Below are 112,182 nucleotides of genomic sequence, written 5' to 3'. Positions count from 1 at the left end.
AAGACGGCCCGGAAGCTTCAGCTAGTCCAGCGCGCGGCAGCCATGTTACTAACAGGAGCGGGACGCAGGGAGCACACAACGCCCTTGTTGTTCGAGCTCCACTGGCTGCCGATCTGCTACCGGGCCCAATTTAAGGTGCTGGTGTTGGCCTACAAAGCCCTAAACGGTTCCGGCCCAAAATACCTTTCTGACCGCATCTCAGCCTATGAGCCCACGAGGGCCTTGAGATCGTCTGGGGAGGCCCTTCTCTCGATCCCGCCTGCCTCACAGGCACGTCTGGCGGGGACGAGAGAGAGGGCCTTCTCGGTGGTGGCCCCCCGGCTGTGGAACACCCTCCCTGTAGACATCAGACAGGCGCCCTCCCTTATGTCATTCCGTAAGAGCCTAAAGACATGGTTATTTGAGAAGGCATTTAACTAAGTGCTACAATAAATTGGCAATGACGACTGGAACGGAATATGGATTACGAGATTGGTTATGATTCTACGATGAGACGGAGCGGATTATTTAGTGTAAATATATTATTGGTGTATTATTGATAGTTATGATGATATTTCGTTGTGTTATTGCTTTATTGTAAATTGTCTTTTTATATGTTGTACACCGCCGTGAGTCGCCCTAGGGCTGAGAACGGCGGTCAACAAATGCAGCAAATAAATAAATAAATAAATAAATAAATAATACACTTTATTTATTTAACAAAATACATCATAACAAAATATGAATTAACAAAATCAACAATATAAAACAGCAGAGTAAAACCAGACACAGAGGGCGGGCCAAATGTATGAGGTAAAATGTTAAAAAGTTAAAACCCTGGGTGAGATAGGGATAAAAGTGCATTTGTAGGAGAGGAGCCCAACAGGGAGGAACCATGGGATTTAGCCATTTTAGGGGATGATAAAAACATCAAATCATCCGGGCGTCCCCTGGGCAACGTCCTTGCAGACGGCCAATTCTTTCACACCAGAAGCGACTTGCAGTTTCTCCAGTCGCTCCTGACACGACAAAAATTTTAGGGGTGGGAAGATGCTTTATTCTGAGGGCAGCTGTAGCTAAGATAACCAGATGGGTTGAGTGGTCATTCTCCAAAAGCACAATGGAAGTGCCAGGTTTTTAGGTCTTTCTTAAAACCAGCTAGTGTGGGGGCTTGCGTGATTTCCCTAGGCAGCGAATTCCAAAAGCGGGGAGCCACAGCAGAAAAGGCCCTTTCCTTTGTTCCCATAAGACGAGTCTGTGATAGAGGAAGGGGCGAGAGAAGGACCTCTTCAGCGGATCGAAGAGATCGTGCAGGTTTGTGGTAGGAGATGCGGTCACAAAGGTAGGTGGGTCCCAAACCGTTCAGGCCTTTGCACATTGAATTGAGTCTGGAAGATGAATGGCAGCCAATGGAGCTCCTTATACAGGAGGGTTGACCACTCTCTGTAATTTGCCCCGGTTAGAAGTCTGGCTGCCGATCATTGGACCAATTGAAGTTTCCGGGCCATCTTCAAGGGCAGCCCCATGTAGAGTGCATTGCAATAGTCCAGTCGAGAGATAACTAAGGCATGGACCACCGTGGTCAAGTCAGGCTTCGTGAGGTATGGTCGCAGCTGGTGCACGAGTTTTAATTGTGCAAAGGCCCTCCTGGCCACCACTGACACCTGCGCATCAAGCGTCAGCGCTGAGTCCAGGAGGACCCCCAAGCTACGGACCTATGCCTTCAGGGGGAGTGCGACCCCGTCCAGCACAAGTTGCCACCCAATACCCTAGTCAGGCGTACGACTGACTTCTGTTTTGTTGGGATTGATCTTCAGCTTGTTTTGCCAAATAACCGTTTGGCAGAGAAGGCTAAAGAGCTTGAAAAAACAGAGCTCCTGTCATGAAAATATCATTGCAGATTTGATAAATATGGATTTAATGATGTGTGGGAATGAATGGAAGATGTATGGATGGAGTTAATAATTTTGGAGACATCAGTATAATATTAAGGCCTGCAACGACTAACTACCTGCTTACTGGATTGTGATTAAAACCTGCTAATAAGAACTGAAAAGTAAACTCTGATAAGAATTGGGACAGTGATAATGGAAATGTTTACAATGTTAAGAAGGAAGTAACATAAGATCAACACCAATCAAGAAGATCAACATCTGGCCAGGAAACTGAAATGGAACCAGGATGGAAGACGTCTATCATTCATTTACAACTTTGGGACTACATCAACAGAATATTCCTATAAAAGACTCAGTCTAATAATACTCAAAGTGTGGCAGACCTAAGGAATCTGTTCCACCCACTATGCTCTGCTCCATGGGAAGGAGAGAGATAGTGTACCTATGGAGAGAGTCAGATATGCTATGGAAAAGCATGATTCTGGCCACGTTGGGGCTTCTTTCTCAAGGGAAGAGGAAGAAGTGTGCTTTTGCAGTCTTAGATTTTGCGCAGGATCTGCTGAATGGAAAACAGAGATCTGATCCTTGGCATTGTTCTTAGGGAAAGAAGTTTTGACATTTTGGTGTTTTGAAGTTATGCCTTATGAAAGTTTTGGAACTGTACATTGACAGGGTGCAGGAAATCAGGGTATGGCCTAACAGGTGCTTCTCCAAGGAGGGAGAAAAGGATATAGTAATATTTGAATGCCTGAGGATGAATGCCTGTACATATGGTGTGAATGTTGAGTGAAAATGCAATTCCCCTTTGTTTATTTGTTAGCCATGTAATTGTATTTTTTTTATTTATTTCAATTACTTATACCCCGCCCTTCTCACCCCCGAGGGGGGACTCAGGGCGGCTTACAAACAACGGCACAATTCGATGCCTGAATCAATAAACAAACAATACCTACAACAATTTAGACAGTTAACAAGTTAAAAACATTAGTACATAATAAAATAGCAAAACAATCTCATGCTCAGTGTTCAGAGTTCCGTATATCCATTCCATTCCATTCGTCCATGTTTGTCGTCAGATCTTCCTTTACCTACAAAGCCCTAAACGGTTTGGGACCTGCCTACCTGAGTGACCGCATCTCCATTTATGAACCCACACGCTCACTTCGATCATCTGGTGAGGCCCTGCTCGTGATTCCGCCTGCGTCACAAGCGCGACTGGTGGGGACACGAGACAGGGCCTTCTCTGTGTTGGCCCCCCGACTCTGGAACACCCTCCCAAAAGATCTTAGACAGGCCCCTACATTGGCAGTCTTTAGAAAGAACTTGAAGACTTGGCTGTTCCGATGTGCCTTTCCAGAATAGGAAATCTCCATTAACAAATACTCGAAGCACTTTAGTAGAACTAAGATGATTGCACACCGCACACTGCACTTGCCCTATAATCCTCGTATACCTCCTGCCACATCAGCACTTTTAATCTTGTACCCACTACTCTGGCCCGGCCCAGTTTTATTGTTTTGATATGTTGTTCATTGCATGTCGTTATATTGCTTTAACTGTCTTTAATTTTGCTTTGGTGTTATATTGTTTATGTTGTGTTTTGTGGCCTTGGCCTTTGTAAGCCGCATCGAGTCCTTCGGGAGATGCTAGCGGGGTACAAATAAAGTTAATAATAATAATAATAATAATAATAATAATAATAATAATAGCTGCCAGCATGTCCAAAAGCTTGGTCCCATATCCAGGTCTTCAGTTTTTTCCTGAACGTCAGAAGGGAGGTCGCTGATCTAATCTCCCCGGGGAGTGAGTTCCACAGGTGAGGGGCCACCACTGAGAAGGCCCTGCTCCTCGTCCCCGCCAACCTCACTTGTGATAGTGGCGGAGTCGAGAGCAGGGCCTCCCCGGACGATCTTAAATTTCGAGATGGGATGTAAATCCAATGTAGTTGCATAGAATTTGTATGTCTGTATGTCCAATGTCATTTGATGTCTAAATGTTTTTCTGTAATCTGATATACCCTCTCACACTGGAAACTGCAATAAAAAGTACCTATGCTTCAAAGTTATTGAAAAGTCATTCATGACACTCCCATACCATTGGTAGTTAAATTGGGGGCAAACGGCATTAATCCTACAGTATAGATGCACCCTTAAATGTAACATCAAAGTGCTATAATTTTATACTGTAAAAAAAACCTTAATATCATTAGGAAGTCTCACTTTTGTCGACTGGACTAAACTGGATATTTTCTGAGGAGACGAGTGTAAAATGCACTGAATGGGTTTCATTACTAGTTTAGCGCAAACAAATGTTTACCTTGTGGAGGAGGTGTAACTGGAGAGCATGTATCCCATACAGCTGTTGCATGATTAAATCCTTGGAAGCTATTGTATTATCATTTTCCATGCTGATCTCAGTAATGTGTTTGTAAATGGCATCCGATCACTTGCTAGGGCATAGTATAACATTGCTTGACCTCTTCGGCAGCTTGCGCTATATTATGTATACTACCGATATTTAGTACTGCTAGGCCTGTGTGATCAATGAAAAAAAATCAATTTTCATTACTAAATTAGGGGTGGCATTGAATCATTTCTAAAGTGTTTCTAAAATATCGTTAGAGGTCTGTATTGTAACTATAACAAAGTAAATAGTTTTTCTTTACTTTTTTGTTATGTTATTACACGTGCGGGAGGGGGGAGCCTCCAGGGTTCTCTCCTTCCTCATTTTTAGAGCTATCGGGATGAAACTTGTTACAACATTAGAACACATTTACCTCTGTTACTGCCCCCTCTCCCCCAAAGATTCAGAACATTTCAGTAATTCACTGATTTTTGGGAATTGAAAAGTTTTTATAAATAGCATTTTTTACTTCTCAAGGACATCAGACATGCCCCAACTCTGGCAGTCTTTAGGAGGAGCCTGAAAACGTGGTTGTTCCAGTGTGCCTTCCCAGAATAAGGAACACTCTCAGCAATATGCTCTCAAAATGCACTTTACCACTGATTTAGGACTCACTGCGTTCCCTCATCTCTCTTTGAAAACCCTATACCAGTTATATCCTACCTTTTTCATGCCCAGTGTTATTTTTTTTAATTTTAAACTTAAATTTGGCCTGGCCATTGGTTTTTAAATGCTTGTGTGTTACTGTTTATTGTTTATGTGATTTATATAAATTGTATTGTATTGATAGTTTTTGTTATTGCTCTTGATATTGATGTACTGTGGGCTTGGCCTTGTTGTAGAGCATGAATTTAGGGGTCTTTGCCAGGAGTCAGAGATCAATCAGACTCTTTAAAGAGTTTGTTACCCTGGCGAGACAGAGAGAAGCACCCAATCCCTGATTTTTCCCAATAAAAGGTCTCACCAAGTTGAAGGAAGCACCACCTAGATGTTTTATTTGCGATTCAGCTGAAAAAGATGCAATGCAGCAATCATTCGCCAAGCAGAGCATGTGGTTACAGAAATAAATGCTATTTTTATAGAAATACAGATTTGTATGGTTCAAATCTCCCGCGCCCGCCCCCTGGCCGGTCTTCGTCGTGATTGGCTGACGTGCCAACAGCTGGGAGGGGGCTCGTCCACCCCCGGAGCATCTGGACCAATCAGGGAGCCGCTGCAGTGTGTCAGGGCCAATGAAAAGGCTTCTACCGCTCTGGCATCTCGATGAATCAGGAGGGAGGGAAGCGGGACGAGGGAAAAACAATGGATACTTGAATGGATTATGAAGTAAGGAAATGCCAGCGGCTTAATGAGTCCCAGGAAAGGCCTTCTAATCAAGCAGTTCTACTGATTCATGAATGGTGATAATTGAATACAAACAGGAAAATCCGGGCTTTCTGTGGTGGCAAAACAGAAGGACAAAAGGGGCAATACTGGATGAAGTTTTTGATGAATGATTGAATGGGGCAACAGGGCGGAAAGGGGGATGCTTTTTGAAGGCGCCCCCCATCTCCAATTGGAAAAGTAATCAAAAGTCTGCCAAGGGGTGACCTCCCTGCTGGGCGAAACTCCGAGGGCAAGGATGTCGCCTTTGTTTCTGTCCATGCAAAAGATTTGTTGATAAGTGTTCTTTGTGATTGATTTAGGCTCTGCACCCTTTCAATATCAGGGGCACTTCCTGGTGGGATTTCATCACAGGGAAAGGGGAGAAAAAGGTCAAGGAGAAAACCTCAGCCACAAGGAAAATCATGAAAATATATCATAAGTCCATAGTCCATAAAGGGACTATGAGGGGGAAAGAGAGCCCCTTGTTTGTGAGATGGGGGACCATCAGGAGCCCAGGTGTGCCTCAGATGGAAAAATTCAAATACTTTTGTGGTATGATTGTCAGTAATAAATTGGTTACTTTCTGCTGTAAACATGAAAATAGTGCATAAAGCCTTGATACACACCAAACTGACCAAGGCTTAACCCTTATTATCCAGCCTTGTGTCCTTGCCCTTAGCAAAACTATAAATTACTATCTCTTATTGGGGGGGGGGGGATCATGTTCGACTTCAGCCTCATGTAAGCCGCACCGAGTCCCTTGGGGAGATGGTAGTGGGGTATAAATAAAGTATTATTATTATTATTATTATTATTATTATTATTATTATTCCAGGCTCTGCGATATTTTATTTATCGAGTCATAAGCAACCAGTCAATTATATTACATTTCTAACAGAACAAAGCAAACAAACAGACGAAATACAAAATTTGTGAGTTTGGTAGTTGATTAAATGTCCTTTGACCAGTATCTGGCCACTTGGAGTGCTTCTGGTGTTGCTGCAAGAAGGTCCTTCATTGTGCATGTGGCAGAGCTCAGGTTGCATTGCAGCAGGTGGTCAGTGGTTTGCTCTTCTCCACACTCGCATGTCGAGGATTCCACTTTGTAGCCCCATTTCTGAAGATTGGCTCTGCATCTCGTGGTGCCAGAGCGCAGTCTGTTCAGCGCCTTCCAAGTCGCCCAGTCCTCTGTGTGCCCAGGGGGGAGTCTCTCATTAGGTATCAGCTATTGGTTGAGGTTCTGGGTTTGAGCCTGCCACTTTTGGACTCTCGCTTGCTGAGGTGTTCCAGCGAGTGTCTCTGTAGATCTTAGAAAACTATTTCTAGATTTAAGTTGTTGACATGCTGGCTGATACCCAAACAGGGGATGAGCTGGAGATGTCTCTGCCTTGGTCCTTTCACTATTGGCTGCTACTTCCCGGTGGATGTCAGGTGGTGCAATACCGGCTAAGCAGTGTAATTTCTCCAATGGTGTAGGGCGCAGACACCCCGTGATAATGCGGCATGTCTCATTAAGAGCCACATCCACTGTTTTAGTGTGGTGAGATGTGTTCCACACTGGGCATGCGTACTCAGCAGCAGAGTAGCACAGCGCAAGGGCAGATGTCTTCACTGTGTCTGGTTGTGATCCCCAGGTTGTGCCAGTCAGATTTCATATGATATTGTTTCTAGCATCCACATTTTGCTTGATATTCAGGCAGTGCTTCTTGTAGGTCAGGGCACGGTCCAGAGTGACTCCCAGGTATTTGGGTGCGCTGCAGTGCTCCAGTGGGATTCCTTCCCAGGCGATCTTCAGAGCTCGGGATGCTTGTCTGTTCTTGAGATGAAAGGCACATGTCTGTGTTTTAGAAGGGTTGGGTGCTTTGTTGTAATTGCTGGGCTTGGCTGCCCGGAGTCCCCTTGGGGAGATGTTGGTGGGGTATAAATAAAATGTATTATTATTATTATTATTATTATTATTATTATTATTATTCAGGTGTAGTCTTGCTTCATGAGCTGCTGAATGAATTTATCCACATGGACAAAGGAAGATTATTTTAGATCTCCCATAACAGGACATTATGTGAGTGGATGCAACTGATCACATTGTACATATGTTGTTCTGAATGACAAAGAGTAAACACATGTCTGTGTTTTAGACGGATTAGGGATGGTTTTCCCTGAAGTAGGCAGTAAGAGCACCTAGAGCTTCGGAGAGCTTCTGTTCTACAGTCTCAAAGCTCCCTGCTTGAGCAGTAATGGTACGGTCATCAGCATAGATGAAACTCTCTGTCCCTTCTGGCAGTGGCTGGTCATTTTGTAGATGTTGAACATGGATGGAGGAAGCACGTTCCCCTGAGGCAGGCCATTCTTCTGTTTCCGCCATCTGCTTCTCTGGCCCTGGGACTCAACAAAAAAGCTCCTGTTTTGTAGCAGGTTTCCTATGAGGCGGGTGAGGTGGTAGTCCTTTGTGATATTATACATTTTTCTCACGAGGAGGCGGAGGTTCACAGTATCATAGGCTGCGGACAGGTCTATGAAGACAGCTCCTGTGATCTGCTGCCTTTCAAAGCCATCTTCTATGTGCTGAGTCAGGATCAGCACTTGCGATGTGCAGCTTTTGCCTTTCCTGAAGCCAGCTTGCTGTGGAATCAGACATGGGTCTATTTTTTCCGTAATTCTATGCAAAATAAGTCTCTTCAGAACTTTGTAGAGGTGGCACAACAGGGAGATTTGGATGCAATATTCCAGCTTCTTGGCAGAATGGGGTTGGACTGGATGGCCCATGAGGTCTCTTCCAACTCTTTGATTCTATGATTCTATGATACTTTAACGATTTTCAAATGGTTGTGAATGCCATTTTTCACTAACTATACTTTTAGAAACACTTTAGAAAGGGAATGCCAGCGCCCCCCAGTTTTGTAATGACTTTTCAACCCATTTTATTTAATGGATGGCCTATTTATTTAACGGGTGCCCTAACAAATTTGTGAACATCCTGCGGCTCCTCCATGATGACATGATGGCAACAGTCTTGGACAGCAGTGGCTCCCAAAGTGAGCCATTTAAAGTGGAATCCGGTGTCAAACAGGGATGTGTTATTGCCCCAACTCTATTCTCCATCTTCATCGCTATGATACTTCACCTTGTTGATGGGAAGCTTCCCACCGGAGTGGAAATAATCTATCGGACAGATGGCAAGCTATTCAACCTCAGCAGACTGAAAGCCAAAACCAAGGTTACAACAACAGCTGTTATAGAACTCCAGTATGCTGATGACAATGTCGTCTGTGCGCATTCAGAAGAAGATCTACAAGCCACTCTAAACACCTTTGCAGAAGCATACGAGAAGCTCAGCCTGTCATTGAACATTGAAAAAACCAAAGTGCTGTTCCAGCAGTCACCAGCCAATCCCTCTCCAATGCCAGTAATACAGCTTAATGGTGTAACATTAGAAAATGTGGACCATTTCCGCTACCTTGGCAGCCACCTCTCCACCAAAGTCAACATCGACGCCGAAATACAACACCGCCTGAGCTCTGCAAGTGCAGCATTTTCCAGAATGAAGCAGAGAGTGTTTGAGGACCGGGACATCCGTAGGGAGACCAAGGTGCTTGTCTATAAAGCTATTGTCCTCCCAACCTTGCTCTATGCCTGTGAGACGTGGACTGTCTACAGACGTCATATGCAGCTCCTGGAACGTTTCCATCAGCGCTGCCTCCGGAAAATCCTGCAAATTTCCTGGGAAGACAAGCGGACAAACGTCAGTGTGCTGGAAGAAGCAAAGACCACCAGCATTGAAGCGATGGTCCTCCAACATCAACTCCGCTGGGCCGGCCACGTTGTCCGGATGCCTGACCACCGTCTCCCAAAGCAGTTGCTCTACTCTGAACTCAAGAATGAAAATGGAATGTTGGTGGACAGGAAAAGAGATTTAAATATGGGCTCAAATCCAACCTTAAAAACTCTGGCATAGACTCTGAGAACTGGGAAGCCCTGGCCCTCGACCGCTCCAGCTGGAGGTCAGCTGTGACCAGCAGTGCTGCAGAATTTGAGGAGGCACGAGTGGAGGGTGAAAGAGAGAAACGTGCCAGGAGGAAGGCGCGTCAAGCCAACCCCGACCGAGACCGCCTTCCACCTGGAAACCAATGCCCTCACTGCGGATGAAGATGCAGAGCAAGAATAGGGCTCCACAGCCACATACAGACCCACAAGGAAATCCATAATGGAAGACCATCTTACTCGTCCAACGAGGGATCGCCTAAGTAAGTAAGTAAGTAAGTAAGTAATGGATGGCACTTGCCTATTTCCTCCCATAGAGCCAACGTAGAGGCCAGTCTCCGGCAGGGGGCGCTGTGGCGGCGTGGGAACCCGTTTTGATTGGCAGCTGGGAGGCGGGTCTGGGCCTGCTTCCGGGCCGGTGAGGAAGGCAAAGGGCAGCTTGGGTTGCCAATCTCAGCCGGACGGGCCTCCCACTCCGCCTCCAATCCCGCGGGAGAGTGGGTGGGGCCCTCCTCCTCCTCCCCGTCTCTGAGTCGGGCCAAGAGAGAGAGAGAGAGGGAGCGAACAAGGGAGAGGAACGACGACAGAACCTGAGCAGCGGCAGAGCCATGGTGAGCCCCTTCCTCTTCGCCTTTCCCGGGAAAACTTGTGGGTCTCCTCTTTCAGAAACCCCTCCCTCCACAAAACCCCCCCACAAAAGCATTGCGAAGAGCAGGGCTGCTTTCTCCATCCTCGCCAAGCCTCCCCTGCTACTTGGTACAACTTTTCTAAGGCTGGATCTTCAGCATAGTCCATCGATTGAAGTTTAGTCCTTCGATGAGGCCTCCAAAAGCCCCAGCCTGAAGTCTTGAGGGCAGCTTGATCCCTCTCTTGACTCAAATCTATGGGAGTTATAGTTTGACAAGGGCCTTCACTCTCTCTGCTGCCTCACCAAACTACAAATCCCAGGAAGCCATCGCCATTGAGCCCACCACCGTTAAAGTGGGGTCAAACTGCATAAATTCTGCAATGGAGATGTATCTCCAGGATTTGACTCCCATCTATTTGTTTACTACTAGCTGTCCCCTGTCACGCGTTGCTGTGGCCCACTCTGGTGGTCATGGGGGTTCTGTGTGGGAGGTTTGGCCCAATTCTGTTGTTGAATAATCTGTGATTGTAGGTGAACTATAAATCCCGGCAACTACAACTCCCAAATGTCAAGATTCTATTTTCCCCAAACTCCACCAGTGTTCACATCTGGGCATATTGAGTGTTTGTGTAGAGTTTGGTCCAGATCCATCATTGTTTGAGTCCACAGTGATCTCTGGATGTAGGTGAACTACACCTCCAAAACCAAAGGACACTGGCCACCAAACTTTTCCAGTATTTTCTGTTGGTCATGGGGGTTCTGTGTGGGAGGTTTGGCCCAATTTCTATCGTTGGTGGGGTTCAGAATGCTCTGTAATTGTAGGTGAACTATAAATCCCAGCAACTACAGCTCCCAAATGTCAAGATTCTATTTTCCCCAAACTCCACTAGTCAGGCCCATAGCCAGGATTTCGATTGGGGGGGGGGGTGAGTTTGTTTCAGGGCGGGGGGGGGGCTGAGTCTGAGTGAAAGAGGGTCTAGCCTAGCAAACCTTTTGTATCGTTACCCCACTACCCCCATGCATATGGGATATATTGAGTATGGTGATCTGGTCATGATATGAATAAACATAACAGTTTAAATAATGCACCAGTAAGGCCTTTTCGTGAACCACCATGAGAATTTTTTTGGGGGGGGGGGCTGAAGCCCCTCAACCCCCCCCCCCCCCCGGCTACATGCCTGCCACCAGTGTTCACATTTGGGCATATTGAGTATTCGTGTAGAGTTTGGTCCAGATCCATCATTGTTTGAGTCCACCGTGATCTCTGGATGTAGGTGAACTACAACTCCAAAACCAAAGGACACTGCCCACCAAACCCTTCCAGTATTTTCTGTAGGTCATGGGAGAACTGTGTGCCAAGTTTGGTTCACTTCCATCGTTGGTGGGGTTTAGAATGCTCTGTGATTGTAGGTGAATTATAAATCCCAGCAACTACAACTCTCAAATGTCAACATTCTATTTCGCCCAAACTCCACCAGTGTTCACATTTGGGCATATTGAGTATTCGTGTAGAGTTTGGTCCAGATCCATCATTGTTTGAGTCCACAATGATCTCTGGATGTAGGTGAACTACAACTCCAAACCAAAGAACACTGCCCACCAAACCCTATCAGTATTTTCTGTTGGTCATGGGAGAACTGTGTGCCAAGTTTGGTTCAATTCCATCATTGGTGGGTTTCAGAATGCTCTTTGATTGTAGGTGAACTATAAATCCCGGCAACTACAACTCCCAAATGTCAAGATTCTATTTCGCCCAAACGAAATTCTATTTCGTTTGGTGTCAATTCATCCAGTGGTTTTTGAGTTCTATTAATCCCACAAACAAACATTAAATTTTTATTTATATAGATATAATTGCGTCGTGATTTTTGTTTGCTATGAGTTATTTATTGCTGTATTGTTGTGGTTGTGTTTTTTGTTTCTGATGTATTTGGGCTCGGCCTCTTGTAAGCCGCACCGAGTCCTGCGGGAGATGGTAGCGGGGTATAAATAAAGGTTTATTATTATTATTATTATTATTATTATTATATTTGTATACCGCCTTTCTCAGCCTGGAGGCGACTTAAGGCGGTTCATTTGGCAACAATTCAATGCCTCGACAATTATAAAACAATTTAAAGAATTGTAAAATACTAGCCGTCCCCAGCCACATGTTGCTGTGGCCCAGTCTGGTGATCTCGAAAATAAAGTAATGAGAAAGTGTTGCTTTCTAATACAATAATAATAATAATAATAACTTTATTTGTACCCCGCTACCAAGGGACTCGGTGCGGCTTACATGAAGCGAAGCCCACGGCACATCAGTAAACAAAGGCGATAACAAATAATCAATACAAACAGTTGAAATAAAAATCAAAAACAAAAAATACAAAAAATAATATATGTAATTTCTTTATGCTTGTGGGTAAACAATATTTCTGGTTTGCCTACTCTGGAATATGCAACATATAATTGTCCTTCTTTAGGGGTCCCTTTCAAATCTATGATATTATATCTGTATGTGTGAATCATATATATCTATATCTATGGCTGGATGGCTCTTTGTCGGGAAGGCTTTGTTTACATTTTCTTGCCCTGGTGAAGGGAGTTGGGCTGGATGGCCTTAAGTATTTTCTGTTGGTCATGGGGGTTCTGTGTGGGAAGTTTGCCCCAGTTCTCTCGATGGGATTCAGAATGCTCTTTGATTGTAGGTGAACTATAAATCTCCATAACTACAATCTCCATAACTACAACCCCCAAACTCCATCTGTGTTCATATTTGGGCATATGGAATATTCGTGTCAAGTTTGGTGCAGATCCATCATTGTTTGAGTCCACAGTGCTCTCTAGATGTAGGTGAACTACAACTCCCATACTCAAGGTCAATGCCCACCAAACCCTTCTAGTGTTTTCTGTTGGTAATGGGAGTCCTGTGTGCCATGTTTGGTTCAATTCCATCATTGGTGGAGTTCAGAATGCTCTTTGTTTTTGAGTTATGTTAATCCCACAAACAAACATTACATTTATATTTATATAGATATTTGTATACCACCTATCTCAGCCCAGAGGCAAGGCGGGTCACAGTCGGCAACAGTTCAATTCCTCAACAATTATAAAACAATTATAAAATCCTATTAAAACATTTAGTGTATAATATGTAAACCGTACAAAGCCATAAAAACATTATCATGTGTGTTTCCCTATTAAACTGCCCTATGATCCAATTTCTGAATCCAGATTATTATTTGCAATGTAGCTACATCTTCAGGGTAGAGGTGGGGTTGCTTCTGGTAAGGATTAGACCCCCCCTCCACACACACACTGCCATATAATCCAGTTTCTGAATCCAGATAATATCTGCCGTGTAGATGCATCTCCAGGGTAGAGATGGGTTGCTTCTATTAAGGATTAGATTCCCCCATCTCCACTGCCATATATTCCACTTTCTGAATCCAGATTATACCTGCCATGTTGATGCATCTCCAGGGTAGAGGTGGGTTGCTTCTGTTAAGGATTAGACCCCCCCCCCCATCTCCACTGCCATATGATCCAGCTTCTGAATCCAGATTATATTTGCCATGTAGATGCATCTCCAGGGTAGAGATGGGGTTGCTTCTATTAAGGGTTAGACCCCCCCCCCCCACATCTCCACTGCCATATGATCCAGTTTCTGAATCCAGATTATATTTGCCATGTTGATGCATCTCCAGAGTACAGGTGGGTTGCTTCTATTAAGGGTTAGATCCCCCATCTCCACTGCCATATAATCCAGTTTCTGGATCCAGATTATATCTGCTATGTAGATAGTACATCTCCAGGGTACAGGTGGGTTGCTTCTCTTAAGGGTTAGACCCCCCCCCAACTCCACTGCCATATAATCCAGTTTCTGAATCCAGATTATATCTGCCATGTAGATGCATCTCCAAGGTAGAGATGGGTTGCTTCTATTAAGGGTTAGACCCCATCTACTCTGCCTTATAATGTGGTTTCCGAATCCAGTTTATATCTTTAACATAGATGTACCTCCCGGGTAGAGGTGGGGTTACTTCTGTTAAGGGTTTGACCCCCATCTCCACTGCCATATGATCTAGTTTCTGAATCCAGGTTATTATCTGCTGTGAACTGGATTATATGTATAAATATGTGAGAAGTCATAGAGAGCAGGGTTGTTTGTTGTTGTTGTTGTTGTTGTTGTTGTTGTTGTTGTTGTTTTTGCTTCCCTGGAGATTAGGAAGCAGAGCAATTGCCTCAAACTACAGGAAAGGAGATTCCACCTGAACGTGAGGAAGAACTTCCTAACTGGGAGAGATGTTCAGCAGTGGAACTCTCTGAGCTGGAGTGTGATGGCTCCTTCTTTGGAGGCCTTTAAACAGAGGCCGGATGGCCATCTGTTGGGGGTGTTTTGAAAGTGATTTTCCTTCTTCTTGGCAGGGGTTGGACTTGATGGCCTACAAGGTCTCTTCCAACTCATTGTATATGGCAATGTAGATCCAGCCTTAGAAAGCGGACATACTAGATACTTGCTCCTTTTAGAAAAGGAGATGAAATGAGGAGAAGTAAAGATCAGTCTTCCAGTCCAGAGGAAAAACTTTCAAAGACCCGCCTGGGAAAGCAGACTTAAGCCTAGGAAAGTGTATGATGCTGTCTTCTTTCTCTCCTTACGTTTCCAAGGTCCTGCAAGATCCCAAACACAAAGCAAAGTTGTTTCAAGTGGCAGTTAGTGCCTCCCACAGTTCTCTTGGGGATTTCCAGTGTTTAGAGGACATTCAGTCCAACTTGTTGATGCCTGGAGCAAAAGCTGAGCATGTCTCAAAGTCTGATCCTTTGTCTCTAGCTTGGGAGGTGTGGTGATTTATTTTGTGGTCGGTCTGACAACTGTTGTCTTCCGCTCCGAGTTTTACACACACGCTTACGGGTTTTTATTTATCTCCTTACGCAAGGCGTAATCTCAGAGATTTGAGTGCTCTCTCTGTCATTGCTATCACGTTTTGCTGTGTCTGGACAATTTCTCTGTCCTTCCTCTTTTGTGTTTTGTTTTCTCTTCCCACCTCCTCTCCTCCTTCCACTCCCTCCCAGCCACCAAATCGGAAACCATATAGACAGGGGAAGTGGGAAAATCTTCAGTTAGCCTGTTTTGTACTTTAATGCACACACAAAAAAAATGACATTTCAACAGAAAGTTTACAAAGCAGAGGAGGCAAGAGGCTGAGGGTGCATCTACATTAGGGAATTAATGCACTCGGACACTACTTGAACTGCCTTGGCTCAGTGCTATGCACTCCTGGAGTTTGTAGTCTGGTGAGGCAGTAGCTCTCTTTGGCAGAGAAGGCTAAAGACTTGTAAACGGCAGCTCCCGATTCCATAGCAAAGTTAAAGTGGTGTTAAACGCTTTACGTGGAGTTGCCCTTGAAGACTGCCCGGAAGCTTCAGATGGTCCAGCGTTCGGCGGCCAGGTTACTAACGGGAGCGGCACTCAGGGAGCACACCACTCCTCTGTTGAGCCAGCTCCACTGGCTGCCAATCTGCTACCGGGCACAATTCAAGGTGCTGGCTTTAGCCTATAAAGCCCTAAACGGTTCTGGCCCTGCTTACCTCTCCGAATGCATCTCCACCTATGAACCGACGAGGACGTTAAGATCGTCCGGGGAGGCCCTGCTCTCGGTCCCGCCTGCGTCGCAGGCGCGGCTGGCGGGGACGAGAGACAGGGCCTTCTCGGTGGTGGCCCCTCGGCTATGGAATGCCCTACCCGTAGACATCAGGCAGGCCCCTTCGTTGCTGGAGTTTCGGAGGAAGGTCAAGACGTGGCTCTATGAACAGGCGTTCGGTCAACAAGGCAACTGAACTCATGAAGATGGTATAAATGAACAAAGGAATGGTAGAAGGATTATGAGAACGGAATCTGATTTTACTGAGGCGTTGATGACCACGTTGTTTTGTCTTGTTTTGTCTGTCGTGTATGTTGTGTTTTAATCTAATTGTTATTGTTATATAAATTGCATTGTAAACCGCATTGAGTCGCCGATTTAGGCTGAAAAATGCGGTATAAAAATAAAGCAAATAAATAAATAAATAAAATAAACTACATTATACTTCTAGACGCACTCAGAGAACAGCTGCTAATGTTGGTTCTAAGGTGCCAAAAGACTTTTGATTGTTTTTGCAACCAAACTGTCATGCCTACCCTCACATCCTTTAGCCACATCCCTTTTATTATTTATTTATTTATTATTTTGGACATTTGTATCCCGTCCTATCTCGACCTCCGCAGAGGGACTCAGGGCGGCTAACAAAACGGCACCCCATGGTGCCCACAACTAAAAACATAAATATACAGTTTAAATACAATTTATATAAATAAAAATGTAATGTTCGTTTGTGGGATTAACAGAACTCAAAAAATGACAAAAAAAAACCCCTTTTGTTTTTGTCATTTGGGAGTTGTAGTTGCTGGGATTTATAGTTTACCTATAATCAAAGAGCATTCTGAACTCCACCAATTATGACATTGAACCAAATGTGGCACATAGGACTCCCATGACCAACAGAAAACACTAGAAGGGTTTGGTGGGCATTGACCTTGAGTTTGGGAGTTGTAGTTCACTTACATCCAGAGAGCACGGTGGACTCAAACAATGATGGATATGGACCAAACTTGGTACGAATACTCAAAATGCTCAAATATGAACACAGATGGAGTTTGGGGGGAAATAGACCTTGACATTTGGGATTTGTAGTTACTGGGATTTATAGTTCACCTACAATCAAAGAGCATTCTGAATCCCACAAATGACAGAATTGGGGCAAATTTCCTATACAGAACCCCCATGACTAACAGAAAATACTAAAGGCCATCCAGTCCAACTCTCTTCACCAGGGCAAGAATATGTAATCAGAGCCCTCCTGACAAAGAGCCATCCAGCCATGGATATAGATAGATATGATTCACACACACACACACACACATATAGTATCATAGATTTGAAAGGGACCCCTAAAGAAGGACTATGATATGTTGCATATCCACAGATTATCCACAGATTATGTATCCATGGACTCAGCTATTCACTTCTTGAAAATATTTGTTGAAAAAAGTCAAACAACCAACAAAAAAGCAAACCTTGATTTTGCCTCATAATATAATGGATGTCATTTTATTCTTCCATTGTATGTAATAGGACTTGTGTGGATTTTGGTATCCACTGGGATCCTGGAACCAAATTCAGTGAATACCAAGGGCCCACTGTACTTTGTGTGAATTTGGCATCATCCAGATACGTTTTCCATGCATTTGCAGATAACTCCCAAAAATATTTGCCAGGGTTGCATAAAGAATTGCAGACTGTACTTTACGTATTGATCTCGGTTACTTAAGTTCTCAGGAGTGCTCAAGGATAATGGTGTTATAAACATACCTCGGCCAGTTTTACTGAGGCAATTGATCTTAAATATTTCAGCATTCTTTGTGTTTAAAGCTGCGACATCCCGCTAAATGTATATGGAGAAAATATTTTCATTATTCATTTATTACATAATAATAATAATAATAATAATAATAATAATAATAATTTATTTACTTTATTTATATACTGCTTTTCTCAGCCCTCAGGCGACTCAAAGCGGTGAACAACATCAATACAAAACATCACGAGACAAGTATAGGGCAATTAAAAACAATTGAACATAAATCATTAAACATCCATATAACATCATTAGCGCCTCAACAGTAAAATCAGAATCCAGTCTCATCATCCATTATTCCGCATTCGTTCAATTACACTGTTTAATCAAATGCTTGTTCAAACAGCCAGGTCTTCACTTTCCTCCGAAACGCCAGCAGGGAGGGGGCCCATCTGATATCTGCAGGCAGGGCGTTCCACAGCCGAGGGGCCACCTCTGATAAGGCCCTGTCTCTCGTCCCCGCCAAGTGTGCCTGTGATGCAGGCGGGACAGAGAGCAGGGCCTCCCCAAATGATCTTAATGTCCTAGTTGGTTCATAGGAGGAGATGCGTTCGGAGAGGTAAGTAGGGCCAGAACCGTTTAATAATAATAATAATAATAATAATAATAATAATAATAATGCTTGATTTATACCCCGCACCATCTCCCAGAGGGGGACTCGGTGCGGCTTACATGAGGCCACGCCCATCAGTACAGAAAACACAATATAACACAAAAGCATAACAAAACCAGAAAATAAAATACATAAAATGCAAAACCAATATAATAAACGACACAGCAATATAAATGTCTATTCAGCCTTTGTTCCAGGGAAGCCAAGGTGAGTTACGTGGAGCTGCTTCTCATTTTTATCTTTTCAACTACTCTGCGATGCAGGCTGGGCTGATAAACTTTGAATGAAGATTTGAACCTTGGTTCCTCCTTATTTAGTTCAACACTTCTACATCAGGCTCACTGTTTAATGAATTGTCTATTTGTTACACAGATGAGTTCACATTTCCAAGTATAGAAAATTCTTGGAAGAAATAATCATATTTATATCAGTGATCAAATATTATCTGAATCTAGGCATGGGATAAATAAAGAATTTTCGCATAGTATGCTAAAAGCATATTTTGTGACGATCCAAATACAATAGAGTCTCATTTATCCAACATAAACGGGCTGGAAGAATGTTGGATAAGCAAAAATGTTGGATAATAAGGAGGGATTAAGGAAAAGCCTATTAAATGTTAAATTACGTTATGCTTTTACAAATTAAGCATGAAAACATCATGTTTTACAACAAATTGACAGGAAAAGCAGTTCAGTACACGGTAACGTTATGTAGTAATTACTATATTTACGAATTTAGCACCAAAACATCACAATGTATTGAAACAGCTGTTGATCCGGGAGGCAGACTGTGTTGGATAATACAGAATGTTGGATGAGTGAAGGTTGGATAAGGGAGACTCTTGTGTACCAATGAAAATTGTTGTCCAGTCTAAGTCCTGATAATGACATACATATTGTAAGGAAGAGATATTTGTAACACTTGTGGGATTTTCCGTTTAAAATATTTGTATATGAAGAACTAGCCATCCCCTGCCACACGTTGCTGCGACCCATTCTGGTGATCTGGAAAACAAAGTAATGAGAAAGTGTTGGTTTCTAAAATATGTAATTTCTTTATGCTTGTGAATGAACAGTATTTCTTGCTGTTTCTTTGTCAGTGTTGATGTGGAGATGTCTGGTTTGCCTACTCTGGAACATGCAACATATAATTGTCCTTTTTAGGGGTCCATTTCAAAGCTACGATACTATATCTCTGTGTGTGTGAATCATATATATCTATCTATATCTATAGCTGGATGGCTCTTTGTCGGGAGGGCATGATTACGTTTTCTTGCCCTGGTGAAGGGAGTTGGACTGGATGGCCTTAAGTATTTTCTGTTGGTCATGGTGGTTCTGTGTGGGAAGTTTGCCCCAATTCTGTTGTTGGTGGGATTCAGAATGCTCTTTGATTGTAGGTGAACTATAAATCCCAGTAACTGCTACTCCCAATTTTCAAGGTCTATTTCCCCAAACTCCATCTGTGTTCATATTTGGCCAATTTGGTCCACATCCACCATCATTGTTTGAGTCCACAGTGCTCTCTGAATGTAGGTGAACTACAACTCCCAAACTCAATGTCAGTGCCCACCAAACCCTTATAGTGTTTTCTTTTGGTCATGGGAGCCCTGTGTGCCATGTTTGGTTCAATTCCATCATTGGTGGAGTTCAGAATGCTCATTGATTGTAGGTTAACTATAAATTCCAGCAAGTATAACTCTCAAATGACAACATCAAAATTTTTTGAATGATGGCTACTCCTTGGGTTTGCAGGTGTCTTGTGGCCAAATTTAGCAGCAATTCGTCCACTTGTTTTTGAGTTATGCTAATCCCACAAACGAACATTACATTTTTATTTATATACTAGCCACCCTCTGCCACGTGTTGCTGCGGCCCAGTCTGTGTATATGTGTTTTGTGTGTGTATATATATATGTGGTTTTGCGCATGCATTGTAATGTATTTTTTATATTTTGGCTTTTTAAGTCCCTTCCGCTGTGTTTCTCAGTATTTTTATCAGTGATGATCACTTGTTGGCCTGAGAAGTGTTTTGTGTCCAAATTTGGTGTCAATTCGTCCAGTGTTTTTTGAGTTATATTAATCCCACAAACAAACATTACATTTTTATTTATATAGATTTGAACTTTAAATGCACAGGCATAAATCCACCTATAATCATAAATAATCTGGCATGTTTGACAGCTTGTGGCTATGGAAATTATATCTGTTTCAAAAAACCTGTTTGGTGGGTCCTTAGTAAACATTGTAATGTAGAACCCAATGTGCAACTTAATGGGCTGTATGAACAGAAATATCCTTCTATATGTGGATCTCCCTTGTTGTATCAACCCCAGAGTGAATTCAATAGTCAGGAGCATACTTTGCCTTGTGAGTTGAGAGTTGACTCACAAAAATCTTCAAAGTAGTGTTGATGTCATTGGGAGCCACTTCTAATTAAATGTGTTTAGTATGAATTCTTCCTTCCCCACTGCATTTTAGATAAACATTGCTGGGATTCAGTCTTTAATTGTCATAATTTGAAAATAGAATTAAGACTCTGGAAGCCAGAGTTCAAATCCCTTCCTAGCCATAGAAACCCATTGCCATACTCTTTCAGAGGAAGACAAAGGCAAAGTCCGTTCCAAAAAAAAAAATCTTGCCAAGAAAATCCTGTGATAAGTTAACCTTAGAGTTGGCTATAAATTGGAAAGAACTTGAAGGAACACAGCAACAAACTCTCTAATTAGTTCAGATGCATTGATTGTTGCATTTCTAGTGTACACGCATCCATATGTGCACAAGCTTTTATGTGGCTTCTTTTGATTTCAGACAGTCTCCTCTTTTGAGCTCTCTCATTGTTTGAGTCCACAGTGCTCTCTGGATGTAGGTGAACTACAACTCCCAGTGCCCACCAAACCCTTCTAGTGTTTTCTGTTGGTCATAGGAGCCCTGTGTGCCACGTTTGGTTCAATTCCATCATTGGTGGTGTTCAGAATGCTCTTTGATTGTAGGCTAACTATAAATCCCAGCAAGTACAACTCCCAAATGACAACATCATTTTTTCTTAGTGATGGTCACTCCTTGGGTTAGTAGGTGTCTTGTCGCCAAATTTGGCGGCAATTCGTCTGATGGTTTTTGTGTTATGTTAATCCTACAAACGAACATTACATTTTTATTTATATACTAGCCACCTTCTGCCACGTGTTGCTGTGGCCCAGTCTGTGTATATGTGTTTTGTGTGTGTGTATATATGTGGTTTTGCGCATGCATTGTAATGTATTTTTTATATTTTGGCTTTTTAAGTCCCTTCCGCTGTGTTTTTCAGTATTTTTTTGAGTGATGATCACTCGTTGGCCTGAGAAGTGTCTTGTGTCCAAATTTGGTGTCAATTCGTCCAGTGTTTTTTGAGTTATGTTAATCCCACAAACAAACATTACATTTTTATTTCTATAGATTTGAACTTTAAATGCACAGGCATAAATCCAACTATAATCATAAATAATCTGGCATGTTTGACAGCTTGTGGCTATGGAAATTATATCTGTTTCAAAAGACCTGTTTGGTGGGTCCTTGGTAAACATTGTAATATAGAACCCAATGTGCAACTTAATGGGCTGTATGAACAGAAATATCCTTCTATATGTGTATCTCCCTTGTTGTATCAATCCCAGAGTGAATTCAATAGTCAGGAGCATACTTTGCCTTGTGAGTTGAGAGTTGACTCACAAAAATCTTCAAAGTAGTGTTGATGTCATTGGGAGCCACTTCTAATTAAATGTGTTTAGCATGAATTCTTCCTTCCCCACTGCATTTTAGATAAACATTGCTGGGATTCAGTCTTTAATTGTCATAATTTGAATATAGAATTAAGACTCTGGAAGCCAGAGTTCAAATCCCTTCCTAGCCATAGAAACCCATTGCCATACTCTTTCAGAGGAAGACAAAGGCAAAGTCCGTTCCAAAAAAAAAATCTTGCCAAGAAAATCCTATGATAAGTTAACCTTAGAGTTGGCTATAAATTGGAAACAACTTGAAGGCACACAGCAACAAACTCTCTAATTAGTTCAGATGCATTGATTGTTGCATTTCTAGTGTACACGCATCCATATGTGCATAAGCTTTTATGTGGCTTCTTTTGATTTCAGACAGTCTCCTCTTTTGAGCTCTCTCACGGTGAGTTTTTGATTGGAATAGCCTCTTAATTTTCCAGGCATACTTAAGCGTGCAATTTAGGCCCAGAAGTATGCAGCAAAGTATGCAGAATCCTTGATGGTCGACATACCATATGCTGTGTTCTCTGAACTACACATTTGCAGCATTTATTCACTGCACACTCGACCAGTCTGACTAGTTTGGGCCATTTTTTCCTGCAGCAGGCCATTACATGCTAAAGCCCTTTATAGTGTACACAGGAATAAATCCGGTAAATAACTATCTCTAAACTTTGTGTGGATCAAATGGGATCAATTCATTCACAGTGAGAATGAATTGATCCCATTTTATTGGCTGAGACTCTATCCCATTGAATTGTGGGATTTTTAACTTGAAGAGGTGCTTAAATGTTTTTTCTAATTGCCAGATTATTTATTTATTTATTTACTTTGCTTATATACTGCTGTATCTCAAGCCCGAAGGCGACTCACAGCGGTTCACAAACAGTAAAAACAGTAGAAACAGCAGTGGTTCCATACAACATATAACAATTGACTTAACACATTATCCATAAATTACCAATAAGCAATTACAATGCACAATTATTACAAAAAACTTCTCATCATCCAAGCGTAGTCCAGGTTCGTCGTCCATTGTTCCATTCCTATGTTCCATTACCAGATTACACTAAATTACTCAAACGCCTGCACAAACATCCAGGTCTTCACCTTTTTGCGGAATACCATTAGAGATGGTGCTAGTCTAATGTCCGTAGGAAGGGCGTTCCACAGCCGAGGAGCCACCACCGAGAAGGCCCTATCTCTCGTCCCCGCCAGCTGAGCTTGAGAAGCAGGCGGGATCGAGAGCAGAGTCTCCCCGGAAGATCTCAAAGTCCTGGTGGGTTCATAGGCAGAGATGCGGTCAGATAGGTAGCTTGGGTCAGAACCGTTTAGGGCTTTAAAGGCCAACGCCAGCACTTTGAATTCAGCCCGGTAGCAGATGGAGTTGGCGCAACAGTGGGGTTGTATGCTCCCTGCGCTCCGCTCCTGTTAAAATCATGGCCGCCGAGCGTTGGACTAGATAGCTCTAATGAAAAAAAAAAACCAGACTTGTAGCTTGAGAGCTCTGTAGTAGAGAAGTCAAAGTTTGTTACTAGACTGCAAAACCCAGGATTCAATGAGATGGAGACACGAGAGCTAAACTATGTTGTCTAAATTATGTTTTTCTCTGTCATACTTCTAGTTTTCACTGAGAAAGTATTTACTAGGCATGGTTAGTTTCAGTCGGAATCTTCGTAATTCGGAATAAATTGGGAAAGATTTGCTTTTTGAAGCGATTACGAAGTTTTTAAGGAAACCAGAAGTCCCTTTGCCCTTCTGAAGCTTTTTCCGCCATTTGTTACGAAGCAGTAAGTGAGTTGGAAATTATTCAGCTTTTTTCAGTAAGTGAGTTGGAAATTATTCAGACCAAGAACAAGCCACGAGAGTAAACATGAAGATCCACCCAGAGGAAAAGTGTTCCTGCCATACATCAAGGGAACCACTGACCGCATAGGGAAGCTGATGAGGAAACACAACATACAAACTATCTACAGACCCACCAAGAAAATCCAACAAATGCTACGTTCAGCAAAGGACAAGAGGGATCCTCTCACCTCTGCAGGAGTCTACCGTATACCATGCAGCTGTGGACAAGTCTACATAGGGACCACCAAACGCAGCATTGCCCAAACACGAATCAAGGAACATGAAAGGCACTGCAGACTACTTCAACCAGAGAAGTCAGCCATAGCAGAGCACCTGATGATCCAGCCTGGACACAGCATATTATTTGAGAACACAGAAATGATGGACCACACCAACTACCACCATGTCAGACTACACAGAGAAGCCATTGAAATCCACAAGCATGTGGACAATTTCAACAGAAAGGAAGAGACCATGAAAATGAACAAAATCTGGCTACCAGTATTAAAAAAACTTTAAAATTACAACAGCAAAACAGCAGAGAGGAAACAACCAGGCACATCTTAACACCTCTCAACAAAAGATTTTCCCAGGCTCAGCCAGGCCTTCAAATGCTAATGAAGGTGGTCAGTTGAAACATTCACACCTAGCTCCAGCAGAGAAAAGCTCTTTGCCCCACCCCAGCCATTCCACAGATATATAAACCCATTGTCCTAATTCCAACAGATCTCACTACCTCTGAGGATGCTTGCCATAGATGCAGGCGAAACGTAAGGAGAAATGCCTCTAGAACAGGGGTCCTCAAACTAAGGCCCGGGGGCCGGATGCAGCCCTCCAAGGTCATTTACTCAGCCCTCGCTCAGGGTCAACCTAAGTCTGAAACCACTTGAAAGCACACAACAACAGCAACAACAATCTCAGCAGCCAAAAGCAGGCCCACACTTCCCATTGAAATACTAATAAGTTTATATTTGTTATTTTTTTCTTCATTTTAATTATTGTATTAAGTGGTTTTTTGCACTACAAATAAATATGTGCAGTGTGTATAGGAATTCATTCATTATTTTTTTCAAATTATAATCCGGCCCTCCAACAGTTTGACGGATTGAGACCAGGCCCTCTGTTTAAAAAGTTTGAGGACCCCTGCTCTAGAACATGGCCCTATAGCCCAATAAACCCCCACAAGAACCTATTCAGCTTTTCCCCACTTCTGGTCCCTGGCCTCGTCTCAAGCCAGAGAAGCCGTTTTAAACCGATGTGGATGAATTTCCTCCCTTTCCTCTCCCCCACTTGTGTCTCAAGCCTTGTTCATTGTTGGCAGAAATGTATCCAATTGTCTGGTGGTTATGTGGAAAAGTGAATAGTGGTAGTTGAAGAGCGCATTTTAAGGATAGCTTTTCATTCAACCCTTGTATTTCTGGAGCAATAAATCTGTGTGCCTACCATTGAGAGGAGAGTTTCTGTTTTTGGCACATGCTGGTCTCTTCCAGCTGCTGAACTCTTGGCTTTTATAATAATTAATTCAGAAATGTCAAGGTTCAAGACTTCCTGATAATTATAACTTAGGATTGTAATTACGGACATTATTGCATATGCTTACAGTCAACCTAATCATCCAATTCCCTTGTTGCAACAGCTTCTCTGTCTACCAGTTTGATAACCCAATGTCCAATATATCCCTGTGTCTTTTGTTAATCTCGTCCATATATTGAATTGCTTTGCCACCAAATGAATAAAGAAGATAACCAAGAAATGGACATAATAGTGCAAGTGTTTGTGTTAGCATGGAGTTTTGTTAGAAATTGATTTTCTGTCTTATTTATGGTTCTCTTACTAAAGTGGAAGATTTGCAGTGAGTTGTGCGTTAACATTTCAGCACCTGCTATCTCCTTGCCCAGGGGAAAAACTCCTTGCCTCTAATTTGCTGTATTAGTAGTTTCTGGGAGGAACTTCGCTGACCCACTATCCCGGGGCTGATCTGGCATGGGATGGGTTTGACAGGCATCCCCTTAATTGCTGCGGAGGCAGAGTCCTGACTACCCATCCACAATGGTAATCCTTACTGTCCAACTGGTTGGCCTTAATCTGCAGCAATGTTGGATGGGGTGACAAGGGAGAGGCAAGAGGAGGAATTGTCCCCTCCCTTTCCTGATTGACTTGGCCCACATCAATGCAGGCGATAGCTGACTGACAGGATCCATGCTATGCCTGGACACCACCATAATATGGAGAACAGAAAGGGGCAATAAGAGCCCCATCCTGGGAGGCATGGGATGGCAGAGAAAACAATTGTGGACATCTCCATCTTGGAAGTGGCCAAATCGTTTACAAAATTCTGGGGGAACACTCCAAATTCTGGAGCAGAATTAGAGGAATACCCAAACTTTGTAAATAGTTTGTCCAGTTCCAAGACAGCAATGGCTGCAATGGTTTTTACTGCTATCCCATGTCTCTCAGGCATGGGCACTTTGAATTCTGGGGCAGAATTAGGGGAATACCCAAACATTGCCCCACACTATCTGGATTAGGTCCGTATAGCGTTTGTCCACCATTAAGCACATCCATGGCTCTTTCGCCATAAGTGGTCAGTGAAGATGTGCTCTCTGTTGAAAAGAAGTGAACTAAAAATTCAAGATTGGAGTACAAAGCTTATTCTTACATGTGAAATTGTCCTTTGTAATAAACTTCTCCAGATATGTATTGTTGAAAGCTTTCATGGCCGGAATAACTGGAGTGTGGTGTGATTTCCGGGCCGTGTTCCAGCAGCATTTTCTCCCAACGTTTTACCTTCATCTGTCGCTGATATCTTTAGAAGCACCGGGACTGTGGCGTAGCTGGCTGGGAGTCAGCTGCATTAAGATCACTACTGACCAAAAGGTCATGAGTTCGAAGCCAGGCTGGGTTGGATTGAGCTTCCCAATTTGTGTACTTTGCAGCCCGAAAGACAATTGCATCTGTCAAGTAGGAAATTTAGGTACCACATATGCGAGGAGGCTAATTTACAACACCATAAAAAAATCTCCAGCAAACATGCAAAGAATGAGGAAGTACTTCATCAGTGTCACAAATGGACAGTGAAGCGACAGCTCCCCTGGTGGCCAGAATACCCTTATGAAAAGCTGGAATGTTAAATAGCCTCTGTGTGTCCGTCTATATATGTTGTGTGTCTATGGCATTGAATGTTTGCCATGTATATGCACATTGTAATCCACCCTGAGTCCCCTGCGGGGTGAGAAGGGCGGAATACAAAATACTGTAAATAAATTAATAAAGAAGATCACCAGAAGTGACTTGCCGTTTCTCAAGTCGCTTCTGACACAAAAGAGAAAACAAACAAACTTAAGATACTAGTCACGGATGCAGGCGAAATGTCAGGGGAAAATGCTGCTAGAACATGGCCGTACAGTCCAGAAACCACACAACACTCCACTTCTCCCAATACTTGTTTGGAAATGTTGATCACTGTCAATCTGAATAATAATACCGGAATCAAAAATAGTAACCTGGGCAAAATGTAATTGTATTATGGGTAGAGGATTAAAGCAATGACAGCTAAAGTAAGACTAGAGCAGGGGTCCCCAAACTAAGGCCCGACGGCCAGATACGGCCCTCCAAGGTCATTTAACCAGTCCTCACTCATGGTCAACCTAAGTCTGAAACGACTTGAAAGCACATAACAACAACAACAATCCTATCTCATCAGCCAAAAGCAGGCCCACACTTCCCATTGAAATACTAATAAGTTTATACTTGTTAAAATTGTTCTTCATTTTCATTATTGTATTGTTTTAAGTGTTTTTTTGCACTACAAATAAGATATGTGCAGTGTGCGTAGGAATTCATTAATGCTTTTCTCAAATTATAATCCGGCCTTCCAACAGTTTGTGGGATTGTCACCTGGCCCTCTGTTTAAAAGGTTTGAGGACCCCTGCTCTAAAAGATAGCCTTCACTGGCTGGTATTCTGTGGCAATATCCCAGCCAAGTACTAACCAGGGCAATCCCTGCTTTGCTTCCAAGATGAGACAAGACAAATTATTGTTAATACTTCTGAATATTTGGAAATGTTCTAATACTGTCCATACCACAAGGATAGTGTTGAGTGGTTCCGTAAAAACAGAATAATATAATCGGTAAATACATTAATGGTAGGCTGAACCTTGATACAAAGTCTTTTGATTTCTGAATTTGATTGGATTAGAGTTTTTAAAGGCTCGGTTGCTGTAGTAAACAGAAGAGACATCATGGAGAACTCTGAGTTGTCCCCCAACCCAGAATAGCTTTTAGACCACCCCATTACAAGTCTTTGTACCCAATTTTGCATTTTTTCTTTGCAAGATGCAAATTTGTCTCCAAACCCAGATTTTCCCAAAAGTTTAAACAGATAATCTATAAAGCATAGGCCAATTTTCACCAGAACCTTTTTTTGCATGGGAGATTCATGCAATGATTTGATACTTGTTTGGTGTTTTGCTTTCATTTTGTTTTTTTTAATCTGGTACTTTATCAGATTAAATGCCTTAAGGGTATCCAAGGTTAACAGAGCAATTGCTTATTATTGTTAGAATATCTTAAGAACATCTCCTAGATACCTGTTGGGCATAAAACCTGTTTGATTATATAAAATATAATTGTTGAACTAGTGAAAATGTCACTCATTTTTAACCCTGAGTAAGTATTTTTAAGTCCTGAGCAAACAATGCAGTGGAAATATCCTGAAATCAAGTTATTGTTCTTCTTCAGGTTTGAGGATTACTGCTATACATGTTGTTTGCCACATTTTGGAAAGCTCCCTTTCTTTTGATATGCCATTGCAGAGGGATTTAAGAGGCAGATTAATACGAGGGGTATTTTTTAAGTAAGGTCCGTTTTGTTGTAGACACTAGTAGTTCACGCGCATACCGCAACGAGCGCGTGCGTGGTGTACCGGCATGCCTCGGGAACAACTGTGCTCAGTTTCCGCTCTGTAGCTAACCTGTACGGTTCTGTTCTGTGCTTTAAAAATGTTTAAGACTATCAACTCACCCGCTGCATGTGAGGTTCGCTCACTGATATGGTTTTTGTCAGCAAGGAACCTGCCTGCTGCAGAAATTCATCGACAGATTTGTGAAGTGTACGGTGATACTGTTATGAGTGAAAGCAAAGTGCGTAAGTGGGTACGACAATTCAAAGATGGCCGTGACAACGTCCATGATGAGGACCGCTTCGGTCGCCCTTCTTTGATTACAGACGATTTGGTGGCTTCAGTTGAAGCGAGTTTTTATGAAGAGGGTATTTTAAAATTGGTTCAGAGGTATGATAAGTGTTTGAACAAACTTGGCAACTATGTCGAAAAATAGAGTGAAGTGTGTACTTTCTGAAAATAAATTTACTTTTTTGAAATAAACTTTCGTTGTGTACTTATGTTCCAACGGACCTTACTTAAAAAATACCCCTCGTACATCACCAGAAACCTTACACATTTTGCTAGCAGAGCTGTCTCTTTTAGGTGACTTTCCAGATTTTAGTTTCTTCATGTTTGGCTTAAATACAATGTCTGAAATAGGACATTTGAGATAGCGTATATTCAACATATAATAACAGAGTGTACATTGGAGGTGCTTACGAAGCTACGTATTCATCAAGTTCACAGACATATAAATATGCATAAAAACCCCTGAAGGTTTTGTCAATGTCTGCTGGGGAAGAAATCAGGTAACAAGCTTTGAATTTTATCATTTTAATGACTTTGCTGTTCTTCTTTTGAGCACTTCAGCATGTCTTAATATGCACCTTCATGTTAGCTTTGATTTATGATGTTGAATGAGAGATCTCCAAGAGATAACTGTTTTAAACTCAGGGCTGTGATTTCCTTTATTGAGTCAATCCACTTGTAATGTGGTCTTTCTCTTTTTGTTCTGAATTCAACTCTTTCCTGCATTGTTATCTTTGACAGCTAGCCATTAGGCTTGGGCCTGCCTGCATCAGTTTGAACAAAAATGATTTGTAATATTTGAGGGCCTGCCTGTGCCTGGGAAAATCTTTTGTTGAGAGGTGTTAAGATGTGCCTGGTTGTTTCCTCTCTGCTGTTTTGCTGTTGTAATTTTAGAGTTTTTTTTAATACTGGTAGCCAGATTTTGTTCATTTTCATGGTCTCTTCCTTTCTGTTGAAATTGTCCACATGCTTGTGGATTTCAGTGGCTTCTCTGTGTAGTCTGACATGGTGGTTGTTGGTGTGGTCCAGCATTTCTGTGTTCTCAAATAATATGCTGTGTCCAGGCTGGTTCATCAGGTGCTCTGCTATGGCTGATTTCTCTGGCTGAAGTAGTCAGCAGAGAGGAAACAACCAGGCACATCTTAACACCTCTCAACAAAAGATTTTCCCAGGCTCAGGCAGGCCTTCAAATGCTAATGAAGGTGGTCAGTTGAAACATTCACACCTAGCTCTAGCAGAGAAGAGCTCTTTGCCCCACCCCAGCCATTCCACAGATATATAAACCCATTGTCCTATTTCCAACAGACCTCACTACCTCTGAGGATGCTTGCCATAGATGCAGGCGAAACGTCAGGAGAAATGCCTCTAGAACATGGCCCTATACCCGAAAAAACCCACAAGGACCTAGTGATTCCAGCCATGAAAGCCTTCGACAATACACTGAAGCTTCCATCTTTTGGAAAAGTTACCTAGGTTCCTCCTCCAGAGAGGGCCCTGCTTGGAACTCACTTTCCCAGCAGCACTTGTATGGGGTAGGCATTGAAAAGTCTTTGAATTCCTCTAGGAGCATGATGGGAGTTGAAGTTTCTCCCTCTATTTCTCAGCCAATAAAAAGTCTGGTTGTGCCCATGTGCTGATTGGCTGAGAATGGACCCAACCGGCGACTACAATTCCCAGAACTCGCTCTTGCAGTTTGTCTTATTTTAAACAATGTTATGGTTAAAACTTAAAATAATTCTAAAAAATCAGTAGATTGGCGAATTGGTGTGAAACTTGGCAGGCCTGCAGTTGTAAATGGGGTCTAAAACTGAGTTAGGTTTCATGCAGATAGGCCGTAAAATGACTGAGGATTGAAGTTTTAAAGTTTCCCATTGTAGCTGAATCTTTGCCGAATGAAAACGGCAACACCCCTTTCCATTCAAGTTACTTCCTGGTATACTGAACAAGGGGTTAGCCATAAATGGACCCCAAAACAGCATTCCCTTTCTCTGAATTGCACATCTCTACTAGCCATGTTTTCTAAACATGTCCAAAGTATGATAGCCCAGATTCTAATGAGAACCAGGTAACTTTCATGCACTTTTGTGGGATATCCTCAGCATTGCTCTGAAGGTCCAATTGGTTTAAGAAGGCTGCCAAATTAAAAATAAAATAAAAACAAAACACTTTGTGATACCAAACCATTCCAATAATCCCTCGTGCAAATATAGTTCTTTTGAAGATAGAATTTCTTAAGAAAATCTATTTATTTATTTATTATTTGCACCATTTCTACCCCGCCCTTCTCACCCCCAAAGGGGGACTCAGGGTGGCTAACACAGGCAACAATTTAATGCCAATAATATAAAATCCTAGTACATAGCAAATTAAAACAGTAATATTAATTAAAAATTACATAATCACAAGTCACATAGCCGTTTCCAATTATCATAACAAACCTATTGTCCGGGTTCAATGTCTAAAGTGTTGCTGTGCCCACTAACCAAAGACCTGGCTCCAAAACCACGTCTTTAGTTTTTTTCCTGAAAGAAAGGAGGGAGGATGAATTCCACAAGCAGGGGGTCACCACTGAGAAGGCCCTGTCCCTCGTTCCCACCAGACGTGTTTGTGACGCTGGTGGGACCGAGAGCAGGGCCTCACCAGTTGATCTTAAATTATGAAGTAGAATGTAGAGGGAGATCCATTCGGATAAGTAAGCTGGGCCGGACCCATATAGGGTTTTATAGGCCAAGACTAGCACTTTGAATTGAGCTCGGAGGTGGACCGGCAGCCAGTGGAACTGATATAACACGGAGGTGGTATGCTCCCTGTATGGCGCTCCGGTGAGTAATCTGGACTAGTTGAAGTCTCCGAACCGTCTTCAAAGGCAACCCCACGCAGAGTGCATTGCAGTAATCTAGTTGGGATGTAACCAGAGCGTGGACCACCATGGCCAGGTCAGACTTCCCAAGGTACGGGTGCAACTGGCGCACAAGCTTTAACTGTGCAAAAGCTCCCCTTGACCTGTGATTGCAATAAATATTTAGCTGAGTTGATCATGAAAATGTGTGGATTGCTCTATGCTGCAGCATTTGATCACACACACACACTCCACACACTGGACAAGAATCCGCTGTTAGGACAGAATCCAGAGAATCAATTGGCAATAACTTTGTCAAATTATTCATGTCCCATTTCACTGTTGGAGATTTGTCCAAGGCCACCATGAACCAACAACTTGCACACATAGATAAGTATGTGTGTTGTAGAGATGAGAACTTGAAACCACATTTCCTAAATCCATGCACAGCCAATTTTCTAATGTCTGGCACAATTGGTTCTGTATTACAGGCTGATGAACGAACCCTTTTGTTGCTGCCATAACAAGATGGAGAACAACATCAGCTCTTGTCTTGCCTTTTTCACTGACCTTAACTTTTGATTTCTGGTTGAAATGCACAGGGAGGCTGTACCGGGACAGATAAAAGCATCTTGTCTCTTTCTGCCTCTGATCCATTGTGCAACGTACAATAAGGAGAAACAGTCATAAAATACACTGAAGATATCAGGGATCACAATTTCAAGGCAGAAGTCTTTTTATCTCTTATTGCATAGTACAAGATGCAGGCTTAGCTTGATTTAATCATTAGATCAGTATAAGCATTCTGATAAACAGGAGATTAAGTAGTTTCTGCTGAACTTTGATCCTCTCTTTAAAAAAAGAGATAGAGAGAACGTGACCCCTCTTTCCCCTTCTTAGATAATTCACAAGACAAACAAGAATTTATGAGCAGTCTTGTTAAAGCTGATCTTGCATATACATGCCTTCAAGTTGCCTTTTGGCTTAAGGCAACTTCAATGGATTGTTCTAAGGAAAGGAATACTCAGAGGTGGTTTTGCCTGTTCCTTCCTCTGAAATATAGCCTGCAGTACCTGATATTCATAGATGGTCTCCTATCCAAATACTAAACAGGATTAATCCTGCCTAGATTCCAAGTGAGATAGGATCTGGTGCCTTTAGGGTATTTAGACCTTAGGGAATAATAAATATATCCAGAGAATTGCCGTATCCAATGGTTCTCAACCTGTGGGTCTCCAGATGTTTTGGTCTTCAATTCCCAGAAATTCTAACAGCTGATAAACTGGCTGGGATTTCTGGGACTTGTAGGCCAAAACACCTGGGGAACCACAGGTTGAGAACCACCACCTTATCTATATAAATAAAAATGTAATGTTCGTTTGTGCTATTCACAGAACTCAGAAACCACCAGGGCAATTGACACCAAATTTGGACACTATGTCCCTAACAACCCAATGTATGTTCTCCACTCAAAAAAACAACGAAAACAAAAAGCAGAAAGGACTTCTAAACTGCATGTCCACAAAGGAGAAACTGCATGTCTACTGAGACCCATGACCACCCCCCCTCCTCCTCACGGGGAAACGGCCGGCCGTTAAAGCGGGGAAACGGCTGGCCGTTAAAGCCAGGCCACACACACACACACACAAGTGAGTGGAGTGGAGGTGGAGGCTTGTTGCATGCAGCCCCTTCTCTTCCCCTCCTATGTCAGGAGAGCAGTCTCCTCCTCCTTTCCCTGTTGGAAAGTGCCAGCAGCAGCAACGGAGTGCTCCACGCAAGGAAGAAGGGGAGGAGGAGGGGGAGGAGGAGGAGGCGAGGAAGGTCCACGGTGCTTGAATGAAGGACCTTCCTTCTCTCCCTCCTTTCCCTTCTTTCCTCCCTTTCCTTTCTTTCCTTTTCTTCTTTCCTTCTCCTTCCTTTCCTTCTTTCCCTCCTTCCCTTCTTTCCTGTCCCTCCTTCCTTTTTCCTTTCCTTCTTTTCCTCCCTCCCTCCCTTTCCTCCTTCTTTCCCTTTCTTCATTTCCTTCCCCTTCATTTCCTTCCCTCCCTCCTTTCTTCATCCCCTCCTTTCTTTCGCTCCTTCCTTCCTCCTTCCTTCCTTCTCCTTCCATCCTCTCTCCCTTCCTGACCCTCCTTTCTTTTCCTTCCTTCCCTTCTTTCCCTCCCTCCCTTCCTTTTCCTTCCTTCCTTCCCGTCCCTCCCTCCTTCCTTCTTCCTTTACTTCTTTCTATGTAAGATATAAATACAATATTAAATGGAAGAGACAGTCAAGAAGTAACGAGAGAAGGAGGAAAAGAGGGAAGGAAGGAGGGAGGGAGGGAAGGAAGGAAAGAAAATAAGATAGAGAAGCAAGGAAGGAGAGAAGGAAATAAAAAAGTGAAAGGAAAAAGAGAGGGAAGGAAGGAGAGAAGGAACGAAAGATAGGGAAGGAAGGAAGGAAGGAAGGAAGGAAGGATGTAACCAAAGAGCAAAGAAAGGGAGGAAAGAAACAGGTAGAGGTGGAAGAAAGATGAGAGGGAAAGAAAAAGAGGGAAGGAAGGAAAGAGAGAAGGGAAGAGAGAAAGAGGGAGGGAAGGTTGGCCACAGCAATGCGTGGCGGGTACAGCTAGTCTATATAAATAAAAATGCAATGTTTGTTTGTGGGATTAACAGAACTCAAAAACCACTGAATTGCCACCAAATTTGGCCACAAGACACCTACTAATCCAAGGAGTGACCATCACTCAAAAAATTGATTTTGTCATTTGTGAGTTGTAGTTGCTGGGATTTATAGTTCACCTACAATCAAAGAGCATTCTGAACCCCACCAATGATGGAATTGATCCAGACTTGGCACACAGAACTCCCACGACCAACAGAAAATACTGGAAGGGTTTGGTGGGTGTTGACCTTGCGTTTTGGAGTTGTGGTTCACCAACATCCAGAGAGTACTGTGGATTCAAACAATGATGGATCTGGACCAAACTCTACACGAATACTCAATATGCCCAAATGTGAACACTGGTGGAGTTTGGGGAAAATAGAATCTTGACATTTGGGAGTTGTAGTTGCCAAGATTTATAGTTCACCTACAATCACAGAGCATTCTGAACCCCACCAATGATAGAATTGGGCCAAACCTCCCACACAGAACCCCCATGACCACCAGAGTGTGCCACAGCAACACGTGGCAGGGGACGGCTAGTACCAAGTAAGATTATAGGTACATTTAACTTAGTATTGTCTAGGTAGACTGAAGAAGCTCCCACAGATTTAGATAGGAGTGTTTTTCATCTGTATTGGAAGATGCTGGCTGCTGAACCACGGACCTTTTGCATCCTGTACTTGTCCTCTTCCACTGCCTTGATTCATCAACCAAAATTGGCGTTTAGCTTTATTTTTAATACTCAAATTATATCGTAAAATGTTTATCTATACCAAAACAAGCAACAAAACCTTGTAAGAAAAGGAAAATTATAGTGTGCGTCCTCATTAAACACACAGACACTATAATTTGTAGCGCTTGTAAAGAAAGCCTTGTTTGACAGAAACTGAGCATTCTTTTTAAAAGGACATACAAAAACATTTTTAAAGGTTGAATTTACATTTTACATTTAATCCAAACCTTAATTATGATAAATAACCTGTTAAAATATTTTTAATACTCTCTTTTAAAAAAAAAATTCCTGTACACTGTTTATGTTTTGATGTTTGTTGTCTCTCGATTTATGACATTTAGTGTAAATAATCATTGGTTTATTAGTGTTGATTAACTCAGATGTAAACATACCTCTATGAGTAAACTTTACACAAAAAGGTGATAGAACTAAAGATTATCTAGATATTTTATTAATGTTAGGAAGAATTTGCCTTTGCCACTGCTTTGTTTTTATAGTTCAAAGCAGTTTATTCTGTAAGATAGAATGATTTCCTTCTGCATCATTTCTGACGCCCAAATTTCTGTGGCTCATTATTAGCTTATTCTGTTTCTGTGGTGTCAGCTGTCAAATATTGTCACTCCTCATCTTTTCAGTTTGCTGGGGGTTGAACTGTTAATAGCATCCAGTTGTGGAGTTTCCATAATAAGGATAGTATTACTCAGTGTATACTGCAGCTTATAGAATACCACACCTTAGCAGAGGAGCTTTTTTGAGCAAGCCTCATTACTGTAGGTTGGAAGTGGATGAACAGGTCTGAGAAACAAAGCAGTAGGTCACCAATTTATGTCTCTGTAGTCCTGCTTTTAGGCTTGTGCATTTTAGCTGGACCTCAATCTGTTTCTGTTACCTAATTTCCAGGGGGTGGGTGGTGCGGTTTTGTTTCCACACACCTCCAAATAGCCGTTTCCGGTCCGTAGCCAAAAAATGTGGCGCAATCCGGCCCATTGGCGGCATGGGGGGGGGGTACTTCATGGGTTCCCCTCCTGTCATTTTCAGGGCTATTGGGATTAAAATGACCACACTTAGAGGACACATCTACCACTGCTGACCCACCAAGTTTCAGAACGTTTGGATCATCCCCTGATTTTTAGGAATTCTTTATCTTCTTAAAAAATTCCCAAAAAGGTATCCTCCTGGCTCCACCCTGTAACTTCTCCAGGAGCAGCAGTATTCCTTCCTGACAAATGTCAAAGATGCATTTCCACAACAGCCAAATGGTGATGATTGTTATGAATCGAAATTAAGAAGGCAGAGAGATTGCAAAAGATAGGTTTGGTAAAAGGCAGATAGAATGTCGAAAGGGCATAGGGTTACAGCCTATGCTGGACGGGGTTACACTCCCCCTGAAGGCGCAGGTTTGCAGTTTGGGAGTTTTCCTAGATTCATCACTGAGCCTGGAGCCCCAGGTTTCGGCGGTGGTCAGGGGAGCTTTTGCACAATTAAAACTTGTGCACCAGCTGCGCCCGTACCTTGGGAAGTCTGACTTGGCCATGGTGGTCCACGCTTTGGTTACATCCCGTTTAGACTACTGCAACGCTCTCTATGTGGGGTTGCCTCTGAAGACTGCCCGGAAGCTGCAGCTAGTCCAACGCTCGACCGTCAGACTACTAACGGGTGCTGGGTACAGGGAGCACACCACTCCGCTGTTACACCAGCTCCACGGGCTGCCAATTAGCTTCCGAGCACAATTCAAAGTGCTGGTGTTAACCTATAAAGCCCTAAATAACTCCGGCCCTGTTTACCTCTCCGAACGTATTCTCCACTATGAACCATCAAGATTATTAAGATCGTCTGGAGAGGCCCTGCTCTCGGTCCCACCAGCCTCGCAAGCGCGTCTGGTGGGGATGAGGGACAGGGCCTTCTCGGTGGTGGCCCCTCGGCTCTGGAACTCTCTCCCACTGGAGATCAGAACTGCCCCTTCTATCCTGACGTTTAGGAAACAGGTGAAGACTTGGCTATGGAGATAGGCATTCGACGAGTGAGTCAACACCCTGAGATATGGAAGGAGGATGATGAACAACGATTTTAGTGTGATGACTGACCATTGTAGTTATTGATTGTAATTGCTGTTTTAATGTTTTACTGTAATAGGAATTATGATGTTTTATTGATTGTCTGTGATATTATGGTTGGAAACCGGCCTGAGTCCCTCAAGAGAGGTGAGAAGGCCGGTATATAAAACTTTTAAATAAATAAATAAATAAATAAACATTGTCTTTGTTTCTTTGCTGGAACAATCCTTTAGAAGAGTATTATAATAACAACATTCACCTTTTATGGTTTTGATTATTATTACCATAACTGAAGTCAAGAAGGCTGAGAGTCCAGAGAGAAATGTAAACTTGTTTGGGTTGTTGTAGGTTTTTCCGGGCTATATGGCCATGTTCTGGAGGCAATTTTTCTCCTGACGTTTCGCCTGCATCTATGGCAAGCATCCTTAGAGGTAATGAGGTCTGTTGGAACTAGGAAATTTTTTTCCTAGTTCCAACAGACCTCATTACCTCTGAGGATGCTTGCCATAGATGCAGGCGAAACGTCAGGAGAAAAATTGCCTCCAGAACATGGCCATATAGCCCGGAAAAACCTACAACAACCCATGGATTCCGGCCATGAAAGCCTTCGACAATACAATAAACTTGTTTGCAAAGGAATGCAAATGTATTGGTGGTAAGTTTAGGAAGGGAGGTAGTAGTAGTTTTCTGAGAATGAGGCTTTGCTGTTTGCTGGAATCATCATCATCATCAATAATAATGATATTTTAAAAGTGATTTGTGAAGGAGAGGGAGGTGAAAAAATATAAGGAGAGGAGAGAAGGGAAGAAGCTAAAGGGTGACTCAAGGCTCAAAGCCACCCCAAAGAAAAGCACATCCACCCACACAGGAGATGCTTTCTTTTCTCTCCCAAGTCCCCAAATGCATGCATCCACCCACACTTTCTAACTCCCACTCCCACTAAATAAAAATACTCAAGAAAATAAAGGAAAATAAAAAGATTCAATTCTAGAAGATAAGACAAACTGTGAGAGCACCCGGCAGCCTCTCCATGTGCCGCATGCTCCCTAGGAGGTGTCTATGAACAACACAGGCTCTTAGGCTTGGAAATGAAGATGAGTACCTTCCCCAGAGCCAGAGATGAAAGGGAAACCTTTGCCTTTGTCTGTTTTTCTGTGTTTCATTGTTTCAAGGCATTGAATGTTTGTCTGTGTCTGTATATGCTGGAATCCGCCCTGAGTCCCCTCGATGAGATAGGGTAGAATACAAATAAAGTGTTGTCATTGTTGTTGTCATTATTATTATTATTATTTTACTGTCACAAAAATGCTGGATTTCGTATATTTTATATTATTATTATTATTATTATTATTATTATTATTATTATTATTATTGGAGCCCCTAGTGGTGCAGTGGGTTAAACCCCCGTGCCGGCAGGACTGAAGACCCAACAGGTCGCAGGTTCAAATCCGGGGAGAGGTGGATGAGCTCCCTCTATCAGCTCCAGCTCCTCATGCGGGGACATGAGAGAAGCCTCCCACAAGGATGATAAAAACATCAATTCATCTGGGCGTCCCCTGGGCAACGTCCTTGCAGACGGCCAATTCTCTCACACCAGAAGCGACTTGCAGTTTCTCAAGTAGCTCCTGACACGACAAAAAATATTATTATTATTATTATTATTATTATTATTATTATTATCTTCGATTAGTCAATAGTTGTCTTTTCCATGACAATACTCTCCATTTGAAGAAGAACAAATTCTGGAGATATATGTGGGCTCATCTACACTTAATCACTTAAGATTTTTTTCCCCTGAACAACTAGGTTAACTTTTTCTACTCAGTTAATAGAAACAGGCCACCCACATGATCTTGGAGGTGTCTACGGACAATGCTGGCTCTTCAACTTAGAAATTGAGATGAGCACCAACCTCCAGAGTTGGACACAACTGGACTTAATGTCAGGGGAAAACCTTTACCTTTTAACGGAAAGGATCTGTGCTACTAGGACAGGAAAGGTCTTCGTAATATGCAAATTTGCGTTAGTATAATTACTGTCTTTATGGAAAAACACCTTAGGATCCGAGTGGGTGGATGACCTCTTTACCTCTCATTCATGCTCCAAGATTAAGCTTGTAGATAAAGTAATTACACATCAGCAGACTAGATCATTCTTGAAAGATAAATGACCAGAAAAAAAACCCCGTGAGTCTCACCCATGATGTTGTTCCCATCATTCCTCACTTTTGGCCATACTGGTGGGGCCTGATTGGTTTTGGAGTTTCATGACATCTGCTAAACACATTTTTGTCTAACAGTTCTTTTAATAGAAATTCACAAGTTGCATTTGTTTCTAATAAAAACATATAATTTGTATACAGCGCTTATTTTACCTTTCAATGCATGGTTTCTCAAGATTTACCTGTTCCTTTTTCTAGGATGCTCTTGTTACGTACAGAGAGATCTTCCTGCAATATTTAAACAAGATCAGAACTGTTGTGAATGAAAAGAGTGCTGGGACCGAACCATGGCAATTAATAGCAACAACAATGGCCGCTACTCTGTTGCTTGTTTGGCTACACACATTCCTCTTCCAACCAGAAAGTAAGTATCATAAATGCCTGATGTAAAGAACAGCAAACCACAGAATGCTTTTGTAATTTTACTAGCTGTCACCTGCCACGCATTGCTGTGGCCCAGTCTGTTGATCTAGAAAATAAAGTCATGGTTTCTAATATATGTAATTTTTTTATGCTTGTGGGTAAACAGTATTTCTTGCTGTTTCTTTGTCAGTGTGTGTGAATCATATCTATCTATCTATCTATCTATCTATCTATCTATCTATCTCTATGGCTGGATGGCTCTTTGTCAGGGGGACTTTGATTAAGTTTTCTTGCCCTAATGAAGGGAGTTGGATTGGATGGCCTTAAGTATTTTCTGTTGGTCATGGGGGTTCTGTGTGGCAAGTTTGCCCCGATTCTGTTGTTTGTGGTCTTCAGAATGCTCTGATTGGAGGTGAACCATGAATCCCAGTGACTACAACTCCCAAATGTCAAGGTCTATTTTTCCCCAAACTCCATCTGTGTTCATATATGGGCGTATTGAGTGCTTGTGCCAAGTTTGGTCCAGATCCATGAGTCCACAGTGCTCTTTGGATGTAGGTGAACTACAACTCCCAAACTCAAGATCAATGCCCACCAAACCCTTCCAATATTTTCTGTTGGTCAGGGGAGTTCTGTGTGCCAAGTTTGGTTCAATTCCATTGTTGATGGAGTTCAGAGTGCCCTTTGATTGTAGGTGAACTATAAATCCCAGCAACTACAACTCCCAAATGACAAAATCATAATTTTTTGAGTGATGGTCACTCCTTGTGTTGTGAGATGTTTTGTTGCCAAATTTGGTACGATTTCATTTGATGGTTCTTTTGTTTTTTAGGTACTCATTACGCACAGAGCATATTTATATATACAGATGATGATGTGATTTAATGATCTTCTTTCGACATTACTATTTTCTATTGGGGCCATAATACATACACCTTCATATAACAATTGTTTTTCTAAAGGTGCTCTGGTAACTTTTATATTATAATAAAGAGATATTGAAAAACATACCAAATACATTTAAGGATTAGAAAGATAAGGAGGTTTAAATGCCCTGAACAACTTTTGTTTATTTCCAAGTTTATGACGGAGTTTGGAGGTAATTTATGTTGCGGCAATGAATGTTTGCCAGAGTTTGTAAACTGCTTTGAGTCCCCTGCGGGGTGAGAAAGGTGGAGTAAACATAAAGTAACTAAATAAATAAATTTACCAGCTGAATGTAGATGAAAGGTAGCACATCCACCAAATATAATCTGATATTGGAGTGTTCAAAAAGACACTATGAGTGTGATATACAGGTTGAGTATCCCTTTTATGAAATTCATGGGACCAGAAGTGTTTTGGATTTTGGATCCCTCCCCACCACCACCACCACATTCTGGCATATTTGCATATATAAAAAGAGATATCTTGGGAGAGGAAACCCAAGTCTGAACATGAAGTTCATGTATATTTCGTATACATAGTCTGAAGGTAATTGTCAAGACCCAGAAGCCTCTAGAATGCCAAACACAGTATAAAAGGTCCAAACAAAGGTTTATTAAACACAAAACAGGCTTAGAGACACTTAGCTCAGTGCCTCTAGCACAAACTAAAGAGTCTATAGCAACCGCTAAGCAAAAACACAATTTAAATATAATCTGGATTATACCGGAGTATAATCTGGGATAACAAAAAGTTACAGCAATCTGCTTGAAATTCAAAAGGTCCAAAAAGCACAAGAAAACAAGGTGGAACATGCAAAATCGAAGTCCAAAAACAGTCCGAAGTCCAGGCACGTCCAAAATGAGATGAAGCAGTCCAAAAAGCAAAGTCATCGTCAAAACACAGTCCAGAGTCAAAGGGGAGGTTGAAGTCAGCACTTATGGAGTTCCAGCCATATGTCACGGAAACACTGAGATCTGTAGTCCTAGGACCCAAACTTGAGAGTAATGGCAGTAACAAAGATCCAAACCCGATAAGACACTTTGCCTTCTGCAAAGAACCATTGAATTCAAACCAGCTTATATCCTATAACTCCTCATCAGAGGATGAACTGCTCCCCACCCTTTCATCATCACTTTCAGCTGCCCCATTCCCTGCAGCTGAGCACTGACGCCCATCTCTCCACTTTTGCCAGCGTCTTTCAAGACTTAGGTCTTCCCAAGTGTTCCCAGATTGCCAGTCCTCTGCAAACCCCTCAAAGTCATCACTGAATGTAGGCTGAGTACAGATGTCCCTAATCTCCTGCACACTGGTCCAGTCTAAAGCATCCTCCTCCCCATTATCACTCCCAGTCCCATCACTCCTTTCAAAACCCACAAAGTCTTCATCTTCTGTTGGAGTTCTAAGTATATCACGGATATGCTTCCTTTTGATTTCCTCATCAGATTCTTGTTCTCGAGTAGCCCGCTTAACTCCCTTGCTTTCCTCCCCTTCTCCCATTTCACAATCTGAGAAACCCTTAAAGGACTCAGAATTAGTTGGAGCCATGAATATGTCTGTCATCCGATTTCGCTGCTGCTCCTCCTCCAACACCTGCTCAGCCCTCTTCTCCCTTCTATCAGTAATAATAACGTTACTATCAGGCTGTACTACAACAGTAATTTTATATACAATATTTTTAGTAATTTTGTGCATAAAACCAAAGCAAAGGAGTCACAATTGTAGCCATTTATAGACAATTTTTGACATATTTTGGATTTCAGGATACAGGATACTTAGCCTATAATTCAGTTCAACTAATTTACAAAGTACTCATGACCTCTCCAGCCGCAGTCTATTACTTGGATGAGTCTTAGTACACATGCTGTGTGTTAAAATGTCCTTATTCACAGTGTGTTTGATTACGTATAATGTTGTACAATTCACATGGAAGAAGGGAGCTTTGTGATTTAAAAGCTAACATTTTAAATACAGGTTTCTTTCATGACACTTTGAGCACGATCTAGTTGTTTATGGGTATCTATATTTCTTACTTTAGCTAAGAAACCCAGTCCTGAATTCCCATGAATTACATTTTTTCTCTTTTATTTTTATTTATATATTTGCAACATTTATATGCCTCCCTTCTCACCCCGAAGGGGACTCAGAGCGGTTTACAAGATATATATATAGACTAGCTGTCCCCTGCCACGCGTTGCTGTGGCCCAGTCTGTTGATCTGGAAAATAAAGTAATGAAAAAGTGTTGGTTTCTAATGTATGTAATTTCTTTATGCTTGTGGGTAAACAGTATTTCTTGCTGTTTCTTTGTCAGTGTTGATGTGGAGAGTGTCTGGTTTGCCCGCCCTGGAAATGCAACATATCATTGTCCTTCTTTAAGGGTCCCTTTCAAATCTATGATACTATATCTGTATGTGTGTGTGTGTGAATCATATCTATCTATCCATCTACCTATCTCTCTCGATGGCTGGATGGCTCTTTGTCAGGAGGACTGTGATTATGTTTTCTTGCCCTGATGAAGAGAGTTGGATTGGATGGCCTTAAGTTATTTTTTGTTGGTCGTGGGGGTTCTGTGTGGGAAGTTTGCCCCAATTCTGTCGTTTGTGGAGTTCAGAATGCTCTTTGATTGTATGTGAACTGTGAATCCCAGTGACTACAAATCCCAAATGTCAAGGTGTATTTCCCCCAAACGACACCTGTGTTCATATTTGGGCGTATTGAGTGCTTGTGCCAAGTTTGGTCCAGATCCATCATTGTTTGAGTCCACAGTTCTCTTTGGATGTAGGTGAACTACAACTCCCAGACTCAAGGTCAATGCCCACCACACCCTTCTAGTATTTTCTGTTGGTCATGGGAGGCCTGTATGCCAAGTTTGGTTCAATTCCATTGTTGATGGAGTTCAGAATGCTCTTTGATTGTAGGTGAACTATAAATCCCAACAACTACAACTCCCAAGTATCAAGGTCTAATTTCCCCAGTGTTCACATTTGGGCAGATTGAGTATTCTTGCCAGGTTTGGTCCAGATCCATCATTGTTTGAGTCCACAGTGCTGTCTTGATGGAGGTGAACTACAACTCCAAAACTCAAGGTCAGTGCCTACCAAATATATATTCTGTTAGTCATGGGAGTTCTGTGTGCCAAGTTTGGTTCAATTCAATCGTTGGTGGAGTTCAGAATTCTCTTTGATTATAGGTGAACTATAAATCCCGGGAACTACAACTCCCAAATGACAAAATCATAATTTTTTGAGTGATGGTCACTCCTTGTGTTGAGAAACGTTTTGTGTGTGATTTCGTTCATTGGTTCTTTTGTTTTTAAGGTACTCATTATGCACAGAGCATTTATATATATATAGATACACACACACAGACACTTTTAGTATTAGTATAGTGTGTTTTTCTTGTAGCACGTTTCTGAACGTACTCTAAATCCTTTTCTGTGTTTGTATTGTAAATAAATACATAAATTGTGGTTATTTTTCTGCTGTTGTGTGGACTCCTATTTCAGGCAGTGTTTAATTGCCTTGGAACATTCTTTTCATAGCTCCCATTTTTCAGAGCAATCAAGACAATACATGTGCATGCTACGTATTCATTTTAATGCCTTTTCCATTATGCCCAAGAACATCCATTAGAGCTTCACAGCTAGAAGCTATTAGAACAACACCAAAACATTGCTAACCTTCTGTGTAGTTTTAAAAACTAAGCCTTAAAACAACAACATTGGTTTTGCCTGAGACAGTATACTCCCTCCTCCATGTAGGAAGTCCTTGCGTTTCCTACAGATCTCCATAATTCATATATATATATGCTTGAAATCAGTGTGACTGTACATAGTTTGTATAAAACAAAAAGTTGATCATGCCCTTTATTCAATGATCTCAGGGTGGCTTACATTAAAATAAATTTGAAGCAGTAAGTAATTGCAAACATTTAGAAGATTGAAAATATCTATATAAATAAAAATGTAATGTTAGTTTGTGGGATTAACAGAACTCAAAAAGTACTGGACGAATTGACACCAAATTTGGACACAAGACACCTAACAAACCAATGTATGTCCTTCACTCAAAAAAAAATGATTTTGTCATTTGGGAGTTGTAGTTGTTGTTCATTCGTTCAGTCGTCTCCGACTCTTCGTGACCTCATGGACCAGCCCACGCCAGAGCTCCCTGTCGGCAGTTACCACCCCCAGCTCCCTCAAGGTCAGTCCAGTCACTTCAAGGATTCCATCCATCCATCTTGCCCTTGGTCGGCCCCTCTTCCTTTTGCCTTCCACTTTCCCCAGCATAATTGTCTTCTCTAGGCTTTCCTGTCTCCTCATGATGTGGCCAAAGTACTTCAACTTTGTCTCTAGTATCTTTCCCTCCAGTGAGCAGTCGGGCTTTATTTCCTGGAGGATGGACTGGTTGGATCTTCTCGCAGTCCAAGGCACTCTCAGCACTTTCCTCCAACACCACAGCTCAAAAGCATTGATCTTCCTTCGCTCAGCCTTCCCTAAGGTCCAGCTCTCACATCCGTAGGTGACTACAGGGAATACCATGGCTTTGACTAGGCGGATCTTTGTTGCCAGTCTGATGTCTCTACTCTTCACTATTTTATCGAGACTGGACATTGCTCTCCTCCCAAGAAGTAAGCGTCTTCTGATTTCCTGGCCACAGTCTGCATCTGCAGTAATCTTTGCACCTAGAAATACAAAGTCTGTCACAGCCTCCACGGTTTCTCCCTCTATTTTCCAGTTGTCAATCATTCTTGTTGCCATAATCTTGGTTTTTTTGACGTTTAGCTGCAACCCGGCTTTTGCGCTTTCTTCTTTCACCTTGATTAGAAGGCTCCTCAGCTCCTCCTCGCTTTCGGCCATCAGGGTGGTGTCATCTGCGTATCTGAGGTTGTTAATGTTTCTTCCAGCAATTTTCACCCCAGCTTTGCATTCATCCAGCCCCGCACATCGCATGATGTGTTCTGCATACAAGTTAAAAAGGTTGGGTGAGAGGATGCAGCATCTCACCAATAACAACATCCAATTTGCCCTGGCTCATAGATCTTACATTCCAGGTTCCTATGGTGTGTTGATCTTTAGAGCATCGGATTCGTCGTTCACCTCCAGTACCGTCGGCCGCTAGCCTTCCTTTCGGCTTTGAGCTAGCTGCGTCATCACATCTGGGGCTAGTTGAACTTATCCTCTGCTCCTCCCCAGTAGCATTTTGGCCATCTTCCGACCTGGGAGTCCCATCTTCCAATGGCATATCGACATATCTCTGGTTGTACTGGTCCATTTAGTTTTCTTGGCAAGGATACTGGAGTGGTTTGCCATTGCCTTCCCCAGGGATCACGCTTGGTCTGACCTCTCTGCCACGACCGTCCCGTCTTGGGTGGCCCTTCACGGTTTCGCTCATGACATCATTGAGGTGCTCAAGCTCCAGCGCCCCGACAAGGCGGTGATCCTTTGCTGGAGTTGGGAGTTGTAGTTGCTGGGATTTATAGTTCACCTACAATCAAAGAGCATTCTGAACCCCACCAATGATGAAATTGAACCAAACTTGGCACACAGTTCTCCCATGACCAACAGAAAATACTGGAAGGATTTGGTGGGTGTTGACCTTGAGTTTTGGAATTGTAGTTCACCTACATCCAGAGATCACTGTGGACTCAAACAGCAATGGATCTAGACCAAACTCTACACGAATACTCAATACACCCAAATGTGAACACTGGTAGAGTTTGGGGAAAATATAATCTTGACATTTGGGAGTTGTAGTTGTTGGGATTTATAGTTCACCTATAATCAAAGAGCATTCCAAACCCCACCGATAGAATTGGGCCAAACCTCCCACACAGAATCCGCATGTGGGTCACAGCAGTGCGTGGCAGGGGACGGCTAGTATTAAATAGTTTTCCTGTTTTGAAATAGATGGTTTAAAAATAGTTAAAACAATCTGGAGTGACATAGCTATAAAATGTGCAGCCTGAATAGAATCAATTTGGCCCAAAGGATTTAGTAAAAAAGTCAATTTTGAGCTTGGCACCAAAATGGTCCCAATGTTGTGGCCAATTGGGCCTCCAGAAGGGGACTTCCACAATAGAGGTGGTCACTGCAGAAAAGGCCCTCTTCCATATCCCCCACAGTGTGATTTCCCTACTGATGGGACACAGAAAAGAGACTTACTTTCCTGCTGATCTCTTGAATGTCTGAGGGTGCATCTACACCAGTGGTTCTCAACCTGTGGACTGTGAGAATGAAAATCCGGTCCCGGAACCTCCCCCCTCTTTATTTTATTTTAATTTGATTTATTTCCGCTCCTTTCCACAGAACTAACTAGCCACATCTCTTTTGGTACTAATGTTGGAGAGTGATCCCTGGTCAAAGTGGTCCCTGTTCAAGTAGGTCCTGGTCAAAAAAAGTTTGGGAACCACTGATCTACACTGTAGAGTCAATGCAATTTCACACCTCTTTAGTTGCCATAGCTCAGTGCTGTGAAATCCTAGTATTTATATTTTTCCAAGATCTCTAGCCTTCTCTACCAAAGAGTGAGAATATTATTTATTGATTTATTTATTTACTAGCCTTCCCTGCCACACGTTGCTGTGGCCTAGTCTGTATATAGGTGCTTTGTGTGTATATATATTTGTATATATATGGGTGTTTGTGTATATATGTGGTTTTGCGCATGTGTTGTAATGTAATTTTTGTTTTTTGGCTTTTTAAGTCTTTTCTACTTCGTTTTCCAGAGTTATTTTTTATGAGTGATGGTCACTCATTGGCCTGATAGGTGTATTGTGTCCAAATGTTAATCCCACAAAGAACATTACATTTTTATTTATATAGATTTATTTACCACATGTATATGTATATGAGGAGCCCCCAGTGGCGCAGTGGGTTAAAGCCCTGTGCTGGCAGGACTGAAGACTGACAGGTCGCAGGTTCGAATCAGGGGAGAGGCAGATGAGCTGCCTCTACCAGCTCCAGCTCCTCATGCGGGGACATGAGAGAAGCCTCCCATAAGGATGATAAAACATCAAAATCATCCGGGCATCCCCTGGGCAACGTCCTTCCAGACGGCCAGTTCTCTCACACCAGAAGCGACTTGCAGTTTCTTAGGTCGCTCCTGACACGACAAAAAAACAAACAAACAAACCCACATGTATATACCGTCCCTCTCAGCCCAGAGGCGACTCGGAGTGGTTCACAATTGGCAATAATTTGATGCCTCAACAATTATAACAGATAAAACAATAATAAAATACTGTTAAAAACATTAGCATACAATATAAGAATATAAAAAAACGTACAAAGCCTTAAAAACATTATCGTATCTCCATGTAAAGTTATTATTCAATTTTGTTGTCAAGTGGTTCCATGATTTCGTATAACTATGCCGTATTTGGGAAAGCCTGCTAAAAAAAAAAAAGGTTTTCACCTTTCTTCGAAAAGTCAGGAGGGAGGGGACAAATCTTATATCCCGAGGCAGGGTGTTTCACCTTACCAAACTACAACTCCCATGATTATATAGCATTGAGCTGTGGCAGCTAAAGTGGTGTCAAACTGCATTAGCACTACAGTATAGATACACACACCATAAAGTACTCCAAATGTACATCTACACTGCCATATAAAATCCAGGTTATCTGCTTTTAACTGGATTATATGGCCGTGTAGACTAATATAATCCATTTCAAAGCAGATAAGTTGTATTATCTGCTTTGATAATATGAGTTATATGACAGTGTAGATCTAGTCTCTCTCCAAATATGTTTAGAAACAGATTATATAACTTTTCTTTTAAAAAATCTTTCCTAGGTTTGACATCACGATTTAAAAAACGGTTCTTCAGATTTCTACGGAAACTGCCTTTCATTGGTACCGAGGTAAGTTTTTGAACAGAAATCATATTTATTTATATTTACTGCTCTTTATAGCTTCCTATTTTCAAATAGATCATAAGTATCAAAAATGTAGAAATACAGGAACATATCATTTAAAAGGAGCCCCTGGTGGTGCAGTGGGTTAAAGCACTGAGCTGCTGAGCTTGTTGACTGAAGGGTTGCAGGTTTGAATCTGGGGAGTGGCATGAGCTTCCGCTGTCAGCCCCAGCTTTTGCCAACTTAGCAGTTCGAAAACATGCAAATGTTAGTAGATCAATAGGTACTGCTCCGGCGGGAAGGTAATAGCGTGCCATGCAGTCATGCTGGCCACATGACCTTGAAGGTGTCTATGGACAACGCTGGCTCTTTGGCTTAGAAATGGAGATGAGCACCACACCCCAGAGTGGGACACGACTGGACTTCATGTCAGGGGAAAACATTTACCTACCATTTAAAATATAAGCTTCTGACCAATCTATAATTAATATTAATAATATTATTATTATTATTAATAATAATAATAATAAACTCCGCCACCATCTCCCCAAGGGGACTCGGAGCGGCTTACATGAGGCCAAGCCCGATAACACATCAAAAAAACAATAAGCAAAAACAATACAATTAATATAACTCACATGTAAACAGTAACACACAAGGATTTAAAAACCTGTGGCTGGGCCAAATGTAATAATTTAAAATTTAAAAAATAAATGCTGGGCATGAACAGAGGAAGGATGTATCTGATAGGAGGGTTTTAAAAGAAATGAAGGGAGAGCAACCCAACGAGTAGTTAAAGTGCTTCTAGAATCATTTCAAAACCAGAACACCATTTATTGATATCCTTCTGGGAAACATCTGAGTCTTTGCAGAAGAAAAGAAGCTAAAGTGAGGAACACAAAGGAGGATATTCCTGTCTTTTTTTCTATTGCTGAATTTCTTCTAGAGAGCTATGTGGGAAGGAAGATGCAACGTATTTTAAGTATCTTATAGATTAATTTGAGGAGCCCCCGGTGGCGCAGTGGGTTAAAGCACTGAGCTGCTGAGCTTGTTGATCGAAAGGTCGCAGGTTCGATTCCGGGGAGCGGTGTGAGCTTCCACTGTCAGCCCTAGCTTCTGCCAACCTAGCAGTTCGAAAACATGCAAATGTGAATAGATCAGTAGGTAACGGCGGGAAGGTAACGGCGCTCCATGCAGTCATGCCGGCCACATGATCTTGGAGGTGTCTACGGACAACGCTGGCTCTTCGGCTTAGAAGTGGAGATGACCACCACACCCCAGAGTCAGACATGACTGGACTTAATGCCAGGGGACTACCTTTACCTTTATAGATTAATTTATCCTGGATGATTTAGACATAATATGAATTTTGGACAATTTTAAGTGTGCAAGGAAATTGGCCATTTTCTTTGAGGAAGCTCATTTTAATGAGAAAATGCACAAATGGCTATATATCTACAGAAACAAATACATTCAGGGTGTCTTGGTGTTTCCTTGTTTAAAGAACTTGGATGGAAGACAACAGAGAAAATACAATTACAATCGAACCTGCAGTAAAGTTTATTTGCCGCTATTTTTACTAGGATACTAGCCGTCCCCTGCCACGCGTTGCTGTGGCCCAGTCTGGTGATCTGGAAAATAAAGTAATGAGAAAGTGTTGGTTTCTAATATATGTAATTTCTTTATGCTTGTGGGTAAACAGTATTTCTTGTTGTTTCTTTCTCAGTGTTGATGTGGAGATTGTCTGGTTTTCCTACTCTGGAATATGCAACATATCATAGTCCTTCTTTAGGGGTCCCTTTCAAATCTATGATACTATATCTCTCTCTATGTGTGAAACATATCTATCATCTATCTATCTATCTATCTATCTATCTATCTATCTATCTATCTATCTATCTATGTGGCTGGATGGCTCTTTGTCAGGAGGGCTCTGATGACATTTTCTTGCCCTGGTGAAGAGAGTTGGACTGGATGGCCTTAATTATTTTCTATTAGTCATGGGGGCTCTGTGTGGGAAATTTGCCCCAACTCTGTCGTTTGTGGGATTCAGAATTCTCTTTGATTGTAGACAAACTATAAATCCCAGTAACTACAAATCCCAAATTTCAAGGTCTGTTTCCCCCAAACTCCACCTGTGTTCATATTTGGGCATATGGAATATTTGTGCCAAGTTTGGTCCAGATCCATCATTGTTTGAGTCCATAGTGCTCTCTGGATGTAGGTGAACTACAACTCCCAAACGCAAGGTGAATGCCCACCAAACCCTTCTAGTGTTTTCTGTTGGTCATGGGAGTCCTGTGTGCCACGTTTGGTCCAATTTCATCATTGGTGGAGTTCAGAATGCTCTTTGATTTTAGGTGAACTATAAATCCCAGCAACTACAACTCCCAAATGACGAAATCAAAAAAATTTGAGCGAAGGACATACATTGGGTTGTTAGGTGTATGCTGTCCAACTTTGGTGTCAATTGGCGCACTGGTTTTTGAGTTATGTTAATCCCACATCTGACCGTGTGTGTGTGTGTGTATATATACATGTCATCTGTTTGCAATATTTGCAACCAAATCGTGAAACCTTGTTTCTTGTTTTGTCTGTACTGGTAAACCAGGCTACTAGTGTAGAAGTAGTGGATTACTAGCTTCCAGCCCAATGCCAGGTATTAAGCCACACTTTGAGGCTAATTTAGTACCCTGTTTATTTTGAAGCTGGTAACCATATTCCCTGAATCAGATCAAATGGAGGAATTAAGATTAATTAGAGACGTCTTTGTTTGATTGTTTGATCAAAGGGGCTGCGAGCACGGCCAGAGGGGCCTGTTCATATCGAAGCTCACTGAAAGATATGATCATCTATATGCAACAAATGTTGAACAACCTCTCATAATCATTTATTTCCAAATGGAGAATTGCATGAAACAAATTACGAACAAAATGAACCCTTCTTCAAGAGAAAGCTCCCAAAAGCAATTACCATGTAAATTTGCAGTTCAGTGAATCTAAGTTTTTCTAATAGAACTAGGAGCTTTGCCACAGTTCATTTAGCTGCTATCTTCTCAATCAGCCATGAAATATAATTGACTGTGTCTTATTGCATTTTTACATTATCGGAGATGTAACACATCTGAAAATCTCAAATCAAGGCGTGAAACCATGTTTTACTCAAAATAGAGATCTGTGACAACTTGTGGGGATGAGGGAGAGTGCCTTCCCCGTGGTGGCCCCTCAACTCTGGAAATCTCTCCCCAGAGAAATTAGGCAAGCTCCCACCCTGGCAGTCTTTAGGAAGAGTCTGAAAACTTGGCTATTCCAGTGTGCCTTCGATGAATGAACAATAATTCCTGACCTTGACCAAACCCTGCATAAAATGCCCTTGGAAGCACTTTATCCCATCTTCTAGTGCAATTAAACCTCATTTTCGACCCTCTGATCCTCTGTCTAGATACATTACACGGCTTGCTCACCCAACTTTTAATCTTTGCAACTTACCCTGCCCACTGCCCACTGTGATTTTTTTGTGTGTGTGATTCAATTACTATGATCTTATATTGTTTGGTGTGTTCATTTGTATTGTTTTCTGTATTTATTTTTTATTTTCATTATATTTTATGTTGTATATTTGCTCAGCTGTACTATTGGGCTTGGCCTTATGTAAGCCGCCCTGAGTCCCCTTGGGGAGATGGTGGCGGGGTATAAATAAAGTATTATTATTATTATTATTTGTTTGTTATGGCATCGAATTGCTGCCTATTTTGTAAGGCCATTCTGAGTGCCCTTCATGGTGCGAAGGGCGAGATATAAATACAGTAAATAAATAAATATGTTCACAGGGGCACAATATAGTCAGTGATCACAAGGGAAGGTCAATGGACTGCTTGAACAGAAATATATGTATAACTGTGTTATAAATATAAATTGTGTTGATGATTGCAAAAGGACTCCCCCTAGCACTGCTGAAAGGCTTCTTAACCATCTAGATCAGTGGTTCTCAACCTGTGGGTCCCCAGGTGTTTTGGCCTACAACTCCCAGAAATCCCAGCTGTTAGGATTTCTGGGAGCTGAAGTCCAAAACATCCGGGGACCCACAGGTTGAGAACCACTGATCCAGAGTTAGTTGGAGCCAGATACATCAATTACAGTGGAAATAAGGGAATTTGACTCCTTCCAGTTTTGATATTTTACCTACAGAAGTTCATCATGGTCTCATAAAGGCCATCTACATGAGAGTGCATTGCAGAACTGGAGACCAGCATTAAGAAGCATGTGAAGTTCAACAGATAGGAATCAGTACAATCGCTGCATTTTATATGTACAGAAGCAAAGTAATAACTGAACCCCAATATCCAAATTTCAGATGTCCCCACCAAACGCGATTGCGATGATGGGGGGAACAACCAGCAGGGCCTCCTCGGATGACCTTAGGGTCCTAGGTGGATCATAGCAGGAGATACATTCGGACAAGTAAACTATATATCATAGTTAAGATATATAGTTTACTTGTCCGAATGTATCTCCCGCTATGATCCACCTAGGACCCTAAGATCATCCGAGGAGGCCCTGCTTGTTGTTCCCCCATCATCGCAATCACGTTTGGTAGGGACAAGGGACAGGGCCTTGTCCCCACCTTCTGTGGTGGCCCCTCGGCTGTGGCACTCCCTCCCAAGCGAAATTAGATCAGCTCCATCCCTCCTGACCTTTTGGAAACAAGTGAAATCCTGGCTATGGGATCAGGCCTTTGCAGACTAGGCTGACCCGCTAGCAAAGCGATGGCTTTAATGGACTTGATGGACTGCTTTTAGGACGATGACTTAGATCAGCGACTGTTTGAATGTTTTTATACTGTTTATATATATATATATGTATGTATTTGATGCATTATTTATTTGATGCATTTATTAACCGCCATTCTCAGCCCTTTAGGGCGACTCATGGCGGTGTACAACACATATAAAAAGGCAATTTACAAAGAGGCAATTACAACAACATATTAACAATACAACAATTACAAAATTACACTAAAAATCCGCTTCGTCTCATAGTGGAATCATAACCAATCTCATATTCCTTGTTCCATTCCAGTCGTCTTTACCACATTTTTATAGCACTTAATTAAATGCCTTCTCGAACAGCCATGTCTTAAGGCTTTTTCGGAAGGACATAAGGGAGGGCGCCTGTCTGATGTCTGCAGGGAGAGTGTTCCACAGCCGGGGGGCCACCACCGAGAAGGCCCTCTCCCTCGTCCCCGCCAGACGTGCCTGTGAGGCAGGCGGGATCGAGAGAAGGGCCTCCCCGGACGATCTCAAGGTCCTCGTGGGCTCGTAGGCCAAGATGCGGTCCGAAAGGTATTTTGGGCCGGAGCCGTTTAGGGCTTTGTAGGCCAAAACCAGCACCTTAAATTGGGTCCGGTAGCAAATCGGCAGCCAGTGGAGCTGGGACAACAAGGGCGTTGTGTGCTCCCTGCCTCCCGCTGTATGTATGTATGTATGTATGTATGTATGTATGTATATAATTTAAATTGTATATTTATGCTTTTGGTTGTGGGCACCATGGTGTGCCGGTTGTTAGCCACCCTGAGTCCCTCTGTGGAGGTTGAGATAGGACGGGATACAAATGTCCGAAATCTATCTATCTATCTATCTATCTATCTATCTATCTATCTATCTATCTATCTAAATGCTCTGTGCATAATGAGTACTTTAAAAACAAAAGAACTAATGAACGAAATCACACCAAATTTGGCAACAAAACGTCTCACAACACAAGGAGTGACCATCACTCTAAAAATTATGATTTTGTCATTTGGGAGTTCTAGTTCCCGGGATTTATAGTTCACCTACAATCAAAGAGCATTCTGAACTCCATCAATGATGGAATTGAACCAATTGAACTTGGCACACAGGACTCCCAAAAAATACTGGAAGGGTTTGGTGGGCACTGACCTTGAGTTTGGGAGTTGTAGTTCACCTACATCCAGAGAGCACTGTGGACTCAAAGAATGATGGATCTGGACCAAACTTGGCACAAGCACTCAATACGCCCAAATATGAACACAGATGGAGTTTGGGGAAATAGACCTTGACATTTGGGTGGTGTAATCACTTGGATTCATAGTTCACCTACACTCAAAGAGCATTCTCAACCCACGAACGACAGAATCAGGGCAAACTTCCTACACAGAACCCCCATGACCAACATAAAATACTTAATGCCATCCAGTCCAACTCCCTTCATCAGGGCAATAAAACGTAATCAAAGTCCTCCTGGCAAAGAGCCATCCAGCCATAGAGATAGATAGATAGATAGATAGATAGATAGATAGATAGATAGTTGGATGGATGGATGGATGGATGGATGGATAGATGGATAGATGGATAGATGGATAGATGGATAGATAGATATGATTCACACAGAGAGAGATATAGTATCCTAGATTTGAAAGGGACCCTTAAAGAAGGACAATGATATGTTGCATGTTCCAGGGTGGGCAAACCAGACACTCTCCACATCAACACTGACAAAGAAACAGCAAGAAATACTGTTTACTCACAAGCATAAAGACATTACATATATTAGAAACCAACACTTTCTCATTACTTTATTTCCCAGATCAACAGACTGGGCCACAGCAACGCGTGGCAGGGGACAGCTAGTAAATACATAAATAAATGTCTCAGGTTCTTAGTTATGACGCAGTGCTTGAATGATTGGAAAACATATTCTAATCATACTCATTTGATTCTAATCATACATGTTTAGAGAAAAATATTGACCCCATTATTTTTGACTACATCCCAAAGGGTAGCTGTGTAGTCCATTGAAGGAAAATCAGTCAAATGTTTTGTGGTGCCTTAAAGATCAATAAAGGGAGATGTTTTATAAATACTGTTCACTTCATCAGATGGAGAGTTTTTTCAGTTTGGCTTGAGTGGATGAGGTTTGTAATGAGAATGAAAAATATACAGTGAGTCCTAATAATCTTAACAGCTTCATTTATTGTTTTTCTATCTTTGTAGATACAGAAACAAATGAGCAAGACTATGGACGATATGGCTTCGGGTTTGTCATTCTTGCAAGACAAAAAGGGTTACATCAAAACCTTGCCAGCAAAAGGCCTGAGTCAACCCGAGGTGTTGAATATGATGAAAGAATACAATGCTATGGGTATGGACTTGAGTGTATATTAGTACATGTGAATCAGTGTCGTAACGGTTGGATGTGAAAGTGTAGTGGAAATGGAGAGGATGACAAATAAGTAACAGGAAAAGATTGCAGGATGTTATACAATTACAACATCTATTTTTTCTGTATTTTTTAAAAAATTAATGGGTGTGAATGACAAACAAAAAGCAAAAAACAAGTACAAATAGTGCCGTAACTAACAGAAACTGTACAATTATGACATCTTATCAAACCCCGAATCGAGGGAGTGGGGTGAGCTCCCACTGTTAGCCCCAGCTCCTGCCAACTTATTTATTTGTTTATTATTTACTTTTTTTCTTCTCATTTTTTATTATTCTTATAAAACAATTACACATATCCATAATTACCATGCATTTTGTACTTTTTTATTCCCTTCTCCCTCCCCACTCCCATCCCTCCCTCTTCCCTGTTGACAATGTAATCCTTTTTTTCGGTTACATGAGCCTTTTTTCGATTCTATCCAATTTTTTCTTCCAGCTTTCATCATCTGGTTTAACGACTTGTAACCATCTTTTAAATGGAGTCCAGATTTCTTTAATTTTCTTCTGTTTGTCTGACCATGTCTTTTTGCTTCTTATGAAGTTCCCTAATATCCAGTTGTATTTGGTCCCATACATATTCATACCATTTTTCAAGTGTCCATTTCTTTTATTTCTTTCCAACCCCAAGCTATTACTTCATTTATTTATTATTTACGATATTTCCATCCCACCTTTCTCAAGCCCGAAGGTGACTCAAGGCGGCTTACACATTGGCAGCAATTCTGTGCCATAGAAATCCACAATATATAATTAAAACAGCATTATTAAACCAATATAAAATCAATACAGTACAAAAACCATTAAAAACTTAGGAGTTTGAAAACATGCAAATGTGAGTAGATGAATAGGTACCACTTAGGCGGGAAGGTAACGACGCTCCATGCAGTTATGCTGGCAACATGACCTTTTAGGCGTCTACGGACAACTCCGGCTTTTCGGTTTAGAAATGGAGATGAGCACCACCTCCCAGAGTCGGACATGACTAGACTTAATGTCAGATTTACCTTTTTATCAAACCATTACCCTCCTTCCTCACACCCATGAACCCACTATCTATGACTTCCAAGACTACTAAATGTGAAACTTATACCTATTAAACCGTAACCTTATATCTGTTTTAATAAATTCCCCTTGTTGCTGCTTTAAAGTCGACATTTGTCTTCCTTTCTAAATATCTAAATGCCAGCCTTCATTTTTTAGCAAATTCCTCACTGTTTCCTCCTGGAATACTGTTTGTTAGCTTGGCCAATTGAATATATTTTAATAGTTTTTCTCTCCAGTCCTTTATAAGTAACTCTTTCTCTCCCTTCCAAGATTTTGCTATTGTTTATCTCACTACAACAAAGCTATATTGGCAAATTTCTTCATCTCCTTTGCTGATTCTCTCTCTGAATAATCCTAAAAGACACATTTCTGTCTTTTTTTTTAACCTTTTAAAGTAATCATTTTGTTTGCTTCTTTATCTGCCTTATCCCAAAAATGTTGCACCAATCTACAGGTCCATTGAACATAGAAAAAAAGTACCTTTCTGCATCTTGCGCTTGCAGTAATCCCCTCGATAAGATTTATCTATTTTAGCTCTCATCTCGAGGGTTATGTAGTTTCTGTAAAACATTCCGTATATATTTTCTCTAATGGATCCAGCTATTGAAAATTTAAATCCTCTTTTCCGTAGATGTTCCCAATTCTCCAAATCAATGTTTTTCATGAAATCATAGCTGTTTTTATTTGGTTATCTTCTAAGTTGTATTCTAAGATATATTTATATAGTCTGGAAATTAATCCTTTATTACCCTTCAGAATAAGTTTCTCTGAGGCCGATTTTCTTTTGGAGAACCCTACCCTAGCATCTTCCATAAATCGGTCCTGTAATGGATAGTAATGAAATTATAGCATCTTGAGGTCACTTGAATGTCCATGATTGCATATTGTGGATTTCTGGGAAAGCACTAAGGTCGTCTCTATAAATCCCAATGTTCTCTAACACGGGGCCGTGTCAATTAAAGTGGTGGCAAAGTAGAATATTGTGTAGTGTGAAAGATACCCAAGTAAATAAATTGTAATACTCTTAGGACAATTCCAAAGTTAAAGGAATGATAAGTGTAGAAGAGAGAGAAAGAGAAAGAAAAGCCTGTTTTTTATAATAATCATATTTTGCATTTAATATTAGAAAACTGTCCTGGACAGAGTTGGCCCCATGGTGAAGGCAAACATTTGAATGTAAAATGCTTAATAATAATAATAATAATAATAATAATGCTTAATAATAACAACAATAACAATAACAACAACAACTTTATTCTTGTACCCCACCTCCGTCTCCCCGAAGGGATTCAGCACGGTTTACATGTGGCACAAGATGCCTAAAACAGAGCATAAAATAAACACACAGTACAATACAATAAAGTAAAACATATCTATATAAATAAAAATGTAATGTTCGTTTGTGGGATAAACATAACTCAAAAACCACTGGAGAAATTGACACCAAATTTGGACACAATACTCCTATCAGGCCATCGAGTGACCATCACTCATAAAAAAACTGAAAAATACAGCGGAAAGGACTTAAAAAGCCAAAAAAAAAAAGTAGTACACTGACGCATGCGCAAAACCACATACATATATATGCAAACACACATATATACACATATACACAAATATATACACACATATATACACACAGTATACACAGACTGGACCACAGCAACACATGGCAGGGGACGGCTAGTCTATATAAATAAAAATGTAATATTCATTTGTGGGATTAACATAACTCAAAAAACACTGGGTGAATTGGCACCAAATTTGGACACAATACACCTATCAGGCCAACAAGTGACCATCACTCATAAAAACACTGAAAAACACAGCAGAAGAGACTTAAAAAGCCAAAAAACAAAACAAAATACATTACAACGCATGCGCAAAACTACATATATACACACAAAACACATACACAGACTGGGCCACAGCAACGCGTGGCAGGGGACGGCTAGTAGCATATAAAACAACAATTTAATTACTCTATGATAATTTTCCAACCAACATTCTGCTGTATTGTTTTCTTATCAGTGGATGTTTTTGGTGTCAGTGGAGCGTGATTTCATTACTTGCGTGGCAGTAATAAATCAGTTGACTACACATGTGTTTTTGTGTGTTTGTCATTGTTTCAGGTGACGTCCATTGGGAAGATGGCAAAGTATCTGGGACAGTGTATAGTGGAGAAGAGAAACTCACCAATCTGCTTGTTAAGGTAATGCGGCACGGTTGTAGCTGCCGTGTACACTTGACCTTAATAATAATAATAACAACAATCATCATCATCATCTATATAAATAAAAATGTAATGTTTGTTTGTGGGATTAACAGAACTCAAAAACCACTGGACAAACTGACACCAAATTTGGACACAAGACACCTAACAACTTTACTCAAAAAAATTGATTTTGTCATTTGGGAGTTGTAGTTGCTGGGATTTATAGTTCACCTACAATCAAATAACATTCTGAACCCCCACCGATGATGGAATTGAACCAGACTTGGCACACAGTTCTCCCATGACCAACAGAAAATACTGGAAGAGTTTGGTGGACAGTGTCCTTTGGTTTTGGAGTTGTATTTCACCTACATCCAGAGATCACTGTAGACTCAAACATTGATGGATCTGGACCAAACTCTACGCGAATACTCAGTATGTCCAAATGTGAACCCTGGTGGAGTTTGGGGAAAATAGAATCTTGACATTTGGGAGTTGTAGTTGCTGGGATTTATAGTTCACCTACAATTACAGGGCATTCTGAAGCCCACCAATGATAGAATTGGGCCAGACCTCCCACACAGAACCCCCATGTGGGCCACAGTGACACGTGGCAGGGGACGGCTAGTAATAATAATAATAACTTTATTTATACCCCGCCACCATCTCCTCACGGGGACTCGGGCAGCTTACATGAGGCCAAGACCTTGTTAAATGCAGATGCATAAAATAAAGAACAAAATCTAATAAAAGATGACACTTTTGGAAGGGAATGCAAAGTTTGACAGAAGAAAAAGGCCTTGGTGAAATACCTAATAAGTGAAATACATTTCCACAAGAGGTGGCTGTACATGCTTGGGAAAAGATAAGATAAAATAGTTTTGACTCAGCAAACAGCATGTCATAGAGGAAGGCACACACGGATTACGACTTCCTGAGGATTTACAGCAGCGCAGGCTGGTCATCATGAGGCTGCACTGCTATTAGGCTGTTCAGAGAGAACTATGCTAATTGGTTTCAATTGTACACTGCTGCAAACCTGCTGTGCTAGCCTCCTAAGGTTATGTAAGAGGCTCAACTATTTTGACATCGTACAGTATCCTGTTTGTTGATGGTGACATCCTGCCTATCCTTCCATTTTATGCTCTATATTGTAGTTTAGCTAAAAGATAGTGGACAACTTGTGAGCTTGGTGATTGTATGACAATTCAAAGCCACATTGCTCCAATCTTAGTGGTTAACACCACTGCACTGGTCCCCAAATGTACAGGGTTAGTCAAAATGCATAGGCCAATAAGCCATTCAATTGAATGGCTTATTGGCCTATGCATTTTGACTAACCCTGTATAAAAACTGTGATGAGACAAAAGGTTTTGAATGGTGATTCCTGTTCAGGGTGGAAACCTGATGGAGCAACCTTCATCTCGTTCTTCCTTATGGGGAGAGTACATAGTAGTTTACTTCTCCTGAAGCCAGATGTATTTTTTGTTATTCAGAGAGATGATACGATGTGCTTGTCAATGGAAATAATACAGTTGGCCCTCCACATTTGCCGCTTTGACTTTTGCAGATTTGTTTATTCACAGATTTGATTGTTACATTCTCTCTAGGAACCTCTAGGTCCTCAAACTCGATTGTATGGTCAATTTCTTGCAAGACCCATAAATGTTTAGAGAAATGTTCTTTCAAGTAAAAAAAATGTGTTTTTTTAATTCACATTTTTTTACACTTTTGCACCCTTTACCCCAGCGAATGTGGAAGGCCCACAATAATGCTAAACGTTGTCGTCGAAATATGGATGTCGGCTGTCTCGATAGCCTGTTCATAAATCAACAGTGTCTAGATTCTCATGACTGGAAATTATTTTATTTATTATATTTACGACATTTATACGCCGACCTTCTCACCCCAAAGGGGACTCAGAGTGGCTTACAAGATATATATACATACAATAATATTATTAGCATAGTACAATATCAGTATTAACTATTACTATATTGTACTATAACATTATATTATAATATTATTAGTAATATTACATGTAATATAAATATATAATTTATATATTTATATATGGGACCCCTCCCTCAGCACCAACTGCCACTCTGGGCCAGAGTGTAGAGGGCGGGGGGGGGGGGGGGCAGGGGACAGTTCCACCTTGTCTCCTGCATATGTCATCAGTTGGGGACCCCTCCCCCCAGCACCAACTGCCGCTCTGGGCTAGAGTGAAGAGAGAGGGGGCCAGGGGACAGTTCCATCTTGTTGTTATGAACCCAAAGAGGTTCCTGTTCTTTTGTGCAGAGTGTTCAAGGAATAGTAAGGCAGTTTAGACCAATGAGACACTTTAGAGACCAAATTTGGTTTTGACACTATTCATGTAACATTTATTAAAATACAATCATCACAGAATCATATCAGAATGACATCAAGGAGAGCTCTCGTACACACACACATTCACACATAATCACGCATACACAGGCCTTCTCCAGATGAAGATGATCAGCTTTCCTCTGAGAAGGTGTGGACATTCCCGTTGCCGCGGATCAGGAAGCGTGCATGCTCTTGGGGGTCCCCTGCATTTATAGGCAAAAATCCATTTTTCTTCTTTTTAATAATCAGGTTGTTCTGTTCTGTTCCTTTCAAGTCCTTGTTCTTTTCAACTTTAGAACATTCGCATTCCAGGCCTCATGACTTATGGGGTATATCCTGCACACTCCATACTTGCTTGACCGCACACCTTATTGTTCATTGTAATTCAGTTATGCCTTGCTGCCTCCTCGCTTCGACTGCCAAGGCCGTCCTCTATCATGCCTTGCAAAAACTCCATTTTGGTTTTTCTTCAGGCCTGTTTTTTCTGCTCCTTTACATGCATTCAAACATTCATTCTTTACATTGTCTCCTGCATATGTCATCAGTTGGGGACCCCTTCCCCCGCACCAAATGCCGTTCTGGGCTAGAGTGAAGAGATAGGGGGCCAGGGGACTTCCACCGTGTCTCCTGTGCTATGCTAATAATATAATATAATGTAATATAATATATTGTATATACATATAATATTTATAATATTATAGTGTAATGCAATATAATACTACTACTACTAATATATTATAATTATATATTTATATTACATGTAATATTACAAATAATATTACAATATAATGGTATAGTACAATATAGTAATATTTAATACTGATATTGTACTATACTAGTGGGTCAAAGCACTGAGCTGCTGAGTTTGTTGATCGAAAGGTCGCAGGTTCGATTCCGGGGAGCGGCGTGAGCTTCCGCTGTCAGCCCTAGCTTCTGCCAACCTAGCAGTTCGAAAACATGCAAATGTGAGTAGATCAATAGGTACCGCTCCGGCGGGAAGGTAGTGGCGCTCCATGCAGTCATGCCGGCCACATGACCTTGGAGGTGTCTACGGACAACGCTGGCTCTTCGGCTTAGAAATGGAGATGAGCACCACACCCCAGAGTCAGACATGACTGGACTTAATGTCAGGGGACTACCTTTACCTTACCTAATAATATAATATATTATATGTATATATTTCTTGTAAGCCGTTCTGAGTCCCCTTTGGGGTGAGAAGGGCGACATATAAATGTTGTAAATAAATAAATAAATAATATCATATTATTATTAGTATTATTTTATATATTAGTATTATATATTAGTATTAAAATCTCCATTTTATTTCAGCCTTTGAATTTTGTTTCCACTTATCCCCTCATGGCTGCACATAGACAAATGCATGTAGATTTCTTTCTTGTAACAGATGATAATTTCAAAACTCTGTCTCTTAACTAGGAGTCAAATGACAGTTTCATCATATGCAGGGGAACTGAGAGCAACAAGTTGCATAATCAATTAAAGTGCCATAATTTGTTTCACAATTGAACAGCATTAACAAGATTGTGCAAGAAAACTTTGGCATTGACTCTACTTCTTCCAATAGTATTATTACTAGTAGTTTTTATTATTTATACCCCATTTTTATCTCTTAATCAAGACACAAAGTGGCTCACAGCATCAAAACACGATAGTGAACGATAGTAGGACTCATACTCTAAAAGAGTTTTTTTTAAAAAAAGCTAAGGTACATAATTTAACATTGCTTGTTGGTTTTATATTGTTTTAATGTTTAATTTGTACCATGATATTATGTATACTGTTTTGTCGGAAACCGCCTTGAGTCACTGATAGGCTGAGAAAGGTGGTATACAAATACAGTAAATAGATAGATAGATAGATAGATAGATAGATAAATTGCAGCCCTAATTCAATGGTGAACCAATTGTAGGTTGGAAATGGGCAGAAGTCTCTATACTTGGCAAGACCTTCTTCTGATGGCTTCTCTCTGAGGCTTGTTGACAGAGCAATTTGTTCGTAGAGCTGTCGAAAGGGCAAAAAAGGCAACGGAAAGGAAGTTATGCCACATGTAAACCTCCACAGTGACACATTTAGGTAGAAGGCAGTCCCAATGTTACAAGGTTCTGCAGGTTTGTTCTTAAGTTGAATTTGTGTGTATTTTAGAACAGGCACATTTTAAGTGTAACTCCAGTCTCATTCATATATCTATATAAATAAAAATGTAATGTTCATTTCAGATTACTAACGGGGGCTGGGTACAGGGAGCACACCACTCCGCTGTTACGCCAGCTCCACTGGCTGCCAATTAGCTTCCGAGCACAATTCAGAGTGCTGGTGTTGACCTATAAAGCCCTAAACGACTTCGGCCCTGTTTACCTCTCCGAACGGATTCTCCCCTACGAACCATCAAGATTACTAAGATCATCTGGAGAGGCCCTGCTCTCGGTCCCACCAGCCTCGCAAGCGCGGCTGGTGGGGACGAGGGACAGGGCCTTCTCGGTGGTGGCCCCACGACTCTGGAACTCTCTCCCTCTGGAGGCCAGAACCGCCCCATCCATCCTAACATTTAGGAAACGGGTGAAGACGTGGCTGTGGAGTCAGGCCTTCGAGGAATGAGACCACGCCATAGGACTCTGGATGGAAGTGGATATAGATCCATCTTATTAGGACGACTGACCACTGTAGTTTTATATTTAGTGTTTTTAAAGTTGTTTTGTAATTTGTGATATATGATATTTTAATGAATGTATATGTTTTTATGGCTGTAAACCGGGCTGAGTCCCTCGACGAGGTTGAGAAGCTCGGTATACAAAACTGTGAAATAAATAAAATAAATAAATAAATTAACATAACTCAAAAAACCACTGGATGTATTGGCACCGAATTTGGACACAATACGCCTACTACCCCAAGGAGTGACTTACCCCTACTCAACTGAAAGTGGAGAAGATGACCATCAAAACTCTAAATTTCATGTCTGTTTTCTGTTTCTTAGTACACCTGAGTTCAAAATAAATTGTGTATGTGTTGTCTAGATATTTACTCTGCAATACATTTGGGTGGCAATTTTTTACTTGTAGCTCTGGAAGCCAGTTTGGGGAGAAGAAGGCAGTGACAGTGCGAAGAAGTAGCAGCTCTAAACTTTTTCTTACATTTCTTTATTCCTCAGTGAGGGAACCGATGTGTGATCTAGCCAAGCTGGTAAAAATATTTCTTATTTCTAGGTGCCTGGGAGCTTTCACTGTCCTGTCTCATAATGTGGCATAAATGCCTCCTATAAAACCTTCTTAAGCCCTATGGAGAAAAGGCTTTAGATTGAGAAGCTGGTGAGCTGGCATGTGGTTCTTCTTTGTTTTCTTCACCAGCCCTTTTCATTTCCATATTCCTTTTTTCCTTGCTGCCATCTCATTACCAGGAAGAAGTGGAATGCCTTTCTTGACATGTATATTTTAAAACAGAAGTAGTTTGATTCATTTTTTCTCTTTCTCCCAGCACCTTCATTTACAGTGCAAATCCGTACCTCGTCCTATGTTTTCGCATGTTCTTTTCAAAACTAAATTTTACTTGAAACTTTTGCATGGATCACTGTGCACATAAGCCACATTCCTACGTTTTGTTGAAAATTGCTGTCCCCAAACACTCAAATTCAGTGTTTTTTTTTATATGAAATCCATTTCACAAATCAAAATGTAGGTTCAATGGATATCTATGTATAATATAATATTGAGGTATATTTAACAACTGTTGCAGTTTCACATTACAGAACGTGGAGTGTGTATTAAGATATATAATTTAGAGGTGTAAATACAGAGACAAGAGATGATATTTATTTATTTATTTATTTATTTATTTACGACATTTATATGCCGCCCTTCTCACCCCGAAGGGGACTCAGAGCAGCTTACAAGATATATACAGTATATTCTGGCGTATAAGACTACTTTTTAACCCAAGAAAATCTTCTCAAAAGTCAGGGGTCGTCTTATACGCGGGTGTAGTCTTATGCATGGGAGTCATCTTAACTCTATATTTTAACTGGAAAAGTTGGGGGTCGTCTTATATGCCCAGTCGTCTTATATGCCGGAATATACGGTATATACATACAATATATTATATTATTAGCATAGTACAATATCAATATTATATATTGTATTGTCGAAGGCTTTCATGGCCGAAATCACTGGATTGGTGTAGGTTTTTCCGGGCTATATGGACACGTTCTAGAGCAGTGGTTCTCAACCTTCCTAATGCCACGACCCCTTAATACAGTTCCTCATGTTGTATTGACCCCCAACTATAAAATAAGTTTTGTTGCTACTTCATAACTGTCATTTTGCTGCTGTTGTGAATAGTAATGTAAATATCTGATATGCAGGATGTATTTTCATTCACTGGACCAAATTTGGCACAAATATCCAATAGACCCAAATTTGAATACTGGTGGGATTGGGGGAGGGTATTGATTTTGTCCTGTGGGACTTGTAGTTGCTGGGATTTATAGTTACCTACAATCAAAGAGCATTCTGTACTCCACCAACAATGGAATTGAGTCAAATTTGGCACACAGAACTCCCATAACCAACAGAAAATACTGGAAGGGTTTGGTGGACCTTGAGTTTTGGAATTGTAGTACACCTAAATCCAGAGACCACTGTGGACTCAAGCAACGATGGATTTCGACCAAACTTGGCATGAATACACAATATGCCCAAATGTGAATAGTGGTGGAGTTTTGGGAAAATAGACCTTGATATTTAGGAGTTTTAGTTGCTGGGATTCATAGTTTACCTACAATCAAAGAGTATTCTGAACCCTACCAACGATTGAATTGGGCCAAACGTCCCACACAGAACCTTCATGACCAACAGAAAATACTGTGTTTTCTGATGGTCTTTCGCGACCCCTCTGACACCCCCTTGCGACCCCTCCAGGGGTCCCGACCCCCAGGTTGAAAAACACTGTTCTAGAGGCATTTAGAACATGGCCATATAGCCCGGAAAAACCTACAACAACCCATTATATATTGTACTATACCATTATATTGTAATATTATTAGTAATATTATAGGCAGTAAGCTTTAGGTCATGAACTGTCCTTTTAAAAGACTGTACTTTGGACTCTTCGGAATGAAAAATGAGATATAAGTGCTACCAATGATTTTTTTTTTTCATATCAGGAGCGACTTGAGAAACTGCAAGTCGCTTCTGGTGTGAGAGAATTGGCCATCTGCAAGGACGTTGCCCAGGGGATGCCCAGATGTTTGATGTTTTGGTGTGAGAGAATTGGCCATCTGCAAGGACGTTGCCTAGGGGACGCCAGGATGTTTTGATGTTTTACCATCCTTGTGGGAGGCTTCCCTCATGTCTCTGCACGGGGAGCTGGAGCTGACAGAGGGAGCTCATCCATGCTCTCCCCGGATTCAAACCTGTGACCTGTCGATCTTCAGTCCTGCCGGGACAAGGGTTTAACCCACTGCGCTACTGGGGACTCCTATCAATGAAACAAAAAGATAGATTCTCCACAAATCTCCCTTAAGTCCATTTAAATGGATGGCAAATGTTCAACCTCCTTGGTTTCTTTTGCTCAGGTGCATCAAGCAGGTTCTAGTCACTCTGATATTGATAATGGTTCCCAGTATAAATAATTATGTGGGATTTCACATGGATATGAAAACTGCAGATAATAGCAAACCCTATTGAAATGAAGGACATCAGGTCCACAAATACCATAGAATCCTGCTGGAGGACCTAGAACATGCCAAGAGAAGCCATACTTTTGTCAGCTGTGGATAAATAAAAACACAGATATCTGTTCTGTGGATATAGAGGTTATACTATGATTATTTTTTTCTTGAAGCATGAATATACACATAAAAAAAGCAATACTGAATGTTTAAAACCTTCATATCTCAATTGCTGCAGCAACATAAAGTAGTTGGGTTGCTGTGAGTTTTCTGGGCTGTATGGCCATGTTCCAGAAGCATTCTCTCCTGACGTTTCACCCACATCTATGGCAGGCATTCTCAGAGGTTGTGAGGTCTTTTGGAAGCTAGGCAAGTGGGGTTTATATATCTGTGGAATGTCCAGGGTGGGAGAAAGAACTTTTTTTTTTTGAGGCAAGTGTGAGAAACAGGGGAATTCCAGAGAGGAAACAATCGGAGCCAGGTAACACCTCCCAACAAAGGATTCCCTCAGGCAGGAAGCAGCTGTAAGGCTATTCAATGCTAATCACGGTGGCCAATTGCAATATTAACACCTGTTTCAAACAAACAACAGTTATTTCTCCCACCCTGGACATTATTCCACAGATATATAAACTTCACTTGCCTAGTTTCCTATAGACCTCACTACCTCTGAGGATGCATGGCATAGATGTGGGCGAAATGTCCGGATTACCTGATGTGATAATATGGATTATATGGCCGTGTAGAAGGGGCCTACAGTCTCCCATGGTCTTGAAAATGTGCTAGAGAGCCTGGGGACTTCTTGGGGGAAAATTTAAGGAGCAAGAGAGGAGGAAAAAAAACGTTGCCTCAGGAACAACAATCTGCAGTGGTCAGGGTATTAAAGTACTCTGGGAAAATGTAGAAGAAATGACCTATGGAATGATCTTCATGTGAAATTTACTAAATCCAATCATACTTAGTGGAGCCGAATTGAGCAGGCTTTTTCCTATACTAAAAAGCTATGTTGGCAGTACAGACTTGCAGAATTTTAATGTATTTCCCCTCCTTTCCCCATAAGGTTTATCAGGAGTTTGCATGGAGTAACCCTCTTCATCCAGATATCTTCCCAGGCTTGAGGAAGATGGAAGCAGAGGTGGTGAGAATGGCTTGCACGCTCTTCCATGGTGGACCCAATTCTTGTGGAACGGTACGTCACAACGCATCCTTTCTCAGTCTGGGTTTACCCACTTACCTTTCTGCCAGCTGTAGCACATGTCTGGAATCACTGGGTTGTTGTAGGGGTTTTTTTTCGGGCTATATGGCAATGTTCTCCACCTCAGACATCAGAAGAGCTGCAAGACCAAGAACAAGCCACGAGAGTAAAGACAAAGATCCACCCAGAGGAAAAGTGTTCTTGCCATTCATCAAGGGAACCACTGACCGCATAGGGAAGCTGATGAGGAAACACAACATACAAACTATCTACAGACCCACAAAGAAAATCCAACAAATGCCACGTTCAGCAAAGGACAAGAGGGATCCTCTCACTTCTGCAGGAGTCTACCGCATACCATGTAGCTGTGGACAAGTCTACATAGGGACCACCAAACGTAGCATTGCCCAAACACGAATCAAGGAACATGAAAGGCACTGCAGACTACTTCAACCAGAGAAGTCAGCCATAGCAGAGCACCTGATGAATCAACCTGGACACAACATATTATTTGAGAACACAGAAATGCTGGATCACTCCAACAACCACCATGTCAGACTACACAAAGAAGCCATTGAAATCCACAAGCATTTGGACACTTTCAACAGAAAGGAGGAAACCATGAAAATGAACAAAAATCTGGCTACCAGTATTAAAAAACTCTAAAATTAGAACAGCACAACAACAGAGAGGAAACAAACAAGGACATCTAATCACCTCTCAACAAAAGATTGCTCCAGGCACTGCCAGGAAATCAAATGCTAATCAAGGTGGTCAGTTGAAACATTCACACCTAGCTCCAGCAGACAAAAGTCCTTTGTCCCACCCTGGTCATTCCACAGATACATAAACCCCTTTTCCTAGATCCAACAGACCTCACTACCTCTGAGGATGCTTGCCATAGATGCAGGCGAAACGTCAGGAGAAATGCCTCTAGAACATGGCCATATAGCCCGAAAAAACCTACAACTCTGTAGCACATGTGTTTGTGTACATATTCCATTATGGAAAATTCTCTCTTTCTTATTGGTTTATTTCCAAAACAAACTGAAAACACTCTGGGTTTCCAAGTTGAGTTTGAAGGTACTCACTGACTGACACAAGATTCTTCACCTAAATACAGCCCAACAGTACATTGGAATGACTAATTACAATTGCTGGTAAGCCGGTTGTCTTGTGAAAGTCTTTAATACAACCTGTGCACTGCAGGTGATTAGGAATTTGCCAGCAAAGCACACATCTCAGTGGCTGGAATATTAATTGTTGTATCTTCTACAATGTGAATGTACCCTACATGCTCAACTCAAGGGATCTTGTACATCCCAAGTTCTTTTACGAAGTGTGGGCACAAACATTTGCAAACATGCATTGTTGCTGCGTTACCTTCTTCCTTTCAGTACATCTTTGTTTTTATTCACACAGGATGGTTTTAGAGCACCATAAATATTGTAACGATTTTCTAATTATTGAAACTCATGATGTAATTCTAATGCTGTGGTAAAACTATAATTATACATGCAATAACAATGTACATTTATTATAATTATATAAGCTATGATAATACTAAATGTATGCAAATACATTACAAATTAATAGCCGGCATGTTATGGAATATCCTGTGAAATCCTATTTTTCCTATGAATCTTTTAGTTTCCTCTGTGTTCTTTAAATTCCAATGTGAAAGCTTCCTGGATATAGAGTGTGCATTACAGACTTAAAACGTTATTATTATTATTTTACTGACACAAAAACACAGTATGCCACAGCGAATGAGATCTATATGCTGGATTTCATGTCACAAAATCACAAGTCGAACACTTCCCAAGCGTCTAGGACTGTGTGATGTATTTTCAAATGATGCATACAGATCCAAGTAAGGTGGCCTTTTGCAGTTGACATATCATGATTTTGTCAATGTTTATTGTTTCCAAATGCCGTCAGATCTTTTGTCACGGCACCCAGTGTGCCAATGACTACTGGGACCACCTGTACTGGTTTATGCCAGAGCCTTTGCAGTTCGATTTTGAGGTCCTGATAACGGCTGGTTTTTCCTGTTGTTTTTCCTCAATACGACTGTCACCTGGTATGGCGACATCAATAATCCAATTTTTTTCTTTTCCACAATTGTAATGTCTGGTATATTGTGTTCCAAAACTTTGTCAGTCTGGATTCGAAAGTCCCACGGTATTTTTGCATGTTCATTTTCCTCCTCCTCCTCCTCTTCTTCTTTATATAATAATAATATATTGTTATATAATTGTAGACTCATATAATGCAGTTTCTAACTGCATAATATGGCATTCTAAATGGGGCCTTTGAGTCAGCCCTTTTGTCATCTGTGCTTCCAAGCCAAAGACTCCTACTATTTACAATCCCAAAGGCATTTTTGCTGCTATTTTCAGGGCAGTGTTTTTGCCCTCGGTAAATTAAAAAATGGGGAAACATGTGAGGACGGCAGGCAGAATACAATGCCATCTAAATCATGTATGAACTTCTATGGAAGAGGCAGTATGACTGTAAGATAAAAGTCTAATTCGGAATTACTCCATGACATGTTGACATGCCCAATACAATGCTAATGGCTTAGAGCCAGAAACCTTATTACCTGCTTAGAAAGGCAGAGAACTCCCATGTAGTAATATTAGGAAGTGTTGTAATTGAATGTGAGATGAACAGAATAGTGTGTTGGTCAGCAGTCAGAGCTGATGTTGTTGCAAGGCATTCCCAATACCTTTAATTAATTTCTCCTATACCAACCGTTGCTGCAAGTGCATGTTGTCTGAACAAGTGGATCTGCCATTAGATGGGAAAACATTGAATAAAGGCTGATACAAGGTGCAGCAGCATAACTTCCTTTTTTAAAATGCGTGCCTTCCAGAACTGCAAGCACTATCTCAAGCAAATATTGACAATTTATCTACACTGTCATTACTTGCAGCAATAGCCGATGTAGTGAAGCAACCAAGTTGGGGGGGGGGGGGGGGGGGGGGTTGCTGAATGCTCTCATTAAGGAGTCCAGACTTGGTGGAGGTGGTTGACAGGGGTGGAGCTGCAGGCTATTGAAGGCTGCTCTTTGCTTCAGTGTGAGCTAGGAGGCAGGTTTCAACCACCTCCCCCGGAAATTTTCAACCCCCCCCCCCCCCGAAATTTTCAACACCCCCCCCCAAATTTTCAACCCTCCCCGAAATTTTTTTCTGTCTACAGCCCTGCTTTCATACTGTAAATGGCACAGGCATGATCCTGAGAAACAGTCATGTGCTGGGAACTCGGCAGCTCATTCTCTTAACTCCATGTTGCACTAACTCTTAGGATGAAAACTTGTTTAACATAAACCTACTGAAGTGAAGCTTTGTAAAGAACCACAATATCATTGTATCTTGGTCTGCCCCCATGATTTATTGAGGTATTCAGCAGGGTTGCGTCATTGTATTTGACATTTGGCCGTAAATAATGGCTGTCTGAATCCGCCTCTGCTTGAAAGAACAGAGAAGAAAATGCTTGGGCGTACTTAGCAGTTCTTTTAAAAAGACAAATGTCATAGAATTGGATGCTGCCATCCCTATTGTTGACTCCTTCACTTGCTGTAAACTTTTTGCAACTAAAATATGTATTGTTGGAAATTTTAATGAGTTTTATTTTAGCTAAGAGAACACTGCTGATACACAGATACTAAGCCTTCCTTTTCCCCTTTCCCGAAAGGTTTGATCCATTTTTCACATTGTCTCCCTTTTCTATGAATTCGATATTCGATATTTTCCTTACCTTTGCTTCAAAAAATAATTCCCCTCATGTGCTTATAGTAAGAATAAATAATAACACTTTATTTATACCCCGCCACCATCTCACAAAGGGGACTCAGGGCAGATTACATGAGGCCAAGCACGACAATGCATGCAACAATAAATCAACACAGCAATAAACAAGGAAAATAAGAAATAAAAAATATAATACAAAGCCATTATAAATAACATATCAGCAAAAAAAAAAAAATTAAAAACACGAGGATCCAACACTGAGGGCAGGGCCAAATCTAATAGATTAAAAAATTAAAACACTGGGTGTGAGCAGCAGTAAAATGAATCTGAACAGGGGTTTTTAGAGGGTAAGGTAGGGTTGATTGACCCAACAGGTAGGATAAAGTACTTCAGATGACATTTGCAGAACATTGGTCAGAACAGGGAGTTATTGGGTTGTTGTAGGTTTTTCCGGGCTATATGGCCATGTTCTGGAGGCAATTTTTCTCCTGACATTTCGCCTTCATCTATGGCAAGCATCCTCAGAGGTAGTGAGGTCTGTTGGAAGTAGGAAAAATGGGTTTATATATCTGTGGAATGACCAGGGTGGGACAAAGGACTTTTGTCTGCTGGGTCAGCTGTGGATGTTTCAGCTGATCACCTTGATTAGCATTCAATGGCTTGGAAGGGCCTGGGGGGGGGAATCTTTTGGTGAGAGTGATTTTATGTGCCTGTTTGTTTCCCCTCTGTTGTTTTGCTGTTGTAATTTTTGAGTTTTTTTAATACTGGTAGCCAGATTTTGTTCATTTTCATGGTTTCTTCCTTTCTGTTGAAATTGTCCACATGCTTGTGGATTTCAATGGCTTCTCTGTGTAGTCTGACATGGTGGTGGTGAGAGTGGTCCAGCACTTCTGTGGGAGTTATTATTAATTCAGGGAAGGCACATTGGAACAACCAAGTTTTCAAGCTTCTCCTAAAGACTCCCAATGTGGGGGTTTGCCTAATATCCTTGGGGAGCGAGTTCCAGAGTTGAGGGGCCACCATAGAAAAGGTCCTCTCCCTCGTCCCCACCAGTCGCACCTGCGAAGGGGGCGGGAGCGAGAGCAGGGCCTTTCTGAAAGATCGAAGGGGATGAAGAAAATTAGAGACGACGAAAAGATTAAAGGAGCAAAAATTGGTAAATTTGAATATAAAATACGAGCGTTTGCGGATGACTTAATAGGTACAATTGAAAACCCAGAGAAAAATTTACAAAGTTGGATAAACAAAATTGAAGATTTTGGAAAGGTGGCAGGTTTTAAAATCAACAGGAAGAAAACCAAACTTCTTTTCAAGAATGTTAACAAGGAGAAACAAATAAAGATTCAACAGCAGGTGGGAATAGAAGGTGTGAAGAAAATCAGATATCTAGGAGTCTGGATAACTGCTAGAAATGGACAACTTTTGAAGAATAATTATGAATCAGTATGGAAAACGGTTCAAAAGGATATACAGAACTGGGACCGGCTGAAACTATCTCTCCTGGGCAGAATCGCTTTGATAAAAATGAACGTGTTACCAAAACTTATATTTCTGTTTCAAAATATATCGGTGATAAGAAACCAAACTCTCTTTAAAAAGTGGAAGAAGGACCTATTGAAATTTGTATGGAAAGGAAAAAGACCGAGAATTAAATATACAAACTTAATAGATAAGAAAACGAGAGGGGGGCTGGGATTCCCCGACCTGAAGACTTACCATGAGGCCTGTGCACTATCTTGGATAAGGGAATGGATGACTTTAGATAAAGAAAAGTGCCTAAATCTAGAAGGCTATGATTTAAGAGTGGGATGGCACGCCTATGTTTGGTACAATAGAGAGAAGAAAGAGAAAAATTTTGGTAATCATTTTGTGCGAGCCTCCCTATTACGGACATGGATGAGATATAAAGAATTCTTTTACAAAACAACACCACTATGGATTTCAGCAACGGAGGCACATCAAAGAAGACTACTGGGATGGAGAACTTGGCCTAGATATAAGGATATATTAGTGAAAGGCAAAATGGAGATTAAATCATTTGAACAGTTAAAGATCTTATATGGCAATATAACTTGGTTAAATTACCTACAAATCAAAGAATACTTTAAACAAGACCAAAAAATCGGTTTTGATTGGAAGGAGAATATATGGGATAAAATTTTACAAACACAAAAGAAAACGGTTACAATACTATATAACAAGCTGCTTCAATGGCTGACAGAAACTGAACAGGTGAAAGCCTGTATGATTAAATGGGCTGAAAATATAAGAAGGCCCATTCACTTCGGTGAATGGGAAATGATGTGGAATAAAAAATTAAAATATACATATGCCATGGATTTAAAAGAAAATTGGTACAAAATGTTTTATAGGTGGTATTTAACACCGAGTAAACTTAGTCATATGTATCAAAATGTATCGGATAAATGTTGGAAATGCAGTGAGCAAGTAGGTACTTTTTACCACATGTGGTGGACATGCAAAGAGACATGTAAGTTCTGGTCCATTATCCATGAGGAGATGCAAAAAATATTAAAGAAAAGATTTAAAAAGAAACCCGAATATTATCTTCTTGGATTTACAGACTCCGATCTTAAACTGGAAGAGAATGAAGATAAATTATTTACTTATTGCATAACAGCGGCTAGGATGGTTTTTGCCAAATATTGGAAGAATGAAGAGGTCCCGAATATTGAAGAATGGTGGAAGAAAATTAAAGAAATAAGAGATATGGACGAACTGACTTTTTTGTTGAGAAGGAACAATGGAAAAACTTTAAGAAGGACGGATTGGTCCCCCATATATGACTATGAGAAAAAAGTGGAAAAAACATTGGGATGAGAATAGATATTAAGGAGAAGAAATATATGGAGAAGATCCTGAGGCTGGAGTGGAAGTCATTTTAGAATAGGTTAAGTAACTTTATTGTTTGTATTGAGTGTTGGTTATGTATTGGTTATTTTGTTTGTATTAGTTTTTCTTTTTCCTTTCCTACTGTTCTGTCTTCTTGTTATTGTTCCCCCTCTTTCCTTGTGTGGACTTGTGGAAACTTTAATAAAAATTATTTAAAAAAAAAAAAGATCGAAGGGATTGCGTGGCCTCGTAGATAGAAAATGCGGTCACGCAGGTAGGCAGGTCCCAAACTGGTCAGGGCTTTGTAGGTAAGAACCTGCACCTTGAATTGGGACCGGAAAATGAATGGCAGTGGAGCTCCTTAAACGGGGGTAGACCGCTCCCTATAATTCGGTCTAGTTCGTAATCTGGCCGCCACCCATTGGTCCAATTGAAATTTCCGGGCCGTCTTCCCTAGGTCCTCCAGCATAATTCTATGGCATACTTTGAGCCAAAGTATAGCCAAAATGTAGGGTTTGCTATTATCCACAGTTTCAGATGTCCATGGATATGTGTGACTTGAAACATATTGGCCACACCATACTTCGCATTGGTGAATTTCCAGATTGTGTCCTTGTATACAAGAGTACAACATATACATGTATGCATGAGTACGACGCATACAAGGCATAATAACCATGACTAAGTCATGGAAACAGATGCAAAGTCTCAGAGTTATAATTCACATCCTCCACTACCTGCATGTGGCACATCTTTCTTGTCATTTCCTCTTTGCTTGCTCCAGGAATGTTTGTGAAGGTCACATAGTTTCTCCTTGCAGCATATTTACATAAAGACTCCTGAACACTTGTCACCCCATGGGAGGTGCATCATTTAAACATGCATTGATTTCATAAAGGAAATAAACCACTCCTTCTCCTTCCCCACTCCAGCTAGCTGACACAACTCAGACCTGCGTCTCTTCCATTGTCTTTCCCTTTCTCTGACATTTTGTTTGATCTATTAATTTTGTTTTTATTGAGACAATGATTTTTTTTACCAAATCAGAAGTGGAAGGGAAGCAAGCCGTCTTGCAATCATGAGGCGTTCCCCCTTGTAAAAAGGGCAGTTTTGGTTTCATAACAGTGTTTGGTAGCAATATTTTTTGTAAAACTTTGAATTATTAATACAAAGTTTGGATAAGATTTAGCACTGAGAAATTACACTAATCAACCGTGTAGGAGCTGCTTTTCAGGATGAAAAATGAGTGCTGTTTTTTCATGAAATAAGTTTTAAAAATTGCACACTGTGCCTGACACTTTGGAGCATGGAACATACGGATACTGTTGGATAGCACAGACAATGAATGCCCTGAACACAGGACTGCTATTATTGCAAGGAAGATGAGATGCTTTTCATCGATATAGCAGCATTCCAAGAGACCTGGAGAGTAGGAGAGGGACAGCTGAAGGAAGGAAAAGGAGGCCATACCTGCTTGAACAGGAACAAAGTTGGTTTTGCTATCAGAAATGATCTGATGAAGCCTCCGCCTGAAGCACCCATCGGCATTAACAGACGACTCCCAACCCTTCAGATTAATATTAGCAAGAACCACAAGCAACTATAATAATAATAATACTTGCACAAACCATAAACTAAAGTGCTTCCAAGGTCATTTTGGACAGGGAGTGTCCTACATTCAATCATTGAAAGCACATTGGAATAACCAGGTTTTCAGGTTCCTCCTGAAGATTGCCAGCGAGGGGGCTTGTCTGATATCTCTGGGGAGTGAGTTCCAGAGCCGGGGGGCACTACAGAGAAGGCCTTCTCCCTTGTCCCCACAAGTCGCACTTGCGATGTGGGCAGGAGCGAGAGAAGGGCCTCTCCGGAAGATCGAAGAGGTCGCGTGGGTTCATAGACAGAGATGCGGTCACGCAGGTAGGCAGGTCCCAAACCGTTCAGGGCTTTGTAGGTCAGCCGGTGGAGCTCCTTAAACAGGAGGGTTGACCGCTCTCTGTAATTCGCTCCAGTTAATAATCTGGCTGCTGCCCGTTGGACCAATTGGAATTTCTGGGCTGTCTTCAAGGGCAGCCCCACGTAGAGAGCATTGCAGTAGTCCAATCTAGAGGTAACTAAGGCCTACACTCCCCCTGAAGACACAGTTTGGAGGTCCTCCTGGACTCCGTGTTGGCTCTGGAGGCCCAGGTATCTGCCGTGGCCAGGAGGGTCTTTGCATAAATAAAACTTGTGTGCCAACTGCACCCATTCTTTGATGAGCCAGATCTGGCTACAGTGGTACATACGTTAGTTACATCCTGTCTGTGGACCAGCTGAAGGGCTGCCTCTAAAGACTGCTCAAAATCTTCAGCTGGTCCACAGAGCTGCAGCCAGGTTGCGAAGTGGGGCTGGCTACAGGAAGTGGACAACCTCTCTGTTGCAGCAGCTCCACTGGCTGCCAGTTTGTTTCCGGGCAAAATTCAAAGTGCTGGTTATGACCTTTAAAGCCCTAGACAGTTCAGGTCCAGGCTATTTAGCTGAAGAAATCAAATACCTCACTGATGTCAATGATGCATGGGGATTCTTTAACGCCACAAAGATAATTCTGTGGTCCAACAAATCATGGCATAAACCCTCTTACTTACTTACTTTACTTAGGCGATCCCTCATTTTCCGAGGATGATTGTCTTCCAGTGTTCTTGTGGGTCCATATGTGGCTGTGGAGCCCTACTTTTGCTCTGTATCTTCTTCCGCAGTGAGGGCATTGGTTTGTAGGTGGAAGGCGGTCTCGGTCAGGGTTGGCTTGACGCGCCTTCCTCTTGGCAGCTTCTCCCTTTTGCCCTCCATTCGTGCTTCTTCAAATTCTGCAGCACTGCTGGTCACAGCTGACCTCCAGCTGGAGTGCTCAAGGGCCAGGGCTTCCCAGTTCTAAGTGTCTATGCCAGAGTTTTTAAGGTTGGCTTTGAGCCCATCTTTAAATCTCTTTTCTTGTCCACCAACATTCCATTTTCCATTCTTAAGTTCGGAGTAGAGCAACTGCTTTGGGAGATGGTGGTCTGGCATCCGGACAATGTGGCCGGTTCGCCGGAGCTGATGGTGGAGGACCATTGCTTCAATGCTGGTGGTCTTTGCTTCTTCCAGCACGCTGACGTTTGTCCACTTGTCTTCCCAAGAGATTTGCAGGATTTTCCAGAGGCAGCGCTGATGGAATCGTTCCAGGAGTTGCACGTGGCGTCTGTAGACAGTCCACGTCTCACAGGCATATAGCAGGGTTGGGAGGACAATAGCTCTATAAACAAGCACCATAAACCCTCTATACTTGCCTGGAAGAAGCAAAGACCACCAGTATTGAATCAATATCATCCACTATAACTTCACTGGACTGGCCACGTTGTCTGAATGCCTAACCATTGAATCCCAAAGCAGTTACTTTATTCTCAACTCAAGAATGGAAAACGGAATATTGATGGACAGGAAAAGAAATTTAAATATGGGATTAAAGCTAACTTTAAAAACTCAGGCATAGACACCGAGAACTGGGAAGCCCTAGCCCTTGAGTGCTCTTAATGGGAGGTCAGCTGTTATTTATTTAGTTATTTATTTGCAGTATTTATATTCCGCCCTTCTCACCCTGCAGGGGACTCAGGGTGGATTACAATGTACACATATATGGCAAACATTTAATGCCAAAGACACACAACAGATAGACAGTCAGAGGCTATTTAACTTTTCTGGCCGCCAGGGGAGCTGTCGCTTTCATCGTTCATCTGTGACACTGATGAAGTACTTCCGCATTCCCCACATGCTTTTGCTAGAATGCTTTGCTGGAGTCTTTTTTATGGCCTCGTAAATTAGTTAAATTAGCCTCCCCACACATAGGTGGTACCTAATTTTCCTACTTGACAGATGCTGTCTTTCGGGTTGCAAAGGTTGACAACAAGCTACACAATTGGTCGGAAGCTCACTCTGACCCGGGCTGGCTTTGAACTCATGACCTTTTGGTCAGAAGTGATCTTAATGCAGCTGACACTCAAACAGCCGCTCCACTGTCCCGGTGCTGATACCAAAAGTGTTGTGGAATCCAAAGAGTAACGAATAGAGAGCGAAGGGGAGATATGTGTCAAAAGAAAGGCATATCAAGCCAACCCTTGTCAGGACTGCCTTCCATCTAGAATGTCCACACTGTGAAAGAACATCTGGATCTAGAATAGGTCTCTACAGTCACCGCCAAAACTCTACACTTGGAAAGCAATCATACTCAGCCTAGAGTGGTAGCCTATGGTGATGCTGGCCGTGTCCTTTTAATCAGTGGTTCTCAACCTGTGGGTCCCCAGACTCCCTTCAACTCCCAGAAATCCTAACAGCTGGTAAACTGGCAGGGATTCCTGGGAATTGTAGGCCAAAACACCTGGGGACCCACAGGTTGAGAACCACTATTTTAACTGAACTGAAATAGCAATTATTGAAAATCAGCAGTGTTTTTGATGGTCGATCTAAATACATTTATAGTTTGTAGTCAAATGACCAAGTGGTTACTAATGTGCCCCAAGGGCTGGGAATTGCACAATGGCTGTCTGTTATTTGCTTATCTTGCTCCTTGTTTTGATCTTGTTATTTGAATGGAGCAGAAATAGCACTTCTAAAAAGTTGTCAGCTCCTGTTGAGTCATTACTGTCTGTCAGCTGCATGATATATTGCAAAAGCTGGAGAAATTCCCCTGTGACTGTGATTCATGTAATACCAAGAAAACAGAGGAACAGTGTGCATGATCTTCACTGCACAACAGCTCCAAGAAAAATGCAGGAAACAAAAATCAACCACTGTACATGGCATTCATTGACCTTGCAAAGTCATTTGACATAGTGAATCGCAGCGCTTTCTGGACCATCCTCCTAACAAATTTGTGAGCATCCTGCGGCTCCTCCATGATGACATGATGGCAACAATCTTGGACAGCAATGGCTCCCAAAGTGACCCATTTAAGGTGGAATTAGTTGTCAAACAGGGATGTGTTATTGCCCCAACTTTATTCTCCATCTTCATCGCTATGATACTTCATCTTGTTGAAGGGAAGCTTCCCACCGGAGTGGAAATCATCTATCAGACAGATGGCAAGCTATTTAACCTCAGCAGACTGAAAGCCAAAACCAAGGTTACAACAACATCTGTTATAGAACTCCAGTATACTGATGACAACGTCGTCTGTGCACATTCAGAAGAAGATCTACAAGCCACCCTAAACACCTTCGCAGAAGTATACGAGAAGCTCGGCCTGTCATTGTACATTGAGAAAACCAAAGTGCTCTTCCAGCAGTCACCGGCCAATCCCTCTCCAATGCCAGAGATACAGCTTAATGGTGTAACATTAGAAAATGTTGACCATTTCCGCTACCTTGGCAGCCACCTCTCCACCAAAGTCAACATCGACACCGAAATACAACACTGCCTGAGCTCTGCGAGTGCAGCATTTTTCCGAATGAAGCAGAGAGTGTTTGAGGACTGGGACATCCGTAAGGATACCAAGGTGCTTGTTTATAAAGCTATTGTCTTTCTAACCCTGCTATATGCCTGCGAAACGTGGACTGTCTACAGACATCACATGCAACTCCTGGAATGATTCCATCAATGTTGCTTTCAGAAAATCCTGCAAATCTCTTGGGAAGACAAGCGGACAAACGTCAGCATGCTGGAAGAAACAAAGACCACTAGCATTGAAGCTATGGTGCTCCGCCATCAGCTCCGCTGGACCGGCCACGTTGTCTGAATGCCCGACCACCATCTCCCAAAGCAGTTGCTCTACTCCGAACTCAAGAACGGAAAACAGAACGTTGGTGGACAGGAAAAGAGATTTAAAGATGGGCTCAAAGCCAACCTTAAAAACTCTGGCATAGACACTGAAAACTGGGAAGCCCTGGCCCTTGAGCATTCCAGCTGGAGGTCAGCTGTGACCAGCAGTGCTGCAGAATTTGAAGAGGCACGAATGGAGGGTGAAAGAGAGAAACGTGCCAAGAGGAAGGCGCATCATGCCAACCCCGACTGAAACCGCCTTCCACCTGGAAACCAATGCCCTCACTGTGGGAGAAGATGCAGATCAAGAAAGGGCTCCACAGTCACCTACGGACCCACCAGTACACTGATCTTGGAAGACTATTTTACTTGGCCAAGGAGGGATTGCCTAAGTAAATAGAGTAAGTACCAAGAAAATAATAGTTGACATTAGAAAACAAGAAACCAGTATATCTGGGCCATGGTTTGGACTTTGATTACCAAAATCCTGAGGCAACATTGTCCATATCATGGCTCCCAGAATCCACAGTTACCATGGCCCATAGGGGCAATACACTGTAGCTGCACCCTGGTTGTGCAAACCATAGTAATTCCCATTTTCTGAAAAGGGGTTTATGGGAATAAGGCAAGAAAATTTCACTTGATGATGTAATACTGTAGTCTTATTTGTACAGAACAATTCCAAATGTGTTGATTTTAATTCCTTATTGACAGATGACCTCTGGCGGGACAGAAAGCATATTGATGGCCTGTAAAGCTTACAGAAACATGGCGTATGAAAAAGGAATCAAGTACCCAGAAATGTATGTATTTCTGTTCGTGCACTCTTTCTTTCTCTAGTTGGGTTCAAATATTGTATTACCGTTTATCATGCCAGGGATGAACATATGAGTTATGCCTTTTCCCCTCCTCTTCTGATATGACAATGATGAAGTCTTCAGAAAATTATAACTTTGCTTTTAACAACAACATCAACAACAACAACAACAATCCTTGATTTGTATTCTGTTCTATCTCCCCGAGGGGACTCTGGGCGGATTCTAGCATCTACAGACACAAGGCAAACATTCAATTCCTAGAAGTAATGGAAGTATTTCAAATGGCTTGTTGGTCCATTGGACTCGAGAAACCAGTTTTCAAATACTTTATTAATCTATATGTATAAAAATGCTCTGTGCATAATGAGTACCTTAAAAACAAAAGAACCAAATAACGAAATCACACCAAATTTGGCAACAAACATCTCACAACACAAGGAGTGAACATCACTCAAAAATTTATGATTTTGTCATTTGGGAATTGTAGTTGCTGGGATTTATAGTTCACCTACAATCAACGAGCATTCTGAACTCCATCAATGATGGGATTGAACAAAACTTGGCACACAGAACTCCCATGACCAAGAGAAAATACTGGAAGTATTTGGTGGGCATGGACCTTGAGTTTGGGAATTGTAGTTCACCTACATCCAGAGAGCACTCAAACAATGGTGGATTGGCACAAGCGCTCAATACGCCCAAATATGAACACAGATGGAGTTTGGGGGAAATAGACCTTGACATTTGGGAGTTGTCGTCACTGGGATTCACAGTTCACCTACAATCAAAAGCATTCTGAACCCCACGAATGACAGAATCGGGACTAACTTCCCACACAGAACCCCCATGACCGAGAGAAAATACTTCCAATCCAATGCAACTCCTGACAAAGAGCCATCCAGCCATAGATATAGATAGATAGATATGATTCACACACAGATATGGTATCATAGATTTGAAAGGGACCCTTAAAGAAGGACAATGATATCTTGCATGTTCCAGGGTGGGCAAACCAGACACTCTCCACATCAACACTGACAAAGAAACAATAAGAAATACCATTTACCCACAAGCATAAAGAAACTACATATATTAGAAACCAACACTTTCTCATTACTTTATTTTTCCAGATCAACAGACTGGGCCACAGCAACGCGTGGCAGGGGACAGCTAGTGTATTAATATTTTAATATTTTAATAAAAATTCTCCTCTTTTGTCCAAGTACTGCTTTAACATCCCACATTCTGGGAAAGGCCTACACTGCAGACAATGAGATCAGAAATTATTTGGGAGTATTTACACTTTTTCAAAGTGCTGGTCTTGGCCTATAAAGCTGTATATGGTTCTGGCTCAGAACGTATCTCCTTCTATGATCCACCTTGGAATCTAAGATTATCGGGAGAAGCCATGCTCTCGATCCCACCTCCCTTGCAAGCGTGATTGGTGGGGACGAGAGACAGGGCCTTCTTGGTGGTGGCCATCCAACTGTGGAACACACTCCCCAATGAAATTAGCTCGGTTCCATTGTTCCTTTCCTTTAGGAAAAAGCTCAAGTCATGATTTTGGGACCAGGCATTTGGGTTGCAGTCTTAACAGTAATCGCAATAATTCACGAGATTTGATAACGGACAGGCTTTGGACTGGGACTCTGGACAATGAATTGGTGTGGCTAGGTTATTGTTAATATTGTTTTAAATGGACAGTTTATAATTTAATGTTTAACTAGTGTTTAATTTATGTTATATTGTGTTTGTTTGTATGAGTTGGCATTGAATTGTTGCCGGTTGTAAGCCGCCCTGAGTCGTACCCCTGATTTCTATGAGTTACTTTTTGAAATGTTACTTTTTGAGGATCACAGCTCCCCCAATTAGTGAGCTTTAGTCCACAATTCGGTTCTGTGGATCTAGCCCCTCTTTGAAGAGCTCTGAATATAAGATTTATTTCATAACACTTATATTAACTGGTCTCAATTGGTTGTATATTGTGACTAATCTCATTGTTCATTTAACTAAAAATCTTGAAGGCACACCTGACTCATAATAATAAATAATAAAACTTTATTTGTATACCGCCCCATCTCCTTGAAGGGATTCAGGGTGGTTTCCAACATGTAAGACAAACATTAAATTGTCAGAAAGAAACCCATACAGACAATCACATCAAAATAAGCACATTTGACAATATAACACAACCTAATTTACTTTGGCTTGACCTTGAAGGAGCTGGGGGTGGTGACGGCCGACTGGGAGTTGACTAAACGAATAAACAACAACAACAAAAAATAACATAACAAACAAAATAACAACAAAAAGCATCATAAAATACCCAAAACCTGTTAAAACACACTAAAAATAAAAAAATATTAAAAACCCATTTCATTGTAGCTCCATCAATAGATCTTCAACAAATTAATGACTTCTGGTATACTACTATTTTTTCATTTTTGGGAAGGTGGGGGAGGAATCATTTTTTTCTTATTATTAATTTATATTGATGTTATTGTTGTTGTTTGTTGTTTGTTGTTTATGTTTTGATTTTATTGCTGTAATATGTTGTCCGGGCTTGGCCCCATGTAAGCCGCTCCGAGTCCCCATCGGGGAGATGGTGGCGGGGTATACATAAAGATGATGATGATGATGATTATTATTATTATTATTATTTTCATTGCCATGCTGCTGGAATGAGAAGCCCAAGGCTAGAAGTATAGTATTGTAGATGTTTTCAGGATGCAGAGCCTTGTAACATGTGCAGAACTCAAAGGGAAAATAATATTCCCCAAGCAAACATCAGATGCTGCCACCTGCTGACTGTTTTGTAAACTGCAGGGAACCCTGCTTTGAGTAGTGTTGAGTTTTATAGTATTCTCAGCATATACATTTTGGAGTAAGACAGAATCAAAGAGCTGAAAAGGATCTCAAGGGTTATTTAGTCCAACACAGAGACAGATTGGGGTAACTTTGAATGGTAATGTGTTTTCCTTTTCCTGTTTAAATCCTTGCGAAAGTTGTTTCTTATCTTCTCGTCGAAACAAATCAGACTGAGAAATGAACTTTGGAACCTAACTTTCTTTATAGGCAACAGAATAAATGGAAATTCTGGTTTGTTTTAATGTACTATGAGCAGCAGCCGTTTTCAAAACATACATGTTATAGCTGGTTGATTGATTGTTTTGATTAGTATCTTGCTTTTATACTTATGCAAGACTCAAAGTGGCTTATAAGTTCTGGAAAATATTTTTTGGGATAAATCAAAATCCTGGCTTGGCATATAGAATGAGATGTGTAATTCTCTAGTCTGGAATATGAATGTGCTGCAGTTGTAAATAAAGGCAAAGTGAGAACATCTGGACTCACTTAACATGAAATCTTTTAGTAATAATAAATAATAATAAAACTTTATTTATATACTGCTCTATCTCCTCGAGGGGGACTCAGGGCGGTTTCCAAGTGACATCACCAAAACATACATAGTAAACAGTATAACATAAAATTAACAAAACAACATAAGCATAATGTATTGTCGAAGGCTTTCATGGCTGGAATCAATAGGTTCTTCTGGGTTTTTTCGGGCTATATGGCCATGTTCTAGAGGCATTTTCTCCTGACGTTTTTGCCTGCATCTATGGCAAGCATCCACAGAGGTAGTGAGGTCGAAAGAAGAACTTAACATAAGAACCCACAAGAACCTAACATAAGCATAAAATTATCACAATAACACATGTATATTAAAAATAATCCTGCCTATTCAGAGCAATTAAAAAGCCAGGCCAAGGCTAGTGCAAACTCAAAATATGAGAGGGCCGGGAATCAAGTACAGTGCTATAACAGGCTAACGGCAATAGCAGGTACGGGTCTGTGGCTGCTCATTTCCAGGGTCTATCAGAGGGATGACTGGGGTAATAGGTAAGAGTGCAAGGACATATTCAACAATGTTTGGGTTGGACTAGAACTGGTCATTCTTAAAGGCTTGTTGAAACCACCAGGTCTTCAAGCTCTTATGAAAGGAGGGGAGGGATGGGGCCTGTCTTACTTCCCTTGGAAGGGTGCTCCAGAGGTGGGGGGCCACCACCGAGAAGGCCCTTTCTCTCGTCCCCACCAACCGTACTTGTGACGGTGGTGGGAGCGAAAGGAGGGCCTCCCTGGAAGATCTTAATGTTCACTCCAGTCCATAGAAGGAGATGTGATTGCGGAGATAGGCAGGGCCTGAACTGTTTAGGGCTTTATAGGTCATGATCTGCACCTAGTACAGTATTGCGCTACGACCAGGAGATCCCCACCCAACTATAAAGTAATTTCAGACAGTTATTATCTCTCAACTGGACCCTGCTTTACAATGTTGTGTGGATAGCTACGGTGAGAAGCAACAGCGGTGGAAGGACATACTGCAACATTTCAAATTGTGGTTGTGCATTGAACAGCACTGGGCATTGCACAATGGCAATCAGTCAATTTTATTACTTGCCCAGTATGGAATACATCTCACCAAGTTAAAACAGTGGATGTGACTCTTAATGAGACATGCCGCATTATCACAGCATGTCTACGCCCTACACCGCTGGAGAAATTATACTGTTTAGCTAGTATTGCACCACCTGACATCCGTCGAGAAGTAGGAGCCTGTAAATGAAAGGACCAAGGCAATGACATCTCTGGCCCATCCTCTGTTCAGATACCAGCCAGCAAACCAACACCTTCAATCAAGAAATATTATTTATTTGTTTATTTATTTATGACATTTATATGCCATCCTTCTCACCCCGAAGGGGACTCAGAGCAGCTTACAAGTAATATGTAAATACAATATATTATATTATTACCATAGCAAAATATTAGTATTCTATATTACTAGATTGTACTATACCATTATACTGTAATGTTATTAGTAATATTACATGTAATATAAAATACCGTATATACTCGAGTATAAGCCAACCCGAATATTAGTTGAGGCAGTTAATTTTACCACAAAAAACTGGGAAACCGTATTGACTCGAGTATAAGCCAAGGGTGGGAAATGCAACAGATACTGGTAAATTTCAAAACAAAAATAGATACCAATAAAATTACATTAATTGAGGCATCAGGAGGTTAAATGTTTTTGAATATTTACATAAAACTGTAATTTAAGATAAGACTGCTCAACTCTGATTAAACTGTTCTGACCGTCTTCAGTGTAAATGTGCTTGCGTACCCTTCCAAGAAAAATAGAGTAAAATAATAAATGTAATAATAATAATAATAATAATAATAAATAGAGTAAAGTAATAAATGTAATAATAACAACAATAAAGTAAGATAATAAATGTAACAACAATAATAATATATTTATTACGTATTTATAACAGAGCAAAATAATAAATAACCTTGACTTGAGTATAAGCCAAGAGAGACTTTTTCAGCCCAAAAAAAAGGTCTGAAAAACTAGGCTTATACTCGAGTATATACAGTATATAATCATATTGTATTATTATTATTATTATTAGTAGTAGTAATAGTAGTAGTAGTATATTGTATTACATTTTAATATTATCAATGTTATATGTATATATATTATATTATATTATTAGAAATAGCTTCCTAAGATCTACAGAATACTCACAGGAACACCTCAGCAAGCGAGAGTCCAAAAGTGGCAGGTTAAAACCCGGAACCTCAATCATTGGCAGATACCAGATGAGAAACTCCCTCCTGGGCACACAGAAGGCTGGGTGACTTGAAAGGCACTGAACAGACTGCACGCTGGCACCATGAGACGCAGAGCTAACTTTAAGAAATATGGTTACAAAGTGGAATCCATGACATGCGAGTGTGGAGAAGAGCAAACCACAGATTACTTACTACAATGCAGCCTGAGCCCTGCCATATGCACAATGGCGGGCCTTCTCACAGTAACACCAGAGGCACTTGAAATAGCCAGCTTCTGATCAAAGGACATTTAGTATAATGCCAAGTTTTCTACTTTGTTAGTGGTTTTTCTATACATTATAACTGTATTCTCAATTTGCTTCTGGCACGATAAATAAATAAATTTTATTACTCTGCATTCTGATTGCACAATGCCTGGATTTCAACCTTGATGTCCTCTTTTTGGCAACGAAAGAAGAAAATGAGAAAGTAATGCAACATAGAGAATCACAGATCACCATCTAAGATGCATTGATTTCTTTGTGTTCTTTTCCCATCTTAGGCTCGTTCCCCAAAGTGTGCATGCTGCGTTCGATAAAGCTGCTCATTATTTTGGGATGAAGATTGTGCACATTCCATTGACAAAATCTATGCAAGTGGATGTTAAGGTATTATCTTGATATTATTCTGTAATCTACCAAATATAGAGATTTGATAAAAAAATAAAAGAAGAAAAGAAGTGGTCAGAAAATAAAACTGGAAGTTAGTCCTTTTGAATGACATGCTTTCATCTCTCTGCAATTTTAAAGATTGCTATATAATTTGTGTTTTCCTAATAATTGCCTCTAAATTTTTCAGGCAATGAAGAGAGCCATTTCCAAGAATACGGCTATGTTGGTCTGTTCAGCACCCAATTTTCCTCATGGGGTCATGGATCCTATCGAGGAAGTAGCAGAGGTAACCATTTATTTTGTCCTTTATTATATAGTTTCTCTACAGGAAGTAAATTATAAATACAATCCCTGCAATCTTGAAAGTGGGAATCCTGAAGATATTTTTTAGTTGGCATCGGCCTTGCTGGTTGTAGGGTGAAACATCTATAAAATACATAAAGGTTTTCCTTTGACATTAAGTCTAGGTGTGTCCGACTCTGGGGGATGGTGCTCATTTCCATTTTTAAGTTGAACAGCCGGCGTTGTCCGTAGATGCCTCCAAGGTCATGTGGCCGGCATGACTGCATGGAGCATTGTTAACTTCCCACTAGAGTGTTACCTATTGATCTACTTACATTTGCATGTTTTCAAACTGCTAGGTTGGCAGAAGCTAGGGCTAACAGCAGGAGCCTACCCCCTGCTCCCTGGATTCGAACCGCCAACCTTTCAGTCAGCAACTTCAGCAGCTCAGTGATTTAACCTGCTGCACCACTGGGGGCTCCAGTATATAAAATACCTATTGATCTATTCACATTTGCATGTTTTCAAACTGCTAGGTTGGCAGAAGCTGGGGCTATCAGCAGGAGCCCATCCTGCTCCCTGGATTCGAACCACTAACCTTTCAGTCAGCAACTTCAGCAGCTCAGTGGTTTAACCCGCTGTGCCACCGGAGGGCTCCAGTATATAAAATGCCTATTGATCTACTCACATTTGCATGTTTTCAAACTGCCAGGTTGGCAGAAGCTGGGGCTAACAGCAGGAGCTCACCCCGCTCCCTGGATTCGAACTGCCGACCTTTCAGTCAGCAAGTTCAGCAGCTTAGTGGTTTAACCCATTGCGCAGTTCGGTGCTCCAGTATATAAAATACATAATTTTCCAATTTCCATAGGCCTGCTATATATACATTACATTATACACTTGTGCCTATGAAGACGAAAGTGTATGACATTCATGTATACATGCAGAGTAAGGAATTACTGCAGTTATCTCCCTCCACTTGGAAGGGGAAAAGACCTCCAAAATTTGATGTTCTTAATGCATTCTGGCCCTTGAGGTGGAGAGCTTATTCCCACAATATAAAGTCCCACTGGTATAGACAGTAATGAGCTCAAGTGAAGTAATTTAGCTCAGCGTGATATAAAACAGCTTTATATGTTCTGTTTTGGTTATTAATAATACGATAATTATTATTAAATATTTCCTGCATTTATTTATAGTAATATATAAATATATTATATATATAATAAATAATATTAATTATATAATATTAATATTATATCGTTATATATATATATATATATATATTACTATATAAAAATTTATTATATAATATTAATTATAATTATAATTATTAAATATTTCCAGCATTTGGAAACAATAAACATTGATAAAATCACGATCTGTCAACTGCAAAAAGTCACCTTACTTGGATCTGTTTAAGGAGCTCCATTGGCTGCCGTTCATTTTCCGGTCCCAATTCAAGGTGCAGGTGCTTACCTACAAAGCCATAAACAGTTTGGGACCCGCCTACCTGCGTGACCGCATCTCCATATATGAACCCACGCATTCCCTTCGATCATCTGGAGAGGCCCTGTTCACGATCCCACCTGCGTCACAGGCGCGTCTGGTGGGGACGAGGGACAGGGCCTTCTCTGTGGTGGCCCCCCCCCCCAACTCTGGAACTCTCTCCCCAAGGACATCAGACAAGCCCCAACGCTGGCTGTCTTTAGGAAGAATCTGAAGACCTGGCTGTTCCAGTGTGCCTTTCCAGAATAGGAAACTCCTGGCATCAAGTCCCAAATGCACTTTGTTAGAGATTCAGGATTATTTGCACATTGCACCTACCTCCAAATACGTCTACATATCACTTGTCAAGTCCAGCACTTTTAAATTTTATCTATTACACTTGGCCTGGCCCTTGGTTTTAAATGCGTCACTGTGCCATTGTTATTGTTTTTTAATTGTTCTAATGCTTTGCTTGATGTTTTTATTTGATTATGACTTTTATTGTGTATGTGTATGTTATTGTTGTTGGTGGCCTTGGCCTTCGTAAGTCGCATCGAGTCCTTCGGGAGATTTTGCGGAGTATAAATAAAGGGGTTTTTTTGGTTGTGTCAGGAGCGACTTGAGAAACTGCAAGTCGCTTCTGGTGTGAGAGAATTGGCCGTCTGCAAGGACGTGGCCCAGGGGACGCCTGAATGATTTGATGTTTTTATCATCCTTGTGGGAGGCTTCTCTCATGTCCCCGCATGGGGAACTGGAGCTGATAGAGGGAGCTCATCCGCCTCTCCCCGGATTCGAACCTGCGACCTGTTGGTCTTCTGTCCTGCCGGTGCAAGGGTTTAACCCACTGAGCCACCGGGGGCTCATAAATAAAGTTAATAATAATAATAATAATAATAATAATCTGCACGCATCATTCGAAAACACATCACACAGTCCTAGATGCTTGGGAAGTCTTCAACTTGTGATTTTGTGATACAAAATCCAGCAAAATCCAGATTTTATTTGCTGTGACATAATGTATTTTTGTTTCAGTAAAATAATAATAATAATAATAATAATAATAATAATAATAATTTTTTTCATGTCAAGAGCGACTTAAGAAACTGCAAGTCACATAATAATTTTATTTTTTACCTGTCTCTCTTCATGGCTTGAGGCAGGTTACAGCATAACTAAAACACATAAGAATCCTATAACGTGAATGCAGGCTCCAAGATGTTCAAGTATTCAATTGCAGTAGAAGATTTCTTCAAGGGAAGACAGGATAAAAACATATTCCCCATATACATAATTTCCGGTGAACAGTTCAGAATATGAAGCCACCGTATAGTGATTCAGATCTACCATTAGTTTGCTTCATTATGATTAAATTACCATTAGTTTGGCTGTTATAAATGGAAAGTTTAATAGGCATTACCAAAATCATAATCAACTCATAATACTCTCCCTACTTGCAACTCGAAAGTTTGAGATGGTGTATTTCAGGGAAAACCATTGCATCTTTCCCAGGAAGAACGCCTGGACTTTTCCAAAAATGAATCCTAGATATTTTGAGGGTTCAACCTCTGCAAGAAGTGTGCAGTCAACATTGCTTTAATTTATTTATGAAGTTAAATCCGTTTATTTCTTATCTTGCCACAGCTTGCAGTGAAATATGACATTCCCTTCCATGTGGATGCCTGTCTTGGAGGCTTTCTCATTGTCTTTATGGAGAAAGCAGGGTTCCCTCTAAAGCATCCTTTTGATTTCCAAGTGGAGGGTGTCACCAGTATTTCTGCAGATACCCACAAGGTGAGTCAAAGAGGATCTGCTTGGAATTCTGCACTGATTTCTGCAGTCTCTAAACTGGTTCAGACCTATTTCCTCTTAACCGTCCTTCCAAATGAACCCTACTTATCCTCATTTAGTGTAAAGGTAAAGGTTTCCCCTTGATATTTAGTAGTTGTGTCTGACTCTGGGGGGTGATGCTCATCTCCATTTCTAAGCCAAAGAGCTGGCATTATCCATAGACACCTCCAAGGTCAAGTGGCCAGCATGACTGCATGGAGCGCTGTTACCTTTCCGCCAGAGTGGTACCTATTGATTTACTCATATTTGCATGTTTGGCAGAAGCTGGGCAGAAGCTGGCAGAATTTTGTGTAGAGTATGGAAAAAATGACCCTACTTTCAGTTATTCAAATAGATCTACTGAATCAGTTGAAATAGTATTAATTCATTGCTCGGCCCTAGTTGGAATTAGCAATTAGATTTAAGCCTTGCATAGTGTCATAACTTGCATAAGACTGCAGTAATGGGTACTGTATATTCTGGCGTATAAGACTACTTTTTAACCCAAGAAAGTCTTCTCAAAAGCCAGGGGTTGTCTTATATGCGGGAGTAGTCTTATGCATAGGAGTCATCTTATATGCGGAAGTAGTCTTATACGCTGGAAGTCGTCTTATAGAGCGGATGCTGAAACTTCCAATCTGGATAGGAGAATCTGTGATTGCTGCATATGGTGGGGGGAGCTCAAAAATGGCAGTGGCCGCGTCCCTGACATATGCAGCGACTGTATGAAAGCATTAATATTTGAGCACACGGTGCACACACACATACATATTAGGCTTGTGTGCGGATCTGTTTTTATTTGGTACCTTTCGTACCTTCAAGAGCACGTAACAGGAAGGGCCCTCCTGGTTAAACCATCAGAAAGCAAAGGTGTCACTCTCTCAGCCACCCGTATGGACAGTGTTGCATTTGGGAGCATTTCTGATTTCTGGATAAGGAATGTTCAGCCTGTAGTAGTAAGAAGGCTTTATAAAATGTTTACAATATTTCAGCATTTTGTTGAGACATTTAATATTGCACTTTTACCCTGTGGCTCCCATTAGAAGGAGTTGCAACCTATCTGTAGAGTATAAACTTCGCATTGCTCTTAGCTGTGGATTTACATCAAGAGCTGTTTTGATTAACACCTTCCAATTCCCATCTCTTCTATTGCAGTACGGTTATGCTCCAAAGGGCTCTTCTGTAATACTGTACAGAGACACAAAATACCGGCACCATCAGTTTTTTATCGCTCCTGACTGGCAAGGAGGGATCTATGCCTCCCCTACCATAGCGGGTTCCAGGCCTGGTGGCCTCATTGCAGCTTGCTGGGCAACAATGGTCCACATAGGAGAAGATGGTTATGTGGAGGCCACGCGGAAAATAATTTCAACAGCACGGTACCTTGAATCAGAGTACGTACAAGGCTTGAGTTATTGCTCCCTTCATTTGTTTTCCCTCTTTTTGTCTTGGTCAAAGGAGGGAACCAGGTGAACTAGAATACCAGGAAGCAAATAGCAGCCTCATTTTCTGTCTAGGAAGATAATGTCTAACAACCTTCTGGAAAGTAGATGTCAAGACCCAGGCCAGGCAGAAACACAAACGGCACCGTTGGAGTTAAAGGAAGGTGTTTAATGTCTATTAGCAAAACAAAGGAGACTCTTATCTTCAGAGATGTAAACTAAGGAAGCTTGCAGTCAGCAGAAAAGTAAACAAACCAGTCTCAGTCAGCCTTGACTGACGAAAAGGAAAGTCAGTCTTTAAACCAAAACAAACAGCTTGAATTCAGCAAGGAAACATAGTCCATTCCAAAAGCCAACGAAACAGCATACGGCAATCCTCATGAGGAGCGGTCCAATGAAGTTAACAGGAACAGGCAGAGGCGTAGTCAGACAGTCCGAGGGTCAAGGCACAGAAGACTCACGAGTCAGGAACCAGCAGGGTTGTTCACAGGGTCAGGTAACACGAAGCTGCAACAAGAACTCAGGGCAGGAGTTAACACAAGGCACACGGCATGCGACACTTTGAACTCTGCGATTCGTCTGTCCCCAAGCTGCTGCTTAAATCTCATCCGAATCGCTGGAGTTACTGTCAGCTGGGTCCAAATCCTCAGGTGAATCCAGGCTGCGCCATTGTTGCCAGTCAGCACTCCGTGCTCCATCCTGCAAAGAATCATCTACAGCCCAATCATCCTGAAAACCCTGGAATTCACTACTTGAGGAGGGGGCATTAAGGACATCCATGACTTCCTGCACTTTAGTCCAATCCAGATCTTCCTCTTCGCTGTCAAAGTCCCCACAATCTGCTACATCTCTCGGGCGCTTAGCAACAGATCCTACATCGCTATTTGAGCTGCTGGCTGCTCTTTTTACACCTCTGTAATCGTCCAGCTCCATCTCCTCGCGAGTAAAACCTGCAAAATCCTCCTCATCGGTACTCTCTAGAAACAAGTCCCTGATCCTTTTCAGCTGCTGCTGAGCTTCATCATTCTCTAAGCCACGTTTCCTTCTACTACTGGTAGTAGGTGCATGAGACAGACGCTGAGTCTCAACACTATCCCCCCCCTCCAAGGCCCCCCCCTCCACAGGCGGAGCCATAGGGCGGGAAATACTCTCAGTCACTTGAGGTCGAGATTCAGAGGTAGCTAACTTGAGCATAGAGCGATGGAACACCGGGTGCACTTTCAAAGAAGGAGGCAGTCGCAAACGAAAAGCTACAGGCGAAATCTGCTTAACAATACAATAGGGACCCACATAACGAGGCGCAAACTTGCCCCCAGACGGTTTGAGATGCTTGGAAGAGAGCCAAACAAGATCCCCCTCCTTGAGTTCAGCACCCTCCTGCCGATGCCTATCAGCCTGCGCTTTCTGAGCATCCTTGGCTTCTATAAGAATACGGCGAGCAACATCATGTAAAGCAAGAAATTCATTGGAGCGGTACACAGGATCTGTGGAAACAACATCATGCGCCGGAGCCGACCCCCACCTGGGCTGCATACCATAAACCAATTCAAATGGAGAGTGGCGACTGACAGCATGAGTCGCATTGTTGTAGGCGAATTCCGCCACAGGGAGCCACTGCACCCAATCCCCAGCTTGCTGCAAACAAAAACAACGCAAATACTGTTCCAAAAAGCCATTCACTCGCTCCGTCTGGCCATCCGTCTGTGGGTGAAAAGCAGAGGAGATATTGAGCTTGGTCCCCATCTGGGCTTGGAATTGCCTCCAGAATCGTGACACAAACTGAGGGGCGCGATCTGAAATTATAGTGTCCGGAGCCCCGTGTAACTTAAAGACATGCTTCATAAACAACTTGGCCAACCCAGGTGCTGTGGGAACCTTAGCGCACGGTACAAAATGTGCCATTTTCGAAAATAAATCCACTATAACCCATATACAGGCATATCCCCGTGCCCTAGGCAGATCTGTAATGAAATCCATAGAAATCACTTGCCAAGGTCTCTCTGGCACTGGCAAGGGAGATAACAGGCCGCTTGGCCTCCCAGGAGCATGTTTGCATTGTTGGCACACCGCACAACTGTCACAATACTGCAAAATGTCCTGCCTCATTTTAGGCCACCAAAAATTTCTAGAAATTAGTTGCACGGTCTTAAACCTCCCAAAATGTCCTGCAGCTGGTTCATCATGGTGGGATCTAAGAATCTCAAGACGCAAACTGCCTGCAGGAACGTACAGCTGCTCTCTGCGCATTAAAATCCCACCCTCATTGCGGAGGTTAGCGATTACAGGTTTTTGGCCATTCTCCAACAGAGTTAGCTGTTCCTGAGTCCAAATGTCCGCAGCTTGTGCTGCCTTGACCTGGTCACAAAGATCCCCCGCACCCTCCATTAAGTTCAAGGCTGCTGTAGGTAATACAGTCTGCATAATGGGTGCTGTATTAGTCTTATATTCAGATTTCCTAGACAAAGCATCCGCTCTCAAGTTCAATTTCCCCTCAACAAACTCAACTCGAAAATCAAACCGGCTAAAGAAGATAGCCCACCGGATCTGACGCTGGTTCAATTTGCGGGCAGTTAGCAAATGCTCAAGGTTGCGATGGTCAGACCGCACCACCACCTGGTGCCTAGCGCCTTCCAGCCAGTGCCTCCAAACCTCGAAGGCCACCTTGATCGCCAAGAGTTCTTTCTCCCAGATTGTGTAGTTCTGCTCACATGGAGATAACTGGCGTGAGTAAAAGCCACAAGGGCGCAAGATACCAGTCGCATCCAACTGGGACAGGACCGCTCCCAATGCGTAATTGGAGGCGTCAGCTTCCACCACAAAGGGACGATTCACATCAGGTTGGCTCAGGACTCTCCCATCAGCGAAGCTGCATTTGATGGTCTCAAATGCCCTCTGAGCCTCCTTAGTCCACGCGAAAGGCTGGTCCTTTTTCAAAAGGCGAGTCAACGGCACCGTGATGTCTGCATAATGGGGAATAAAATCTCGATAATAATTAGCAAAGCCCAAGAAACGTTGCACATCTTTCTTGGAAGTGAGTTCCTTCCAAGAATGGACAGCGTCTACTTTATGCGGGTCCATTTTCACCTCCCGCCCCGAAACGATGTGTCCCAGAAACTCCACCTCAGAAACGTGAAATACACACTTGGAAGCCTTGGCAAACAGGCCGTGTTTCCGGAGCCTCTGTAACACCATCCTCACGTGTTGTCGATGCTGCCGAAGATCTTTCGAGTAGATCAAGATGTCATCCAGATAGCAAACCATGAATTTGTCTAGAAAATCTCTAAACACATCGTTCATTAACCGTTGAAACACAGCTGGTGAGTTACATAACCCAAAAGGCATGATTAAAAATTCAAATGCGCCGAGATACGTGTTGAAAGCGGTTTTCCACTCATCGCCTTCCTTAACTCTAAGCAAGTTATAGGCTCCCCTTAAGTCCAGTTTAGAAAAGACGGAAGCGCCTTGAACGCGAGACAATAACTCAGGGATTAGTGGCAACGGATAACGATCCCGTATGGTAAACTTATTCAAAATACGATAGTCACAAACTAAACGTAAATCACCCGTCTTCTTGGTCACGAAGAAAACTGGAGCGGCAGTAGGGGAACTGGATGGTCGGATGAACCCTTTGGCCAGATTCTCCTCAATGTAGTCCTTCAAGGCCTGACGTTCTGGAAGAGACAAAGCGTACACCCTACCCGCAGGCAACTTGGCGTCCTCCATCAGCTTGATCTGACAGTCATAAGGCCTATGGGGTGGGAGTTTGTCAGCCTGAACCTTGCTAAACACGTCATAATAATCCTTATAACAGTCCGGAACCCCCTCGATATCCGTTGGATTTACTGCCAACGTGCCACAAACGGCTGGTGCTAAGGTAATGGTCTTGGCTTGCCAGTCTATTCTGGGATTAATCTTGGACAGCCAGTCCATGCCTAAAATGATGGTATACCTAGGCAGGGTAATCACATCCCAGGAAAACCAGCCCTCTACACCCTGAGCCTCCCACTTCAGGGGCCCAGTTTCCAGGGTGACAGACCGGTGGCCAACTAAAGCTCCATCTGCTCCTTCCACCCACTCTGGCTGTTTCTTCTTATGTAACTCAACGTGATGTTCAAAAGCGAAGCCTTTGTCCATATAGGACCCTGTCGCCCCAGAATCCACTAGGGCCCAGGTGGAGAATTTATTACCTTGACTGGAACAGAGTTCAATGGACAAAAACACATGGTCCTTACACCGGGGCCACTGAACCACTGGCCCTAATGTGCTTGCCCCTGAGCACATTAGGGCTGGCCTTTTCCCTGCTCCTTAGGAACCTTGGCCGGGCAGTTGCGGGCGAAATGGCCCCCCGCACCACAATACAGACATAAATGCAACTGACGCCGTCTCTCCTTCTCCTCCTTGGACAGCCGGCGTTGACTCCCCAGCTGCATTGGCTCCTCAGTATCCAAACTGGAACAGGCAGCGGCGGTGTTGACATTAGAGGGGACGGCGGGCAAGGTCTGCGGCTGTAAATACCCCTCCTTCCGCAGCATGTTCTGTCTTCTCTCCAGCCGAAGAGCTGTTTTAGTCAATGCCTCCCAGGTCTCCGGAGGTTCAAAGCGTGCTAACTCAATCCTTAAAGCTGGAGCAAGCCCCGCTGTGAAGCAAGTCATAAAAGCTTTCTCGCCCCAGTCTAAATGCTGTTTCAAGTAATTGAAACGATTCAAATAGTCCGTCACGCACTCCTTCCCTTGCTTGATAGCATGTAATTCACGACTGGCATTTTCTTCCTGGAGAGGGTCTCCAAACACCTCCTTAAGAGCGTCCAAAAAGCCAGCGTAATTATTCAGTAAGGGGCTATCACTGTTAACCAAATTTACAGCCCACTTACCCACTCGGCCCGACAGGAGGCTGATCACAAAAGCCACTTTGCTTTCATCAGTAGGGTAATCTGTTGCAGGCACTTGCTTAAAATAAACCTTGGTCTGCATCAAAAACAGTGGCAAACCATCCTTTTCTCCAGAAAAGCGCTCGGGGACAATAACACGAGCCTTGCGCGGCCCGCCAGCCGATCCTCCCCCATGGAGTGCATCAAATTGCGCTTTTAAAAGGGCTATCTGGTCTGCCAACTCACCAAGAGATGCCATGCCTCCTGCTGGGTTTGTTTCTGGCAGAGTTCAATCTGTCAAGACCCAGGCCAGGCAGAAACACAAACGGCACCGTTGGAGTTAAAGGAAGGTGTTTAATGTCTATTAGCAAAACAAAGGAGACTCTTATCTTCAGAGATGTAAACTAAGGAAGCTTGCAGTCAGCAGAAAAGTAAACAAACCAGTCTCAGTCAGCCTTGACTGACGAAAAGGAAAGTCAGTCTTTAAACCAAAACAAACAGCTTGAATTCAGCAAGGAAACATAGTCCATTCCAAAAGCCAACGAAACAGCATACGGCAATCCTCATGAGGAGCGGTCCAATGAAGTTAACAGGAACAGGCAGAGGCGTAGTCAGACAGTCCGAGGGTCAAGGCACAGAAGACTCACGAGTCAGGAACCAGCAGGGTTGTTCACAGGGTCAGGTAACACGAAGCTGCAACAAGAACTCAGGGCAGGAGTTAACACAAGGCACACGGCATGCGACACTTTGAACTCTGCGATTCGTCTGTCCCCAAGCTGCTGCTTAAATCTCATCCGAATCGCTGGAGTTACTGTCAGCTGGGTCCAAATCCTCAGGTGAATCCAGGCTGCGCCATTGTTGCCAGTCAGCACTCCGTGCTCCATCCTGCAAAGAATCATCTACAGCCCAATCATCCTGAAAACCCTGGAATTCACTACTTGAGGAGGGGGCATTAAGGACATCCATGACTTCCTGCACTTTAGTCCAATCCAGATCTTCCTCTTCGCTGTCAAAGTCCCCACAATCTGCTACATCTCTCGGGCGCTTAGCAACAGATCCTACATCGCTATTTGAGCTGCTGGCTGCTCTTTTTACACCTCTGTAATCGTCCAGCTCCATCTCCTCGCGAGTAAAACCTGCAAAATCCTCCTCATCGGTACTCTCTAGAAACAAGTCCCTGATCCTTTTCAGCTGCTGCTGAGCTTCATCATTCTCTAAGCCACGTTTCCTTCTACTACTGGTAGTAGGTGCATGAGACAGACGCTGAGTCTCAACAGTAGATGTAAAGGGGAAATGGGAGACTTTTCCTTGGGTGTGCAGCCAACCTGCAGGAGAGTTGCCAAAAATTGCATAGCCAAGGATCTAGAATCATAGAGTTGGAAGAGACCAACCCCCCTGCCAAGAAGCAGGAAAATTGCATTCAAAGCTCCCCCGACAGATGGCCATCTAGCCTCTGTTTAAATGCCTCCAAAAAAGGAGCCTCCACCACACTCCGGGGCAGAGAGTTCCACTGCTGAACTGCTCTCACAGTCAGGAAGTTCTTCCTAATGTTCAGATGGAATCTCTTTTCTTGTAGTATTGGGGAAATACTTTTTGGGGCATGAGTATGTACTGGATCATCTGTTAAGCACAAAATAATTGTACCCATAGGAACAACTCCCTGTTGGTCATGGGAGTAGTGTGTGCCAAGTTTGGTACAACTCCATCATTGGAGTTCAGAATGCTCTTTGAATGTCAAGCTCTATTTTCCCCAAACTCCACCAGTGTTCATATTTGGGCATCCTGAGTATTCATGACAGGTTTGGTCCAGATCCATCATTGGCAGAATTCATGCTCTTTGATCGTAGGTGAACTATGAATCCCAGCAACTACAACTCCCAAATGACAAAATCAACCCCCCCCCCAGCCCCACCAGTATTCAAATTTGGGCATATTGGGTATTTGTGCCAAATTTGGTCGAGTAAATGAAAATACATCCTGCATATCAGATATTTACATTATGATTCATAACACTAGCAAAATGACAGTTGAGAAGTAGCAACAAAAATAATGTTATGGTTGGGGGTCACCACCACATGAGGAACTGCATTCAGGGGTCACAGCATTAGGAAGGTTGAGAACTACTGTTAGAACATGTCATTTTGGTCAGCTGAGCTTCCAAACATCAGACCTCCTCTTAAGAGTCTCTTAAGCTTTTGACTTTCAGGAATTTAATATAATACAATAATCATGTAGCTTTATATATTTGTATGTTAATTATGTAAAAAAATTAGCTTATATAATTGCATCCTCATCATACAGCATTTCCAGTCGAGTGGCATTGCTTTTTAAAAATATTTTTCATGTCTAGACACATTGTTTCTATAGACATGTCATCATAAAATGAGCATATCTCTGCCTTACAAGGCATATATTACATGTAGAATATAAGCATGTTACTTGTGATACATAATCATTACTATTATTGACAGAATTTCCATTACATTAATTCCTAACCTGGGCTTTTGCAGCACATACATAGGTTCATCCTTCCCCAATACTCCATATTAGTTATCCCTCAATTACAAAAACACAAGTGTCTCTTTTCCAAGGAAGCTGATTCCCCAAACAGTAGATGGAAGGGACTTTAAAGTCATGGTCATGTAAATTTATTTCAGCTTGAAAAGATGCAAAGAAAGGCTGTAGTACCTTTGAGACGAATTGAGAGAAAGAAATTTCTAGTATAAGGTTGTGAGGAGGCTAATAATATAATATATTGTATGTATATATATCTTGTAAGCCACTCTGAGTCCCCTTCGGTGTGAGAAGGGCAGCATATAAATGTCGTAAATAATAAATAAATAAGTAATTGGAATCCACAGAATGTTGTGCTGGAAATGGCTTTTTTTTTTCCCAGTCCAAAAGGTGCTACAAGATTCCTTTCTATTTTACTAAGATTTTTTTTTTCAGTGTCGGGAGTGACTTGAGAAATTGCAAGTTGCTTCTGATGTGAGAGAATTTGCCGTCTGCAAGGACGTTGCCCAGGGAACGCCCAGATGTTTTACCATCCTGTGGGAGGCTTTCCTCACGTCCCCGCACGAGAAGCTGGAGTTGACAGACGGGAGCTCACCCCGCTCCCGGATTTGAACTGCTCGTCTTTCAGTCAGCAGTCCTGCCGGCACAAGGGTTTAACATTCCTTCACCTTTCATTTTTTTCAGGTTGAGGAAAATTGACAACATCTTCATTTTTGGAAACCCTGAAGTATGTGTCCTTGCTTTGGGATCGGACACATTTGACATATATCAGTTATCAAACTTGTTATTAACTAAAGGATGGAACCTGAACATACTGCAGTTCCCACCAAGGTGAGAACACTGAGACCGATGTCCTTTTGATGCACAGTATATGAGCCGTGAACAATGGAGGAATAAGGCCAGATGTTTCCTTGGTCTAGCATGAATTTTCTGACAAGCCATATGAGTACAGTAGGCATTCTGCCATTAAAGCTGGAGCAAATATGACGCAACTATGATCAGCTGATATTGGGAACCTGGATTTTCCAGAAATGTGTCCAATTTGTTTTGAAAAGCCATTTAATGCGGTGTAATGATTTGAGTATTGAGAAACCTGGGTTCCAATTCCTTCTGGGTCATAAGAAACTCTGGTTGACCTTGGGCAAACCTCAAAGGAAGGCAGTGTCACCTCCCACCAAATAAATCTTGCCAACTAAATTCAATGATAGGATCGAAATGACTTTAAGGCACACAGCTCTCTACACCGAATTCTGGTCAGGACTCGTAAGTATTTATTATTTATTTATTTACAACATTTCTACCCCGCCCTTCTCAACCCCCAAGAGCGGCCAACACTGGTAACAATTTGATGTCAAGTATCACAATATAACAAGAATATAAAACCATAAATACATAGAAATATCTTTTAACTTCTTTGGATAATGCTAGTTTCTAGTATTACGTGAGAAGGAAGACAGATTTTCTCTATCCTTCCACCCCACCAAGGAGTGCCTTTCCCATATCTATGACATTGTATTTTACCATTGATTAATAGCCAGGTTTGTTCAAAGTTGAAATTGTTAATATGGGTCATTTGGAATATTGTATTTCCTTCTCTAGATCATTGAGAGCTCATTTGGGGGTCAGTTGGTTGGATCTGGCTTTAGACTTTAAAGCCCTAAATGGTTCTGGCCTGGCTTACCTGTCCGAACGCATCTCTTCCTATGAACCATCTAGGTTACTTAAGATTGTCTGGGGAGGCCCTGCTCTTGGTCCCACCTCCTTTGCAGATGCGACTGGCAGAAATTAGAGACAGGGCCTTCTCAGCGGTGGCCCCTCGGCTATGGAACTCTCTCCATAGGGATGTCAGATCGGCCTCCCTCCCTCCTAACATTTCGAAAAAGAGTTAAAACCTGGCTCTTTGAGCAAGCATTCGCAGATGCAGTGTAACAGGCTAATTTAAATCCACGGAACAATTGGATGATGCGACTGGAAAATGATTTTAGTAATGAGACGCCGAGGACTTGTGTTTTATTGCTTTTATTTTTATATGGCTTGTACTATATGTCAGTGGTTCTCAACCTGTGGGTCCCCAGGTGTTTTGGCCTACAAGTCCCAGAAATCACACCAGTTTACCAGCTGTTAGGATTTCTGGGAGTTGAAGACCAAAACATCAGGGGACCCACAGGTTGAGAACCACTGCTATATGTTAATGTTTTAACTATATTTTATGTTGTTGGGGGCATTGAATTATGCCGATTGTAAACTGCCTTGAGTCGCCTTTGGGCTGAGAAAGGCGGTATATAAATAGGGTAAATAAACAAACAAACAAACAAACAAACAAACAAATCTGTTCTCCCAAGCAGTATTATCTGGACTCCAGGAAGCCCTGCCAAATGTTAATCAATATGGAATATAAGACTTTATTTGCGGTTTCATTTCAGAAAAGAAAAGAAAAATGAAGATTTGATTTTAAATTGTCTCATGTTTGTAATCATAATATGGAGAGAAGACATGGAGCCCCCCCCCCCACCCCAGTAATTTACATATATCTTTGTATAGTGATACCTTGGTATCTGCTGGTACAGTAGAGTCTTGCTTATCCAACATAAACGGGCCGTCAGGACGTCGGATAAATGAAAATGTTGGATACTGCTCTGGCTCCTTGGAGTCCGCACAGTGGTATTGGCCAAAATGGGGAAAAAAGAAGGAAACTAAAAACAAGGCCTCTAAAGGGGAAATGCTGGAGAAAAAGGGGGGTGGGGGGCGTTGGATAAGAGTGTTGGAAGGTTGGATAAGCAAAGGTCGGATAAGCGAGACTTTACTGTTTTTGGGTGCAGGACACTGGAATACCAAAATCTGTGGATACCCGTGTCTCATGAGAGACAGTGGTGTTCCATGTATAAAATGGCACAACTAAGGGGTGTTTTGTGTGGGTATGGATTTAAAAAATATTTTCAAGCTGTGGATGGTTGAATCAGTGAATACAGAGGGCTAACTATTTTGGCACCAGTTCTAGTGCATGTTCGGTTCCCCCTGGATTGCAGAAAATGTTATAGGACTAAAGAGAACAAATGCAGACTTTTGTGAAACCACTTGCTTATGAAGAAAGATGTAATGTTGTCTTCCCTCTGCACTTTTTCCTCAGTATTCATATTTGCTTAACGCTCCTGCACACGAAGCCTGGAGTGGCAGAACAACTCTTGAAGGATATCAGAGAATGCATCAAGGAGATCATGAAGGACCCCAAAGCCAAGACTACTGGAATGGTAAAATGGCGCTTAATTTTCAGCGGGGTTTTTAAAATTGAATGTATGATAATCTGAAGTAAGAGATGTATTGAAGCAGGGCAAAATAATGGAAAGTTAGTTCAGACAAACAGGTGTATTTCTGGTCAGTTCAAGGAATTGGGCTCCAGCCTACTTTGGACAAGGTTGTTCTTCCAATGAGAAATCACATGTATAGTTTTGGATACTCCTAGATTCTCTTGAATAATAATAATAATAATAATTATTATTATTATTATTATTATTATTATTATTATTGTCGTGTCAGGAGCAACTTGAGAAACTGCAAGTCATTTCTGGTGTGAGAGAATTGGCCGTCTGCAAGGACGTTGCCCAGGGGACACCCGGATGATTTGATGTTTTTATCATCTGTGTGGGAAGCTTCTCTCATGTCCCCGTATGAGGAGCTGGAGCTGATAGAGGGAGTTCATCTGCCTCTCTCCGGATTCGAACCTGCGACCTGTCGGTCTTCAGTCCTGCCGGCATAGGGGTTTAACCCACTGCGCCACCGGGGCTCCTAATAATAATAATAATAATAATAATAATAATAATAATAATGGTCCCAGTGGTGATTGGCACACTGGGTGCAGTGCCTAAAGATCTTGGCCTGTACTTAAAAGCAATTGGCACTGACAAAATTACCATCTGTCAGCTGCAAAAGGCCACCCTACTCAGATCTGCATACATTATTCACCAATACATCACACAGTCCTAGACACGTGGGAAGTGTCCGATGTGTGATCCAATATAACAGCCAGCATAGTGATCTTGTTTGCTGTGTATCAAGTATAATAATAATATAGTAAAATATTATTATTATTATTATTATTATTATTTCATTTCTTGCCCGCCTCTCCTCACAGCTTGAAGCTACCCAGATTAACAGGAATGACCTTTGTGCATCTGAGTCAGGTGTGTCACATATGCCTATTTCTAGAGACAGAGAAATAGGCCATGATTATTTAAACAAATTCTCTACATTTCTTTTACCATGCATCCCCTTTAAATATCATTTGTGCCATGGACTGCCAAGATTTAAAAGCCTGAAGTGCATGAAACATTTAAGAAACAAGTACATGCTGTAGGGCTTAAAACAAACCTTAAGGAAGTTACATTTCTGGAGATCAACAATGAACAACCCTAACTCAACTAAGTCAGAAGTTTTATTTAATTTAGAATGCAGTGCATAGAGGCATTGAATTGTTGCTGACTGGAAGCCGTCCTGAGTCCCCCCCCCCGCCCCCCCCCCTCCCCGGGGGTTGAGACAATGTGTAGGGCTGAGTTAGAACTGGTCATTTTCAAAGGCTTGTTGAAACCACCAGGTCTTCAAGCTCTTACGAAAGGAGAGGAGGGATGGGGCCTGTCTTATTTCTCTTGGAAGGGCGTTCCAGAGGCGGGGGCCACCACCGAGAAGGCCCTCTCTCTCGTCCCCACCAACCGTGCTTGAGACGGTAGTGGGACCGAGAGGAGGGCCTCCCCGGAAGATTAGAGGAAGGAATCTGGGTAATTAGTAGGAGGAATAAGGCCATATTCGACAATGTGTAGGGATGAGTTAGAACTGGTCATTTTCAAAGGCTTGTTGAAACCACCAGGTCTTCAAGCTCTTACGAAAGGAGGGGAGGGATGGGGCCTGTCTTATTTCTCTTGGAAGGGCATTCCAAAGGCAGGGGCCACCACCGCGAAGGCCCTCTCTCTCGGTCCCCACCAACCGTGCTTGAGACGGTAGTGGGACCGAGAGGAGGGCCTCCCCAGAAGATTGGAGGAAAGAATCTGGGTAATTAGTAGGAAGAATAAGGCCATATTCAACAATGTGTAGGGCTGAGTTAGAACTGGTCATTTTCAAAGGCTTGTTGAAACCACCAGGTCTTCAAGCTCTTACGAAAGGAGAGGAGGGATGGGGCCTGTCTTATTTCTCTTTGAAGGGCGTTCCAGAGGCGGGGGCCACCACCGAGAAGGCCCTCCCTCTCGTCCCCACCAACCGTGCTTGAGACGGTAGTGGGACCGAGAGGAGGGCCTCCCCGGAAGATTAGAGGAAAGAATCTGGGTAATTAGTAGGAATAAGGCCATATTCGACAACGTGTAGGGATGGGGCCTGTCTTATTTCCCTTGGAAGGGCGTTCCAGAGACGGGGGGCCACCACTGAGAAGGCTCTCTCTCTCGTCCCCACCAACCGTGCTTGAGACGGTAGTGGGACCGAGAGGAGGGCCTCCCCGGAAGATTAGAGGAAAGAATCTGGGTAATTAGTAGGAATAAGGCCATATTCGACAACGTGTAGGGATGGGGCCTGTCTTATTTCCCTTGGAAGGGCGTTCCAGAGACGGGGGGCCACCACTGAGAAGGCCCTCTCTCTCGTCCCCACCAACCGTGCTTGAGACAATAGTGGGACCGAGAGGAGGGCCTCCCTGGAAGATCTTAGAGCTCGTGCTGGTTTACAGAAGGAGATACGATCGCAGAGATAGGGGGGCCTAAACCGTTTACCTACCTAATTTAATCTTCAAAACTACGAAGCTTTAGGTATGCGCCTCCATCCGTGATGGTGAACCTATGACATGCGTATCAGCACTGACACGCATGGCTATTTTTGATGACACGCAGACACATGCAGCCGCATACAAAGAAGTACACCTTATAAGAACCAGTCTAATTTCATCCTTAAATTTGTAAAAGGCTCTACAAATTTAACATCTGCACGTTTGACCATTGTTCACTCCATAACTCAGCATGGATTATACATTTTTCTTATTTATACTATAAATATAGCAAAATTATGGGTTTTTTTCTCGAAGTGACACCCCCACTCAAGTTATGCTCAGGTTTTTGGCAAATGTTGACACACCAAGCTGAAAAGGTTGCCCATCACTGGCCTACATTATAATTTTTTTTCTGATTCATACAATGGGTTTTATTAAGTTTTGAAAAAAGGAAGTTATGCTGCTGCACCCTGTAGAAGGAAGTCATTTTGCATTTATTGACTCTCTGCCTGTCGTTCTTGTTTGGTATTCTAGGGTGCTATCTATGGCATGGCACAAACCATCCCCGACCGAAGCATGATTTCAGAGATCGCCGGGGGTTACTTGGATTGCCTATACTGCACAGATGTTCCTTCATCGGCAGATGCACAAATGAATGGCTCTCCAGGCCACCATTGATTCTGGCATGACTGTTCTTCAGTGGCTAAGTGGCATTCTAAAGATATCTAGGGAAAGTCAAACACAACTTGGAAGACGTTCTTCCCGCAAGTGCAGGGCACATGGCAGCTTTGATCATCTGTTTCATAAAATCCCACTTGCTTCCTAGGATAAGCACAGACATCTTTGTAACTTTTCCTTGGCTTTGATATCTTTCTAACACTAACTCTTTGTATTTCTTTGTTCTGGTTGGTCTTCCGAAAAGTAGCTATATTTTCTAGTTAAAGCAAGTCATTCCATCGCTGCTCAGGTCTTTAAAATCTGTTAATTCCCTACCTTTTCTGTCACCTTTTTTGTGTGTGTTGAAGAGGGAGCTGTTGAAAAAGCCAGGATACTAGCAGCCTCCCCAGACTTTGGAATAAGAACTGAAACGGTGTAAACATTGTTCAGATTGTTATGTATGGGGATCTGCTTTGGATCCCAAAGAGATTACAGGGAGGAAGTTTCAAGGAAGGAATTGTGCTCTATTTATTTTCAGCACTCACTTGCATGCAGGAAATATTTTTCTTCTTTTCCCTGGAGTTTTTAAAATGCCACCCACAATTTTAGCCAGTTGTGTGTATCTGTGGAAAGACAAAAGTCCCGAAACAGTTCTTTTGTTTGCTTCAGGTAAAGATACTGCCCACTGACGGAAAGGCTAGGAAGCTATACTTACGATTCCTGGGTACCAGCATCCCATTTGAGAAGACCAGATATCCTATCTGGTCCACTTCAAAGCCTTATACTCGGCTGAGAGTCTGTACAGAAGTGTGGCATGGATTTTAACTCTCAAAATTGATCTTACGTTCACATAGTAGCAAATTCTGCCTTTTAAAGATTTTCTTGCTAATACATTGACTGTGAGGTACATCCTTGAGAAAGGATGTGTCGGTTTTGCCTTAATGTTAAAGGCAGTCCTTCTGGGAAACCAGGAAGGAGGCCAAAGACTCTTTCAAACAGATGACCAACTCTTTCACGGTACTACACTGAAAATAACCTCAGTGGCAAATCAGCCTCAGGTATAATACTCCCCACCCTCCATTGTCTGAGCCAACCTAATATAACAGAGCGAAGGGGCAGGCCTCCATAATGGTTGTATGGAGGTGTGGTTTGAGTTGTAAACTATTTCCACCTTGTTGTTCAAGTTTTCTTCTAGAAAATAGTTATAATTATTGTGTGAAACTTCTGGGGCAAAAGGCAAGTAACCACTAGTTTGCTCCAAGGCTTGGACAAGGGTTGGAGTAGTTTCCAGTCAGGTCTTGAGCCATTTCTGTATATCACTAGGTGTCCGAAGCGTTTTATCATCTATTTCTGATATTTTAGAGGAAACTTAGTGATGAATTTACAGCCATAGACTTCTGAAATGCTTCCTCTTCTCATCTCAAGCCAGTCCTTGATGGCTTGATGTGTTGAGATTGGATAAACATTCACCATTTTCACCATTGTGAATTTTGGGAATAAGGGTCAATCCCTTGTAGCCATCTTTTCTCTTAATTCTGAATGGAGGGAGCACAAATTGACTTGAATACTGTTCCTTGAGACATATGTGTGAACAGATGTCTATTGTATATTTCAATCAATGCAAAGGTACGGTTTCCATAGCACTGTTTTATAGTATTTAAGAAAGGGAAATATTTGACTGTCATGTCCTAACCATATACTCACCTAGACGGATCTGATAATCTTATTTTTCATCCAAGTTGTAGAGTGGAACAAAGCTCTTTTCAGTTTCTGCAAGATCTGAAGCTTTGCAATTCAAGTCAATCTCTGTTTGCATACTGTTGTACAGAAACTTCAGTAGGACTGTTGTGAATGCATAGCCCAGTTTATTTCATTATATAGACGGTTTCAGGTTTAAAATAAAAAAGGGCAAAATGTTTCATTTTAAATGTTGAATAATTTCTATGCAAAATTAAAATCTGAAATATACATTTACTCTTCTTAGTGGTGTTTGCTTATTAATAGCTGAAAATATTTCGTATTTACTTAGTCATTGTGGCCTTGCTGTGAGGTATTATCTGGTCTTTTGTAGTTTGTGAATTTTCACAACCTTGACTTGGTTTTAGTTTAACTTTTAACTGTGATTCAGAAACATAAAATTAGTAGGTAATCTATATAAATAAAAATGTAATGTTCGTTTGTGGGATTAGCATAACTCAAAAACCACTGGGGGAATTGACACCAAATTTGGACACAAGACACCTAACAACCCAATGTATGTCCTTCACTCAAAAAAAAATGATTTTGTCATTTGGGAGTTGTAGTTACTGGGATTTATAGTTCACCTACAATCAAAGAGCATTCTGAACCAAGTGTGCCAAGTTTGGAATTGAACCAAATTTGGCACACAGGACTCCCCTGAGAAACAGAAAATACTGGAAGGGTTTGGTGGGCAATGACCTTGAGTTTGGGAGCTGTAGTTCACCTACATCCAGAGAGCACTGTGGACTCAAACAATGATGAATCTGGACCAAACTCGGCACGAATACTCAATATGCCCAAATGTGAACACTGGTGGAGTTTGGGGAAATAGAATCTTGACATCTGGGATTTATAGTTCACCTACAATCACAGAGCATTCTGAAACCCACCAATGATAGAACTGAACCAAACTTGGCACACATGACCAACAGAAAATATTGGAAAGGTTTTGTGGGCAGTGTCCTTTGGTTTTGGAGTTGTCGTTCACCTACATCCAGAGATCACTGTAGACTCAAACAATGATGGATCTGGACCAAACTACACAAATACTCAATATGCCCAAATGTGAACACTGGTGGAGTTTGAGGAAAATAGAATCTTGACATCTGGGAGTAGTAGTTGCTGGGATTCATAGTTCACCTACAATCACAGAGCATTCTGAACCCCACCAGCGATACAATTGGGCCAAACCTCCCACACAGAACCCCCATGTGGGCCACAGCAACGCATGGCAGGGGATGGCTAGTCTATATAAATAAAAATGTAATGTTCGTTTGTGGGATTAACATAACTCAAAAACCACTGGACGAATTGACACCAAACTTGGACACAATACACCTATCAGGCCAACGAGTGACCATCCCTCATCAAAACACTGAAAAACACAGCACAAGAGACATAAAAAGCAAAAACAACAACAACATTATAGCGCATGTGCAAAACCACACTTATATACGCAAACACACATATACACAAATATATACACACATATATACACACACAAAACACATATACATAAACTGGGCCACAGCAACGCGTGGCAGGGGACGGTTAGTATAAATAAAAAATGTAATGTTCGTTTGTGGGATTAGCATAACTCAAAAACCACTGGATGAATTGACATCACATTTGGACACAATACACGTATCAACCCAACGCGTGACCATCACTCATAAAAACACTGAAAAACACAGCAGAAGAGACTTCAAAAGCCAAAAAATAAAAAAATTACATTACAACACCTGCAAAACCACACATATATACGCAAACACACATATACACAAATATATACACACATGTACACACAAAAAACATATACACAGACTGGGTCACAGCAACATGTGGCAGGGGATGGCTAGTACTATTATAAAAGGTAAAGGTAAAAGTTTCCCCTTGACATTAAGTATAGACGTGTCCGACTCTGGGGGATGGTGCTCATCTCCATTTCTTAGCCGAAGAGCCGCCGTTGTCCGTAGACACCTCCAAGGTCACGTGGCCGGCATAACTACATGGAGCGCCGTTAACTTTCCACAGAAGTGGTACCTATTGATCTACTCACGTTTGCATGTTTTCGAACTGCTAAGATGGCAGAAGCTGGGCCTAACAGTGGGAGCTTACCCCGCTCCCTGGATTCAAACCGCCAACCTTTCGGTCAGCAAGTTCATCAGCTCAGCAGTTTAACCCACAGCACCACCTTTAATCTATATAAATAAAAATGTAATGTTCAATTGTGGGATTAACTCAAAGACCACTAGTTCACCTACAATCAAAGAGCATTCTGGACCCCGCCAATGACAGAATTGAAGCAAACTTTTCACACAGAAACCTCACAACCAACAAAAAATACTTAAGGCTATCCAGTTCAACTTCCTTCCCCGGGGCAAGAAAACGTAATCAAAGCTCTCCTGACAAAGAGCCATCCAGCCGTAGATACAGATAGATATATATGATTCACAAACACACAGATATAGTATCATAGATTTCAAAGGGACTCCTAAAGAAGGACAATTATATGTTGCATGTTCCAGATTGGGCAAACCAGACAATCTCCACATCAACACTGACAAAGAAACAGCAAGAAATACTGTTTACCCACAAGCATAAAGAAATTACATATATTAGAAACCAACACCATCTCATTTTCCACATCACCAGACTGGGCCACAGCAATGCATAGCAGGGGACGGCTAGTCTATATAAATAAAAATGTAATGTTCGTTTGTGGGATTAACATAACTCAAAAACAACTGGACGAATTGCAACGAAATTTGAACACAATATACCTATCGGGCCAACAAGTGACCATCACTCATAAAAACACTGAAAAACACAGCAAAAGGGACTTAAAATGCCAAAAAAGCAAAAGGACACTACAGCCCTGGCAAACAACACACAATAGCATATCCACACTCTCTTCCAGACTACATCTCCCACCATCCCCTAGAACAGGCCCTTTAGGAGAGAAGGATGATCCAAATGCACCACTTCCAAGATGCAAGCTTTCTTCTCCTTGGATCTCTTTGAGAACACCCCAATTCCTGCATATTTCCCATTTTCTATTCCTGGACTGCAATTCCCAGCAATCCTCCAGATAGATTAGATAGAGATATATAGATAAGTAGATAGAATGATTGGGAGAACTGCTGGGAGTTGCAATCCAAGAACAGGCAGAGAAGGAAGGGGGGGGGGGGGAGAAAAGGAAGGAAGGAAGGAAAGGGGGAGGGAAGGAAGAGAAAGGAGGAGATAAACCGGGAGGAAAGGTTGGCCACAGCAATGTGTGGCGGGTACATCTAGTACTATTATATTCCATTTCTGCTGGGGAGATCTTTTGGGTCTAGTCTACCAGAGCTTCACATTTTTATTACAACTATCAGATTCCCCTAGTTCACATGACCATGGTGTCTCCAGGACTTTGAGAACTATGGTATGAAGCTATATTTTCCAAGCTTTTCTCTTGTGGCTCACTGTTTGTGCTCAACCCAGCTGCCTAGAGTTGGGCAGAACGTAGATTGGATACCTCTGGTAGATCTCCAAGATTATTAACTTTTTTTGTGTTTTATTTTTGTGTGTGTGTGTTTTATTTTTTAATTTTTTTAACTGTTCCGTCTTATATTCCATCTTTTTCACCTTTTTTTAAACATATTATGTTATAAACACAAATCAATAAGCTAAA

The 112,182-nt window shown here is 41.8% G+C and overlaps 1 protein-coding gene across 1 annotated transcript; it reads left to right on the top strand.

Annotated features, from left to right (window-relative positions):
- Window positions 1-10,027: 10,027 nt before the first annotated feature.
- SGPL1 (sphingosine-1-phosphate lyase 1) lies at window positions 10,028-108,743 on the top strand. The gene is made up of 14 exons (XM_060768846.2): window positions 10,028-10,234; window positions 39,780-39,945; window positions 48,665-48,732; window positions 55,739-55,886; window positions 59,143-59,222; window positions 68,339-68,467; window positions 81,559-81,647; window positions 87,850-87,955; window positions 88,146-88,244; window positions 91,367-91,516; window positions 92,708-92,946; window positions 101,060-101,206; window positions 103,503-103,623; window positions 106,647-108,743. Exons 1-14 carry the CDS (start codon window positions 10,232-10,234, stop codon window positions 106,788-106,790), a joined length of 1,689 nt encoding a protein of 562 aa, XP_060624829.2. The 5' UTR covers window positions 10,028-10,231; the 3' UTR covers window positions 106,791-108,743.
- The last annotated feature ends 3,439 nt before the right edge of the window (window positions 108,744-112,182 follow it).

Source organism: Anolis sagrei, chromosome 3 (assembly GCF_037176765.1).
Source record: "Anolis sagrei isolate rAnoSag1 chromosome 3, rAnoSag1.mat, whole genome shotgun sequence".
In the NCBI taxonomy this organism is placed as follows: domain Eukaryota; kingdom Metazoa; phylum Chordata; class Lepidosauria; order Squamata; family Dactyloidae; genus Anolis; species Anolis sagrei.
This window is presented reverse-complemented; position numbering and strand designations above follow the sequence as displayed.

Coding starts and splice junctions, on each gene's coding strand:
- SGPL1 (XM_060768846.2), top strand. Junction 87,956..88,145: donor CTATGCAAGTGGATGTTAAG/GTATTATCTTGA, acceptor TAAATTTTTCAG/GCAATGAAGAGAGCCATTTC. Junction 103,624..106,646: donor AAGCCAAGACTACTGGAATG/GTAAAATGGCGC, acceptor TTGGTATTCTAG/GGTGCTATCTATGGCATGGC.